The sequence below is a fragment of the Centruroides vittatus genome, unplaced genomic scaffold, assembly GCF_030686945.1.
Source record: "Centruroides vittatus isolate TY-2023 unplaced genomic scaffold, ASM3068694v2 contig_16, whole genome shotgun sequence".
Lineage (NCBI taxonomy): Eukaryota > Metazoa > Arthropoda > Arachnida > Scorpiones > Buthidae > Centruroides > Centruroides vittatus.
This window is the reverse complement of record NW_027120979.1, coordinates 29379-173557: the sequence shown is the minus strand read 5'-3', so window position 1 is coordinate 173557 and position 144179 is coordinate 29379. Positions and strand designations below refer to the sequence as shown.

General features: G+C 31.9%; 8 protein-coding genes and 1 long non-coding RNA gene across 13 annotated transcripts; 3 read left to right on the top strand and 6 right to left on the bottom strand.

Moving 5' to 3' along the window:
• Positions 1–5301: 5301 nt before the first annotated feature.
• LOC136968802 (zinc finger protein 613-like) lies at positions 5302–24380 on the bottom strand. Its single transcript, XM_067262837.1, has 5 exons — positions 24158–24380; positions 18160–18233; positions 14754–14905; positions 13696–13762; positions 5302–8070 (listed from the first exon to the last, which is right to left on the bottom strand). The coding sequence occupies exons 2-5, from the start codon at positions 18221–18223 to the stop codon at positions 6977–6979; spliced, it is 1377 nt and encodes a 458-aa protein (XP_067118938.1). The 5' UTR covers positions 18224–18233; positions 24158–24380; the 3' UTR covers positions 5302–6976.
• Positions 24381–31302: 6922 nt separating this feature from the next.
• On the bottom strand, positions 31303–105362 carry LOC136968803 (zinc finger protein 28-like). Of its 2 annotated transcripts, none has more exons than XM_067262839.1 (6): positions 105136–105362; positions 102161–102245; positions 52722–52873; positions 52255–52318; positions 50459–50526; positions 31303–32426 (listed from the first exon to the last, which is right to left on the bottom strand). In XM_067262839.1, the coding sequence occupies exons 1-6, from the start codon at positions 105304–105306 to the stop codon at positions 31692–31694; spliced, it is 1275 nt and encodes a 424-aa protein (XP_067118940.1). In that variant the 5' UTR covers positions 105307–105362; the 3' UTR covers positions 31303–31691. The 2 variants fall into 2 exon arrangements, with proteins under 2 accessions (XP_067118940.1, XP_067118939.1); XM_067262838.1 differs by lacking the exons at positions 102161–102245; positions 105136–105362 and adding exons at positions 53798–53882; positions 61835–62020.
• LOC136968807 (uncharacterized) lies at positions 35002–36389 on the top strand. The gene is made up of 5 exons (XM_067262846.1): positions 35002–35098; positions 35761–35834; positions 35901–35981; positions 36063–36131; positions 36220–36389. The coding sequence occupies exons 1-5, from the start codon at positions 35002–35004 to the stop codon at positions 36268–36270; spliced, it is 372 nt and encodes a 123-aa protein (XP_067118947.1). The 3' UTR covers positions 36271–36389.
• LOC136968796 (astacin-like metalloprotease toxin 2) lies at positions 45399–46087 on the bottom strand. The gene is made up of 3 exons (XM_067262830.1): positions 46002–46087; positions 45752–45939; positions 45399–45669 (listed from the first exon to the last, which is right to left on the bottom strand). The coding sequence occupies exons 1-3, from the start codon at positions 46085–46087 to the stop codon at positions 45425–45427; spliced, it is 519 nt and encodes a 172-aa protein (XP_067118931.1). The 3' UTR covers positions 45399–45424.
• LOC136968801 (zinc finger protein 62 homolog) lies at positions 48850–50452 on the bottom strand. Its single transcript, XM_067262836.1, has one exon. It carries the CDS (start codon positions 50372–50374, stop codon positions 48884–48886), a length of 1491 nt encoding a protein of 496 aa, XP_067118937.1. The 5' UTR covers positions 50375–50452; the 3' UTR covers positions 48850–48883.
• On the top strand, positions 64860–134746 carry LOC136968805 (zinc finger protein 39-like). 4 transcript variants are annotated; one of them, XM_067262840.1, is made up of 5 exons: positions 64860–64897; positions 123368–123408; positions 125689–125828; positions 130901–130967; positions 133094–134746. In XM_067262840.1, the coding sequence occupies exons 1-5, from the start codon at positions 64863–64865 to the stop codon at positions 133945–133947; spliced, it is 1137 nt and encodes a 378-aa protein (XP_067118941.1). In that variant the 5' UTR covers positions 64860–64862; the 3' UTR covers positions 133948–134746. The 4 variants fall into 4 exon arrangements, with proteins under 4 accessions (XP_067118941.1, XP_067118942.1, XP_067118943.1 ...); XM_067262841.1 differs by lacking the exon at positions 64860–64897 and adding an exon at positions 100689–100698 and having other exon boundaries at positions 123326–123408; XM_067262842.1 differs by lacking the exon at positions 64860–64897 and adding an exon at positions 116304–116360 and having other exon boundaries at positions 123326–123408.
• On the top strand, positions 67471–80501 carry LOC136968806 (astacin-like metalloprotease toxin 3). Its single transcript, XM_067262845.1, has 8 exons — positions 67471–67542; positions 69274–69340; positions 79201–79325; positions 79406–79479; positions 79575–79650; positions 79727–79850; positions 79913–80088; positions 80171–80501. Exons 3-8 carry the CDS (start codon positions 79238–79240, stop codon positions 80413–80415), a joined length of 783 nt encoding a protein of 260 aa, XP_067118946.1. The 5' UTR covers positions 67471–67542; positions 69274–69340; positions 79201–79237; the 3' UTR covers positions 80416–80501.
• On the bottom strand, positions 95902–100677 carry LOC136968808 (zinc finger protein 845-like). Its single transcript, XM_067262847.1, has 5 exons — positions 100638–100677; positions 100173–100324; positions 98767–98830; positions 97516–97658; positions 95902–97446 (listed from the first exon to the last, which is right to left on the bottom strand). The coding sequence occupies exons 1-5, from the start codon at positions 100675–100677 to the stop codon at positions 95902–95904; spliced, it is 1944 nt and encodes a 647-aa protein (XP_067118948.1).
• A 7065-nt stretch (positions 134747–141811) lies between the features above and the next one.
• On the bottom strand, positions 141812–142215 carry LOC136968810 (uncharacterized). The gene is made up of 3 exons (XR_010879701.1): positions 142145–142215; positions 141994–142083; positions 141812–141916 (listed from the first exon to the last, which is right to left on the bottom strand). It is a non-coding gene; the product is annotated as an uncharacterized lncRNA (long non-coding RNA).
• Positions 142216–144179: the final 1964 nt, after the last annotated feature.

The window sequence follows — 144179 nt, the reverse complement described above, 5'->3', positions numbered from 1 at the left end:
ATCACTAGAGACAATTGTCTCTTCCTTTTCGTATTAAAAAGATTGAGAGTATTGAGAGTCAAAAAACAATTAGTGTTATATGAAGACTAAAGAAATGGGCATTTATACGGAAGTTTTTCTCACCTTACAATGCTAACTGTGAATTAATGTTGAAAACAAGGTACTGAAAATTTTGTTTATTTTGCAATAAATGGTATGAAAGATCCCAAAAACTGTATCTTTACTCGAAGATTTCATCTACTTCATCATTGTTGAGCAATATCTAAGTGTAAGTGACGTTTTCCATTACACATAATATAAAAATATTTGACACGTTTCTAATTCATATTTTCAAATATGTCGAATCTCGAAGAGACGATCAATTGTTTCGAATGTGATTTGTATCCTAGTCAAATTTTGGCAAAAGCTTTCGGTGTAGGAATGACGTTAAATTGCGCACGTCACAAACACCCAAAACTCATAGAAACATTCTTCTACACGTACCACCGAGTTTTAGTTGTTATTAATTGGTTTATTTCAATATATTTATTTATTACAATTCGATATCCAGAATGGTTTTATTGCGAAGCATCTATGAGAAGTATTTTCAGCGACACCTTTATATTGAAAGTTTTCTCTCTTCGAAATTTATCTTTGCCTGTGTGTAGTGTGCACTATCAGCGTATTTCATAACAGCGGGAAATTCTGCCCTACTTTAAAATATGAAAGCACAGAAGAAATTTTTTTCATGCTGAATGCTCAAAAACGTCTCCTCCTTTTAGATTCAGTATGCTACGTATTCATATTAATTTTTTTTGGAATTTCTATAGTAATACCGAGTTACGAAATGAGTTCTAATATCAAGCATTTTACCTGCATGAGCATGGCAATTGTACTTATTGGATACATTGCCGGATTCATTATATTTGGTTTATCTGTTGGTATAATTGTATATCTTATAATATTGAAAAAAATCAACTTATTGACTGAACATATTCGAAACTCGAGTATCGAAACTCATCAAATGAAGGCATTTTTGTATGAAGTGTACAGCAAATTTAACCGTTGTACAGAAATGGTTGATGAATTTAATGATTCATGTAGTGTTATTAATACTATTACTTACAATTTCTGTATCTCGTTCTGTTGTACAGTTATATACTTATTACTCTTTAGAGTGAAAAATTTAACCTTCTTCATTTACCTGTCTGTATTATGCATTATCGCGTTGGGTTTGACCGCGATTACAATTGTCTCATCTTCTGAACTGTGGTTATCGGTAAGTAATAATATATTTATTAATTTCAATATAATAAAATTATTTTAGTAGTATTAATTTTCAGAGTGATTAAAAAATCATTTTTCCGAGGAAAATACCTTATTGCATAATAGCTAAAACGTCTAGAATCATCGTTTGTGAATCTAAGAAGTTTTTATTTAGCAAGCTCAGATGTCAGTTCAATCCCAGCAAAATGAACAGATGTTATGTTCTAAACTTCCACGTATGCATTTGATAACATTTTTTACAATAATTCAAGAAGTACCTTCAACACCATTCACAACATATTTGTATAAAACATTTCTCAAAACTTTGAAAAGAAAGTTTACTAGAAGGTCAAGAGTGAAGAAAACGTTGGAAGAATTCGTCAATCGTTTCAGTAAGCGGAAGAGATGTAAAAAAAAAACATATAATTCATTTTGGAGTAGACAAAATCTACAAGCTTAAGTTCAGCATAGATGAGACGGCCAGAAAGTTAATGTGTACTATGCAACGACACACGATAACCTTTACGGATTATTATTCTCTGAAGTCATCATCACCTGGACATGCTAGTTCGTCCTCGGCTTCTAGAAGACCTGCTTGATAGCTTACATCTGCAACATGGGGCACTTCCTCACTATTAACGAGATGTAACAGCAGGAGAAAAGATTCCCAGGTAGATGGATCTGATGAGGGGACATGGGTTTCATTAAAGACAATGTTAACTTTTCACCATTGCCAAGAACGATAAAGCCGCTGAACAGAAGAATCGCAAGCATTCGCCAATGACACTAGATGAGCTGCTTAATCTATGCTGCGATAGAGAATGTTGTGTAGACCTATGTAGGGCACCCACGTTTAATTGGAATAAATACGAAACATTTCGAGTTTCTCTATTCTAGGATCCACAAACGATGATCCTACGTTCTGTTAGTTTTTAAGCAATAAGTCTTTTTTATTAGAAAAATTTTGTAATCATCCCGAATTAAAATCCATATGTATTATTTTTTCAATTTTTAAAAGTTCATGTATAATATAAAATAATGCAGTTTTACGATTGTACAGTAATTTTTATTTTTGACATTTAAGCGGTAAAATTAAACATCGACATATCTTTGCAATCATTATGCAGTGTAATAATTATGTAAAAAATGTAATTATCTCCTGAATAGAGCAAATATAAACATTTGAATGCTGTAAACACAGTTTACGTTGTTATCACAAAATGACGAGTTTCTTCCTCTCAAACTCAAACTGAAATCCAAGATGTGCAGTCTTAAAGAGTTACAGAACTCCAAGAGTTTTGAACATCCTGGACACCTTACATTACCACAATTTCATCAAATTATAGCAGTGTAACATTCATTATTTCTAAACTTAGTTTATAGTTATAGTGATTTTATGAAATTAAAATATATTATATGCATTTAAACATATATCTTCATTTAAATAGTCGAAACAATCTTTGAAGGAACTACATAAATATTTCTCCTTAACATGGGACGTGATGAATAATTTATTGGTAAGTATTCTAGTATAAATATAAGAATATTTGTAAGTAAATTGTACAATGAACATTCTTAAAGCAAGTCAAATGCATTCTGAAAATAGAGTAAAGATAGAGTGATCATGATTAAAGTATCCTATTCAACGCTGCCTGGAAGGCTATGTAACAGTATGTCTAACTTAACTAAGTTTTGTATTCAAGTATTGTTTCCGAACGTACAGATTTCCATGGGGAAAAATTTAGTTTCAGAACCCATTGTTACAAAATTTGTCAAGCCGCGAGCAGCAATTACCTAGCGCAATTTCTGTTGTTGTACATTCCAGTAATGGCATTCTTTAATTAAACAGCTTTATAAGGTTTCAACAGTTCAAGCACGGTTATGACATCTGCAAAATCTGCGACTAAGCGTCAATAGTGCCAAAGTTATAGCCACCGACCGACAAGCGTGGAAGGCCATTATTAGTGCTGTCCGAATTCTTGCAGTACCTACAGCTGCGTATGGGGTCCGGAGAAATCCCCATCCCAACGCTAGCTAAACGATGAATGATGATGAAATTATCCGTTATATACGAATAATTTAATTACGATCACCCAATATATTTTCAAATAAAAGTCATGAAAATTTCATTTGATAACTTATCTCGGGAATATCCATAGTGGCCGATATCGACCGTCAGAAATCGATAAAGAATTTTCGGATGTCAATTAATATCGGTTCATTTAGTCCAATGTATAAGGCAATTTAAAGTCTATATTTTGCACACTAAGTTGATATTTCCTATAAAAACTGTGTATGAATTAATACTGGCTCGCGTTATTAAGTACCGAGGAAAAAGGAGGAGTCGATAAAAAATTGAGGAATCCTCGAAGAAATCGGAAATCGAAACAATTTGGGTATTCCCAATTTACACACACTTCAGTTATTGATCGTTTAACTTGAACATGCGGCTTACTAAGTTTACCTACAATAACTTTGGTTTAATATTTGCACGTAAAAAACTAATTAAAACATTCTCACAAGATTTACTTTTTAAATAATTTAAATATTTTTTGTCCTTGATTTAGATGATCAACATTCAGAAAAGATACACAGGACCAGCAATAGGTGTTGCACTTCTTCACTTTATAATTAAAAGAAATATTGTAATTAAGGCAAGATTTTAATTATATTTATTTCATAGTATTTATTTACAACTTATTTACAAGTTATAATTACTTCGACCATTATTACAGTTATGGAATTCCATGGTGGATTATTTTCTCTTTCTCCTAAAGTTCGAGAACATAAGAGGAGGAGCTAAATGCCCGAAAGGATTACTTGAATCCTACTAATCGCATCCATTAAATACTTTCTTAACCTTAGAATGCGCAGTCGAGTTTAGCAGCACCCTAGCAGTTTTCATTATTACTACTAGCAGTGCCGTGCACGCATGTGTAATTGTCCAATGATGCTTCCTGTATTTTCTGTTGATAACATAATGTTTCATACACAACACACGCCACAAAAAAGTATAACTTATCACGAATATTCTGACTGAACCTTTTTGTTTTTTTAAAATGTCACACTGTAATTCATTTTATAAGGAAAAAAAAAAAATTCCACTGGCTAGCGAATATTTATATGTAAAATTTCTCTATAAGAAGTTGTATTAAAATTTATAGTGAGAATAAAAAATGGATATAATAATTTATCTTAGAAAACTTTCGAGTGCATAAACAAAGACACATTATCTTAATCGGCCAACAGAAATCTACTTATATTAGTCCATTATCAAAAATTGATCCTGGTCGAGACTCTTGCAAAAAAAATTTCCAAATACAATCCACCAGTGGGTCGTTCACATACTACATTTATACTGTACCAGTGGCCACGCGGATTCGATCCCTCTAAACACTGGTTCTTGTAACGGGTACGCGCTTGGTGCTCCGTGAAGTTTTCCGGGTTTACGTCGAGTCGATACACCCCGAATTGAAGCCAGTTTCCGTTAAAAGAGCTCCAGGAAGGCACATTCCCCGATTGGCAGATCGCCGTGTTGTTGCGTGCCAGTTTCATCTAAACCAATTAATCGATACACACACACATCGAAAAAAATGAAAGGGTTCGCTTTGATATACAAGACCAGACCACAAACACAAGCTACAGAAAGTACATCTTAAAACGCAATGCCATCTGTAATAGAATTGGCATTTAAAGACACGTGGACTCGAGGAAATAACGAATCGAGATTATATACGGGTCCTCTTCTGTAATGGCCTTATCCACTCTAAAAATTAGAAAGATGGTTGCACAATGTGCAGAATTTTCCTCACTAAACAAGGTACAGAAGTTTTAATGTGTGGCAATCGTAAAATTTCGCACAATAGTTAAATCATTGCTCATCCCGGAACCATTCGACGGTTAGTTCTATTGCATTGTTTATTTTCAATTATTAAATGATCTTTGTAAAGAAATCTTTGTAAAAACTTAATGGAAATTTTACTTTTTAACTTCCTTGCTAATAATTTTTTAAAGTTTAATACTGAAACATGGCAATGACGAAGATATAAACAGTGCTGAAATGTCTAAACATAGTTTATTTTATAAAAAAATTAATTTTACAAACATATTTATGAATTATCATCAAAATAACTCAATACATTTAAATTTTGACACATTCTTACAATTCATTTTGAGGCGGAACGAGAGCGAAATCTCTTCTACATGGTGTATAGAACTGCTTTTATTCTCAAAATTTAATCGCGTTATTTTGATTAAACTTTGCTGTTTTCAATTAATTGTGATATATATATATATATATATATAAATTAAATAAGAAGTGGTCCTGACGGCGTTTTCGAGATACAGTGGGGTCAAAGTGACAATGCTTATGTTCCTTGATGCAATTGAGCCCGCTTAGCGAAATTTAAGAGGAACAACAATACAATAAAGAATTTCGCAAGCTAATAGAAAATGGACATGAAATAAAGCACTAGAAACAAAGCAATTGACATCGATTGCTTTGTTTCTATAGTTCTTGGATCACTTCTTCATGTAAATGCAAGGATCGTCTCTTCCATAGAGCAAAATTTAACAATTCAATGACGCGTTATCCTACTGGCAAAAACAGCAATTGCCTGGGGCCCCAAACTAATCTTTTATGAGAAAATATTTCCCCTTGTCTAAAGTCAACACAGTATATTGTGCCTTCTAATTCATATTTGCCTGGGTGTCCATCGACAAACAACGTGCCATTCCAAAGACCTGATCTTTCGTGTCCAGATGCAAAAGTCACCTCTTGCTTTCCGGTTCTGCCTCAACTGTTTCGCGATAGGACAAAGTCACACGATGTCTCTTATGTTGGAAACAAAACAACAATCTTTTATCTCTAAGGATTTTCCTATATTTAGAAACAAAAATTCCTCAATTGTAAGTGAAATGAAATGCCATTCAAAAAAGTTGTAAAGTAAATCTGCAACAATGCGCTTCTTTATTTTAAACACTGTTACGTTTTCATACATATCTTCTATATTTACCACATTGAAGTAAGTACGAATAATTATAATTTAGTAATGTTTTATTTAAATTGTTTCACGCATTTCACAAAAAAAATCCTATTGTGAAAGATGACTTCGTACTGAAGTTTTAAATTAATATGCGAACAGAATTTATCAAATTCTTAACGCTTGAATCGGTATTTATCCGCATATGACTATTTATAACTTTCTCCTAAATGGCCTTTTGCAAATTCTGCATTGATATACTCCTCCTGTGGGAGGAAAAGTATTGTTGTTTTACAAATGTAACAACAGATATATCTTCAATTCTTCTATAAGTCTGTTGCTTGTATGTTGATAAGGTAAATTACTTGGAGTGCAGTTTTAAACAAGAACATTTTAAATGTTATTATTCAATTTTATTTTAGTCTATTTTCTGTTTGAAAATGTTTTTACATTAGTTGCAAGGATATTGTTTGATTACATGAATACCTTGATGCCTTAAGAAGATAATTTTAAGATAAATACCCTTATTTTGTTTCACAAATGTAAGGAAAACTGTACTCATCATGACTAGTGTCATAAAGTTTTTTAGTGTAGGATGTCTATTACAAATCTCACAATAAAATAGTCCTATGCCAAGGCAAGTTTTCTGGTAAACGATTTAACTTGTGTTAATTTTTCGACTCCTTTTTAGATAGTGAACTTCTCAATACAAGTTTTCAAATAGTTTTTGACAAAATCTTTTTACTTCCCTACACTTTATGTTGAACAAGGCGATGTCTTACTAAAGCACTTTTATGTTTAAAAGTTTGACCACATATTTCACAAAAATGCTTACGTTCTTCAGTATGTACTAACTTATGAACATATAAACAGCTCTTTGTTTTGAAACTCCTGTCACAGATCTGACAAGTGTAATTATATTCGTCGCTATGTATTTCGACATGAGTCTTTAAACCCCGTCGCGTTTTAAAACTTGTATTACATACCTCACAAAAATAACTTCTATCATTGTGAATGAGTTTATGATTTGCCAAACAGGGTTTCGTTTTAAAACTCCTGCCGCATATATCACAAGAATACTTATATTCGTCACCGTGAGCCTCGATATGAGTTTTAAAACCCTTTTTTGTTTTAAAACCCCTATTACATAAATTACAGAAATACTTATATTCATCACTATGAGTTTCAGCATGACCTTTTAAATTTTTTTTCGTTTTAAAACCCTTATTACAAATATTGCATTTGAATGGGCGGTCTTCACTATGCGCTACCAGATGATTTCTCAAATGAGATATCTGTTTAAATTCTCTTTTACATATGTTACAAATATAAGATGAATGTGTTTTATAGTGCTTCTCTAATCGGCTCAGTGACATAACGCGCTTACCACAAATCTCACATTCAAAGGGTTTCCATTGCTCAACAGGTTCTAGAAGAAATTTTGATGATGTCGCCAACTCAAATATTTTTGTGTTTCTGGCTTCCAATGATTTTTGTAACATTTGCATTTTATTGTAGTGTTCTTTCTTGTGTCTTCGTAAAACAAATTCCCAGTAAAACATCTGATTACAGGTTGTGCATTGAAACGGTTTGTTTCCAATATGAAAGAACAGATGAGCTCTTAATACTTTGTAATTTGTGAAAGGCTGAGTACATAAATTACATGCGAACTTTTCTTTAGAATGAAATGCACACATTATCTTGAAGTACTTCTTTTTAATATTCCATTGTATTTTATTGAAGTTTTTAACTGAAAAACGAAATCTCTTCCTGTTGGTCTTATCTTTATAACGCTTTGTTCTTTTTGAGATGTGATGTTCCTTATTCTGTTCATCCTTGTTAACTGAAATTTAAAAAAAACAACATAATGAAATTATTCATATTGCAATAAACATAAGATACAGTCTGCATGCAATAAGGTGCATGAGTGTCTAGTAGCAGTCCTACCAATTGAATTCAGTCTAGTAATCCACCAATCAGAGCAATAATTACAATAGCATATGGTTAGAATGTATTTACACATTAATACAATTTGGAATAGGTTTTGCCTGCTTTTGTAATTGTCATACACATAAATTTTAAGTTCAATAAGGAGTTTGAAATGACATATTTATGGCAAAAGTTTTTTCTATTTCAAATCTTAATATCATTCAAAGAATAAACACAGCATTAAAAGCGATGATTTATTACCATATAAATATGACAAATGTGTAAATTTCAAGTGCCAAGAATGAGCTCATTCAAGAAACCACTTGGAAGTTGTACTGTACATAATAAAACGAGTAGACGTTAAACACAATCAGAGTTCTAATGAATGATATTAAATAATTCATTGTGTTTAATATAATATATTTATGTTATCATCAACATTATGCAATTTTTGTCTTACAAAATTTAAGTTATGGAAAGAACATGAAGAAATTAACACTGTTTATGCTTGGTCAAAAATTTTGGGAATCATATATATGTTGAAAGAATAGTTCTACATATTACTATAACAGAAGTGGTAAGCAGCAACATATTCCAGAAGAAAAGTGAAAATGAATATGTAAAAGTCAATCAAATATGTTTAGAAAATAAAAAAACAACAAAAGGTAACCTTTATACTTACAAACTGTAAGATAACTTACTTTCAGTATATCAGATATTATTCAGTTTTGCAGACTCTGTTCAACTAAAAAGAGAAGACACCCTTGAAAATGTTTAAATCTTCATTTACCTAACAAGTAAACGTGTCACAGAATCAAATTTGATGTAACACATAACCCAGACTATAACAATCACCATCATTAACTTAGAAATATGTTTTGACTACTTTAAATCCAATCCATGCCTATCAGGTCATTCACAGTTTGCTCAGCACTGTTCAGAATCCATTCATTAACTGTGTCCAATGTACTTATTTACAAGTCTTGGTCTACTACATTGCACACAATTGATATTTCACTGAACTGTAAATGGTTTGGTAGCACAAATCAAGCTTTAATGGCAAGAGTCAATAGTGAGACATTTAACCATCTGCAAGACAAAGATAACAAAACACCATCTCTCAGAGAATAGACAAAAAGTATACCTACCCAACTATAACCACAAATGTACTGTCTATAAAGTTAATTTCTATTTAATCTCAATTAAATTTATGTATTAGTAATGCACGAGTGCTAAGCTACCATAGCCTGATATCAAAAATACATGCAATTGCTGGATCCAGTGCTGCAGATCAGCAAATATTCAATTAACTTTCTAAATAATAGTGCAAAAGTCTATGTTGTCGACGTTGCCGCTTTGCTACGTGCACAATCGCTCGGCGGCGAGAGTGACGTTGCCGTTCAGTGCTACATCCCCTCTCTTTATCGCACTGCCCACCCTTTTACCTCTGCTGATCTAATTGCCAATTGACTTTCCGCTCTCGCTAAATAAAGTGTCTTTGCGCTAAATAAAATAAGTAACTCCTCTCCTAGTCCTGGTGCATAATTCTAATTTACAGTCGGTTGTGACGTCAATGAATCACGTGACGGAATGATTTATGATTGTTTGATGACCCTGAAACCAACTAGCATAGATGCAGAAGGGGCCTTCTCCGCAGCGGAATATATATGCAATTCATAAACAAGTAGGTTGGGAGACAACACCATCAATACCATTTGTTTCTTCAGATCCTACTTCCAGAAAAGTCAAAAAAATAACAGAAGTGATTGATTTAATTTTATTTAATCCTTTAAAATACTTTATTCAAGCCAAGGCTAATATTTTATAACTTCTACTCTAATTCTATTAGGTAAGAGTTTTTAACTTTTATTCTATGAGTGGTTAGTGGGCTAGGCTAGGCAATTTTATTGTGAAAATTAGTGAGAAACTGAGACTACCTAGTTACTTAAATAGTTAATTAAATGAATCAATATCAGTATCTTAGATATATGATGATATGAATGTATGTGATTCATGATTGTGATGATAATAACTAACTATTAGGCTACTGCTAATTACTTACTACTTTACTAACAGTAATAATTAAATTAGTTATAAATAACTACAGACTGATATGTAGAGCCTATATGAGAAAACTGGTAAGACTGATAGCCACTTAGCCACTGATTATCCGTCCTTACATTATTATAATATATTAATGTAAATTAATTAGTAGTATTACCTTTGCTATTATTTAACTTAAAGATTACTTTATAATTATAATCTAACTAAACATTTAAAGTTAATTATCTCTATCTCAAGTGTTAAACCAAACCAAAGTTAAGTTTACTACCTAAATGTGTAAGAAGTTTTACTGATTTATAGTGACCAGTCTAAATAATAAAAGTTTCTTAAGTATTTTTAAAAAAATGTTTTATTTCTTTAAAAAAACCAATTGCTGGATAGATAGATAGATAGATAACACTTTATTGCACCAAAAATACATCGGCACTGGATCCGCGCTGGATCCAGCTGGAATGATGTTGGTCCAGCAAAAATCCAGCTGGATTGAAAACACTGCTGGATTGCAATCCCTACATACAACCTCTGTAAACCAGCAATATTTCTTACATAAATAAAAAGCATGTCCCTTGAAGAACAAATAACTGCATTTTCTTCAACTAAATTGAATAAACTTAAGGTGAAGATTGCCAAGTGTTCATGTGTCTGCACTATATAGTGTTTAAGACCACAACTGCATTTTCACTGTTTTTGCTTTGTGTATTATCCTGTAAAGTACCCCTAGTGCAAGTTTTTGAACTATATTTTGTTTGAAAAATCCTTTTCTGCATTCTTAACATAGTCTGTATACAAATTTTGCTTATTGGTTTCAGAGTCCAGTGCTTATTGAGTGCTCAATGAACATCTGTTAAAAAGAATTTATGGTTTAGAAGTTGTGTACCATGTATTTTTGATATCGTGCTGTCCTAGATGAGCACATACACACTAATACATAAATTTAATTGATATTAAATAAAAATTAACATTATAGACTTCTGTCTATAATGTTACGGCTACCTGAATATCACTATTTGCATTGCTATTGTCCTTTATGAAAAATAAATAAAACTAATATACAATAAAATGGGATATTTATCATTCAAAAACCCTAACAGAAATATGATAAATTACAATTTAAATTACTTAATTTACATTTTACATCCATTTTTCCCTTTTACACCCAAATCACTTTTATAATAGATATCCTTGTTAAAAGTAGAAGCTTTTACCATTGCATGTTCGTATGACTTAAAGTAGCAGAAATGCCACATTGTCATACATGGACTGATGTTTCAATATTCAAATGTAAGTATCAGGTCAGTCCATAAGTCCATGAGACCTCCAGAAAAATCTTGTTTTGCTGTTAAAAATGTCAGTCTAATGTGATAATTTTTACACTGAAGTGTTAAATTGGATCTCATTCATATAATACTGTTCAGAATTGTGAACATTTCAGTTGTTTATTTTTGTTAAAATGGAAGTAACCAATGAATATAAAAGACATGTTTTATACTTTTTATTTTTAAGTGGTGAAAATGCTACAAATGCAGCCAAAAAAATAAATACTGTACATAATCAAATTGTAATTAGTGCAAGGACTGCGCAGAAGTGGTTTGAAAGATTTAGAAACAATGATTTTAGTGTGGAGGATAAGGCTCGTACTGGAAGACCCGTTGACTTTGATGATGATGCTCTCTCTGCACTAGTTGAAGCAGAACCATCTTTAACAGTTGATGAAATTGTGGAACGTTTAAATTCATCCCATGGAACTGTTCATAGACACCTACAACAAATCGGAAAAGCTTCAAAGCTAGGAAAATGGATACCACATGAACTGTCAATAGCTAACCGACAACAACGTGTAAACATTTGCACGTCTCTTTTATCCCGCATTGCTTTAGAACCTTTTCTTGCTGGCTGGTTACTGAAGACGAAAAATGGATCCTCTATAATAATGTGACGAGAAAAAGACAATGGATAAATCGTGACAAGCAGCCAAAACCGACTGCAAAAGGTGGGTTGCATCCAAAAAAAATTCTTTTGTCTGTTTTGTGGGATATGTCGGGTGTAATTCACTTTGAGCTGTTAGAACCTAATCAAACAATTACAGCTCAAATGTATTGTGAGCAATTAGAGCGTTTAAATGAAAAATTGAAAAAAAAAAAAATGACCGTCATTAGTGAACAGAAAGCAGGTTCTCTTGCAGCATAACAATGCCAGACCACACGCTGCAAAAATAACTGTACAGAAACTTGAAAGCTACAACTGGAAAATTTTACCTCATCCACCATATTCGCCAGATATTGCTCCCAGTGATTATCATCTTTTTCGCAGTTTGCAGAATTTTTTAAAAGGGAAAACTTTTGAGGATGAAAACAAAGTAAAAAAGGCTATTTCTGAATATTTTGATTCAAAACCGAAATCATTTTACGAAGACGGGATTAAAAAGCTACCATCAAGATGGCAAGAAATTGTACAAAATAATGGTGAATACATTATAGATTGAAATAAAATTTAATTAAAACTTTTTGCTGCTTTTTTTGTAGATAAAAATACGCATGAACTTATGGACTGACCTGATATATTACAGTATAATTAGAGGTTATATAGTTGTAAGGGATTTGTTATTTTTCCTGTAAAACACAAGGTAGTAGCTTAATATGTTGATTCTTCCAAAAATAAAACATGCTATTTTCTAAAATTAGGACTATTCAAGTATTACATCAACAATTTATGGTAGAGGACAAGTGTTTGATGGGGTATGAGATTGCATCAATCATTTATTTTTCTTCCCAGTCATTACAAAATTGTCTGAAAAGAATTCTTGTGTATAAATAAAATCTATGAACCTTATTGTGCTTTGCACATGATTTGAAAACTGTTACGTTATTGACATTTTTCAGTCCACTTCTAGGACCTTCCTCAGGTAGAACCTTTTAAAATCGACTCTTTCCAGTGCTAGTAGTGTTCTGAATGTATTAAAACAAGCAAATAAAAAAAAATATTGAAGAGAGTTTACATAGGTGAGATGGATGGGAAGAACAGTAGGGGAAGGCTGAGAAAGTCTTGGTTGGAACAAGTGGATGAGTATCTGAAAGAATGCATGGTGTTGAGTCAGAAAGAATGTGAGGACATGTGCTAGAAGAAGCATGAAGCAAAGGTGGTGTGTCTGGACATGAATATGTAGAGAAAGTTGCTGAATGGATAGTTTGTAAGATTGTAGTCTCCTTCTGCCTGCTGCTCACCCTTTTTGGATTATGAGTATGAAGACATGTACTGGTATGTATCTTTGTTCTCTCATTAAAACAGAAGTAAATGGAAAAAGATAGACATGATCCATTGCTATTTTTGTTACCATCTCTAAAACTGAATGTTAAGTGCAGTATTGATAATGTTATGGTAATGCTGTCATTCCTTTAGTCAGTAACATTAATAAAAACCAATAATACAATAACTCTGATATTTAAAACAGCATTTACCAAATAAAAATTTTGCTTACTTTGCATGTTCACTTTACTTCTGTTAAATGTTTTCTTGGGAATGAAGAAATTAATCTTCTTGATAAGCTAAATAATATATAAACAATACAAAGCAATATATTTAAAACTGTTAATAATATTTACAAATACTTTAGTAAAAAATACTAAAAAATCAAATATAAAAAATATTTCATTTATCCATTGTGAGCTTGATCAAACCCACAATAAGCCAAGAATAAAGACTCATTTAGCATGTTTTTTCCAGACTTATTATGAGCAAGAACAGCCTAATGGGGCAAAACTACTACAATACAGAAACAGAGAAAAACTGAAACACATACAAGGTTTATTAGGAGAAAAAGCAAATACTTCAAGAGATAAATTCATGGTAGTAGTACATGAAAGAATTGCAAGAGTTTTACTAATCTTAAGAAGTATGTAGATGTATGAATGTTTCCCAATTTGATATGTCATCTCTTAATGTAGCACTTACAATTGAACTTACACTCCATTGCACCTGATTATGATCCATTAAGAATTGAGTGCTTGCTGACATCAGAGATACTATTCAAACTGGCCACCACTCAGCATTGATGTTGAGAGAGCTGTAGTAACTGTGTACATCAAGTATGTCTATATCATCATTGATAACTGCAACAGCATTTGTCATCAGAACAATAAGCAGATCATGAGATGTACTGAATCTTCTTAAGTGCACCTCATGCTTCATCAAGTCACATAAACAACTCAACATACTCTACAGAGTAGGATCTGTATCTCAGTACAACTACTGACATTTGTGCATTTTTCTCAGAAACCATTCATTTCCAGATAAGGATGCTCTTAGACATTTAACTCTTCTCATAGGAAATTGTCTCCCAAAATATTTATTTTCCTCCTGATACACCTTGAATGTATAAATGCAGTTTTTACAATTCCTGTTTAATACAAAATAGATCTAAATTTTGGAAATAATTTTATAAAACTGATTATATTTACACACTTTTTCAATAACTGGACAAACTGATATGAAAATATTTCTTATAGTGTAAAATATTTCAAAATTTATTTTACTTACATTTAAGTGTTTGTATTCATCTGGAAGGAGAACGACTTCTTTACCATCTTCAATCTCTACTTTAATATTCAATCTCTTCAAAACAACTCGACATTCTGATTTTATAAGGTATTTAGCATCATAATTCCTCTCTGTTTCTTCTTTCTTATAGTCTATTTTGAAATTTAAGAAATTTGTGTTCTTAAATAAATTGTAAACAAACAATTAAAAGAATTAAATAAAATTTACTTTTATAATTTGGCAGAAAATTCATTAACATAAAAATATATGCTTTTATTATATAATTAATTTGTGATTACAAACCAAAACACAGCAATGTGCCACTGCATAATCACAATACAAGACCAGCTGGATGGTCAAGGTACTTAAGCATTAGTCTATTTGCTCTGAGGACCCAGGATTGTATCTGGATGATAAAAACACCCCAGGATTTTGGACTGTCCTGAATATATTGGACCTGGTAGAACTCACGGTGGGGTTGAAATAAACACCCTCTTAATGCCAAGAGATGAAAGTGCAAAAAATCATGATCTGTGATAGAAAACATAAGATCATAACTTCTAAAGGAACATCAGAGTTTAGTTTAAAGATTAGAATTGTTCTAATAGGAAATAACATAATGAGAAGTGAGATAATTTGAAACAGCTGACTCTTGTAAATGTTAGACAGCAATGATCATAAAAACAAAACTACATAAATATCAATATATACAAACAGTGAAAGATGGCAAGATGGCCAAGCAGTCAAGGCGGCAGTCTACCATCAAATGTGGATGGGTCGAAAAAGCCCCAGAAATTTTTCAGGTGGTGGTCCATCCAGATATGTCCGGTCCAGTTTCTTCACCACCCGGCCGCCCCATCGTGGGCTCACTGTAAGAGGCCCTCTTAGTAAGAGGCAGAATTACAAAAAATAAAACTAAACAAACAGTGAAAACAATTTACATCCATCAATACATATTTACAAAAGCATATTAGTTGATAGAAAAAATTATAATAAATAATTTTATTTCAAATCCATTATTTTTCAATGGAAATTTAATCAATAAATTATTTATAGGAATCATTCCCATTCATATTTGCATTAATTGTAAGTAATTAAAATATGGATGTCAATAAATGAAATTATTGGACTTTATTAATGAAAGAATAGCATAAGAAAAATAATTTTATTGAATTTTTACTTTTCTGTGCTGAAATTTGTTTACAATTTCTAAAATATATCATCATAGTAGTAGTATTCTCAATGGAAAGTATATAAAAGTCATACATAAACAAACATCTACAAGCCCAACGTACAGTACATTTACAATAAGCCAACAATTACCAGATTATACGAAGCTATTATATTGCATTATTTAATTAATTACTAAATAATTTGTCACTAGAGGAAAGCATTAGGTGCCATCTCTTATTAGATTTAATAATTATAATTAAATTAAATAATGTAGAAAATTCTGCAAGAAATGAATCAGCAGAGCGGGATATATATATGTACCTGATTATGTATATAAAAATCAGGTACATTACCAAAAAATTTCTGGGTGTGGGTCATCCACATTGCTAATAGCTTAAATAGAATTATCAGATTCTAAGTAGGCTACTATAAAAACACAATAGCCCAAGCTCTCTAGAAACAAATTATTATATAAGGTGCCATTCCAGTATACTAGCTTATTATATGTCATATGAAAACTAGTAATACATGTGGCAATGTTTGGAAAAAAAAATAATTAAATTTTATATTTTATTCTTTATCTCATGGCTCATTTTCTCATGTAGCGTAGTACTTGTCTGCTGCATCTGTTTTGTGATTCATCCAGTGGTCAATTGTTTGTGATGTGTACTTATGCTGTTTACTTTAAATCTCAGCTGGCCTAATGGCAACAAGCAGAGAGCAAGGGGTAGAAGAGCATTAGTGTGGGAAACACCACCCCTGGCTACATACCTGAAAAATATATACTATGACTGTATTTATTATTTTATCATGCACCAGATAGAAAGTCAAATTCCTCTTCAACACTGATATTCTCAATTAAACGACCACAGAATTTGTGAATCATCAATTAGAAATTTAGAATCATGGCTGCATTTTTAAAAATATATTTCTGCTTCTAATTAAAATTAAAGTAATTTTGGAAAAATGTTTCAGATATTGTATAGAAGATTAATGTTATAGAGTTATTCTTAAATAAGAAAATTCGACATTATATGGCACAATTGCAGATACATGTTGTCTGTCTATCAGCAATTGATTTAATATATCCTAAAATCACTAGTTCCTAAAGTGACTGCTACTGCCCCAAAGAGTGAAGAGTAAATCTAAGGGGGGTAAAAAGAAGTAATGGTACAGTGGGGGGCATTGGTGTTAAGACCAAACAGTGACCATAGGCAAAGGTTTGGATCACTGACAATCTTTACCTTTTCACTGTTAGAATGGGTAATAAGAAACATTTAATGGTTTCTAGATGTTGACAACAATGTACAGTAAGAACACAAAGTGTGAGGTTGGTAGAAAAGCTTTTCTAAGAATACTTCCAAGCCTTTCTCACAGGTGGGAAAATGGGATGAGACATTGAATGTAAGTTTATGGAACTAAGGGGGCAGTGGCTGAAAAAGTTTGGCAATCACTGTCCTAAATGATTAGATCCTTCTAGAATAAGTTGTTAGAAACATAACCAAACAATCGCCTTACACAATAAGGCCTTACCTCCACTAATTTAATGATTAATACTAAGTAATTTGCTACTAGAGGTAGACGTTAGGCATCATCTCTTAACTAAATTAATAATTACAATTTTAAAAATTTATTAAATAATTTAGAATCATCTGGAAAAAAAAACAGACCCGGGGTAATGCTTGAACCTGCAACCTCTGCATGCGAGTTGTGCCATCTGGACCCAATTAGTGGGGTTATAGCCCAATTATTTAAGGAGATCGTTTGGTTATGTTTATATGTTTAACTATTCTTCTAATCCAGTGTTTTTTCAACCGGGGTGCCACGGCGCCACGATTGGGCTGTCACAAAGTTTAAGACCTTTAGGCATTTTTTTGGAAATTTACTTAAGTGTAGTTCAAGATAACTCATTGTCAGTATTTTGACAAAATTCAATGGACTTAAATTTTGATTTTGAACACGTAGAAACACTATTTTTGCATTAAAATGCTACTTCAAACTGTGAATTTTTTAAATTTTTCTTCCTGGGGAGGGAGTCCTCTCCCCGCACCCCACCCCAGCATTGCGCATAACATTCATTTTCACAAAAAATTCATCTGCCCCCCTTTTCATATTCTAGATCCGCCACTAGTCAAGGGTGCCGCGATTTTTTAATTTTCAATCAGGGGTGCCGCTCAATGAAAAAGGTTGAAAAACACTGTTCTAATTTAATAAATATTATTAATCATCTTACCTATTTCACCAGAATTATTCCAAATATTGGAACGCTCTGTTACTCCTTGATACTGTTTTTCCATAATTATTTAACTGAAATGATAAAAAAAAAATTACATTACATTAATAGAAAAGCTGAATTTTATACAAGATTACTTTAAAAAATATAGCAAGTAAAATAAAAATTCCTTTTATTTAATAAATTCATTAAAAATAATAATGTTTTATCTGAATCGTTCTATTATAGAAATTCATTCGCTTAAGTTTAATAGAATCAAAGCAGGTGCAGAGTTTAAATTCCATTAAAAAACACACCTTTGAGCACTTTTCCAGCAGCATCTTTCTTTTAAATAAATATTTTTAATCCCTTGATAGGCCTGCCTTGATTAGAAATGTCAAGTCACAATATAAATCATCGTGTACTCCAGAAGTTAGAAAATACACGGTCACGGAAATCCCGGTCATCACATAATTTTTTAAATTTAAAACCTGTAAAAGGCACATCGTCACACGAACTAACATTCCAGTTCAAAACATCAAAGCTTGGAATCTTTAACAGATATGGCAGGCTTATCAAGAAAGCCAAAAATATTTGTCAAAAAAGAAAAATGTTGCTGGGTAAGTGTTCAAAGGTGTGTTGTGTATGTGATTCATTCACTTAATTGAAAACACAAAGAATTCTGATACAATAATAATATGAAAATGGGAATAGGTGTATGTGTGGATTCAAAACATGTCAAGTCATTCCTTAACTTGTTTGCATTGACTTCAGCTTTCAAGTTATTTGTGATTCAAATAATTCCATTCTAACTAGAGTCAACATTTTGTTATTTTCTTTTAAGAATAAAATGAAACTGTTTTGAAAGAAATATATTCCCCGAATACCATCCGTTATTTATTACGAAATGTATCTAATAATAAGTTTCTCGAGTTTTTGTAAGATCTCTTTCAAGCTAAAGTTCATACATCTGCAAAATTCTGCCATAGTCTAGCTTCTTAAGTACCACCACCTTTCTTTGTTTATCAGCTCTCATAATCACCAATCACATTTTCTATCGTCTTCTTCATATCATATCAGCCAATAAGACAAAGTAATTAGTATTACTTAAGAAGTTGGACTATGAGAGAATGTTACAGGAGCATGTTGAGAAGGTCTGTGTATGGCACGTTCCTATAAATAAGCTTGAGACTAAAGGCTCAATCTTGTGGCAAGCAACTGCTTCATCTCTGCAGGCACTTTTGATGAAAAAGAAATTTAGGGTTGAATGATATGTTGAACTTGGACAACATCACCTGAGATATTTAAAAATATAAACCTTGGAAACTTAGCTGCTGAGTATTTAATAATAACAATATCTCTCAATGTATGACTATGTCTACAGCAGTCATCATTTTCTAATCATCATCATGAGTATGTAGTTGATTATAAACGGCATTATTCTTGTAAAGTTTAAGAGAGCTTGCTAAAGTCTCTAACTCATTTTAATGTTGCCTGTCTAATTGACTTGTTTTAATGTGATGAGTGCCTGTCTGATGTCTAACTGAACAGTCATATTATCTTCAGTGGGATATATAAAGATGGCATATGAAGCAATAGTAGACAATATATCTAGACAGTTTTCTGTGTTATCTTCATGTCAGTAGTGTTAGTCTTCTGTGTTTATGAATATATAGAAGTGGGAAGAGGACAAGTAAAAGTATTTCAGATAGTGTCAATTCTTTAGTGATGATAAAACATTAGTTGTCAGTTGTCATAAGTAGCACTGTCGTTGATAAAATTATATCATCATAGAGCAGAGTAGCACATTACACACGTGTAATGATGTGCCAACTTTGACTTTTAATATCTCCAAGATCAGGGGTGGCCAACATACAGCCCACGTAATGGGTTTATGCGGCCCGCGATTAATTTTCCAATATTAGCTACTTAACTCCGAATAATTGGTCGAATGGATGATTTGCGATACTTCATTTTTTAAAAATATTCCATTGTAGAGATTTACAACTTTTGTATTCGTCTGTTATAAATTTACACTATTTGAAGAACAAAAGACCCCACACTCACTGAAACTCATCTGCCATTTCGCCATCTCACTCTGTCTATGCTGATGTGTAACGCACAGTGCCGCGTGCCTGTTTTTCTTTTTTGCTTGTACGTTTCTTCGCATTGTAAAATGACATTGCTCATGCATCAGGAACTTCTGTTCAAACAAACCTGACCTGCCGCTCGGGTCAGGTTGTTCGAATTTAGATAAAATTTAAATTATTTAGTGTCCATCAAGAATATTACAGACTTCTTAAATTCTGAATAAATTCATTAGATCATTTTGAACTTATGCAATATGCATTTTGTCACTTTTTCAAATAGATCTGAAACAAGAGAGAATAATGACATCAAAGTACCAAAACATCTAGGAGTCTGCATATGATCAATAACTCTTTCCAGAACTGACCACCTCTTATGGTCTTTGAAGGTCTTATTTAAAAATATTGAGTATTTATGAAGTAATAACTCATTTTAACATATTAATAATTGGTATTTGTATTTAATAATGTATAATTGGTCAATCAGGTATCATGTGACATGAAGTTATGACAATTATCATGTGACTTTACATTTTGCCATTACTTTTAATATACAGTCAGATCTCATTTTATGCAATCTATATCTACTGCATAAAATGAGAAAATCAAGTATAAAAAAACAGCTCTGCAGAAAATCACAAATAATATTACATAAAATAAAACTTACCGTATTTTCCAGCATATAAGACGAACTCTGACTTTTACAGTTAAAATATAGTTTGGGACATACTTGCCCTATAAGACGACACCCGGTGTATAAGACAACCCCCGACTTTTGGGAGAATTTTTCTGGGTTAAAAAGTCGTCTTATACGCCGGAAAATACGGTAACTTATGTTTAAAAATTAGACATATGTTCCACAAGTTTCTAATATTGTATAAAACCAAAGCAATGAGTTAAAATTCAATTAAAACAATATTAAAAAAAGTTTATAAAATTATAAGAAATTAGAAATGCTTAATAAATTGTTTTGAAAATCTCAAAGAAATTGATACGAAACTTAAAATAAATTCATTTTCAAACTTTATTCATTTGATTTTATTAAAAAGTAACAAAAATTTTTACGTTTTCTTTCATCAATTATTGTCATTATCTGGTAATGGTCTACACCATTTGTGAACTGATGCTAAATCACCTTCATCACTAGAAGAGACAGTCTCCACGTCAGATCTGGAAGGTAAAAGCAATGGATTTTCAAGAACTACATTCTCATTTTGCGTAACTTTCTTTTCCGACAATTAATTGGTAATGAAATTTTGCGATGATGATTCTTTCTACTAATTTTTTATACAGTTCATGATATCCAGACATACAATGATAATATGGCATTTAGTTTACTGCTAGAAATGACAGATTTTCTTATTGTGATGTCATTCATTTTAATTGCTCTTACAGTATAATAGATTTGCCAATTGCCGTAGAGCTTTCTCCTTTTGCTAAGTGATCTAAAATTGAAATTTTCATTTCCATAGAGAATTGCTTGTCTTCGCTGCTTCTTTTCCTCCATTGTGCCAAATAAAAATCTCGGAAAATAAATTAGAAAAATTTAGACTTACGATAATGAAAAGGCAAAAACCACCTCACATGCAAAACTTAACTTCTCGACACTCACTGTTTACAGGTTACAATGCAAAAGTCAGAATGTGCTGCTTATTACTGTGACCTGTGATCCTGGTTAAAATTTACATGTATTCATGTTTTGCACAGACCCTCTCCCAGTGTGAATTGCTTGGGGTCTGCAAAAAAACAGAAATACATGCAAATCTCCTTTTATTGGCAAATATTGCACATGAAAATGTATCAAACTATGTGTAGTAAAATCTTTTTAAATTTTAATCTACATATGTATATTCAAGGGGAAAATTTCAAATTTGGATGAAATATAAACCATTCTACTTAAAAACTTTATAGAAAGAGACCTGATTGTATTAATTAATACAAGCTTAATGATTTCAAAATAGAATATTTATAAAATAATGTCCCATTTTACTTTTCTGGCTGCTATGTATACATAACAATGAAAAGTATCATAATCGTATCAAATTTAACCCTCCCTGTTTTCAGATCATTTGTTTACCACTGTATACAGATGATAAAATGTTTGTCTCTCTCTGTTATTAATTTTTGGTCCATCTGCACCAAATTTTTCATACTTATTCTCTAGGACCCTCAGGAAAATATAGACAACCATCAAACCTAAATGTCCCACTCTTCTCCTGATTTGATCTCCTTGACCTTTCCTGATTAACATAATGGTAGGCTAAAATAACCAAACATGTAATATAATTTCAATTTTAAAGTATGGCTTTCTTACTTTTTCCCAGGAAATACGGAACATATATGTTATTGATTAATAAAAACAAATAATATGAACTTGAATAAAAATATAAATTTTTAAAATACTCAAAACTAATTTAATTATTCCTAAAAACATGTGAAAAATTTTCATTTAGTTTAAGTTCAAATGCAGATAAAGAATTCCATGGAATACCATATTCATAAAAGTACAAAGTGAAGAACATATTTCAACTGGAATTCTCTCAACCTTGGGCTTTTGCAGAAGAGGTCAAACAGACACTTCCCTCTACCTGTGACTGAATAAAAACTTCCAAAAATCGTAAGTGATAATTATATCATAAAAGCAATACAAAAATGTAACCTTACACCCTTGACCATAGGACACTTTGTCTGTCTTTTTGTATTGTATAATCTACTTGTGAGAAAAATGCAACAATTAAACAATGAAACAAAAATTTATTGACGTAATTATTTCTCTACAAGCATCCCTTCTAAAAATTTTCTGCAGATGACATGACTCAAAGGCAATTTTATTGGTACAATCTTAGGAGAGAGGAGTTTTTATTTACCTGGTTTCAGCAAAAAGGGAGATCAGTTGTAATCTGGGAATGCTTTGTATGGTCTAGAAAAATGAATTTAACATTCATAAATGGTTGAAGGAAGGCAGCTGGGTATCAAAACCTTAAAAATGTATATCTTCTGCCATTTGGAAACAAAGTTTGTGGTCAATTCTGGCAATTGCAACAAGATAATACACCAATTCACAATGCAAACTTCACTTATCAGTAGTTACTGAATAAAACATATTCAGGTCACAGATTGGCCTCTCTATTCCCTTAAAGTCATTTTACTTACATTAATTTGGCTGAACTTTAAAACATCTTTGAGAAGTATAAGTGAAGGAAATTTAAGGCACAAAGTAAAGCTCAAAGTCTTATTCTGTGCCAACGTTTATTTTTCCTATATATTATCGTGGTGACATTGCTTCGTCCAAAATTTCCCGTAGCGTAGTCTGTAATGTGCACTTTATTCACACGTTAATCTTTGGTTCCAGTATTCTTATGCCACAACCTTCAAAAGTTTTCTTTATTTAGATGTTTTCGCCAAGCTTTACTTTTCAACCTAGTTCCACCAATTTTTTTTATGGAATCTTTATCAACAAAAATGCAACTTATACTGACAACTGATATTTTGTTTATGTTCAATCTCCAATTACCTTACTAACCGTGTCATTAAGTATTCAGAATGTCTATATCACCCTAAGAACGACCTGAGAGGAAACAGATCGAGCAGAACCAGAAGAGAGACTATTTAAATAGTAAAAACGCAAAAATACAACAGAAAAGACAGAAATGCCACGCCTACCACAGCTTACTGTCAACACGCAAAACCCAGAAAATGGCAGGAAAACACGTAAACTGCACAAGGTAAGTGCACGAAACTAACTTGATAACTAACAACAAACAGCTTACAGAGAATAAATAAAGTAAAAAAAGTCTAATTATCTAAACACTGCACTAATTTAGCACTTTTCTATGCTATCCAAGAACACAGAAAATGACAAAACAATACGAAATTAGTTCCAAGCAATAGAAAAGACAAAAACACTAAAAGAATGACGAAACAATACTTACAGGTAGCAGACACAGGGACCATAATGTGACGTAAACACAAACTTTTCCAACGCTATTGTCGACTTTTGGCTAAAAATGCATTTAAACTTGAAATATTTATAAATATTTAAACTCCTTTACCAACGTTGAGTTAAATACCATATTGTTACTTAAGATTAGAAACGTAAACATTACTCGAATTTTAATCCAAGTCGCGCACAAAATACTAAGACCGACGCCATGTTGAACGACTTAGCGCGCCGTCTATGATTATGAATCGCAATAGAAATAATTTTGAAAATTTTTAAATTGTTTTTTTCCTTTAAATTTAAAAATTATTAATCCTCGTTAAATAAATTTATCAGCGAAAATCAGTTTAATGTGGGATATTATTACCAACTTTATCGTTTTCTATGTAGGCCGTATAGATGGGAGAAAAAACAAGTGTCTTCTGGAATTATTTTCGAATGGTTGCCAGCATTCTAATTTATTTATGGTTACTTTGAATGCTCTGTCGACAAGATAATCCATTTTATGGTTAACTTTTACAACTGAGACCATCTTTTTGTCTCTAAAAATGCATATTTTAAAATCATAGATCCCTTCATTACGATACTTTCGATAGTACGGGCGCCGCCATCTTTCTTTCTATCACCACCTTTCCTAAATGCCTACAAACAGCAGCGCACTCCCGTAGTAGCAGAGATGCAAAGAAACTGCTATCAGAGTCGATAGATATACTGGTCCTTGAGCTATGCTCTCAAGTAGTATTAATGTATCAGGTTGTCGGTAGCTGGCGTTGGAGTCGCACTACGGCGAGAAGTTGGTTTATCTATGTAGTTAGTAGGTAGTTTTACCGTTTTCAAACACTTTTGTAACTCTTTTTTATTGTTCTGTCAAAAAAATCTTATTTGTAATTATATCTTTTAATTTTATATCCTTTATAAAGAAAGAAAAAGTATATTTGGTTTATAAAAAAAATTAATAAGATGATAATTTTAAATTACAGATAGGGATATGGATAAATTAATTATATTTTCGATTTAATTTATCCAAGTTTTAAATAGAGATCTGTTTAAAACTATTATATTGCTACATATTGTGAATAAAAGGTTTGTACATAATGTTTTGAGTATAACATAATCTGTTCAATACATAAGTAATGGTACTATAAGTGAATATATTTACATTTTACTGTTTTATTTTTTATGTACGTATGACAATATTATCAGGAAAACCATAGCTTATTCTCCGATACATTAAAATAGCCATAGAAATTTAATCCAGATAAAGATAAACCAATTTTTAAATAATTTATAAACTTTAACAGTACATAAAGTGTGCTATACAATTGTACTCGATTCAGTATAGTGAGAAATAGTATTTGGAATGAAATAGTTTTGTATTGTTGACATGAGAAATCACACTTCTTGTGACATTCACATTGGTTCTACATATTTTGGTAATTTATATAATATTCCGCACTATCAGAAGTAAAATATGAATGGAGATTTATTGATTGCCTACTACACCTGTCCATTAGGTTTAAAATATCACTAACATGTCTTTCTTTTAGTCTCCATGTCATCACTAATCACTATCTCTGTCAATATCTTTTTTTTTATTTTTTTTTTTTTAAACTCTTTCCGCCCTGTGGGCACTAAGAGGGCCTCTTTTAGTAGGCCCATTATGGGTTCGGCCAGGCCCACAATGGGGCGACCGGGTGGTGAGGGACGGGGCCCGACATATCCGAACGGACCACCCCCGAAAAATTCTTGGGGATTATTCGACCCGTTAATCCCCAGGAATTTTTCGGGGGTGGTCCGTTCGGATATGTCGGGCCCCGTCCCTCACCACCCGGTCGCCCCATTGTTGGCCTGGCCGAACCCATAATGGGCCTACTAAAAGAGGCCCTCTTAGTGCCCACAGGGCGGAAAGAGTTTAAAAAAAAAATTAAGGGATGTATTGGGCAGACCAACATCACGTATTTTGCATTTTGTTATAGTTTCTGCATAACAATAATGATGTTTTATTTTTTGTCTTTCAGGCACTTGCAAATTTTCTAGATGGCCGATCATAATACGCTGTATTTCTGTTATTTGAACGTGAGTATTTTCATTTTTGCTGAGAGTATCTATTCGTTTCATTCACAATTTTTCTGTAATATTTCATTATCAAAGAATTTTAAAAAAGTTACTTCAGGTTTTTTTTGTAACTCTTTCCGCCCAGTGGGCACTAAGAGGGCCTCTTATAGCAAGCCCATTATGGGTTCGGCCAGGCCCACAATGGGGCGGCCGGGTGGTGAGGGACGGGGACCGACATATTCGGACGGACCACCCCCCGAAAAATTCCTGGGGATTTTTCGACCCGTCCGGATTCGATCCCGGGTCCCCCAGGGCGGCAGGCTGCTAACCTTGATCGCTCGGCCATCCGGCCGCTTAGTTACTTCATGTAGTACAATACAACTTTTGGCATAAAAAAAGACATGATTATCAATAAGTTTGGTTTCACATAATGATTGTGTTTTCTCTTTTTTACTTTTTCTCAACTTCGACATGAATTTTCGCAAAGTTTCTTTTTAAAAAAAGCTATTTTAATAACTTTTACCGCAAGGTATTTTATGAAATTTGTTCGAGGCATTTGTGTAAATGACATAACGAACAAAAGGTTAGTTCATGTTAATACACTTTTGTTATCGAGAACGATGTATATCGTGCACAATTTGTACAATCCTAATGATGCAGTTTATACATATCAGTCTCTTGCACTTACTGGTGTGTTTTCTTTGTCTATTTTCGATGAGCCAATGCAACACTTCTATTTCCCACAATTATTAGCTCCTTATTACCTCTTAGAAGCATTTTAACTTCAACAGTATGGTTTATAACATGACAAAGTCAAAATGTCGTTTTTCGTTGTAAATATTTTCACAAATTGAAACCAAAATTTACATAAATAAACTATAATTGTAATAAAAACACAGAAACATTACTTCTGCAAAAGAAAAACACTGCCCGAAAGAAATCTACAACACACTGAGTATGGTACCGATCAGATAGACCTGAACACACTATAATCATATAGCTGAGAGTAAAGCCTTCAAGACTTGCTTGTACTTAGATTATTAAAATATTGGTATATCGTAGGTTAAGTACTACACCTACCAGTTTGAACTCTGATCTTACCTTTTTTATAATAATTAAATAAAATCTAGAAAATAGCAAACTTGGAGATGAAATAATCTAGATTTATATTACTTACTAATTGGCTAAATTTCAAATCAAGCGGCAAACAAAACAATCTAGATTTTCACTGGACAAATAGATTCTAAAGTGACGTCGTATAGACTTCAAGTTTTTGACTTAAAGTAAAATGGCGGTCAATAGTACATGCAAGGGCGGATTAACATAAGGGCATTTGGGGCCTGTGCCCAGGGCCTCCACAAAACTAAAAAAAATTATGTTTAAACATAATTTTTTTTTCTATTACCGCGACAGCCTAGTGTGGCCTAATCATGAAGGCCACAGGCAGAGAAAACCAAACCCGGGAAAAAACCTATGAAACATCGGAAAATTTCGGGAAACAAATTTCACATATATATTTTTCAGTTAAATTAAAATAATTAGTTTTACACAATAAAATATATGTATGTTTACAATAACCTTATTTTTAAATGAAATTTACAACTTCCTAGTTGAAATCTATTTGAAAGTGCAGTATTTTGTGTAAATTTTCTAAATCATCAAATTTGCTTACTCTTAAAGGAGGACCCCACCGTATTTGTGCCCAGGGCCCCCCTGATTGTTAAATCTGGCACTGAGTACATGTCGTTGCCACCAAGAGCGCTGTGTCTAAGGTCACAGCCACTCTTCAGTATATTGCAGCTCGTTGATTCCCCCTAACTAAAATAATTGGCTAATAAAGTATAAAGTGAACATAAGTGACGTATTGTGAGCATCGCTGCTTATTATTTCTGCGACTCCGTTTGACTTAATTAAAATTTTTATTACAATTGTTTGACAAAACCCCAACATATTAATAATGTAAAAATGACTAGAAAACGGCAAAAGAGGCTTGCGTAATGCTACGATTACATCCATTTCCATCTACGGATACCCAGTTGCACAGTTAAGCTCTGCCCGCAGGGAAACAAGCGAAAGTGTTTCAGAATTATGCGATTTAAACATATAATAATTAATGTCGATAACAAGACCGTCGAAATTAAGTCTGTATACCAATAATCATCGTGACATCATCACAACGCCGAGCTACAACTGTTATCAACTTTTAATTTTAAAAAAATCACATGACTTCCAGACCGGAAGTTATCCGGCCCCCCAATTTGCTGTACTTGTGGATTTTCATCTAACACTGTTCTCGAGATTAACAAAGGAAATTCAGAGAGATAATAGACGGACGACAGTAGGAATGTAAGGGTATGCAATTTGAAAACTATAACCCAATAATATAATAGTTAATATTTACATTTTGTTTTCCTGAAAGTTTGTTGTAAACATAACAAACTACGAATTAATATTATAAAAGACTAAGTGTCATTACCATTTCCAAATTAATGTAGGGATAGTTCTAGACAAAGAAAACATTTAACAGCGGTGAATTTATACCTCAATAAATAATTCTTATGTAATGTCATTTGTAATGTCGTGTAATGTCAATTTTGTCCCGGTATCCCGGGAAGCAGTTCACTTTTATCCCGCTATAAATGTCAATGCAGTTTATGATTGCTGTCAGTTTACGTTGATCCCTACAATAAATTTGTATTTTAGTCGTTTCCATGGGCATTTAATATACACGATGTCGTGTCGAAATCAATGTTCGAAAATACGCACTCGTGTCCTACGGCCGTACAGTACAGTACATGTGCGACTTTACCGGTTACTGGCCACATATGTTCGTGTTGTAAACGTTTCTGTCGGTTATGACGTTGAATATGCACGTCTTTCCTAGAAAAATCTGCAGATTTTTAATCACTTTACACAGACGTTACAAGCGTGTCATCGAATTTCTGTTTGCATGTCAACAGTAAAACCTCTGTCGCTGAGCGGTTTTTTTTCTTTCCAGAAAATACCTAGCATTATATAACAGCAGGGAAAAAATAAATGAAAATATCAAATAATAGGAGATTCTACTTTATAATTTGCTCTGTTTTATTTTCTGTTACAAAACAGTTCAAGGGTTAGGCCAGGAACACACATGCGTAAAATTGTGTGTCAGAAAACTGAATCAGAAATCAGCTTTCAGTTCAGTTTCTGTTATACGCTTTTATGCCAGAACATACATACGTAAAAATTCTGGCCAAATAGGAAACAACACTGCCACCAACAGTGCTAATTTTATTAATTTTTTCCTGTCATATAGGCTATCTATCCCTTTGCACCTTCCATTTTTTCTCTACTTCCTCTGCTATAATATAGAAAATTTAAATTAATAGACTTATATTCCGAATTCAAATAAAGAACGTGTGATCTAAATACTAAGCCTATAAATCGATTCTACTAGACCTACCTGTTATTTGAAATTTTGCACCTATAGACATCCATAAACGTTGTTTAAATGCAGTGTCTTTATACATGACACTGATGTGGTCGAACGGATTCGATAAACTCCTCTATTTCATTTATTTTTTTGTTTTTTCGAGACCGTCACAATTGTAATGTTAACCCTCATTGCCGCCATTGTTAGAATAAAAAGCACGTGTCTACTTTGACGTCACAGAAAAGACTTCTCTTTATTGGAGGAATTTTGGCGTAAAAAGTAGAGACATGCTCTACTCTATTTTCATTCTGTTTCAGCCAAAATTTCAGAAAAATTTTTACGTTTTCTGTTTTATGCTGAATTTTACGCATGTGTGTTCCTGGCCTTATTACGGTCACTGTTTTCACTTTTCTCCCATCCGGATAACTGAAAATGTAGATTTACGCCAGTTCTATTTAAGGTAAAATAATTGAATATTCATCAAATAGTTATAAATAACAGATTCAATTTAATTAAGGATAAAACTTCAGAAAATCTTGAAAAAAAAAATCATAGAAACAGGGTTTCAGAACGTTTAAACATCGTTTATTTAATTGAAAATAAATTTCGTGCAGAAATATTTACGAAATTTATCAACACAAAAACTAATTTAATTCCAATTTTAAAATTGATCTGTTGTGAAACCGTGTTGTATTGTCTTAGAAGTGTTGAACACAAGATCGTGTTAATAACAATCACATGGCTTTTTCCACCTTTATTTAGTTGAAGTTTAGTTGAAAAAGCCATGTGATTGTTATTAACACGATCTTGTGTTCAACACTCCAATTTTAAAACTTTATTTTTTAAATTAACTTTAAGTAAAACAATAAAAATACAACGAGGTAAAGTAATCTTTAAAGGTACTCTACAGGCCTACATAAAAATAAAAAATTCTTTGATTGTAATTATTATAAACGAAATGACTAACATAAAAGTAATCAGTAAAGTGTTTATTAAACATTTCAACGCGTTGCTCGTTATTTTATATTTACTGTATTAACGTAGACGTTATTTAAAAATATAGAGTTTAATTTGTTTAAACGAATTTTACGAGAGAAATTCTGTGGTCAAAGATGGCTTCGAACGTGAACATTTAAGGCAAAATTCGTGCAAAATTTTTTATCACAAACATCACATTTCTTAACACTTGTATCGGTAATTGACTCCTTATGTGTTTTTAAACGATTCTCTGATTTAAATGTCTTTTTGCAAATATTGCAACGATGTTTTCCTCCCGGGGGATGAGCGATCTTTCGATGAGTATCGAATTCGTCTTTCCTTGTAAATTTCTTTCTGCAAATGTTACAACAAAAATGAATCTGATAATTGTAATTATTTAGATGATGCTCCAAACAAGGTGCATTTACATAAGTCTCTTTACAGATATTACATTGATAAGGAGATTGCTTCGGATGTATTTTCGTACAAATAAATTTTAAATGGTATTTCAGTTCGTTTTCAGTTTCGTATTTTCTTCTACAATTAACGCAAGGATACGGTTTTTCTGCGTGAATAAGTTGATGCTTTAAGAAATTAGTTTTGTTATCAAACCCCTTTTCACATACCTCACAAACATAACGATAATTGTCTTGATTATGATAACTTTGGTGACATTTTAACAGGTATTCAGTTCGAAATCCTCTATTACACGTCTCACAAATAAACGGCGTTACGTCATAATGACTTTTCTGATGAAGAACTAAGTGGGATTTAGTTGTATATTCCTTATTACAAACATTACACTTTTCAATATGATTTTTCAAATGGGCTTTCAACATATTTTCGGTTTTGAATGGCTCGGTACAATATTTGCATACAAACATATCTTCGTGTTGAACAAAGCGATGCGTTACCAAAAGTTTTTTATATTTAAAACCTGTTTTACATATGTCACAAACGTACTTATTTCTGTCGATGTGATAGTATTTGTGTCGTGTCAAATAGCGTTTAATTTTAAACTTTTTGTCACATATATCACAAGAATACTTGTATTCATCTGTGTGCAGTTCGACGTGCTCTTTTAATCAGAATTGCGTTTAAAACGTTTCTTACATACCTCACAAGAATAATTAAACTTGTTGCTATGAATGACTTTATGATGTAGCAAATATCGTTTTGTTTTAAAACGTTTGTTACATATCTCACAGGAATAGTCATGTCGATCACTATGAATTTTATAATGTATTTTCAAACATCTTTTCGTTTTGTAGCACTTACTACAAATATCGCATTTGAAAGGACGGTCTTTCCTATGAGTTTCTTCATGAACTTTCAAACGACATTCGAATCTAAATTCTTTCTTACATATCTTACAACGATGAAGTATGTGTTTTTTCTTGTGTCTCTCTAAACGATACTTCGACCAAAGGCGTTTATTACAAATATCACATTGAGGCAGTTTTCGTCCAGTATTAGACTTTTTACGATTTTTTGGAGGCGACTTTGCACGAACTTCTCTATTATCAATTTCGATTTGGTTTTCGGTGTTGTGTTCTTTCATGTGTCTTCGCAAGATAAATTGCCACGAAAACTTCTGATCGCAAGTTGAGCAGCCAAATGGTTTCTTTCCAATATGGAAGAACAAGTGCGTTTTTAATATTTCCTTATTTATAAATGTCTGTTTACAAAAATAACAGGTGAATTTTTGTTTAGAATGAGATGCAAGCATAACCCTGAAGTATTTCCTTTTAATCTTTTTTTGCACTTGATTGCATTTTCTAAAGGAAGGAACGTATTTCGTTTTCTTGATATTATTGTTAAAACGCTTCTCTCTATTCGAGTTGTGCGGATTATCGTATTCCTTTGTCTTTTCTTCTTGCTTAACTGAAAATTTTAAAAATAACACAATAAAGTACCATTATAACATTGGTAAAATTTTCTATTTTAATATATATAAGGCTCACGACAACGAGCCTTAAATGAGCCTTACGCAATTGGAATTTTCCGCTTTTTTTCGCCTAGATTTATAACGAAAGAGAACATGACTTCAAACTATCGAAGGATCTAGGAATTTGCGTATATTTAACAGCCCTTTCGATTGCTGATGGCCATTTTTGTGGTCATTTCGGAGACTTTAATCAAAAATATCGAGTATTTACAAAATAATAGCTTATATTTTAAATTTTAACGTATTATTGATCAACTGGATGTGACGTGACATGGAGTTTTGCGATTACTTTTAATCTCTTAATTAATACTAGCCTAATTATTTACAAATAAAATACTTATAAAATGATGTCTCGTTTTACTTCCCGGTTGTTATGTATATATAACAAGGGGAAGTATTGGAATCGTGTCAAATTTGACTCTCCCGGTTTGAAACCCTTTGTCTACCTTTACAGTACATAGATGATAGAATGTTTGTCTGTCTCTCTGTCATTAGTTTTTGATCGATCTGCACCAAATTTTTCATACTTATTCTCTGGGATACTGAAGTAAATTTGCGAATTATCAGGTGACTGTCAGATAAATATAGAACTATCATATAATCTATTTTATTATGAAGTTATCGATGACTGAAAAATACTTAGAAATCCCATAAATAAACTAGTAAAAACATAGTTAAAAAATAGAACACAGAGAAAACTTCTATATAAACGAAACTTTTGAAAGTTGTGGCATAAAAATACTGGAGGGAGATTTGACAGTAAGACTTAGCATGTGTATAAAGTGTACATTACACAGACTACAACTACAAGCGAATGCCACCATGAAAATAAATTGGAAAAATGCTTCGAGACTTAAAGTCGTTAGACCTACATTATTTTGGCTGAACATCAGAACATCTTTGAGCAGTATATGCAAAGAAAGTTCGAGGCACAAAGTAAAGATCGTAGCCTTTTTCTGTGGCAATGCTTCTTTTCTCGATTTATTATCATGGCGACATTGCTTCATCCGAAACTTCCTATAGTTGTAGACTATGTAATGTGCACTTTATACACATGTTCAGTCTTACTGCCAAATCTGCTTACACGTGGCTTGAGAGTAATATACTGTACGTTTTTGCTGAGAATTACTTTCTCAATCCGATTTCAGCAGTTTTCCTTTTCTAGTTGCAACACTTTTTCTGTACTTAATAAGGATGGGGAAAAGATAAAGGTATAATAATAAATTGCAAAAAAATTGCAAACGATTTGAATCATGCAATTTTTCATCGAGTATGAATCATGCATGCAAGTTTCATACTCGATTGTTGAAACTTGCATGCAGCTATTTCAGATGAACTCGTACATCCATATAAACTCTAATTTAAAAAAAAAAAAAATCGCTTTAAAAAATAAAATTGTAACATATTACAGTACTTACTTTTGATGTTCACTTGATTCCTGTATAAGTTTTCGTCCAGAGTGAAGAATTCGTTTTTGACAGGATAAACAGTTATAGCCTATATAAACAATACAAAAATGTATTATACAAAAAAACTACTATAAATTAATAAATCATAAACCTGTTGTTTTGTGATTTTAGATATATTAAAAGTAATTATGACTCAGATATTATGTAGATATTCATTAAGATCTTCGAAAAATTAACAATTATATTTGCCTTTTCTTTCAATAATACAGGCGAATTAATATGTGTGAAATGTTTAGAAATTTGTTTTACTTACCTTTAAACCTTCGTATTCATCTGGGAGACAAACTCGTTTACAATCTTCAGTTTTTACTTTAAAATTCAATCTTTTCAAAACAACTTTACATTCTGATTTTATGTCATATTTGGTATCATATTTCTCCTCTTTTATTCCCTTTTTCTTACAATCTGTATTGAAATTTAACAGTGAATTAATCAGAGATCGATCGAACATATTTAAAAAATTTTCTTTCTCTACTACACACAATTTAAAGTATTTATAAAATGTGTTACATTAGTCACTTGGAGTGATAAACCCTTACCTGAGATAACCTCTGTAGTTATATAAATCAAATACTATAATATAATATAAAGGTTAGAAGCGCGAAATAATTTAATAATCTTAATGTATGATCTTATCCTGAGCTTACCTGCTACTTTATTATCTTTTATAACGAAATTATTCCCATTAAAGTCAAAATTAATAAATCATTTGTTACGTTTTTATCGTATATTTTTAAATTCTACTTTTATTTATTTTAGTTGAATTAAATTAATTTTTAATTTTCTGTTCTAAGAGAATTTAAACAATTTTTCTTTTAAGAGTGAGAAGGAAACAGTGTTTGTAACATTTCCTGTTTTATAAAAAGATAACTTAATTGCTTTTCCTGTGATTAATTGCCGAATAAAATATAAATAACCGAGAATTACTTATCAATTTGTTTTAAAAGTTATTTCTTTCTTTGCAAGGATTAAAAATGAAGGTGTGTATTTTGCTTGTTTTAGGAGTGATCGCGTGCAACTTAAATTGCACCAATGGCTTTAGAAAGAAGAGAGATTTTGATGCCTATTGTAGTGAGTATGGGAGGTTTTCTATTTAATCCTCAAATTTTAAATATAGAGTAGGGTGGGGCGAAATGAAACACTGTCATCGAGCAATCGGTTTTTATGCGCATGTGAGACAATGGTTTCTATTGCGATGCCAGTGTTTTTAATGTCGGCCATTTTTATAAGGCTTCTATTCACGCATTGGCTTCGTTATGGCTTATACCCTTTGAATCTTCGGTTAATGTTACCTATGGTTCCAAAATGGCGGCTCGTCTCTGATTCCAGCAAATAGAAGAAGGGAAACAGTGTGGACACACGTTCTAATCTAACTTAACCTATTCTAATAAATTATTACCAACAAAATTATTAGAATAGGTTAGGCATAAACAGACAGATTTATTTGTCACTGCCGCTGTTTGCCTCACTCTCCTTCACCTCACATACGATAAATCCTGGTATTTGGATATCCCCAATTCGGCAATCTCACAATACCATCCCACACAATAGGCCATAATAGAAGGCATATTCTTATAATTATTGCAGATAAAAATATTGGCTAAGTGCATTGTTTGAAATTTTTAATGTTTGGCATACTTATCATATGCACCCTAAATTATTCTCGTTGTGGAAAAAATAAAACATTTTCAAAGTTTGGATACGGAAAAGTACACTAAACTTCTATTTTTCAGGACTTGACGAATCGTTTAGAAGAATTATTTGGAATTGTATAGAGGATAATTTGCCCTTTGATGAAAGACAAACAGTTAGCTTATTTTTAGTATAACTAAATAAAATTTTAAGTTATTAATATTCAAATAAAATTTGCCAGTATATAGGTATTGCCCGATGCTATGATGTCGATAGTTTTGTCGACGTCTTGAATAAAAAGTGTGGCAAAACGTTAAATGAGGTAAATGTAATTAGAAAAATAAATTGATACACCAGCCTTTACAATTATCAAAATTTAACAAATATAATTTCTATTTCGTAGATTATAGCAATGGTTGCACCGTATCTGGACTGTTTGGAAGAATTCAATATGACTGACTGGGGTAAACTCGTAAGTCGAAAATAAAAATAATTACGAAATTTTATTTCAATTTCAAATTAAATTAAGTGCAATATTTATTTTTATTTTTAATATTTAGTCTGTAGATTTCGATGTGGTTGCTCAATGTGTCGAAAACAAACTTCGATAGAAAAAGAATAGATGATTCGTCGCTGATTACTTTAACCAATGTTGAGCCACGGATTTTTTAAAATTGAATATGTGTAATCAATTCTTACAAAATTTAAATAAATAGTTTTGTATTATAAATTATTCATCACAATATATTCGAGTGAAAATACAATAACTATAACATTAGTTGGCGAATTATAATTATGTTCTCCGTCATATATGGAAGACATTATTTAAGAGAAGTTAAAAAAAAAATCGAAAGTAGAGAAAACGAAAAGAAATTATGAAGCAATTTTAAAATTAACCTGCAACGTACAGGTTAATTCATCCAAAACCGATAGAATTAATGCGAAACTAATACGAACAGAAAACGAACTGTGCCTTATAATACACACAATATGAACTCTATACATAAAATATTTGCAAATTTTCTATTCAAATATTACCATTTCTATTTATGTAACTACTTATTTACTTATATTTATGTTTTAACTATTCTTCTAATCACTAGAAATGTATTTTTATAGCATTAAAATGTATGAAACCTCTTACCTATTTCACCGTTATAACCGTAATGACTCCAAATATTGGAACCGTTTGTGTCATTTGTAGAAACACATTTTCCATAAATATTTACCTGAAATGATAGAAAAATTTCTTTAAATGATCAGACGAACGATCTTTATGGAAAAATAAATAAAAACTATTTAATTTGAACATAAAATTTCGTTTAATGTCTGAATTTATTTAAAACATGAGCTTACTAATGCGTTAGGTTTATTATCTTGATTGTTCAGTTATACAAATTCATTGACATTATTATATGTCTGATACTATATAAATGTTTAAGCGGCAGTTTGTTAGGAATCAAGTTTAAAAATCAAGCAACGATTGCTTAACTTTTCCGGCAACATTTAAAATAGTGATGTAACGAATAGTGTATTCGGCTCAGGCCGAATACCGAATATTCGGTCAGGAGCGTGGCCGAATGGCCGAATATTCGGCCAAACTATTTGGCTTGATTAACGCACATACGAAAATTGGCACGCAAACCATATTATGGCAAGGGTCGCGCATTCTCCTCTCTATTGGCCCGCTGTCACTACGATTTTTCCTTCCAGTAGGTCTAAATTATTTAAATTAATTAAATTATAATTATTAAAGTTAATATGAGATGGAGTCTAGCGTCTACCTCTAGTGCCAAATTGGTTTATAATTTATGTAATAGCCGTAAATAGCCCAATATGATTCGGCAGTTGTTGGTATTTAGATGTAAGTTATAACTTATAAGTTATTTTATTTACAATCGATCTTTTTAACTCTTTAATTAAGCACTAAAATTTTGTTTTTACTGCGTATTTGTAGACTGAACAGTACCCTAAGGATATACAGTACTTTAGTAGGGACGTATGGTCTAGTTTCTCCCCAGTTGTGGAACAGTTCAAATATATTATTAGGGGTTTCTATTTGTGAAGTTTTGTGATATTTTGTTGCTATCGTTTTTGTCAATATTTTTAAAATTAACATGATTTCAAATGTTATCTTTTGTATATAATGAGAAATGCTCATTCTTTGCTTTATTTATAAAATAAATTATATATTAGTTACTCATCTTCTAGAAATAGATAAATAATTCTTTCATTAAATACGATAAGTTTTAATAAAACTTTTCGTAAATCATTTTAAAATATCGTGAAAAATATTAAAATATACGCGAATACGAACATAACGTAATTAACTATACAATAACATTAATGCCCGATACATTCTAACCTACACGCCATCAATGCCATAAGATATCGGGCTAGATAAAGGCTATAATATTATTTAATTACGAAATAATTTAATAGAGTTAGATGCTATTTCTTACTAACCTTAATAATGATAATTTAATGTTCAGCATTAATAAAAGTTACCAAAATGATTAATTTTTAATGATTATTTACTGTATAAAAACAGTTTTGTTATTTCTTACTCCTGTTCTTAGGTATTCGGTATTCGGCCGAATAGCAAAAAATAGGCCGAATAGGCCGAATACCGGTAGTAACCGAATATTCGTTACATCATTAATTTAAAACCGTATATGACGCCGTCTCGTGCTATTTTATTTTAAAAACTTTGTACATTTTTAAATATTATAAAATAGCGAAAAGAATAATTTTGAGTGAAGAGATGGTTATATATATATATAAACATTGTAGCTGCTAATAACGAGTAAAATCGTCATTAAGTCTGACCCTACTCGGAATATGACAAAAGACTTACTTCCTTTTAACTTCCCATCCCCTTGACCTTTGGCCACCAATATATAAGGAAATAAATTCCTCAATTACACAAACCTCCCTGCAAAATTTCGGAAAATTTTGTCAAAAAGCACGAGAGTTATTAAGCTCAAAAGAAAGTGAACAAAATCGTGCCGCTCCCCACACACACTAACATTCATACATACAGAAGAAACCCCCGAATTTGGTCAACCGAGGAGGTCATTTTTTGACCGATAGCCATACTTTTTCTCTGTTATATATAACAGAGCAGGGAAAGTAATAAATTATATCACTCTTCTGATTTATAGTATATTTCTAATATTAATTAAATCGTTTTTCTGTAAAACAACGCCCCTTTAAAATAACCAAAACTTTGGAATGGATTACATTAAATTCTTTGTCAAGTATTTTTTCTACTAAATTCATGTCATGTAAAACTAATACAGATGATCCATTTATACTTCTTGCTTTTAACTATTTAATTGTATTTAGTTGTTTGTAATTTGAATAAGTTTCAGCTATGTATTACAATGAATATGGTTTTTATTTAACCGATTGTGTACAATGTACGATGTATTTAATATTTACAACCAACGGACTTCAAACTGTTAATAAAAGAAAAGTGTGATGTACAACGGCAAGACACTACCAATTTGAGGTGGAGAACATATAATTTAAATTAAATAAGTTAAAAAATATGATTAAAACTTGCAGCCCGGCATTGTTACGATGTCACAATAAATAATTGCACATGCGATATACAACTGCAGACAATCCACTTGTGAATGGAGACCATTACACACAGAACTATAAAGTCATGATGACGTTTGCTAGCTGACCACATCATCACACATTAACAATTCCATTCTGTTTCAAGATGACTGAGGGGATTACCCGCTGAATTCCATTAACCTACTACTTTTAAAATGTTATTCTATTTCCTATTTTATATTTTAGCAGTTAAATTGTATTGTTTTCTTGTCCATAACACAAAACCGCATTCGTATAGAACAATACTTTTTACTCACCTCAACATCCTCATCGTCTCCATATTCTAAAGGTTCTGATTTAATACTTTTACAAAACTGCTCGTAATTCGTAGTAAATTCTTTCCTTTCATTCTTGAAAACAACTTCACACTTTTCTTTACTTTGTTCAGATGTAACATCAGAATGTTCTACTTCTGACTCTTCTTTTATCTTCATTTTGTAATTAACAATATTCTCGTTTGTCAGCAATCTGCATTCAATCAGAGAAACATTTTAAAACTCGAAATAAAATTTATTTTCGCACAAATAAACGAATAAAATTAATACAATTCTAATCACTTACCTTTTGTAGTTGAATACGTTCTCATTAATCAATATAAATTAATAAATACCACGATAATTTCCTCAAAATATAGAGCAAGTAACAAAGAAACACAAGTAAACTCACTGCTATTGTTAGTGGTGCACACCTCAAGGTTACGATAGAAAGTCGTGTGGTGCACGTCACGTGACAGTTTGCAAGTATAAAACAACGTGTTATATGGTAAACAAGTATTGTTCTTAAAACGCACCTGAACATGTTTACAGCAACTAAAAATGGTGTTTTTGATTTTATCCTTTATAGAATGCCAGACATTTTGTATAAATATTAAATTACGGGCGATTGTACTTTATACTCTGCGTTCTGTTTTACTCGTATTTTCTATTTGTCAGCGCCGGATTAAGCCTCTAGCGGGCCCTAGACAAAATTTAAATTGAGGCCCCATTTAAATAAGTTGCTTCTAAACAAATCTTAAATAATGTCACTTAAAATTTTTATTAATAATAGAGAATACAAACACTAATACAATAATAATTGTACAGAAAAAGTGTTTCTGATACAACGATAAACGTATATACAGTTGTCCCTTGATAATTCGACAGGTATGGGACCAAAGGGGTGTCGGACTACCAAAAGTGTCCGGATTACCGAAAGTGATTACATATTTGGCATTGTTTTGCTAGCAGTAGCCTACAATATTCCTATATTTTATGAGTAAAATGCTGCCTAGGTTAATATGGAAATGAAACACCCATTTCGGTTAACTAAAACATGTTATTAAAAGAAATATGGAAGCCAATAAATGTACATACAGTATATGTAGGCATAAATAATACAGTACGTACAGAACTGCTCATGGAAAACACAAGAAATGTGTGTCATCCTGTAAGAATTGGGTGGGGAGATTCATGCCGCAACATGCTTCTGTGCAAGCAGACACATAACGGGGACTACGGTGACCTTGACGGGAGGTATGTCAAACTACTGAGCATGTCGGATTACAAAACGTCGGATTATCAAGGGACAACTGTACTGTAATTTTATCCACTCGATAATCCGAAACAACACCGCTGTTGCGTACAGGTTTTGTGGTTTTTAAAGTGGTTTTTCAATTTGCTATATCTCGCTTAAAAATTGTAGTAGATATATTCTGTTTTCAGTTTTTTATCACGTACATATTACACTTTACGATTGTTACAAAATATTATGTATGTTTAAAAAAATTAATAAAATTTAAGATTTTAAAATATTTTAAAAAATCATTTTTTTTATAAATATTCCATTAATTTGTTACATACGTTACTTAGACATGTCTATTTTCTGTCAAATAAAAAAAACTGCAGCTTTCTAAATCAACGTAGAGAAATAATACGGCCTTTAGATTATAACGCCGATCGGCGTGGGGGTGGGGGTTTTTCTAAATCTAGGTACTGATCTAGGTTAATACACTTTTATTATTGATGATGTGTATTTGACTCTATTTATACGTTATTTATACTATTGTACTAATAGTAGACTATAATAAGCGATTATTACTTTATTATATTAACGACTAAACATGTATATCTTATGTATTACGGAAGTACCACCATAACCGGAAGTACTTTGTTTTTTGAAAGATTTATGGCTGAATGGTTAAAAAAACAAGCTTATTTGTTAAATAGAATAAATATATATAAAAATTTATTAAATTCATGCTAAAACTAGATAAGAATAACGATTTATAATTGTTTGTTTACGTTTGTAGCTGACAATGTAGCTCGAAGTTGGTGTAACTTTTTCCAAGAAAGTTCCCACCCCACAAACCCAAGTCGATGCGTATTGGTCAAAGGATAGTCATTTAGCTATAATATACCAATTAGAACTTAACGGGCATGCTAACTAGGATTTTATTGTCAAATGAACAGAAGAAGGGTCTCTCATAGACTTAACATGGAATGGAGGAGTTTTGTGCCTAAATTTAAAAATACGGGGTGGTAACAAATATCTTATTCGTTGAAACAGATTTAGTCTATGTAGATAAAAGCCAATCAGTGCTTAAATCGCCACCAACTAGTTAATTACGAAAAAAAATTGACACTTACTCCAACTGGAGTACTCCGCAACAGTTTAACGAAAACCAGTTACTCCAATAGCAGTACTCCGCAAACAACTAGTTAATCAGCCTTTAAAATATTTAAATTTTTCGTTTTTGGATTTTCATTCGAGAAAATTGATCAATCTAACTGTTTGAGAGTGTCTCTTTCTTTAGTAAGCATTGTTAAAGACAGACTTTCCTGTCCTATCGAATTTCTTAAATTAAATAATTTTTAACTCGTTTTAAAACAGAGAAAGATTCTGCACTGAAGCCGGGCCCCTCCGAATTACGGGCCCTAGACATTTGTCTAATTTGTCTATTGGATAATCCGGCCCTGCTATTTGTAAAGAGGTCAAGGGTGAATTTCTGCTTCCCTTCCTTCCGGGTAATCGTCAAATTTGTTAAGCCACTTTTATTTAAGATAAAATAAGGCTTTTCTTTTAAAAGTCGAGTTAAATTTAGGCATATCACTTTTATAATACTTTCAAAAAATATAAATGAAAGTTCATTAAATTATTAATCAAAGTTACTTACAAATATACTTTAATTTCTTCTGAGCCAAGTAACATCTGATGCCATGTATATACACTTCCCATACATATTATATGACATGAAAGTAGTTATTTTAACTGTAATAAAATGTATATCTTGTTTTCTTTCTGGTTAACGTAAAATCTTAGCCTTTCGTAATGATATTATTACGTAAGATAAAGAAACCTTATAAGAATAGCGCGTGTTATATACTCGTATATCTTTAAGTGTTATCTTTGTAATTTGTAGTCCACAAAAATTAGATCGTTGGCATTATCCATTGATGTTAAATGTCGTATCGCAGCGCTTCCAACATCGTATTTAGTATAGCTTTTGTACTGAAGAACTTGCTGTGACCAGTGATCAAATGATTTCTGTATAATGAATTTGGTAAAGAATTTATATCAAAAGCGAATATCTTTGAGAAACTTTAAAACGCCATCCTTCGACTTTAGGGTGCGACTACGCAGACATGAATCTAGTAGCGAGCGATATAATTCTCGGAAAAAAAACCCCATGCAGAAACGAGAAACGCGAAATCTCGCTGGCGACAGCGGATATCTGACAGAGTTTGATGTTTATTATTTGTTTATTCTTTTATTTGTTCGTTATGAAGAAAAGTAGTAAGCGTCGAAGTCGAACCGATTTGAATTTTACTTCCATACAAGGCAATAATTCACGAGTTCGATGCGAACGTGTGATGTCATCATTTCCACTCCACTTTTTCCTGTTCGCTCGCGTTGGTGTAGTTGCACTGTACTTAACGAGAGCGAGAAACGTCATCACCTCTCCTCGCTAGCTCGCACATCGCTTGGCAAATTCACTCGAAGAAAATCTACATTAAGTCTGACCCGTCATGATTCAGTGAAACTTCTTAGTATATAATCGGCTTGCCGTATGGTATCACAATGTGAATCCGTCTCTGTAAACCATATAATCTGGTAGACGTATCTCACAGCAAATTCTGATTAGCAAATTGTTTTTATTCACGATAGACCTACATATGCATTTCGGGTTGGTATAATGTGATCCCTCTTCAGTGCTAGTTCGTATAAAACGAAAATTTATTAAAACATGACAATGATATACCTTAAAAACAGTATAAAACAGTATAAAAACACTTACAATTCACCTTTATGTAAATTACAGAAATTATGTTTAAACTAGTGGTTGGGAGGGCAAACTTTCCTCATCCCAAACTAGTATCGTAAAAAACACAAATTGTAAACATTGTATTACAATATTACAGTATAAGGGCGAATGTTGGATGTGAGCCTATTATTACTGTTATTTAGATATTTATAAATATTCTGTGAAATTTTATTATAATCATCAGACATACGTGTATAAATATTTTTTAAATTCCATTAGATATGAATTCTTTTTTATATAATCTGGGATATAAGAATTATAATTAATAGTTTTATTAACATTACATGGTTTATTATACGTTATAAATTCAAAATTATCAGTATTGTTTATTATAGTAATGTCGAGGTAGTTAATTTCCTTATTTACTTCTTCTTCAATATCAAACTGAATGTCATTATTTATATTATTTATAAAACTATAAATGGTATCCTTATTGGTTAAATTACTATTACATATAATCAAATAATCATCCGCATATCTCATTAATAATTTTATGCCATGTATTTCACTAATTTGTTTATCAATATTAATCATAACTAATTCAACTAATTTTGGCCCCATCTTTGACCCCACGCTAATACCATCCTTCTGCTTCGTTCACTTTAAAATAATTATTATTGTATGCAAACTGAATTAAATTAATCAAATAATTATGTACATTAAGTTCTCTTAGACTATTTTCTATCAAATTCCAATTTATACTGGGATACATATTTTTTGCTGTGATACACGTCTACCAGATTGAGCAATGAGTTGTGTAACTTTTCCATCTAAATCTTAAATTGTGTTTAGCGCCATACAGAGAAAAACCTCAACTGTTTCAGTTGAGGTTTTTCTCTGTATTTCTTTACATTCAAAGATCCCATCGCACAAAAATATATAATATAATAATATTTTTTGACTTATTAATATATTTCCTCCCTGTTGGGACAGCCGGGAAAGTAAAAACTAACGTGCAAAAGTAATTTACATGCAGAAGGTATATTTAAACTACGACTGTATTATACAGTACTTAAATGAACACAGTAAAGATGTAGGTCAAAACATAGGAATGTTTAAAGGAAGCATAATATGGAAGATTTACCTGATTAGCATTATAACTAACGTCTCGTTTATAATTATTTCAATTGAGGATATTCTGTTTCCAAATTTAAGAAACTTTTTACTGGTGATTGATGATCAAATTAGTAGCACGTTATAGCTTTGCGGGGCTAGGAGGATTTGTATTAGGGAGCCCCGTGTACAGTACACTGTTGACTTTCAGAAATTTCTCTTAGGGACATTTTTGGGAAAATATTTTCTTATAAATGATTGGTTTAGGGTCCCCCAGGCAATTGCCCTTTCTGCCCATAGGATAACGCGCCACTGGATCAAATATCATTTCTAATGACGTAACAGGTTACACTTAGTTAAAAGATGCTTAACTCTATCAATTATCCGGAAAAAGGTGAAGCGGAAGCAATGACCCAAATTAACCCTTGACCTCTTGAGAAGTAGAAAATTAAACAGAAAACATATTATAAAGTACAATCTCCCATAATTTGATATTTATATCAGATTTTTATTATTTCATTTACACATTTCTTTATAAATACTGTTTTTACAATAAAATTTTAATTGTCTGGATACTTGGAAAATTAGCAAAAGCTTCATAAAAAATTTATCTCCCTCACTTTTGGTTTAGTCTCTGTCCTCTTGGTTAAAAATAATCTTAATAATGTTATCGTACAAAAGAAAATTTCTTTGCTTTTTATTTGTATACAATACTAGAAATAATGTATTTGATTTCTATTGATAAATTGTGATGCAGAGTAAGGACTTACACAAATCAATTTCATTTACGATTTTTTATTGGAATTATTACAATTATATAAAGTATTTATACGGAATATATCACTTTTGCTCAACCCTGGTTTACTGCTGATGTTAAAGAGCCTCACACCCGGTCTTTTAGCAACCATAGTTTTGCTGCGCCCGTCCTTCGAGAAAAATCTTTCTCCATACAGCATTATGGAAGTATAATCAAAATCATTTAATAATCGCATTTGATGTGGCGCAAACTTAACGAACTGCGATTCCATACCTGCAAATGGATTGCAATGCATTAAACACAGGTTTCAATTCATGTATTTTGCAAATAAATGTTGAAATCGTAATTCTCTTACGTGGTTTTATGTTCTCCCAAAGTATTTTTATGTATTCATCTCTGTCGGGTAGTTTTAAGTATTCATTCTGTTCGTGGTAGAAGCCAACGATGTGATTCAATTCATGAACAATAGTACCAAAATACATGCAACCATCTGAGAGTGATACGGAATGTTCGCCTTTATCTCGACCCACTGGTGCGTAACACCTGAAAGTATATTAGTTCTAATAATTTTGCTTATATTTTGTTGAGAGTATTGCTGAACTTACCGAGGACTTTTGAAAATTCTTACGAAAGTTTCTTCGTTGGTTCTCTCTATAAATCGAATACAAGTACTCCTTTGAAAATTCAGCATGCTGCTTTTATTAACCACTTAGATTTGTTAGAACTTACTAAAAGTTTTAAATTGGTATCTTTTAATATTTTTGTTTTAAAAGTTATTTAAACAATTTAAAATAATAATAGTATAATAACAAGGTAAGTATATATGCATAATTATTACAATACTTTCTCCGGATATAAACACACTTACACACACACACAAAAAAAAAAAAAAACGATCATGATATCGCCACAGAAAGATCGGGATTTTCCGAATCTACTTAAAATTCAATTTTGCAAGTAAATTAATTTAATAATAATTTCACTTTTTAATTAATTAGTTAACAATTATCGGTTGCACCCTTACCTTCAGAATGCTCCCAATTCACATTTTCACAGTTTTGACGATTTGGTTAAGAAGAAGATTGCTAAGCAAATCATTTTCCAAAAAATACAACTCGATAATGGGCATATTGTTCTGTAATAAAGATAATATATTCCGTATACAGATACACTTTGGTTTACAGAATGTGCATATTTTGTTATTTTTCTGAAATAAATGCAGAATAAACATTTAAATAAAACTACTTATTTTCGAATATTGTTTAAATAGTCTTTGTACAGTACATTTTTGAGAATGCAGGGCGATTCAAATTGAGAAATCTGGAGTGCCGAGTGGATCGGTTGAGAAATTGAGAAATCTGGAGTTGATCGTCTGTTCTAGTGACATGGAAATGAATCCGGACAAATCGAAAACCCCAGGAAATTTTTCGGGTAGTGGCCCCTTCGGCTATGTCAGACCCGTTACTTACAACCCAGCAGGATGAGCTTGATAGTAAGGCCCTAACAGCGGCTTCAGGCACATCAGAGGTAGGTGATGCATTGTACTCTTCTATAAATTTCAAGACAACCTTAATAAAAGGATCAGTTTTTAAATGTACACACGGGAATATGGAAAGGTAAAATTCGTAGGGTAAAATATTTTCGAAAATTTTCATTGCCTTTGATCAGTCCAGATAAGAGAGATTAAGTTGCGAAATGTGAGAGAGTCCGTCTACCTTATTGAATTTATATTTCACAAAAAATATCAGCTGTAAAAAGCTAACATTACAGAAAACGATACTACCGAAAACCTGTAAAGACAGTTGATATTATTGTCAGCGGTGTACTAAATCATGAGATTTGTAGGTTACAAGGCTTCGTTTCTTTCCAACTATACTCTTCCATAAGGAAAAAGTTTTATCTTTCAAGCAACCCCTTTGTCATTCTATCCATTACACAAATTCATATTTAGGGAAATTTAAAAATTATTTGAAGTTATTACAACTTTTCTAATTATGTCATAATTAAAGTAAAAATTTTCGATAGATTTTACGAGGCTATTCCATTAATTTCAAAATGTTTTGCTACTGCGAGAGGTTGCGAACGATATAGTTCTCACAAAGGAAAACATGCACAAGCTTGAATCTCAACTTGTCATATCCTTTCCTTAATCAATTATTGGGTATCAACCAATGAAAACAAATTGCACTAATTTATCGTAATAAAATTTACCAGCCGATTTATGACAAATATATTAGTGATAATCACTCCCTTTCCAGCAGTTTTGTACATAAAAAATTTGATCCAAGATACCAATTTTTAACCCGTTGGCTTTCTAGCATATGGCGCAGCAACATAGGAAACTTCGAAATTCTTTCAAAACTGCTTCCTCGTAATAAAAGTGATTTTTATGCAAGTTGCTCTGGCGCCTCAACCACGTATTGTACTTTGAAATTTATACGGAATGTATCAGCAGGACTTGTATAAAGTTTTGTGAAATTGACCTAAGTCCTGTTGATACATTCTGTGAAAATTTCACTAAAATTAAAGATGGTCGAGCAGGGTATTATAGGACACTTGGCATAGAATCATCCCACTCGCAAATTAAGTTTATGAGCAACAATTACACACGAAACAATGAATAAACAAAAGTCCACAAAAAGAACATGTCATTTATTTTATATAAAATTAATTTCATAAAAAATAAGTACAAAGTTTCTCACCATAATACAGTAGAGAGTCGTTTATCCGAACACCGGTTATCCGAACGCTTTCCAGTCGGACTGTGTCATGCTGAATCGAACTTTTTTGATACTAGATTAACTTCTAAAGTATAATTTTTTTGTTTTTATATTTTTCAATATATTTGTTTTGTTTGTACAAAATAAAGAAATAATTTTCGAAAAATCATTTATCCGAACAACCCCAGCCCTCAATCGGTTCGGATAAACGACTCTCTACTGTAACAGATTTCATTAACTGTTAATACTTATTATACTAAACTAGAAATTTTCCCGTCAAGCATGACGGTATACTTTTTATGAGAAAGTGCAGATTGAAGAATTGAGAAGAGCTTCAAGTCGAGTTTGACGTTGTGTTGTTCTTTCTGCATCGTTGACAAAGCCATTCTTACTCGATGTTGCTCAAATCGGACGTCACGACATTCGGAAGTCACAGTTGTTATTCTTCTATATCTGGAATTTACACGACCAAGTTGTAAAAAATAAGAGAAACAAATGCCTAGGAGAAAGCGTAAGAGTAAAATTGGTCACGTAAATTTCAGGTGTAAAACAATAACAGAGACCCGTGAAATCCGACATTAGCAACATCGAGTAAGAATAATTTGTCAAGGCTTTGATTTGTAGAAATATTAACAACTCTTTTGGAATTTTTTGAAATCTCTCTTTTCTCATAAAAAGTATTTCGTCATGCTTGACGGAACAATTTCTCCTTGTCTTATTTTTTCCGATATATTTAAATGGTTACAACGTATTTCACAAGCAAAACATTACTGTGAAAGATGACTTCGCACGTGAATTTTTAAACTGAGGTCTGAACAAAATTTTTTGTCACAAACATCACATTTTTTAACGCTTAAACATGTATTTCTTTGCATGTGAAAATCTAATAAATATTTTCTTCGAAATGTTCTTTTGCAAATTTCGCATTGGTATTTTCCTCCTGTGGGATGAGCAGACTCTCGATGAGTTTCAAATTCCAGTTCTGTTGTAAACTTTCTGTTACAAATGTCACAACAGAAATGTATCTTATTACCAAAATTATTCAGATGTCTCCAAAATGCAGACTTCCAGCTAAAAGTCTGCTTACAAATACTACATTGGTAGGGAAATTGATTCCAATCTATCTTCAAATGACAAACTTTTAAATGACATTTTAGTTTGTTTTCAGTTTCAAAACTTACTTTACAATTAATGCAAGGATATCGTTTTTTTAGATGAATCCGTTCATGCTTTAATAGAACTTTTTTACTATAGAAGTGCTTTTTACATAAGTCACAAACAAACGGTTTTATGTCTAAATGAGTATTCTGATGAATAATAAAGCACTTTTTATCTTTAAATTCCTTATTACAAACATTACATTTTTGAATATGAATTTTCGAATGGGCTTTCATCATATTTTCAGTTTTAAATGGCTTTTTACAATATTTGCATACAAACATGTTTTCGTGTTCAACCAAGCGATGTCTGACACATGCTGGTTTATTATTAAAACCTGCGTTACATATATCACAGACATATTTAGTTCTACGGCTGTGAAGAATTTTATGCTTGCTCAAACAGGATTTTGTTTTAAAATGTTTGTTACAGATATCACAAGAATACTTGTATTCATCGCTGTGTGTAACACTATGCTCTTTTAAACTCTGCTTTGTTTTAAAACTTTTCTTACATACCTGACAATGGATGAAGTCATTGATATGAACCATCCTTTTATGATGATTCACATAGCGTTTTGTTTTAAAACGTTTGTTACATATCTCACAAGAATAGTTGTTTAGATCAGTGTGAAGATCATAATGCTTTTTTAAACATCTTTTCGTTTTATAACAGTTATTACAAATATCGCATTTGAAAGGACGGTCTTCACTATGAGTTACTTCATGAGTTCTCAAATAACTTTCGTATTTAAATTCTTTCTTACATATCTTACACCGATGAGGTATGTGTTTTATTTTGTTTGTACGGTACTTTGATGAAAGGGGTTTATCAGAAATACCAGATTGACAGATTTTCCCCTGAATATTAGATTCTTTACAATAATTTGAAGATGATTGCACACCAACTTGATTTTCATTCTTGTGTTCTTTCATGTGTCTTCGCAAAAGAAATTGCCACGAAAACTTCTCATTGCAGGAAGTGCATTGAAAGCGTTTTTTACCAACATGAAAGAACAGATGCGCTTGTAAAATTTCCTTGTTTATAAATGTCTGTTTACACAAATCACACGTGAATTTTTTAGAAACAGATGCAAGCATAACCCTAAAGTATTTCCTTTTAATCTTTTTTTGTACTTGATTGTGTTTTCTAACAGAAGAAACGAATTTCTTCTTGATGATATTCTTATAACGCTTCTCTCTATTTGAATTGTGTTGAATATCATGTTCTTTACTCTGTTTTCCTTCCTGAACTGAAAATTTTAAAAAAATTACATAATGAAGTGCCTATTATATTCAATAAACATATTATACTTTGAAAATTCAAGTTTAAGTAGTATAAAAATGTAATCACTTAAGATAACTTGTTATCAATATTATAAATACACAAAACAAATGTAAGTTTTTCTTGTAATTTTTATAATTAATGTAAAAAAATTATTTATGTTTTTATTTTTTGTTCGATGGGGTAGCAAATAAATGTGGCAAAATCGCCTGCTTTTATAGAGACAACGTAAGCCAGCAGTCGGCAACCCAAATGCATTGGCATGCTACAAAACATGTAATGAAAATACTGGACACTATGCATAACACTAAAATAAAATTATAAAATTTATTGTACATTATAGTTAAATAAAAATGTGTTAAAGTACACACTATATAAAAATATTACAATATTCAAACATTAGTGACTCCCTTGTGGTTCAATTTTAGAAGCTAACACATTAATATTTGGTGCATAGTTTGAAGTTTTTAATTTTATACACAATTGGCATGCCACTCAAAATTCTTTCGCGTGCCACCTAATGGCACGCGTGGCATAGGTTGCCGACTGCTGATGTAAGGTACTGTTCTAGAAAACAATACAGTGATGTGTAAAACAATGTAGTATTTTCTAGATCAGAATGAATAGGAGCATAACCCAAAATGCATTTGTATTGAAAACAATAGAAATGACTTTTTTTTATAAAATAGTTCCCTTGTATAATAGATCTGTGAACAAGATATCTAGTTATCACAGAACTACAGAACACTTTGGATTAAAAGTTAATGCAACAACAATATGAGCATTTAAAACAAGGGTGTCCAACACGCAGCCCACATGCGGCCCAATAAATGCGTAAACAAAACTGACAAATTTTTTCATTATTTATTTCAATGGCATAAACTCAAAAAAAAGTTTCACAAAACCCTAAACCTTTATACATATTTTATTTTTGAGTGGAAATGAAATATTTTCAAATACTTGGAAATGTGTGAATGAGGAAGGAATACTAAATAAAACTGGAGTTATGACTCAAAGAATTATAGACCCAAATTTGGAAAAAGAAGAAAAAGGTCAAAAGATAAAAAGTAATAACAGGAGGTCTATTTAACCTTTCTCATTCAAATACTGACCCTTAATTTTCCAACATTCCTCACTCCTTTAACTTTTGTCCTTTCCCTCCATTATTTATTATTCCTTCCAGCATTGCAAGGTTCAGCTACTTCACGCCAAATTAGGCTATCCTTTTTTCGTTTGGCGTAAAAAATATCATTTGGTGCTTTGGCTACTTTTTGGACTACATATTATTTATAAATATATTAGTCAAATAAAAATGCATTTTAAAATGGTGTTTTGTTGTTTTTTATTAATTAGAGACCCAAATAAAACAAATATTTGTGTTTTTCAAATAAATTTTTTGTTTGTCTCCTTTATAATAAAGGAATTTATCTATTTCGTAGTAAAAATTGAAAGTGTCTGTGGAAGTAATTTTCTAGCACATCCTTTTTCGTGATAAAGTGTTAATACTTATTACTATAATCTAGACATGTTAATCCTTAAATATACTTGTATGTTTAAGGATTGGGCAACAATATAGGCCACAAGTATATAAAATATACTTGTGGCCCAAAATTAAATGATTTCTTCCAATGTGGCCAGGAGAAACAAAAAAGTTGAACACCCCTGATTTAAAAGAAACTTGTAATGTGTTACTTACTTTGTACGTTCGTTTCATTCCAGTTAACGATTTCGTCGGAAGTGAAGAACTCATTCTTGACAGGCTAAACAATTTATAAACAAAAGATATATTGTAAAGGAGTATGAGTTAGTAAATCATATATTTGTTGTTTTGTAATTCCACATATATTAGGAGTTCAGTCAAGGGGATTATAGGCTCGCCAGTGCCAAGTGGATCACTAAAACCTCTAAACACATGTCACTTTTTATTTTTTGTACCTGTTGCAGTCAAACAAGCAGAAAAAGACAAACTCCCTACAGAGTAAAATGTGTGAACATCTATAACATTAATTTAGTATTTAGAATGGTTTTTAATAGAGTACACCTAAATTTACAATATAATTTTATGAAATTGTTTATATTAAGCTACTTTTTCAATAATTCAGAGGAAAAAAATATCCAAAAATAATGTATAATGTATAATATTTCGAAATTGTAATTATTTACCTTTACATCTTGGTATTCATCTCGGAGATGAACGACTTTACAATCTTCAGTTTTTACTTCGATATTCAATCTTCTCAAAACAACTTTACATTCTGATTTTATTCCATATTTAGTATCCCAACTTTCCTTTTTTATTCTCTCTTTCTTACAATCTGTATTGTAATTTATACACTTTTGTTTTTAAAAAATTCAAACAAACAATTAAAATAATTGAATAAAATTAATTTTATATTCTCTAATTTAGCATTCAACTTTTTGACATAAAATATTCTTTTAAATTATGTGTTTTTATCATATCATTCGTGGCTAGATGCTGAGAATATGCCGTGGAATACAGCATGTCTGATGTATGATACAAGACACGTTATCAAAAACGTTTCTAAGAACTCATTCAGTAGTCGATATTTTCAATTAAACAATCATGGAAACTGCAAAATTCTTATAAATCATTCCTAATCATTTTCTTCCATGTTATACAAAAATAAATTATTTTTAAAAATCAATCAAATATTGATCCTTAAGTGTTTTCCATTTTTCCATGTTTTGACTCTCCATGAATCAAAAAATTATATAACACCTGCACTTTATATTTCATATTATATAACACTAATTCTTAAGATTAAATGACAAATTATCTTCGTGAAACAACAATTATTAATTCAGCAAAGAAAGGGTCTGACAGATGTAAAAAACCTTTCGAGTATGGATCCTTTGAACTGCAGAAATGAAAGACCCGCCGTTTTCAGAATATCAAAGAAATACATTAATAAAAACAATAAAACAAATACCAACAGACATTTTTGCTATTTACTAAAATTAAATTTTCTTTCATTTCATAAAAGATTAAATTGGAATTTTCTCTGTTCTTGACTACTGATAAATTGAGTTGGCGACCTTACTCTATCAAAGCCAAATATTGATATTACTAAATTGTATTTAAATCCATATTCATTATATATAAAATATTTGCAAAGTTTGTATTCAAATGTTACCATTTCTATTTATATAAATATGAATTTCTCTCTTAACTATTCTTCAAATGACTTGAAACAATTTTATACTATTAAGTCTCTTACCTATTTCACTACTATAAGCAGAATTACTCCAAATATTGGAACCACTTGTGTATTTTGTTGAAGTTGACTTTCCGTAAGTATTTATCTGAAATAATTGAAACAATAAGTTACATACATTTACGTATACAAACATAAATAAAGAAAAAGTATTTAAATTGAAATATAAAATTCCATTTAAATCAAAAATTTTCTGAAATATATGGACCTATATATGTGTTAGCTTTAGTATCTTTATTTTTAGTATCCTACATTCTAACATATGTAGTGTTTTGAAAAAAATAGGTATTTTATTAATTTATTTCTCATATTTTTCACCCAATTGCTGTGATATAAACTGACACAGAGTATATTGATAGATTGGTTATGAATTCTTGATCTTTTCTGTTTCAACAATTCCAACAGAATATTCAATTTGATTGAAACATTTATAACGTTGATAGCAACCCATGTCATTTCTTTTTAGAAATGAGAGTTGTCTGTCAGTCAAATCCATTAGGTTCATTAAATACTGTAATTAAGTTTATTACTTAAATATTTCACAGTTTAACAATCCAGACTTATTTAATAAATGCAATTAAGAAATAAACAAGCAATTGTTTATTGTGACATTATCACAATACCAGGTAAAATTTTTAATAATATTTCTAATTAATTTCATTTAAAATATATGCTCTCCACCTCAAATTTGTAATGTCTTGCTCCTGTACATCATACTTTTCCTTTTAGCAATAGAGTCACACTTGTCATATAACACTTTTCAGGGAAAAGTTTCGAACAACAGTAAGAATTTATAGGTGTACAAGTTTTCTCAGCTCAATAACATTGTAAGCCAGATATCTTTACTAATTATCATTTATAATTTGCAGAAGAAACTGAAATAAATTTCCATCTGCTCGGGTTAAAAGATTGTGATTATCTTTATTCTTTTCCTCTGTCCCTTTTTTCCTTTCTCTCCAGCACATGGAAACTGAAGCAGGTCAAAGATCAAGCTAGCTACATCCGAGCTGGATCACCTGCACCCCACTATAAAACGATCCTCCTGGAATCAACTGTTAATGTAACATTGTTCTTTTAAAGCCCAGCGCAAACTAGCAGATGCCATTGCCTTCGACATGATGTCAGATGTCACACTTGTGATTGTTTTCCTTCACTAATCAAGCCATAGCAGTGTTCAGTAACACAGAACACCTAAGTTAGAATTCTGAGTGTCTAGTGGGCAGAGCTAAGAATGCTCTGAGCATCACTGAACAATTATTCTTAGTTAGACAACTGGGTAAAATAGCAGACAAAGTTAAAATTATGATTGCAACAATTGTTGCAAACGAACTGGTCGAAAAGGATGAAGTAACCAATACAATTATTCAAATGGAAGCTGCGTCCAATCATGATGAAAGTAATGAAGCAATTATTAATTGTAATGAACAAAATGGATCATTATCTTCCATTAAAATGTATTCAGAATCTGTTATACCGACATATGACAATTTTACATGTAGAAATCATTTTAGAATGAGTTAACAATTTACAATGAGAGAATAACTGTGATTGTTATAATAAAATACATTTAGTCCAACATGAGCAGCCATCTTGCAAATCGTGTGATGAGACAAAAACAATGACGTCACTAGTAGAAGTTAGCATTGATGAAAGAAGAGACTGAACTAGCTAGAATTCTAGTGGTGGGAAGAGTCAAGTAGTAGTTAGAAGCGAGTTCAACATCGCAGCATAACTAGACTTAGCAAGAATTCTGCATTACTGAACACAGCCCATGTCTCTCCTTGTGATATCACTCATGATGCAGTTCTAGAAAACCAAACAAGCATCTAGAGCACAGATTAACACTACCCAGATATGTCACTTCTTACGCCCACATTGTAACAATGTTTTGTATTGGGTAAAATAACAACGCACCTGGCCGTAAGATGGCAGTATGATTGCTTTGTCTGCTTCCTTGTTTTGTAAGTTTTAATATTTTTATTACATTTTTTTTCCACTGCTTGTTTATATGCACTGCACATTTTCTGTTTTTTTATAAATTTATATTTCAGAAAAAATTTTACAGATGAAAAGATTTATTTATTTCTTAATCCTGTATGTAAATCATCCAACAAAATTTGTTATATAGTGGCTTCATTAATGGATTTAAATATACAAATATTCTTCCAAAAGTGTTTTTTGCACACAACTGTATGCAAGAAAAATTAAAATAGAAATTAGAATATAAAGAACAAAACAACAAAAATTGTAAGAAAAACTAACAAATTATTTCAACAAATCAAGTTTTATTGTATAAGAATTAATTTCCAGTTATATAGGAGATAAAATACAATATTTATAAGACATATATAACAATGTTATTACAACATTCTCTACACAAAAAAAAAATAAAAACTTTCAGCACACCCTCCTATAAATACTAATTACATGTTAATTTCCACTGTTTTCTGGCAGCTGAATACTTGTTATTTATTAACGTTTTGTACTTGTCAGTCTTGTGCAGATTTGTTCATTTTCATATTTTGTAAAAGTTCTTAATTACGACTTTTTTCAATTACTGGACTATAAGTACTGTATTTTCTTCCTCCTGGAACCACATATGGCATAAACACGTGCACATAGCTGTAAAACGACAAAGAGAAATGCACGCACTGGCCGTTAGGTGGCACAGAGTCGTGGTGATCTCTGCCTTAGAGATTTGTCATATCTGGATAGTGTTAATCTGTGGTTTAGAGCCCAGGTAAATCTTGTGTTCTAGACCACAGTTTAAATTATGCCACTATGACAAACGGCACAGCATCTGGATTTATCAGTTTCGGGTGGTAGTTATGAGCCTTATTTGTTTCTCGTACTGTCGATGTTGTTGAACTTGTTATACATTGAATAAAACAAAATGTAGCAAGTGTGATTTAAAATATACCAGACTTGTGGTTTCTATTCATAATTTTAAATTATAAATTCTTTGTTCGAAATTATTAGTTAAAAGTAAAAATAAAATAAATTTATGAATAGACACCCTGCTTAAAAATGAATTATTCCATAAAAAATTAATATTGTAAGGTTATGAGATAGAATTATAAACAAATTAAAACATAAGGAGACTTAAAAATTAATGTCTTCCTACTGAGGGAAGTGCTATTATTAGTAGTAAGTCAATGTTTTGTAAACTGCATAAATATGTAACCTAAAAAATATTATTGTTTGCATTAATTATAAATTCATTACTAACATGACATATGCAACCATCATATTGTTTGGATATTATTATTTTGCAAAGGATACTTAGGATAGTTAGAGAAAAGACAGGGTTCAAGACTAAAACCTCTCACTCAGCCAATTATAGATAGATGGGATGTAATCTGTGCTAGGGGGAACTACTCCGAATGTTTTTCTTTAATAACTACAAGTTTATAAAATAAGTGTTTAGAAATTGCAAACAAATTATAACATACTACATAATTGCAGTATAATTCCTTACATGCAGTATTTTTCAACATTAAATAGTAACATATACAGTACAACATTCTACCATCCCATAAGGGCAGATAGAACTAAATATTTATTATAAAAATGGCATCTTGATAAAGTATCAAGTGGGTATGGTATGGCAATCATCCTATTGTTCCTATCCAGATTTATCCCTGATAGAACAATATACTAATATTAGAAATGTCATTGTGAAAAACTGGTATAATACTATACTACAATGCTATACAGGTTTGATGTCATTTAGCCTCTATATTCGTGACTTCATTTGCATTAATTTCCATTGAAGTAATATTTGAGATCTAACATTTAATAATGTTAGCAGAAAAGAAATTATTACAAAAAAATGACAGAATACCAAATCAAATAATAAGCAAAAATAATTAAATTTTAATATTATTAAATTAGCAAGTTTACAATTCAAATATACATTTATCATTACTCAATAAGAAAAGTTTTCACATAAATATCAGAATTGTCAAATACCTAGGATTTACAATAGTAAAATAAGATTTCTTAATAGCTTGCAGCTTGGGCTCTGTGGGTTTCAACACTCTCTCTAAACCTTCAGCTTCTTCTACAAATTGAAAATTTTCAACTAGCTTTTTAATATATTCTAGGCAAAACTGCAGATTTTTCTTTCTCAATTCCAATTTCATATTATTGTTTAATGTATTTAGTTCATCACTATGTATATTTCTCACTTAGGTGATCCAATAACACTTCTTTTTTATTTCATTATTATTATTATATTCTCTCATATAAGAAGTTCTCTCTGCTGTCCTTCATACTGTTTTGAAACTGACTCAGCTCTTAATTGGCAAACAAGGTGAATGTGTTTGCACATTGTATTTAGGCCACAATGTAGTCTGTGACAATAAACCCAATATTTTACAGTTTTTCTATAGTTTTCTTTGAAATATTGTCCAAAATAAGTTGTTACAGGATCATCAACCAACTGTATCACTGCTGCTGCTGAAAATAATTTAAATGATTCTTCACCTGTTTCTTGCATCAAATAATGAATGGTTTTATATACTTCAGTCTTTTTCTCTTTAGATTTTATTTTACAGAGGTTCTTGTGCCATGTACAGTCAATATAATCTTTGAGCAGGTTCCCCCATAACATTCACCCAAGTATTGAAAAATCAATCAGCCATATCTGATATAAATATGTTTGGTGACAAGGAGCTTACTCATTCTTCAATCTTAGAAAAAGAAATCTGTAATATCTCCTTCTCAGTTCTGTTACTAAACAAAAAAGTACAAGGGAAACCTTGCCACATATCATCAATATTCCTAATTCAAAATTGTAAACATTAAGTCCATGGGTCCCATCAATATACGCAGCATCATTTCCACATTTTTCTAATATAAATGCCTGACCATCATACATAATAGCTAAAATAAAGTCAGATTCTGCTAAATGAATGTATTCTTCACCTTGTGGTATATAAAACAACCAACAATCATCATTGCCATCTCTCATTTCATTCATCCAGGTGTATATACTTATTGAATCATTTGAATGTCTTACATAATTTGATGACAATTGGAAACTACTTTCAATATTATGAAGTTCTTTTCTGATTACTAAATGAAGTCTTTGTAGCTCTTCTGGTGTTGATAGGCTATCTGTGATTTTCTCCATTATGGCATTGAAATGTTTCCTTGAAGTAATTTTTGTTGCTAATATACTTCTCTCATTTGATGACAAAACTGTATGGCAGAATTCATTTTGATGGCTACATGGTATGGAGTGAAAATAACAACACAATTTTCGTCATAATTTATGCTCACATTTGGGATGGACAGAATCCATCAACTCTTACTTTTGAAGTAACCAGTATGATAGTTATAATGTATAGAAGTATTAGGCTTAATGTTCATTCCTGAACCACTCATACTTAATAGTATTTTCCACATCATATTTCTGTTTCTATTCCTTAAAATCACTAAATGAATTATATGTCTGAATATTATTGGTAATAAAAATGGCATGCACCTTGCTAAAATCTGACAACATTTTTTTCTTTTTCGTAATATTCACTTAAACACAAACTACATTTAAATAATTTTAAAACTATCATCCTTGTTATTGTGCTTTTTATGTTTGTCTTTCATATGTTTACTCAAACTTTGCTTGTATTTGTATTTTAAATGGTATATACTGCATTCCGTTATTAACCAAGAAAACGAAACACCAAACAAAGACAAGACCCACGTGTGACAAGCGCCGGAAACAGACAAATCCAGTTGCTGTACTGACGCAGTTTGCCATAGCGGAATAATTTAGAACTAACATTTATCTGGGCTCTAGACACTCGTCTAATTAGCTTGCTCAGTTTATCATGGCCTTGATGAAACTAATACAGAGATTTGTTAATAAAGATCTAAATTTCCAATTTAAAATCAGTGTATCTACAATACAGTTGACCCTTGATAATCCGACATGCTCAGTAGTCTGACACACCTCTCGTCAAAGTCACTGTAGTCCCCATCCCATTATGTGTCTGCTTGCACAGAAGGATGTAAAGATGTCGTGACATAAATCTTCCCACCCAATTCTTACACAATGACACACATTTCTTGTATTTTCCGTGAGCAGTTCTGTACATACTGTATTATTTATGCCTATACATACTGTATGTACTGAACATTTATTGGCTTCCATATTTCTTTCAATAAACATGTTTTAGTTAACCGAAATGGGTGTTTCATTTCCATATTAACCTAGGCAGCATTTTACTCATAAAATGTAGGAATATTGTAGGCTACTTTTAGCAAAACAATGCCAAATATGTAATCACTTTCGGTAATCCGACACCCTCTTGGTCCCATACCTGTCGGATTATCAAGGGTCAGCTGTAGTTGTAAGGATGTTTCAGGACTGGCTTAATTGTATATATTGTACTAAAGAATACAATTTATACCAGAAGGATAAATGTAAGAAAAAAATTCTCGCCAAACATTTTCAAAGACACAATGTTTGAATGCATTATTGACTAATTGACCCTTCAAAACTTTAATATGATTTAAAAGCTTATTTTATGTAGGTAGGTTTAAGTACAGTAGAGCATCGTTTATCAGAAAACCGGTTAACCGAAAGCTTTCCAGTCAGACTGTGTCGTGCTGAATCGAACTTTTTTGATACTAGATTTACTTCTAAAGTATAATTTTATTATATTTTTCAATATATTTATTTTGTTTGTACAAAATAAAGAAATAATTTTTAACGATACAATCGCCTCGATTATTATTATAAAAATTTTCGTTAGGTTTAAAATCGACGAAAATTCAACACGAAGCGACACGCAACGGAGAAAAATTTCAACATCGGATAGGTTAATATATTTTTTCGTACATAATCGGTTATCCGAACAACCCCATTCCTTAATTGATTCGGATAAACGATGCTCTACTGTAATTTGCATAAGATAAATCCAAATGTCTGCCGTCAATGTGTTCTCCAAATTTCGACTGTTGAGAAATGTTATTTCTGACGTATTCGTCTAAATTCCAAATCTTTATATTTCTTTGGGGATACTATAGATTACTTTCTATGGAATTTCGGGACTTTCAGTATATATCTAAACTGAGGGGACCGAGACGAGTTCAACGATACCCTACTTTTGGACCGGAGACGAAAAATAAGAAAGTTATCATACTTTTTAAGTTATCATATTTTTTTAATGCTTTCAAGCAGACTGCACCGTAGTTGCTAGTGCTGCCATCTAACGGTAAAGTCTGCAAACAAATTACAAAAAAAAACAACTCTGAAAGGCAAGAAATTGCACAGTCGAATTCCACTTCCTTTTTTTCTTTTGTTCAAGAACTACTGTGAATCAATAACTAGTGACGTTAAACAATCGGCGGCCTGCCGGCAGCTCCCCTCCCGGGGGGAGTCCGTCGGGAGCACGAACAGTCGAACGCCAGTTCCTTTTTTTCCTTTTGTTCAAGCATCGCGACTCCCGATCGCGATAGCGTGGTCGGCTCGTAGTACTAGACGACCGCGAGCGAAAGCGAGACTGAGGAGCCGTAGCCCCCGAGGTCGAGGAGCGCGAAGGTGTGCAGAAAGGACTTAACTCGAACTGTAGACGATCAGTGTGCTCGTGGATCAACATCTGCCTCTGTTGAAGGTATATATGGCCGACTTGCCGGACTGCCTGTTAAACACGCGCTAGCAGAGAGAGCGACGCGCCTCTCGATCATCGCGCGATCGCCGAAAAAAGTATGATAACTTTCTTACTTTTTGCCTCCGGCCGAAAAGTAGGGTACCGTTGAACTCGTATCGGTCCTCTGAGTTCAAATACATACTGAAAGTCCCGAAATTCCATAGGTGGAAATCTATAGTACACCCATTTGTTTTTCTTCATATCTAAAATTTGTCTAAATATCCTACGAATTAAAATAATTTCCAGGCATCGTTCAGTCATGTGTTGTTTAATTTCGACTAACCAGAAACACGAAACGGAAGTTCAAGAAAGCCTTTCGTACAGAGCAAGCGCATGTATTTGTTTATACAAGAATATAGAAAACAACTTGTTTACTCACCTCTGTATTCTCATCGTCATCACATCGTAAAGGTTCTAATTTAATTTTTCTACCAAAGATTTTTTCATCCGTATTGAATTCTTTCTTACAGTTCTTTAAAACAACTTCAATATTTTCTTTACTTTCAGAAGTGAAATCCCTAACTTCTCTTTTCAACTCTTGTTTTATCTTCATTTTCTCAGTTTAGAATATCCAACATTTGGTGTGTGAACGGTCTGTATTCAACAGAAGAAAGATTTTAAAACTGTGCAGTTTAAATTTATATTTGCAGAAATAAATGAACAAAATTCGGTTAATGTTACCTATGGTTCCAAGATGGCGGCTCGTCTCTGATTCCAGCAAATAGAAGAAAGAAAATAGTGGGGACGCACGTTCTAACTTAACCCAACCTAACAAATTACCATAATTATTACCAACACAATTATTAAATAGGTTGGGTTAGGTTAGAACGTGCGTCCCCACTATTTTCTTTCTTCTATTTGCTGGAATCAGAGACGAGCCGCCATCTTGGAACCATAGGTAACATTAACCCAAAATACTTTACATATAATAGTAAACACTTACTTCTCCTAGGTGAATAGTGTCACTAATCAATATTAAATAATAAATATTCACATTAATGTTCACTCGAAAGTTAGAGGAAGTAACGAAGAATGACAAGTAAACCCAGTTCTATTATCAGCGTAATAGCATTAAACAAAGGGGCGCACTCTCGAGGTTAATTAAAGGAAGAAATTTGAAGAATGGCACTTCAATGGTACAGGTGATACAATGCTTTGTGACTGTACGCTCCTTGTCTTAACCACACGGCGTTACGGTAGTGCGCCCTCTTCCGGTGGTAATTTGAAAAACGTAGTTACAAACACGCGTGCGAAGAACATAGTTTTAAGAAATAATTTTATTTTCTGCTATTTTTGAGGATGATTTTTTGTAGAAAATCCATTAGAGCAGGGAAAAGTTAAAATAAAACAGGCCATTTTCGTAATGTTACTCAAAATATTCAAAAATAATACAACTTTTGGTAATATATATTCCACAAATGCGCGTACCACACATAAATTTAGTTAACGAATTTCAGTACAAGTTGCCTAGATTAGAAGAATGTTACTCATCTCCTTTGATCATTTTTGACAATAGAATTCAAATTCAATTCTTTATTTGTACCAATACATTTTTTAAAAATAAAAATATTAACTCAACAATTTTAAAATCTCTTTAATGTTTATTTCAAAAGAAAAAAGTTTATGCGAGATTTGCTATCATCGACATAGGACATAAGCCAGAGTTCCCAACGTTTTTTATGTATCGATCCTTTCAAAACTTTTTTTTCTACCGACTCCTTTAAATAAATTTATGCTTTATTTTCTTTAATACATTTTTTTAATTTATAAAATAATTATAATTACTAAAACATTAAATAATATAATGCCCCTGCAGTTGCTTTTAACTTCGATTACAGAGAAAATACTTTCTGACTTATGACTTCGTAATCATAGATGGCGCGTTTAGCCTTTTAAACATGGCGGCTGTGTTTACATTTTGTCACTGAAGTTTTTATTTCTGATATAATTTTTCTTTGTACCAAACAATATATTGTGTAACTCAATATTCGCGACGGGGCATTTGTATATTTTATATTTAAATGCGTCTTTTAACCAAAAGTCGACATTTTCTTTGGAAAAATTTGTGTTAATTTCATTTGTGGTCCACGCGTCTACGACCTGTGAGTATTGTTTTGCCGTTCTTTCTGTGTTTTTCGTCCATTTCCGGGTTTTGCGTGTTGGAGGCGTGTCTTTCCTGTCTACTCTGTTGTGTTTTAGTGTTTTTTTTTTTTTTTTTTTTCAATATTTCTTGTATGCTCCGTTTCCACTTAAGGTATATCATTCATAAAGTGATAAATGTTTTAACGGGTGTTAAGTTTCGTTTGAACCATTCGTCCTAGAAAACACTCATATAGAAGTTGAATACTTTAACTGGCTAGAACAAATAATATGCCCAAATGGAGACACTGAAAGGAAGTGAATAGAAAAATTCACCTTGCATCGGCAGCCTTTGGAAAATTAAAAGATAGGTTAATGTTACCTATGGTTCCAAGATGGCGCTCGTCTCTGATTCCAGCAAATAGAAGACGGGAAACTGTGGGGACGCACGTTCTAACCTAACCTAACCTATTCGAATAAATTACTATAATTATTACCAACAAAATTATTAGAATAGGTTAGGTTAGGTTAGAACATGCATCCCCACTGTTTCGTTGCTGGAATCAGACGAGCTGCCATCTTGGAACCATAGGTAACATTAACCAAAAGATATTTTTAGGGAAAACCTATTGCTTGCTTTAGAAAGAAAAACTTTTAATCAGTGCATCTTGTCAACATTGCATCTGAAACATGGCTGCTATCTGAAAGAATAGAAAACAAGCTTAAAGTCATTTGAGAAAATTATAGGAATAATGTTAAGAGGTAAAAAGAGATATACTTGAATAAGAGAACAAACAAAAGTAGATGATATTTTAGTGCAGATTAAAAAGTTGAAGTGGACCCTGCACAGCTTGAAAGAGTTCATACAAAGAAGCTCAAGAATTGGGGAAAACATATTAGGTACTCTTCAAAATGAGTAATAGATGGTATGCAGGAAAAATATTTTCTACAAAACAATTTCATGTTATTATTAAAGGAAAACATCATTATCTTGAACATAGTTAGAATGGAATTATTTAAATTATAAATAATTTAAAAATTTAAGTTGATGCAAACAAGCTAAGGAGTGACGTAATGTGTTTTGAATTATACTCGCATACCAATTGCCATTGTCATATTCACATTGTATCGGAATGCTTAAGCTTTCAATTAAGCAAATGAATTTCTCTAGCAGAACATTCAAGATAATGAAAATAAAACACTACATTTATATTTAATAAAATTATTAAATAAATATAATTTTGTTTTAAATGTGAAACATCACTTTTATATACAATTCAACTTTTTTAATAATGTAAATTCATTTTTATCATTTCAGTTAAATAATTATGGAAAGTCAATGTCACAAAATAACACAGAGTTCCAATATTTGGAAAAATTTTGGTGATACTAATGAAATAGGTAAGATGGTTAATAATTTTAATGTTATAAAAATATGTTCTACATGATTAGAAGAATGGTTAAAACATAAATATAAATAGAAATTATTTAACATATCCAGTTTTGGTATAAATGAAGATCATTGAAATTAATATATTAAGGATAATCATACACAGCAATGAAGTATTTGAAACAATTTATTACACTTTGGTTATCATACTCTACCATTGAAAATTTACAATTATCACAAAACTAGCAGGTATGCTCAGAGTTGCCTGGGTAAAAATAAGAAAAAGCATTAAGATGGGTTAGAAGTACAAAATTAGCCTTTATATTGTATTATATTATAGAATTTGATTTATATAAGAATTAGGTTCTCCTCTTCCTTGGCTAATTAGAGAATTTTTAAATGGGTCTAAAACTATGTTCAATTTTCCGCAAAAACGCAAAAAACCACATCTAAAATAGTAAAGTAGAAGCCCAGATCTTTGAGGTAATCCTTAACCCTCTTCCTCGGGGAAGAATTTCCAAAAATTCCTTTAAATTTAAGTTAGTGTGCATTCCCATGGTGTACCCTAACTGTACCAAATTTCAACATTGAACTCCTAACCAGTGGCGTAGCGTATTGGGGGCGGCAGGAGCGGCACTTATAGGGGGCGGCAAAATTTCACAATAAATAATAATATCTTGTAAAAATACCTAAATAAGGGGGCGGCGAAATTTTCCTCCGCCCCGGGCGGCTGACATCCATGCTACGCCATTGCTCCTAACAATTTGGGCTCTGTGTTTATTAATATTATCATCATCATCATCATCATCAACCTATCTCAATTATAAGATTAACTAAAATGCTAAATTAAGTAGGTTTCTAGCCTAAAATTAAATACATAGGCTGTTCATTAGTTATTAGATTATGGGTACAATGAATAGGACTTATCACATCAAGATGAAAAGAAAACAGAATTAAATTATTCAAATATAACTTTAATTAACATAGGGGAATGCATTTCAGGTACACAGACCCCTCATAAGCCCATTTAAGGTTAGACATAAAGCAGTATACATAATAAATATCTAAAATATTGTAACAAACACAGTTTACGATCTGATATTAAAAATGATACAGTGCATTGCATATAAAATTACTCTATTAATTACGTAAAATACTAAAATAAGAACTAATTAAAACAGTACAATACAATAGTAAAAACAGTCAATAGTTGTGGTCCATAAGGAATTGACAAATTATACTGTAATCTTGTTTAATTATATAAATGTTGATACTGATATATTACCTTAATTCTGACCTTAAGTATCTTTATATAATCTCATTCTAATCATTTTATAATAGTTAAAATGTAGTAAATGTAATAGTAAAAATATAATATTTTATTAAAAAGCTTTTCATAACAGTTAGCACTACCAAAATTTAAAATTTTGATGGTGCCAACTGTGGTGCTTAGAAAGTTGGTTTCGGTGGTGCATAGAAAGTTGAGCGACTCATTGTAGGTTTATTTTATAGTGTCAAGTCAGCTTTGAATTAACTCTGTGCTTAACTTGGTGGTAAAAATTCATTTTATAGTTTGGAAAATAATCAATTTAAACTTGGGTAAAACTATACGAGTGTTGGCTTACGTATTAAAATAAATTATTACTTGTTCTTTCACAAAGCTATTTATCTTTTTAAAAGTTTAGCATTTAGATTATATGAGAGGGACCAGAACACAATGTTACGTTTCCATTTTAAGAAAAACTTATATTTTATGGTTGGATTGAATTATATTTGCTAAAATCTAGAGTTGTATATCCAAATCCCACTGAACTACATTCTACATATATAATACTACACAATACCTCATTCAAGATATCAGTTCTATATCCTTCTGACAGGCCTGCCGTAAGGTGTGCAAGGTGTGCATGTCCAGGGGGAGGCAAATTGGTATTGCTGGCAAGCTCAGCGTAGGTAGTCGTCGTTAAACAGGGGCGGCATAATCGGTATTGCACACGGGCGCTCAAACAGCTAGCAGCGCTGCTGCCTTCTGATAAAAGTTAAAGAACTGTACTTATGATGAAATGCATCTATTTTGTCTAGTTGTCGATATACGATATCAAAAATGAGAAGTAAATGCTGATTAATTTTAAAAGTAATTCATATCATTTCATATCTTTTGATGAAATTTAATATTATAAACGTTTCTATTACTTTTAAAATACTTTTATGTTGCATATAAATAATTTTGTTTATAATGTTTTAGTTACTGCATTGGTGCACAGCTCTGTTTTAGTTTATAACCACAAATGAATTATATAATAGAAAGATATATTTTTATGTTAAGGAAATTTTTTGTTTAATTAGTAAGAAAAAAATGTATTTAATTATTTTAATTCTTAGCTTAAAAAAGTTGACTAATTATTCAATTATTAGCTTACAATTTTCTTAAGCACATAAAATTTCTTAAGCGTTAATATGTTGTAGATTGTATGAAAGACGAAATAAACAAGACTTACGATGTAAAACATGTTATTAAATCAGAATGCCGAGTTGTTTTGAGAAGATTGAATATTAAAGTAAAGACTGAAGGTTGTGAAGAGATTATTCACCTCCCAAATGAATATGAATATTTAAAGGTAAATAATAGAAATTTTGTAATATTTTACATTATAAGAAATATTTGAATATTTATTTGTCTGATTTATTGAAAAAGTTGCTAAAGTAGCTAATCAATTTTATAAAATTTTATTCAAAATTAGATCTATTTTTGTATTAAATGACAATTGTAAAACATACATATAGTGTATCAAGATGAAAAATAAATATTTTTAGAGGTGGTTTCTGAGAAAAATGCACAAATTACAAATATAAATGTATGTAAAGAAAAGGCTTTTCATACAGATCTTGTTCTGCTGAACACATTGATCTGTATATGGGGCTGGATGGAGAATGTTATGAATTAAGTATGAGATAAGGTAATTGTGAGATGAGGTATACCTAGAGGTTTCTCACTTCACAATTAACTTATTGTCCTGGTGATAAATGCTGCTGCAGTTATCAAAGGAGTCAACACAGTGCTGCTATGGTACTTTTAAAAATGTATGAAAGCAAAGGAGTGGCCATTTCAAGAACTATCTTTGATGTCAGCACTCCATCTTATCATGAATCTTAGTCAGGTGCAACCATACTACTATTATACTACTATATTAAAAGAGTGGAAGACCCAGGACTACTCATTGGTTTTGCCTGGGTGTGAAAAAAGAGATAGAAAAGTGAATTTGAGAGAACAGGTGAAGGGGAAAAGGTAAAGCGAGATAGGACAGGGGATAAAGAGTGCAACCATAGGTGGTACTGTACCTTGAGATATGACATATCAAACTGGTAAACAGTGGTCATATTTAAAATCTCTGAAGATTTTAAATATGCCCACAGAGGTACCTCTGTTTAAAATCTCAGGCAACTTCTGATTGCTTCACCAGGAGTTATGCAACTCAGTGCTGGATTATTTTGATTGAATACACTGTAATATATTTGAAAATGATTTCTCACTAATGCTCTTTTCTTGGATTTCATTCTCCAATGATATCCAAGAAAAATTTTCCAGATATAAAAATTTTCCAGGACTGTATCTAGAAGATGCATATTTTTATTTCATCGTCTTGCTTATTTCAGCTACAATAAAATTGTGTGGTGCACTATCTGTTTGAGATATTATTAAAAAATAAATTATATAATTTTAATTATTATAGAAAGGCAAAAGGATTAATTTGAGGATAGAGATGAGTTTTTTTAAAAATTGTAAATGCCAATAACAAGTGAAATTGTTATTAAGTGCAAATCCATTTGAGATATGACACACAACTCACTCTGTCTCTCAAGATAGAGAGAGTTGTGTGTCATATTGTGTGCTGTGCCCTTTAATCACCAAAATTTAATAGCATCAATGCCCCTTATATAAAAATTACTTTGTTTTGTTTCTTAATCATTATCCCATCCTGAGTTATTAAATAATAGATGCCAATGCACACACACAGAATTTGCTTCCTGTTTTTAGACATTTTTGGTTCAGGAGGTCTGAAAACATGGAAATTTTCAAAAAAATCCAGTGGATCAAATTTGACACTTGATGTTAGATATATAACAGCTAGGAAAGTAACAAAGGATTTAAAAACATTAAAATCATAATAAGTTAGTACTACTAAAGAAGTAATAAAACTGGTAAAAGTCTATGTATTTATTCGAATTAAAATGATAGATTAAGTGAATTATTATTTATATTTGATTTTTTAATAATTTTTACTGAATTATTTTTAAATATTATTAAAAGTTTTAAATGTATTACTTTATGTTGTTTATATATTGTTTAGCTTATCAAGAAGAATAAATTCTTCACTCCTGAGGACACATTTAAGAGAAATGAAATGAAGATCCAAAGTAAGCAAGGTGTTACATTTTTATTTGTTAAATGCTGTTTTGGAGGCTTGCTAGATCATATTTACACAATGCATTTTATAATAAATCGCAGAACTGTTATAAAATTCATCATAGAAAAGCAAAATAAGCTGCTGAGCTCCTAGTTATGATAGTGATTTAACTGGTTTAATTGAGGCCAACTTTTGGTCACTCTAAGGATCGGCATTCTCCATGTTTTCATATCTTGGGTCGTTTCTTTCAGTTCTTCCATGTGTATGTTCGTGTCAGTCAGGACTGTGTCTGGCCAGCATGTTACTGGGCGTCCTCTTCTCGTCTCACTGACCATGAAAAGCATTAAGAGCCCCTAATAAAATATACCTATTGCCATATTTAAATTTTAAAACATTTTGAGACTTTAAAAGCTATTTGTTATTTTCTCAAATTCCTATTAGGTAATCAATCTGTAATACATTTAATAATCTAACATGAATAACAATAGGTCATGGATTGCTTTCCAGCTACATTAAAGTCACTTTAACAGGCAATGTGCTCAATTTTTTCAAAATAACATTCCAAACTCCTCAGTATTATCATTCATTCCTTCAGTATGAAGACAGGTGTTAATGAACTAGTTTAAAAATTAAAGCAAAGTGCAAAAAAATTCCAAATAAATGGTTATTTAAATAAAAATGAAGATTAAAAAGATGATAATTAGTTGATTGTATAATGAAAAAGGTAAACGGAAAGAGAACTTAATGGGAAGTTAACATGTTAATAAGTTCAGAACAGAAAAGTATAAATTTATTAAATTTCGTAATAAAGTAAAGGATTTATTAACAAATAATTAATAAATAGGAACTGTTTTTCACCATTTGGAAGCCACATCGTTTTACACTTGTGGATTAGTAACAGGATAAATTACTTTTATATAATAAGCAATCTTATTTTAAAAATTATTGTTCAGTGTATCTAAAAAGACATCTTTCTCAAATTAAAACTTTTAAGTAAGGTACTGTACATGGCCTTATTTTTTAAGAAACTGGACTTAGGAAAATGAAATTCTGTTCACCATTTGCACCATTCATTAGGACAACTATGAATGTGTGACCAAAAAGTTAACTGACTACTGTATTAGAATTATTGAAAATAAAATGTTTTTGAAAAAGTGCACATTAGGCCATATTTATAACTTACATCTATTTTATGAATTACATATAAAATATTGTAACTAACAAATTATGATTAAAATAAACAAGAACCAACTCTGTTTTTTACTACCCTTTCTACACTGTAGATATTAACCACTCTGCAGTGACCAACGAATACATCCGTCAAGGGCGATCGTGTGGCACTGTTGAACGACGGCTATATTCACAAAATTCTTTTGCGGATATCACCAAAAACTAGCCAAAAGGTACCGTGAAAAAAAAATTCACATAAAAAAGGAATTATGTGACAATAAAAAAAAGACTTTTCTTTACTAGACATAACTGTTTACAAAATGTTTTTTCAAAACGGTAATGAGAAAAAATGCGTGGGAAAATACTTAAAAATTTCCCACGTTTATTCTCCACTACATAGGGATAGCACCTTACATGACTAACCCACTGCAGAAAGGTTAAGATAACCCTTTTGGCTAGTCAAGTATGGATTCGGTGGACCCACAATGGGGCACTGGTGTGGTGTGGGACTGGGCCTGGGTCTGGGTCTGACATATCTGGACAGTTGTTGTTATTTGTTAAGTTATGGCAATGCAACACTTGGGTGATCTGCCTTCCTGGAGGTCTTTCTAAGGGAAACTGGCTCCTATTTAGGCATTACAGAGGTGGAGAAAACCCGGAAAACTCCACGTGGCCAGCCCGTCTGAGCGAGGCATAAACCCATGACTGAACTGCCAGTGTTCAGGGTACAAAGCCACTGGTGGGTATATCTGGACAGACCAACCCAAAAAATTCATGGAGTTTTTTGACTCTATTCATATTTGATCCTGGATCTCTCCAGAGCAGTAGACTGTCATCATGATCGCTTGGACATCCAGCCATCAAAATTTACATTGTACCTGCTGGGAACCAACTCTGGTTAGAAAACAATAGAAAATTAAAATTTAGTCCATGTGCTCCATTATTTTGTGAATTTCTCCCTTATTAACTATCAAAATTAATTGATTGTATTTTATTTATTGCATAAAAACACAATCTGATAAGTGAGGTTTTTGTTATATGTTACTTGGTCCTTAATATAGTCTTTCAAGGCTGTGAAATAAGAACTCTTAATTAACTGTATATTAAATATGAAAATTAATATAAATTGCTGTAGTTACTCTATTTGCTCAATACAAATTTTGAATGAATAACTTTACTGCTAAATTAAAATAAAATTGTGTATTAGCAGAACTAAAATCTAGAAAATTGCCATACACAGAAGCTATAAAAGATCAAAACCAAAAGTTTCAGTAGGCTAAGTTTGACTTCAGGAAACTATAGATGACTTTATTTATTCAATTAGATTAAAAACTATTAAAATATTGGGAATAGGCCATGTTAGGAACAATGTTCCCTTTAATTTTTTTTGTAGCTGAGTGGAACATGTACTTCTCTAAGCAAAAAAATTTTTGCTGAGCAGATTCTGAGCATATGTATATAAAATCTTATTTTTTCCTATAAAAATTAAAATAATTAATTATAGAGATTAAAATTCATTTTAAAACATACTTCCATACAAAATATTATCTTTTGTCAATAATTTAATGTATTTAATCAAAATATATGTAGCAATAATCATGTTGCAGACAGAGTGAGAAATAAGTAAACAACAGTTCAAATCAGTGTGCGTGCTCGCCTGTGTGGCGCACAAATTCTCATGCGCAGAAACAATCTGAGCAGTGTGCAGCCACGCAGCTTAGAGGGAACATTGGTTAGGAACTAGGTTATAGTAGGACCTTAGTCTAAAAATTTTACTTTGCAAAAATTTTTTAAAACTTAAAAATGATAATTTATTTGCAAGGAATGTTTTAATTAGCCAACCATCCTCCATGGAACTGACACTCCATAACATCACGAACCGACGGCATTGAAGTAGGCAACTCATACTGTATGCAAAATCTTTTAAATGGGTACTCAATATCATGCACTACTACAGTATACACCTATAAGTGACTAATGACCAGCGCTGTAACTACGCCCCAAACCCGGTGCCTTGCGCCCGGTGCGAGCATCTGTAACTACGCCCCAAAACTATGACCCAAAACTTGGTCCAGGTCATTTCTGCGTCCCCAGGGTCTACGCCTTGTGCCTGGGCACCGCTGGCACCGCCTTAGTTATGGCACTGCTAATGACCAAAGAATAAATCACAATACAAAAAGCAAGTGTGTGGAAGAATCTCATTCTTCATCCATTTCCCTATAGCCCCAACAAGCAGGTTACCGAGAGTTGACAAATAAAAATATTTACTGTAAAAAGTAACTAGTGTTATGTTAACATTGAACAAAATTTCTGTTTTGTATACAAAGGAAGTAAAACAATAAATAAATTTCTATTTTGACACCGACCAGTGGTCAAGTGGATAAAACCACTAAGCACTGGTATTTGGTTGTGAATTCATGCCACTCCACTGGGCTGGCCATGTGGGAGTTTTCTAGGTTATCTTCACATTTGCAGCACCTGAATAGGGACCAGTTTTCCTTAGAATGTCCTCTTGAGAGGCATTCCCCTTGGCAAATTGCCCATATGTCACATTACCATATATAAATAAACTAAACTAAACCCTATCTTGACAATATAAAAATAATTATTTCTTACAGCTGAATACAAAATCAAAGCAGCTAGATTTAGCCAGAAAATAGTTACATTCGCAACACAGCCAACAAGAAAGGGTGGTTCTTTTCTGCTGTTTTGCACGCAAAAAGTGATCACCGCACAACAGGAATGCTGTATGAAAAGATAGTGATTGATTAATCACTGTCTATTAGATTACATTAATTTATTGGGTTGTTAGGAAAGTAATTTCGTTTTTTTATTACTAGAGGAATTAGATGTATTTTTACCAGCCAGTTTTATTTTAAACCACATTTTCATTATATACTTCGACAGCTGACATTTTAAGGCTTATTTGTAAAAAAATTTTGTTTGATTCTGTACAATTGTTTTTTTTATGGTGTCCCATCAAATTTGGAAAATCGAAAGCATCATTTTCAGCATATTTTGCTTTTTTATAACTAAAAAGCCAAAATGCTGTTCAAACAAGAAAAAAATTGTGGTACATGTTTGGAGAAGATGTGTTGAGAGAAAGACAGTGCCAAAACTGGTTTACAAAATTGCATTCTGGCAATTTTAATATCAAAGATACACCACATTTTGGATGGCCATTTGAAGCCAATGAAAACAAAATAAAGGTACCGATTGAAGCAGTCTGCCGTATAACAACACGTGAAATCACTAAGAGATTAAATCTGTTAAATTGAACCGTTTATTATTACTTAAAACAAATTGGTTTTGTTTCAAAGCTTGATATATGGGTTCCACACGTTATTAACGAGAGATGCTCTCTGTGGTGGGATTTTAAAGAAATTTGTTCTTGAGCTTTTACCGGACAATTTAACAATTGATTCGAAAGTGTACTGCCATTGAGTAAACAAATTGAGTAATATCATCAAACAGAAAAGGCCAGAATTGATCAACAAACAAAGTGGGGTGTTTTACCATGATAATGCCAAATTTCATACAAGTTTGGTAATTCCTCAGGAACTGTTATAGCTTAGATGGGATGTGTTATCACACCAACCATATTTGCCAGATCATTGTTTACAAAAAACTCAGATTTACTTGTTCCGGTCTATACAAATTTTTTTAACTGTAAGACCTTTACTTGAAATGACAATGGCAAAAATCCCTTGGATCAGTTTTTTGTAAACAACGATCAAAATTTTTATGAATGTGAAATCATGCTACTACCAGAAACAATGACAACAGGTATTTGACCAAAATGGTCAATATATAATTCAATAAAATATTTATTTATTATAAGAATATTGCATTTATTTTTCTATGAAAGAAACGAAATTACTTTCCGAACAACCCAATATTATTCAAATACAGTTGAAGTTGTTAAATCAGTCAAATCACTAATATAATCACTAATAAATTTTATTTGTATTCTTATTGTAAGACTAGAACTGAAGATTGAAAATAAAAAAGTTAAACAAAAACCAAAGATTCATATTGCAAAACGAAATAGTAGGAAAGGTTTCCAACAAATTAATAATAAATAGTATTATAATTAGTTTGGCTTTGATTTCAAATTAAAAATACAGAAGAAAAAGAATTAAATCTCATAAAAGGATAAAACAGCTTAAAATTGACACATTTCTAAAGGCAAAGGTCTTAAAAGACATGAGATTATGACAATACATCTAATTAGAACATGGAAGAATTAAGGACAAAAATGATTTGAAACTTCATATTTATTAACGGGACTGTTCAGTTATTACGACAGCACATATTTGCCTTCTTATTGATCTTTCCCCTTTTTCACCAGTCATCAGATATAAAAGTGCCTACTCCCCTAAATACATCATTAGACCAAAAGTTTCGCGAATACACTAAGAATTATTTTCACACAGTTTTGTAATGACTGGGAAGAAAAATGAATGATGGATGCAATTTTACATCATCAAATAGTTATCCTCCCCTTAAACTGTTGATGTAATACTTGAATTGCCCAGTTCTACAAAGTAGCATGTTTTCATTTCAGAACAATCTATAAATTAAGCTACTGCCTTGTTTTTCATGAAAAGAAATAATAAACTTACAATAAGGCAATAAACTTATAAACAGAACTACAGGATGTACAATAGAACAACTATGACATAGAAAAAGACTCAACAGCACATATAGCAACATAGCTGGCTAGACCTGGCATCTTTCGGTCTACCTAAGCTCTTCTGCCACAAAACCCCAAATCCAACCAACCAACCATGTGCGGTGAGATGACCTTCCTACTTCTTGAAACTTCTGTTTCCTCTCCTTATGCAGTTGAAATCATTTTTAAAATAAGGGAATCAACAAAAACAAAACAAGATTTGGTTTCGTTGGCTAAGTTAGATTTCAATTGCTAGACTCTTGTGCATATCTTTGCATGCAGATTATATGTTATGTTTCTTGAAATATGAGTAATTTTATTACTAATTTTTTAAATTTTCAGTTAAGAAGAAAGAACAGAGTGAAGAACATGATATACAGCACAATCCGAAAAGAGCAAAGCGTTACAAATATCAGAACAGGAGGAGATTCATTTTTTCAATTAGAAAATTCAATAAAATTCAAGGGAATATTAAAAAAAAATACTTGAAGGTTATGCGCTTATCCCGTTTTAAACAAAATTTCACATGTAATTTATGTACTCAGACTTTCATAAATTACAAAGTATTAAGAGCCCATCTGTTTTTTCATATTGGAAACAAAGGATTCCACTGCACAACCTGCAATCAGAAGTTTTGGTGGGAATTTCTTTTGCGAAGACACCTGAGAAAGCACAACAATGAAAATCAAATCGAAATTAATAGGAAAGTTTGCGTACAATCATCTTCAAAATATCTTCTAGAACCTCTCGAACAGCGGAAACCCTTTCAATGTGACATTTGTGATAAGCGCGTTAAGACAATGAGCCGATTACAGATGCACCACAAAACACATTTATCTTATATTTGTAAGATATGTAAAAAAGAATTTAAGTGGGAATGTCATTTGAGACGTCATCTGGCAACGCATAGCGAAGACCGACCTTTCAAATGTGATACTTGTAATAAGGGTTTTAAAACAAAAAGTGATTTAAAAACTCATAATGAGACTCATAGTGAAGAATATAAGTATTCTTGTCACACGTGTAACAGGGGTTTTAAAACAAAATCCGGTTTGGCAAATCATAAACTCATTCATAACGATAAAAATAATTATTTTTGTGAAATTTGTAAAACAAGTTTTAAAACGCGACGGGGTTTAAAGATTCATACGGAAACACACAGTGATGATTATAATTATTATTGCAAAATCTGTAAAAGAGGTTTTAAAACAAGGAACTGTTTATATGCTCATAAATTAGTACACAGCGATAAACGTAAGTATTCTTGTGAAATATGTAAGAAGAGTTTTAAACACAAAAGTACTTTAGTAAGACATAGCTTTGTTCAACATGAAAATACGTAGGTGTGCGGATTTTGTCAAGTCAGCTGAAAACTTGTATTGAAAAGTGTAATATCTGTGTAATCGAAGCAATGAACTGCACGAAGGAATTAACTCCTTGTTTCCCGAGATTTTCCCGTTAAAATTTAAATTAATGATTAAGAATAATTAAAAATAATTAAAAAATAATAAAAACGAAAAAAAAACGAAAGAAATGTGTTAATTTTGAAGAAAAAGCTTCAAAGTACAATTTCCTTTTTCTCGCCTATCCGCGAAATCTGACACTGATGAGTCATTGTTTACACAGCTGGATGACCTTGAGAACAGCTGGTGTCGTCTTTCGCGGGACATTCTCATGAAACTCTCGGGAGGAGAAGGGTAAAAAGTAGGGTGAATACTAGATGGTGGTATATTTCTAAATATTTTTTTTTAATTACGATTTTAATTGATATTTCCGACCCCCCCGACTTAATTAAACGTAATTATAAAAAAATCTATTAATTAAAAAAATTAAAAAACTATTGGATGTTGTTTTTGACATCAGAAAATAGCTTTAAATAACTTTACGGAAGTAAAATCGACGCACTAGAAGTTTAGAAGGATGAATGAAGTTCCATAAAAAAATCCCATAAAAAAACAATTAAGCGTTAATTACGGTCATTAAAGGTTAATTAAAATCGCAATAAAATTTTTTCGCGCGGGTAAAAATTTTTCAAAAAATTTGGAGACTTAGAAAACATTCCAAAGATCAAAAAATTTTTTTCGGGTCCCAAAGTACCGTTTTTTTGTAACGCTATAAAATTTTGCCCGAGTTATCTCGGGTTTGGACGTCTATGCACGTCAATGGTCGTTAAGGGGTAATTTAAACAATGCAGCGAAACAAGTCTCGGAAGCAACGGGGGACTTCATTCGATTTTAAAAGAAGATAGAGCCCATGAGAAGTTAGCAACTCCTGGAAAATAAAGACACTGCATCTTCGGTAAGGTTTCGACTGTTTCTATTTGTCTGTTCACAGGAAGGTTCACGAAATACATGCACAAAAAGTTTTGCCAACTATTCATAGCATTTTGCAAGCACCTCGAGTCAAAACATTAATTTTTAAGTCAAGAAAGTTCTCTTCGACAGGTCTTGCAGAAACTAGAATTTAGTTGGCATCAGTGGCAGATTTACCAGCAATCAAATTCATCAGTGACCGACTAGATAAAACTATTGAACACTGGTAGTTGATCGTAGGTTTCGTACCTTCCAACGTGCTGGCCACGTGGAGATTTCTGGGTTTTCTTCTCATTATTAACACCTAAATAGGGGACAGTCTTCCATAGAAAGTTCTCCCGGCAAGCAACCTCCTCTGCTGATCACCCATGTGTCACGTTGCCATATTAAAGAAATAAAGGAATCAAAACAAACAACTACTTTGAGAAACCTCTCATTAATTTTCTTCTTGAGTTATGAATACAGCATAGATCAAATTTTTGTTTCACGAATAAAAAAACTAACTCTAAAATTTAAAATGCAAATCAAGTATGCATTTGCAAATGTAGAGTCGCGTGCGACTATATTTAATGTTCTTAATAATAAACTGTTCAGACGAAAGGCCCTTTAGCACACTGAAGCATGTGAAAAAGTATTTGCGAACAACATTAATGCGAGAACTTAAGCTTTGTGTTTGTTGAGAATTATAAACTGCAGAAATTGTCTTTTGGTGATGTGATTGAGCAGTTTGCGGCTGAGCAGAGTCCGAAGAAATTGTAATAAACATTGTAATAAACTGTATATTATCAACTTTTCTAATTCGTATGCCATTATTAAAAGTAAAAATTTTCCATAGATTTTACGAGGTTATTCCATTAATTTCAAAAACTTTTTGTTAACACTGTTTTGCCACCGCTAGGTTAGAGTAATTATATTTTATTGCTCTAAAGTTGAAATAACTAAATTTTCTTAAATATAAATTCGTGTAATGGATTGTAAGACAAAGGGGTTGTTTGAAAGATAAAACTTTTTCCTTGCGGAAGAGTCTAGTTGGAAAGAAACGAAGATCTGTAACCTACAAATATCGTGATTTAATATACTGCTGACAATAATACCAAGTGCTATTACAAGTTTTCGGTAATATTAGCCTTTTACAGCTGTTTTTATATGAAAGATAAATTCAATACAGTAGACACTCCCACATCCGGCAATCCAATATTGACTGATTAAAGGCAACTAAAATTTTCGAAAATATTTTACACTATTACGACTCTTACATTTTCATATTGCAGTGTGTGCACTTAAAAACTGTTTGTTTTATTAAGGTTGCCTTGAAATTTGCATAAGAGTACAATGCATCATCTACCTCAGACGTGCTTGCAGCTGCTGCTAGGACCTTACTGTCAAGCAGACCATGGATTTGACCGGCTGGGTTGTGAGTAACGGAGCCCGACATAGCCGAAGGGGCCACTACCCGAAAAATTTTCTGGGGTTTTTCGATTTTGTGTCACCAGAACTGAGGATGAACTTAACTGCTCGGCTCAACATCCGTCAGATTTCTCAATTTCAACGGCGTTGTATTCTCAAAAATGGGTTGTATTGTACAAAGACTATTCAAAAAATATTCGAAAATAACTAGCATTATCTAAATGTTTATTCTGCATTAATTTCAGAAAGATAATAAAATATGCACATTCTGTAAACCAAAGGGCATCTGTATTATCTTTATTACAGAGCGATATGCCCATTATCGAGTTGTAATTTTTGGAAAATGATTTGTTTAGCAATCTTCCTCTTAGCTTTTTCTAACATTCCAAATTGTCAAAACTTTGAAAATGTCAATCAGGAGCATTCCGAAGGTAAGGTTATAAACCAATAATCATTATTAATAATTTCACTTTTTAACTTAAATTAACTTGAAAAATTAAATTTCAAGTAGATTCGGCAGATGCTGATCTTGCCTTGCAAAATCCCGATCTTTCTGGTGGAGATATTATTGAAGATATCGATGTTGTAAGTAATAGTACAGACGGTATAAAATTGTAAATTAAACCTCGTGATGTAAACATAAAATAATCAAATTAATCGCTGTAATTAAATACTTTCAGACGCGGGGTGCAGTCCGAGAAAGTTCTGAATTGTGGCCCGGAGGAATCATACCATACGTAATTGAGGAAGAGCTGCGTAAAAGTTTATTTTATATTGTTTTAAAAACCTTTTAAATGGGTATCTTTTAATACTTTCATTTTAAAACTTTTAGTAAGTTCTAACAAATCTAAGTGGTTAATAAAAGCAGCCATGATGAATTTTCAAAGGAGTACTTGTATTCGATTTATAGAGAGAACCAACGAAGAAACTTTCGTAAGAATTTTCAAAAGTCACGGGTAAGTTCAGCAAGAATCCCAACAAGATATAAGCAAAATTATTACAACTAATATACTTTCAGGTGTTACGCATCAGTGGGTCGAGATAAAGGCGAACATTCCGTATCACTCTCAGATGGTTGCATGTATTTTGGTACTATTGTTCATGAATTGAATCACATCGTTGGCTTCTACCACGAACAGAATCGACCCGACAGAGATGAATACATAAAAATACTTTGGGAGAACATAAAACCACGTAAGAGAATTACGATTTCAACATTTATTTGCAAAATACATGAATTGAAACATGTGTTTAATGCATTGTAATCCATTTGCAGGTATGGAATCGCAGTTCGTTAAGTTTGCGCCACATCAAATGCGATTATTAAATGATTTTGATTATACTTCCATAATGCTGTATGGAGAAAGATTTTTCTCGAAGGACGGGCGCAGCAAAACTATGGTTGCTAAAAGACCGGGTGTGAGGCTCTTTAACATCAGCAGTAAACCAGGGTTGAGCAAAAGTGATATATTCCGTATAAATACTTTATATAATTGTAATAATTCCAATAAAAAATCGTAAATGAAGTTAATTTATGTAAGTCCTTACTCTGCGCTTTTCTAAAAATATAAATTTATCATTGTTTATGTTTTAAGATTATTGAATATTATTTTGTGCTGAGATTTCATTAAATTATTTACTTATATTGATAAAAATTGAATGTTTTTATCTTAAATATGTATAAATTTTTAAGTCTTTAAATCAGAATCTCATCAGAAAACATGGGTAAATAACAAAATATTTGGTTACACCTCGTATGCGGCTGGATGGCAGAGCGATTGAAGTGGTAACCTACTGCTGAGGGATCAGAATTCGAATGAACTCTAGGAATTTTTAGGGTGGTCCGTCAGGATATTCGGACCATCGTCATTCGGCCGTTTCATAGTGGGCCTGGCTAAACCCATAATGGGTTACTAGAAGGTGCTTTTTAATGCTCACACCGAGAATAAAGTTTAAAAAACTCTTTGTAGGCATTAAAAATATGGAGCATAAATTATAAATTTATTTTTTGATATTAATTTTTACTAATCAACTGAGAAGAATCTAAAAATTAAGAAATATTTAGAAGTTATTATATAAATTTGCTTTCCAGAATTTAAAATAAAAATAGAACAAGATAACGTTCAAACAATATATCTTTAAAGCAACATTTCTTTAAATGTAGTTATTAGAAACGAAATGACAGACATAAAACTATAATTTTTAGAGTTTATTTTAAAGATTTCTACATATTTTTTAAGTAAATATATTTATTGTATTAATATAAGCAAAATATTATCATTATTTAAATCGTTTCAACGCATTTCACGTGAGAAACTCTACTGTAAAAGATGATTTCGTACGTGAAGATTTAAGGTATAAAATGAACAGAAGGTTAACGTTACCTTAGGTAGCCAAGATGGCGGCTCGTCTCTAATTCCAGCAAGGAAACAGTGGGACGCACGTTCTAACCTAACTAACCTATTCTAATAATTTGGTTGCTAATAATTATGGTAATTTATTACAATAGGTTAGGTTAGGTTAGAACGTGCATCCCACTGTTTCCTTGCTGGAATTAGAGACGAGCCGCCATCTTGGCTACCTAAGGTAACATTAACCGAAAATTGTAAGTGCAATTTCAATTTATTTTCTTTTTCGAAACCCTTTTTATAATTAATCCAAGGATGTGATCGTTTTATGTGAACGGACTGATGACTCAAGAAACTTCTTTTAAAACGGAAGCTTTTATTGCACATTTCACAAACGTAAGGACGATGGTCTTTGTTGTGAGTCGTTCCATGAACCTTTAACGCATTTTTAGATGTACAACTTTTGCCACATTGCTCGCAACGAAACGGTTTTATACCAGAATGGATTCTCTGATGACAAGTTGCATATGTGTATGTTGTTCGTAGCGATTGACTTTCCATAAATATTAGTCTGCAAAATTAACTTACATTATCAGATAAGATGATCTTTATAGAAAAACAAGTGAAAGATATTCAGTTTTAATTGTTTTATTACAAAAATTCATCTACTTAATTACATGCAGAAGCATCGTGATGCTATAAGAATGTATGAAAATAGAGTTGGTTAGTAATTAAACTTCAAAATATGCCAAATATCATAATATATCATTAATCTTACTCATAATATACCTAAAATATTGAATCATTTCTTAGACCTCGACATGATCCAAAAAACTAGAAATTTTAATCAATTCTTTGTAAATTATTCTCCCATCTGATTCGCTCATGTTTCCTTTCTGACGATAACTTCTCGATTACCTTCAATCTCCGTCGTAACTCATTGACTATAGAAGCGTACTTGACTAGAGGTTCAAAGGTCGAACCCGACTGCCTTTTTCCCCTTTCACTCTCCCGCAGGTGGAAGCTGCTTGAACGATCACGACACTATCTTTCAATGAAAAAATGTTGCATTAATGTCGTTCTCTCACATCTCACGTCGGTAAATACGATGAATCCGTTTCGGTTCGTGTTGACTCCTATCGAAGTCGTACAGACATTTTCCCTCGTATGCACGAATTTAAATGAATAAAGTTCATGATAACATTTTGGAAAAAATAATGTAAACTTAGAATGTTTGCAAATGACGCTAAATTTATAGAAAACGAACACTATGGCCGAAATGTCAAACTTTATAGAAAACTGCAAAATGGCTTTTTCCTCTTGTCGTTGACGAGACTATTACAGCTCGAACGACCATTATATATAAAAATACGCTTTCCTATTTCGTATTTTATATTTTAATATTTTACTTGTTTTTCTCGTCCTGAAAGCAACGTTAGCATCCCAGAGGGCATAATTTAAGCTCCGAATAAGACGGTCGGGACCTTTAACAGAGCTGCAGAGCATACTCAAAAGAGCAGAAAAGTCAAAGGAACCATACTTCTACATGTGACACTTCGCGAAATATAGTCCTTCAAAGTTACTCTATGTGAAATTTTCCTATACTTTTTTCTATCTCCAAACCCTCGCATAAATATGTGTTTTTTTACCTCAGAGAACAGTTCTTTTTTACTTACCTGTGTATCATTCTCTTTTTCATATTCTAAAAATTCTGATTTAATTCTTCGGGTGTACTATATATTACCATCTATGGAATTTTAGGACTTTGATTATATATTTGAACTCAGGGGACCGAGACGAGTTCAACGGTACCCTATTTTTGGACCGGAGACGAAAAATAAAAAGTTATCGTACTTTTTAAGTTACCATACTTTTTTAATGCTCTTACGAAGACGGCACCATAGTTGCTAGTACTGTCATCTTGCGATAAAGTCTGCAATCCGTGACGTCGGACTACGGTCATCTCCAGTAGGGTTAAACACGCGATACGAGAGCGGAGAGAGCGACGCGACTTCCGATCATCGCGCGATCACCATTTCGGTTAATGTTACTTATGGCAGCGAACATGGCGGCCGTTCCCACTGTTCGTGCTGCCGACGGAGGGGAGCCGCCGGCAGGCCGCCATGTGCTAAACATCTTTAGTTATTAATTCACGGCAGTTCTTGAACAAAGTAAAAAAAGGGGGGAAACGTCTACTAAAGGCAATTTTAACGGCAAGCGACGCGACTCCTGATCGCTATAGCGAGGCCGATTTAGCAGAGAGAGCGACGCGACTCCCTATTATCGCGCGATCGCTGGAAAAAAGTATGATAACTTTATTATTTTTCGTCTCCGGTCCAAAAGTATGGTATCGTTGAACTCGTTTCTGTCTCCAGAGTTCAGATATATACTCAAAGACCCGAAATTCCATAGGTGGTAATCTATAGTATCTCCATTCTTCTACAAAACTTCTTATCATCTGTATTTAATTCTTTCTTGGAATATTTTAATACAACAGCAAAATTTTCTTTACTTGAATAAAAAAGTAAAATCGAAATCTTTTGTATCTAATTCTTCTTTTATTTCCATTTTATCAATTTAGAATACTTTCATAAGTCGACACTGCGTATTTAATGAAAAAAGATTTTAAAACAGTCGAGTTGAAATTTATATTTGCATAAATAAATGAATAAAGTTCTTATAATTCGAATCACTTACCTCTTGTAGTTGAAGAGAATATTATTAATTAATATCAATTAATAAATTTTTGCATTAAGGTTATTCCAAAATTTAGTACAAGTAAGAAACAAACTCAAACTTAGTGTTGTTAGTGTTATAGCCCTAAACAAACGAGTACAAGCTCGACGCTATCGAAAGAAAATCGAGGGGTGGCACTTCTCCAGCCCACGTGATAGTTTCTAGCTATAAAAACCACGTGTTATCTGGTAAGCAATTATTGTTCCTAACATCGACTTGTGAATATTTACAGTAAGTGAAAAAAAGTTTTTCATTTCAGTCTTAAAATTTGAAATATTTCTCTGAGCCGCATCACAATATATCAATAGAAATGAAATTCATTATTTCTAGTATTATATTTAAATAAAAAGCAGAGAAATTTTCTTTTGTACGATGAATAATTAAAATTATTTGTATCCAAGACGACCTTCGACAAAAAGCGAGCACGCGTAGATCAATCGTTTTCAAATTATTACTGTTTTATGTTAGATGTACAGTACTGTACTTTTTTCTTTTGAAATAAGTATTAAAAAGATTTTTAAAATTTGTTGGATTAATAATTTTATTCTACGCATAAAACATACATTTTTATAAAAATGTATCGGTACAAATACAAAATTAAATTTTAAATATATTTTTAAAAAATGATAAAAAAAAAGACGTAATGTAGATGATTGACTTGCCATTGGGCAACTTGTACAAGAATTTGTTAGCTTTATGTACGGTACTCGCGTGTGTGGAATATGTTTACCAAAAGCTGTATATTTTTGAATATTTTGAGTAACATCACGAAAATGGCCTGTTTTATTTTCATTTTTTCCTGCTCTAATCGATTTTTTTCCAAAAAATTATCTTCAAAAATGACAGAAAATAGAATAATTTCTTAAAACTATATTCATCTCACCTATGTAAGAAGTACACGTGTTTGTAACTACGTTTTTCAAATTACCACCGGAAGAGGGCGCATTACAGTAACGCCGTGTGGTTTAGGCAGGGAGCGTACAGCCACAAACTATTGTATCACCTGTGCCGTTGAAGTGTCATTCGTCGAATTTCTTCCTTTAACCTCGAGAGTGCGCCCCTTTGTTTAATGCTATTACGCTGATAATAAAACTGGGTTTACTTGTCTTTCTTCGTTATACTTGCCGTAACTTTCGAGTGAATATTTATTATTTAATATTCATTAGTGGCACTCTATTGAACTATTAGATGTAAGTGTTTCCTATTATATGAATTTTGTTCATTTATTTCTGCAAATATAAATTTAAACATCACGGTTTTAAAATCTTTCTTCTGTTTAATACAGACTGTTGACACACAAAATGTTGGATATTCTAAACTGAGAAAATGAAGATAAAAAAAAGTTCAAAAGGGAAGTTAGGGATTTCACTTGAAGTTGTTTCAAAGAACTGTAAGGAAGAATTCAATACGGATGAAAAAATCTCTGGTAGAAAAATTAAATTAGAACCTTTACGATGTGATGACGATGAGAATACAGAGGTGAGTAAACAAGTTGTTTTCTATATCCTTGTATAACAAAACATGCGCGTGTTTGTACGAAAAACTTGGTTGAACTTCCGTTTTGTGTTTCCGGTTAGTCGTAATTAAACGACACACGAGTGAATGATACCTGAATATTATTTTAATTCGTAGGATATTTAGACAAGTTTTAGATATGAAGAAAAACAAATATAAAGATTCGGAATTTCCAGAACCTTTAGACGAATACGTCAGATATAATGTTTTTCAACGGTTACAAATCAAACCAGACATTGAGTGCAAACATTTGGATTTTTTTAATGCAAATTATCTAAACCTACCTACACAAAAGAAGCTTTTAAAGCATATTAAAGTTTGGAAAGGTTTAATTAGTCAATAATGCATTCGAACATTGTTTTTGAAAATATCTGGCGAATATTTTTTAACTGTATTCCTTTGTGTGTATTTAATTACAGTCAAACCTGTTTTTATGCGGTCTTTTTTTGTGCGGTATAGTTGGCGACTAGTCTCGTGCGATTTGTCATGTCTCACGTTAACTTATTATAGCATAAATAAACTTATTATAGTAATATTATTGCATGAATATGCGAAAAATGGAATAATTTGTTTTTTTAAGTCAACAAAACACCACCTGGACAAAAATATGTAAAACAGACGATAGACGAGACGATGCAGTCAAGTGCTGACATCTGTTGTCAATAAATTCTATTTCGTACGGTTTTGAGTTATTTTCTATGTGAGACTTTTTTATGCGGTCCCTGTTGACCGCATAAAAAATATTTTTTTAATTGTGTTGCGAAAACTATTTTTTATAGCCACTCGTGAAGTTTCGTGCGATTTTTTATGCGTTTTTTTATGCGCTCCCTATCCACCGCATAAAAACAGGTTTGACTGTATATATTTTATTACAATATATACAATTAATCCAGTCCTGTTTGTACTGTATTGTTTTATTTGAGCCATGTCCTCGCTGGGATTACGATACTTAAACATGTTTTGATAGATTTTCATGGATATAAAAACAAATTATTAGGTGATTTTTATTGAAATTATAAAACTTATGTAGTACGTATGATGACAACGAATCTATTCTCTATCGGGTCCACGTCTTCGTTTATTATTAAATTTTTGGTAAATAGAAAACAAATGAAAGTAGCCGTCGTTGATCATCGCCATTTTACAAATCATTATTCAACAATTTGTAAAATAATGACGATAGAGGAGTAGAGTGATAGAATAAACATTAATTGGTGGTTTAGAACTACGTCACGAGTGTTATCAGAAGGGGAGACACGACCGGATCAGCGAAGAAAACAGTGACGTGACCACAAATGTCTCATCTGATGTCGCGTCAAAGGTGAAAACATTCACTAATTCGCGGCGGATTTAAAAACGACAACGTTATTGCAACAGCTGATTCCAAAAGGTTCGTTTTATAGTTGAGTGCAGGTGATCCGATCCGGATGCAGGTGTATTGATCATTGACCTCCTGCAATTTCTACGTGCTGGAGAGAAAGGATAAAAGTAAGAGACAAAGAAAAAAGACAATCGCGATCTTTGAAGCCGAGCGAATGCAGATTTAGTTTAGTTTATTTAATAATTATTATTTACAATTTGCAGAAAATATCTGACTTGCAACGCTATTGGTCTGCAATTTGAAAAAAAATTATAAACTTATTAATTGCTACAGTCGCCTGTCCGTCAGACTATCGTTCCTTAATTAATCTCTAAATTTTAATCTGTGTAACGTTGCTACACAGATTCAAAATTTATAGAACGTGAATAGACTGGGGAAGGGGGCCTGGATTAACATTATAAGAACTTCCGATGAAGACTGGACGTCACGTTATTTTAATTAAAACATTTTCCCCTGAAAGGCGTTGGATGACCGGCACGACTCTATTGCTAACAAGAAAAGTATGATGTACAGGGGCGAGACACTACTAATTTTAAATATTGCAGTTATAATCATCATCACATAAAGCGCTAAATAGATATTCTATATCAGTTTATATCACAGAAATTTAGTGGAAACATTCAATTCTGTGATACAATATCTGAGAAATAAATTAATAAAATATTTAGGTTTTTTCATTTTTTTTTCAAAACACTATATTTTAGAATTTAAAATATAATTGTAACAAGAAAACAATTCAGTATCACTAATATAAAACAATAGAGTGATATCATATACTTTAAAATTTAATTACTAACAAACTGCCGTTTACATATTCATATAGAATCACGAGGCTTCTGTTGTAATTGCTTGAATAAATTTCTATAACTGAAAAAAACAAGATACTGAAGCTAACACGTACATAGGTCCGAATATTTTAGAAATTTGCAAATATTTTACATATTATGAATATGGATTCAAATATAATTTAGTAATATTAATATTTGGCCTTGATATAGTAAGGTTGTCAACTCAATTTATCAGTATTAAAGAACAGAGAAAATCCCAATTTAATCTTTTATGAAATGAAAGAGAATTTAATTTTAGTAAACGGCATAAAGTCTGTTGGTATTTGTTTTATTGTTTTTATTGATATATTTCTTTGATATTCTGAAAAGAATGGGTTCTTCGTGTGTTTAATAATTATTAATTTGCCGAATTAATAATTACGTTGTTTAACAAAGATAATTTGTCATTTGTCTTATGAATTAACGTTATATAATATAAAATGTGAAATGCAGGTGCTAATATATATATATATATATATATATATAAGTCAAAGTTCGTAGCTTATATTTGTATGTATGTTATGTAGAGAGTTTTATATCGTTGAAAGTATCTGCACCAAGGAGTTATTTTTGGCAAATTTTAAGTGTACTTTGTATTGAAAACCACTTCTAAATACTAAATTAATGTTATATTAATTCAAACATGTTAGTCTGTAGGGAGTTTCTCTTGCTTCTTTGTCTGCAATCGGTCCGAAAATTAAACAGTAACTTTTTATACTAGACCCATCGATTAATTGGCCTGGCCACAATGGGTGCAGCACGTGGTGCGAGATATGGTTTGACTTCCCTCACTATGTACAGCCAATTCTTGGACTTGTAAGAATTTAGGCAAAATTTATTTTTCACCTCATTAAATAGCAATGGTGCTAAAGGGTAGTTACATAAGTCTATAGTAACATGAAGTCGAGTTGATTTGGTAACGGCAAAGCGACGCGTGGGTGATCTGCCGAGGGGAAATGTCCACGGGAAGGCTTTTATATCAAACTCGCTCCTATTAATTTGTTATTAAGGCGAAGAAAACCCTTGAAAACTCAACTTGCTGTCTAGGCGCGAATCAACAACCAATTACCAGGGTTTAGTGGTTATATCCACTCGGCACTGATGAGCCGAAAGTAATAGGAATCTTTTCATTACAGAAACAGACAGTAAAATACAACACTATAGTAAAAATGTTTAACCTCTAAATGTAACGTCGCTTCTGGCTTGACATATATGAGACAGACAATTCATGAAATGTTTCGACAATTTATCTATTTATTTTATGAATTTTCTAAGTATATAAATATAATTTTTGGAAAAGCTTAAGTGATTTCTACAGAATATCTGACAGATAATTAGTTTTAACCCCTTAACTTTACTCCTAATATATGTAGAAATTACAAAACAACATATGTGATTTACTAACTCATAATGATTTCCTATACAATATATCTTTTGTTTATAAATTGTTTAGCCTGTCAAGAATGAGTTCTTCACTTCCGACGAAATCGTTAACTGAAATGAAACGAACGTACAAAGTAAGTAACACATTACAAGTTTGTTTTAAATGCTCATTTTGTTGTTGCATTAGCTTTTAATCTAAAGTTTCCTGCAGTTTTCTGATAACTAGATATTATCTTCGTCACAGATCTATTATACAAGGAAACTATTTTGTAAAGTAAAGTCATTTTTATCGTTTTCAACACAAATACATTTTGGGTTTCGCTCCGCTTCATTCTGATCTAGAAAATAGTACATTGTTGTACACATCACTGTGTTGTTTTTTAGAACAGTACTTTACATTCTCTCTCTAAAAGCAGGCGATTTAGCCACGTTTATTTGCTAACCAATTGCACGAAAAAATAAAAAAAATTATTTATTTTTTTACATTAATAATAAACATTACAACATTTATATTGTGGGCTAAACTTATAACATGAGAAAGGAGTTCCTTTAAGTGATTACATTTTTATATTACTTAGTATAATTTAATGATGTAATTTTATATTTATTGCTTCATTGTGTAATATTTTAAAATTTTCAATTTAGGAGGAAAAACAGAGTGAAGAATATGATATTCAACACAATTCAAATAGAGAGAATCGTTATAAGAATAATACCGACAAGACAAAATTTGTTTCTTCTATTAGTAAATGCAATCAAGTACAAATAAAGATTAAAAAGAAATACTTCAGGGTTATGCTGGCATCTGTCTCTAAACAAAAATTCACGTGTGATATTTAAAAGAGCATAGTGTTACACACAGCGATGAATACAAGTATTCTTGTGATATTTGTAACAGACGTTTTAAAACAAAACACTGTTTGAAATACTATGAAATTCTTCACAGCGGTAGAAGTATGTCTGTGACGTATGTAACGCAGGTTTTAATAATAAATTAACATGTGTCAGACATCGCTTGGTTGAACACGAAAAGATGTTTGTATGCAAATATTGTAATAAGTCATTCAAAACTGAAAATATGATAAAAGCGCATTCGAAAATTCATATTCAAAAATGTAATGATTGTAATAAGGAATTTAAGGATAAACGGTGCTTTATTATTCATGCAAATAGTCATTTCGACATAAAACCGTTTGTTTGTGAGGTATGTAAAAAGCACTTCTATGATAAAAGAAGTCATTCGAGATATCAAAGGATTCATGTAAAAAAAACGTTATCCTTGCATTAATTGTAAAGTAAGTTTTGACACTAAAAACAAACTAAAATGCCATTTGAAAGTTTGTCGTCTGAAGATAGAGATTGGAAGAAACTTCCTTACCAATGTGATATTTGTAAACAGACTTTTAGCTGGAAATCTGCATTTTGGAGACATCTGAATACTTTTGGTAATAAGATACATTTTTGTTGTGACATTTGTAACAGAAAGTTTGCAACAGAACAGGAATTTCAAACTCGTCGAGAGGCTGCTCATCCCACAGGAGGAAAATATCAATATTTAATATTGTTTAGATGTTCATATACAGAGAAATACAGGTTTAAGCGTTGAGAAATTGATGTTTGTGATAAAATATTCTGCTCAAATTATAGTTTAAAAATTCACGTTCAAAGTCGTCTTTCACAATAATGTTTTTTCTTGTAAAATGTGTTGAGAACAATTTAAATACAATATAAATTTTCTAAGATAATGATAGAACAATTTAAATACAATATAAATTTCTAAATAATGAATAATATATTTGGATTCATAACTTAAATATTTCGTGAAATATAAGACAATGAGAAATTTCTCTGTCAAGACTGACGGAATACTTTTTACCAGAAAGCAGAGATTGAACAATTGAGAAGAGTAGAGATTCCGAGATATGCGTGAAGTGTTGTTACTAATACTTAATAAATTAAGGTTTTGACAAGCCATTCTTATTCGATGTTGCTTAAGTCGGACTTAACAAGATACCAGTTGTTCTTATTGTTTTAGATCTAAAATTCACCTGACCAATTTCACTCTTAAGCTTTCCCCTGGCCACTTTCTTTTATTTATTTATTACAAAACAGCGAGACTTTTAATTCCACGTTGATAAAACAAGGACGAATTGTATGTACGTACGTTAGTGAGACGAGCGATAACGTTCTAAATAACAGTGTCGTTAGATAATTACTTTCGTTTGGCTAATACAATGTCACATGGTGACTAGGAAAGATTTTAAAACATTCATATAGAAGTGATACGATGCGGCTATATTTTTTTAACGTTAAAATTTAATGAAATAAGCATAAAATACGCCATTTTCAAACATTAAAAATTGAAACTGAAAGAAAATTTGGTCCTCCGGCATTAAATAAATGTGGTCGCTGCAACGTAAGTTCGAACACCGATGCAAAATCGATAAAACGTTTATTCTGTAGCTACAATTTTCGCAAAATAAGTAGCATATACTTTTCGGCAGAACATAAAACGAATATAACGAAAATTTTGCAGAAAAATTGCAAAAAAATTGCAGGTGTTTTAAGGAATTCACGTAAGAAAGACAGCTTATTATTATTAATAGGTAGAATTATTTAAAAGAAAAAAGTATAGCGCAGAAATTCTATTTAAATATAAAAATTCCTCACGTTTATTGTTAGAACATCGTCTCGTTCTACTAATACTGACGTTGTTTAAATTACTAATAATATAAAAGCCGTCGTCTCTGTGTGTAAATTATAACCCCTGTAATTTCTGTCGAATTGAAATGAAATTTTGGTCATATTCGTATTATGTTCTGGCGAGAAGTATACGCTTCTTATTTTTCGAAAATATTAGCTACAGAATAAACGTTTTATTGATCTCTGATCTCTGATCGATGATCGCACAGTAACAATGTGACGTTCTATTATCTAATCCGAAGTAACGTGCAAACCAGCCCGTTATCGCTCATCTAACTAACGTAATGCCTTTGTTTTATGAACGTGGAATGAAAAGGTATCGCTATTTTGTCGGAAAAAGATGCATAGAGGAAGGCATAAGAGTAAAATTGATTGGTAACTTCTAGATCTAAAAGAATAACAACTGAGACTTCTGAAGGCCGTGAAGTCCGAGTTGAGCAACATCGAGTCAGAATGGCTTTGACAAGGACTGCAGAAACGGCATTATAACTTGACGGCCGGATGGCCGAGCGGTCAAGGTGGCAGCCCACCGCTCTGGGGGACCCGGGATCGAATCCGAACGGATCGAATAATCCCCAGGAATTTTTCGGGGGGTGGTCCGTTCGGATATGTCGGGCCCCGTCCCTCACCACCCGGTCGCCCCATTGTGGGCCTGGCCGAACCCATAATGGGCCTACTAAAAGAGGCCCTCTTAGTGCCCACAGGGCTGAAAGAGTTATAAAAAAAAAAACGGCATTATAACATCGAGTTCGACTTGAATTTCTTTTCAATTCTTCAATCTTTACTTTCTCATAAAAAATATCCGTTATGCTTGACGAGAAAATTTCTAGTTAAAGTTAATTAGCATTAACAATAATGGAATCAGTTTTCATAGTGAAAAACTTTGTATTTATTTGTTTATAAAATTAATGTTAAATAAAAGAAATAACGTTCTTTTCTGTGGCTTTTTGTTTGTTTATTGTTTTATGTGTAATGCTTGCTCAAAAATTTAAATTTTTAGTTGGGTCCTTCTATGTCAAGGGTGCTACAGTACCTTACTTGACGATCTCCGATTTTAATGAAATTTTTACAGAATGTATCAACAGGACTCGTATAAAGTTTTGTGAAATTTTAGGTCAATGCAGTGCATGGTTCAAGCGCCAGAACAATTTTCATAAAAATCACTTTTATCACGAGGAAGGAGTTTTGAAAAATTATCCAAGTTTTCCATGTTGCTATTTTATGCGCGCAAAAGCCAACGTGTTAAAAATTGGGATTTTGGGTCGACTTTTTGTGTAGAATACAAAAATGCTGGAGAGGGGTCATTTAACGTGACAAATAGCGGCCAATTCAGGCAGTCGTCGCCAGTTTCTCCATGACGCAAGAAGTCGTTGCCGGTCCCTCAATAATTAAATACGTCGCCTATCCCGGAGATGATCAATCGTGTGTTCCCTTGTCGAAGACCTTTGCGTTATTGTATCGCCATATACCTCGGCTACTGATAGTTCATCCCTCTCATCTGTGACCACAACTACGCGAGACCTAAAGTTACGAACTATCTTCGAGAACTAATTCATTCAGCAGACACGGGATCTGTACTCCCCCTCTCCATAGTATTTATCCCCGTGCGCTCTGTGCGCGCTCTCTCTTTCGCCCCACCTACGGTATATAGGTAATTATCTCGACGTAGTACGATATTTATCATGTATTCTTTTTTTTCTTTACAAATAAATGATTATTTGTTTGTTAAAGCGTACACACCATATATAACTCATATTGACCAAAATTATGCTAACCACACTTTCAGTATACTGTACTAGTGGAAGATGTTAAAACTGGAGACAATGTTGCTTGCGTAGGTGATGATATATTTTTAAAATGTATAGAATATAGAACACGTTCCAAAATGATAGATGTAATGAGTTTTGCTTCAGCAGTTAAATTGAAAATTAATTACTATGCAAAATACAACACAGGATAGTAGTAGATCTGGGGTGAATTTCTACAAAGTATAATTCTGGAATACAAGATAAATTAAATGATATTACGAATAATACAAATAATTTTTAATGAAATGCCAGGGATAATAAATAAATAAATACAGTCGAGTCCTCATATGTCGTCACCCGGATAACTCGACACCGTAGGTTAATTAGTCATTTTCTGTGGTCCCGGCCGACTTACATACACATTAATGTTATTAATGTTAAAAAACTCGGTTTACTCGACATCGTTTAATTCGTCACCACTGGATAAATCAAGATAGTTTTTCTGTTTCACACTTTTTAGACGTCTGATAAGTCGACTCCCCTCCTGAAAAAATGAGTTCACACAGTACAATAAGCTGTGTGGTGTGAACTCATTTTTCAGGGGGGTCGACTTATCAGAATTTATATATTATAGATGTCGAAATTTCCCCGGGGGAAGAGGGACAGGATTAAGTCTTTTATGTCCAACAGATAGCGCTAACTCCGCGAGTACGACCAAGGTCAGGACACGCGTGACCTATTGCTTGATCCGCTATTTTGAGGTTTTTTGAGTCGCGTGTTTTAAGCAAACTTCTACGAGCAGTCAGTTTTATACGACAATAATTAAACTAAAATTGCATAAATCCAGTGATTTCCAATCAAAAATATAATAATAATTTCGGATGATTATGCAACCCCAATTTTATATGACCTTTCGATCAAATAGTTTAATAGAAAAAAACATTTATATTATTTGCTGTCGTGATCGAAACTAATTAAATAGGTGCCAAAACTGATGCAATTACGTATATAAGCAATAAGTAATGCAATAACATCAAAGAAAATTTGAAGTATAATAAAGAATATACAATGAGGTTATCCAAAATTTTATTTTAAAGCGTTTACCAACACAATATTAATGCATTTAAAAAGTAAATACTGGACTAACGTTCAATTAAGGAACGTTTTTTGCTTTACATAAGCTTAATAGTCGACTCACGCAAAAATCACGTGTGGTGAACTCTATCGATAAGTCCCAAAATGGCCGCTGCCGCATAGAATCACGGGAGCGTGTCCTGACCTTCTTTTACAGACCTTGGTACGACGACCTAAGTTATCTTTTCTGTGAGGCATTATTTGGATGAACTAAAGCAGATCATCATCTATCTATCTATATAAATGAAAATGTAATGTTCGTTTGTTCCTACCGATTCCTTTGAAATTTTGACACAACATGGCATTCGAATACGCACCTGTTTTTATATAATATACATGTTTAAATCCCCCACCGGGAGGGAAAAGGACTGGATTAAGGCTTACCGTGAAGAACTCGGCTTCTATTATACTATTTTAGATGCGGTTTTTTGCGTTTTCATAGGGTACGTCAAGAGAATGTACACTAAGAAGGGATTTTTCGAAATTCCTTCCTGCGGGAGAAGTGTTATACATTTATAATAGATACATTTTTATTCACAGCAACGCATGGAGGGTACTGCTAGTAAAAAATAAAGCAGCTAAGCAGTATTCATGTGTCAACTCTCACGTCTCCTTCAACCCTTGCATCAGACATAGATTCTTCCAGATCAGGCTGACTCGTGTCTACTCTTTCTCTGCGTGAACTATGAGTGCTACTAGAAAATTCAGAAGAATTAAGCTCGGCACACATGAAGCCACAATGAACAAAATAAACAGATTTATGGGATTTTTACGAAATTGCTCTAAATAAAAAAGTTGTTCACAATAAAAGTACTTTTTGCAAACTACATAAAAATTACGAGACATTGTTTTTAATTAAACATTATATATAAAGCAATAAACCACAAACAGATGATACTAGAACGTTTATGAATAATATTTTTCGTTGAAAATTAATTTCATAAAGAAATAATCCACACTAACTGAATTAACTCCATTTTGTATACATGTTACACTTAAGATTAACTTGAAATATAATGAAAATAGAACAAGATAACGTTCATACAACATATCTTTAAGTAAAGCAACATCTCTTTAACTTTACTTATTATAAACAAAATCACAGACATAAAACTATAATTTTTAAAGTTTATTTTAAAGATTTCTACATATTATGTAACTAAACAAATTTATTGTATTAATATAAACAAAATATTATCATTATTTAAATTGTTCATTTCACGTGAGAAACTCTACTGTAAAAGATGATTTCGCAGGTGAAGTTTTAAGGTATGAAACGAACAAAACTTTTTATCGCAAACATCACATTTCTTAGCGCTTAAATCACCATTTCTCTGCATATGACGATTTAAATGGTATCTTTTTCCAAATACTTTCTTGCAAATTTTGCATTGGTATTTTACTTCTGTGAGATGAGCCGTGTCTTGATGAGTCTGGAATTCGAGTTTTGTTGCAAATGTTTTTCTACAAATGTCACAACGGAAGTGTGTCTGGTAATTGAAAGTATCGAGATGCCGTTCCAAATGAGTAATATACGAAAAAAACTGTTTACATATATTACATTGGTAAGGTAGCGGTTTGGGGTGTATTTTCGAACAATAAAATTGTAAGTGCAATTTTAATTTATTTTCACTTTCAAAATTCTTTTTACAATTAACGCAATGATGCGGTCGCTTTGCGTGAATGGACTGATGAATGGAGAAACTCGATTTATAACAGAACTTTTTATTGCACATTTCGCAAACGTAAGGACGATCGTCTTTGTTGTGAGTCGTTTGGTGACGTTTTAACGCATTTTTAAACGTATAACTTTTGCCACATTGCTCGCAACGAAACGGTTTTATACCAGAATGGATTCTCTGATGAAGGATTAAATAGGCTTTACATGCAAAGTTCTTTTTACAGATATTGCACTTTTGATTGTGTGTTTTCGAATGTGCTTTCAGCGTGCTTTTACTTTTAAATGGCTTACGACAATAACTGCATACAAACATATTTTCATGTTGAATAGAGCGATGTCTGACATAACTAGTTTTATAATTAAAACTTCTTTTACATATTTCACAGAAATAATTATTTCTACCGCTATGAAGGATTTTATGCCGTCTCAAATAGCGTTTTGTTTTAAAATTTTTGTTACATATATTGCAATGATACTTGTATTCATCTCCGTGTATAAGGATATGTTCACTTAAATACACTTGTGATTTAAAACTTTTGTTACAAATTTGACAAGAATTGATAACGTCAGTTTTATGAACGGTTTTATGTTTCTCTAAAGGACCTTTTGTTCTAAAGTGTTTGTTACATGTGTCACAAAAATAGTTGCATTCGCTATGAATTTTTAAATGTCTGTATAAAGAAGATTTTCCTTTATAACTCTTACTACAAATATCGCATTTGAATGGTCGATCTTCTTCGTGTCTTCTTCCGTGTGATTTCAAACTGGACTCATTTTGAAATTCTTTTTTGCAGATCTTACAATAATGAGATAACGGTTTGTGTGTTTTGTTGTGTCTCTGTAAATTATGCTTTGACGTAAGTCGCTTATCGCAAATGTCACATTGAAAGCGTCTGAGCTGAATATAAGATTTTTTAGGAATTTTCGGAGATGACTTCGCGCCAACTTTTCTATTATTCATTTCGGTGTGATTTTTATTGTTGTGTTCTTTCACGTGTCTTCGGAAAAGAAATTGCCACGTGAACTTCTGATTACAGGTATTGCATTGAAATGGTTTTTTACCAATGTGGAAGAACAGATGTGCTTGTAATATTCCCTTATTTAGAAAATTGCGTTTACACAAATCACATGAGAATTTTTGTTTAGAATGAGATGCAAGCGTAACCTTGACGTATTTCCTTTTAATTCTGTCTTGGATTTTATTGCATTTTCGAACCGATTTCGTCTTTTTGGAATTACATTTTTTACGCATTTCTCTTTTTGAATTGTGACGAATATGATGTTCTTGACTCTGCTTTTCTTCATTAACTGAAAATTTAGAAAAGTAACAATGAAGTACCTATTATATTTTAATAAGCACAAATTGGAATATTTAAACTATGTTAAGTAATATTAAAATGTAAGTAGTTAAGTACTTATAATATTGGTAAAATATAAATGTAATTTTTTTACGTAAACACAAGGTAATAGCTTAGTTTATTGGTTGTTCCGAAAATTAAACATGCAATATTTTTATAAATGAAAATTGTTAAATTGAGCTGTAGTTTCCTTATCGCATTTTAAATTGGGTTTCAACATGAAACTTTGTTTTAAATAAGGGTTGATCAGGAAGTAAAATGGCGTGTAATAAATAACCTTGTAACGTATCCAAACGAAATACAGCTATGACAATGTAATACAGACAACAAGCCAAATGCGTTCTATAATCTTCGAATGCCTTTTTTGCTGATTCTGTTTCACATACGCTTGAAGCCACGAAAAAATTTTGGCTGGTACCTTGGCTAGGAAAACTTCTGCCTACGTACAGCTTGGAAAATGTTTCAGCACGCAGAGAATGCGCTAAACAAATTAATGCTGGAGAGTCTGAAAAAGATTGTCACTGAAGTGGAGTAGTGAGCAGAAGCTAGATCTGGCCAGAGGAGCACTTTCTACCGTTTGTAAGGCTGGTCAATGGAGAATTCCTAAAGTGTCACACAACCTATTTCTTTGAAAATTTCGACTTTAGCTTTTGTATTTGAAGTCTTACATTACATCATCTGCATGCATGGCATGGCAGATGAGCCATCCTGGAATCGGATCTTCAGGCAGTTATGTTTTCAAAATTGTTTAGTTTTGTCAGTTTTTCGCGCGTGGATCCTGATTTCGTGGCTACTGTAATTCAGTGCTGTGGTTTTAACTCGACTTTTAGTTCCCAAATTCCCAACTTTAATCGCAAGTCGCATAGTCTTATTATATTCATAAAGGTATATTAATAAGAAGCAGGCATTTACTTAAAATTCTCGAATCTCTATTACAAGCTACATTTTTGACAGTTAAAATTTACATGTAGTTCTTCAGCTATATTCTAGATTGTACAGATATATGGAGACCGATCTTCAAAATAATTTTAAAAATAAAGTCTTAACGTGTTACTTACTTTGGATATTCATTTCATTCTTGTTAAAGTATTCGTGGGGAGTGGAGAATTCGTTCTTCACATGCTAAAAAATACAAAAACAAGAATACAAAAGAAAATCATTATAAGTTTGTATGTCTAAAATCCGTTATTTTGTAATCTTCGATATTTTTGAAAAGTGCGTTAAATCTAATTTTGTACAAAGTATTTATGCTCCTATAAAATTAACAATTCTCAAAAATATATCAGCAATTATTTATCGTGACATTGTCAGAATGCCAGGCTGCAATTATTCATCATATTTTTGATTTATTCAACTTAAAATATGCTCTCCACTTCAAATTTGCAGTGGCCTGAATCCGTACATCATACGTTTCCTGTGGGCAATAATATCGCACCGGTCATCTAACACGTTCGGGAAGAAAATTTTGAATTGAAGTAACGTGACTTTCGATTTGCATTGGACGTTCCTATACAATTTATCAGGGCCTTCTGTCCGTACGGTTTACATGCCTTGTCTTAGCTTTAATTTATCTAACTTCTTTCTCGAGACGGTCAGTCGGTTTTACAGGTCTACAATTTTTTCAAACTGCAGGCGAATAAACAGAAAACTTAAAATTCTCGAATCTCTATTACAAGCTACATTTTTGACTGTTAAAATCTGCATGTAGTTCTTCAGCTATATTTTAGATTGTACAGCCAAATTACATAGCCAAATTGTCGAAGTGGTAATGATATCGGCTTAGGTTCTAAGGAAAGCTCGTTTGATCTGAAATATGTCGGGACAGAGGCGATCCTACATATAGAGGATGAAAGTGATGCCTGCTTTCAAGGGATTTTAACAATTGAAATATTAAAATACACAAGTGGTAATTATTGAAAAATTAATTGCTTCGGTATCAATTTTATATATCGAATGATTATTTTCAAATCAGAATTCATCAGGAACTATTTCCAATTAACAGAAGCTTCCTACACTTTCGATCTTGTCCATTGTCAAAGATTTTGCTACAGATCTGTTTTTAGTTAATTAATTCCTCTCTGCTAAAAGCAGGAGAGTAGCTTTGTAGGCGAATTTCTGTATTCTATTCCTATTGAATTTTCCAGTTTATTATCGAACTATGGTGCTCGTCTTTATTACTTTATCGTTCTATAATAATAAAAAATCCAGTGAAAATTATGGGAAAGGGTATTTTTTGTCAATTCGCCATACTTTCTCTCTGTTATATATAACAGCCAGAAAAGTCAAATGATATTATTATAAAGTTTAATAATACTGCCGTTTACCACCTTCGCTCTTTTGATGGGCCTGAAAAGCTTAATATCTGGCAAATTCTTCTTATAATTAGCTACTTTCTTCAATAACTCAGAGAATCAAATATGCATATTTTAACTTGTGTAAAATATTCAAAATTTTCATCACTTACCTTTAAATCTTCGTATTCATCTGGGAGATAAACTTGTTTACCATCCTCAGTTTTCACTTTAAAATCCAATCTTTTTAAAACAACTTTACATTCTGATTTTATGCCGTGCTTAATGTCACATTTCTCTTCTTTTATTGCTTCTTTCTTGAAATCTATTTTAGAGTTTACAAAGTTTTTTTGTGTTAAAAAAAAATTCTAAGTAAGTAATTTTAAATTATTTAATAAAATCGATTTCATTTTTACTAATTTAACAGAAAATTTCTTAACAAAAAATATTTAAATACATATTTTTACTAAGTGATTTATTTCTCTCTCTAAACCAAAAAAGGTCATGGGTAACTGAATATTGGTAATATATGATACAAATTATGAACGGTGTGATAAATAATTTGTTTTCATTATTGAAGAGTTAACTGAAGTGATTAAACTATAATTTGAAAAAATTGTAGACCTATAAATTTTTACTGTTGTCCGATCGTTCGTCGTGCCTGAATCTCGAGAACATAGTTAGATAAATGAAATCCGACAGAGAAGGAAACCATAAGGGCGTGAGACCAAGATTAACTACATAAGAACTTACGATGCAAAGCAGATTTCACGTTATTTTAATTCAAAAATTTTTCCCGGAAATGTGTTAGATCGATGACCGGCACAACTCTGTTGTTGAAGGAAAAGTATGATGTACAGGGGCAAGGCACTACATTATTTACAGCAAACACTTTAAATTAAATAAATTTAAATACACACATATATATATAATAACTTGTATTCTATTTACAATATATTATTTATATTTATGAAGTGAAAAACAACGAAATGTTGAATCTATCCTCCAAGGTATACTCGCAAACCCGTATTCAAAGGTTAAACTTTGATTTTATGTACTCGTCTTACTTATCAAAGTTAAATAAAATAAAGCACCTATTAGAAAACTTTAAACACCAGAATCGTATATTACATACATTGATATTAAAAACGTTAAAATAACGACGTCAATGGCTTAAATAAATTTTAAAATAATGTTTACCTTATCAGCAATTTTGTATAACAGGGGGAATGTATGGCGATTGGTCAAAAAACAACCCCATCTTCAAGATTTATACATCTTTGGTCTTAGGATACCTTAAAACGTCGAAGAATGAAAAAAATTGGGGATATTTTCTGTATATATGGATGTTAGTGTGTGTGAGTATGGGGGACGAGTTTGTTCAGCTTGTTTGAAGCTTAATAACTTCTCTGCTTTTCGTCGAAAATTCGTGATATTTAGGAGAGAGGTTTGTATTAGGCGGATTGATGCTGTTTAATTTTGGTGCTTAAAGGTGAACGGGGGACGTGTGTCGTATCTCGAGTAGAATCGGATTTAATGACCATTTTTCTGGTTATTAGCATTTACAATTTTTTGTTATAAAACCCACCTCCATCGTCAAAATTAAGCTTTTGACCATTTTATAATAATTAATTATATTAAAAGTTTTAAATAATAAAATATCGTAAGATGTCGCGATACACGCAGTTTTAAATGTTGCCAGGAAAGTTAAGCAACTCGTTGCTGGATAAGGAAACTGGAGTCGATAAGTTTTTCGATTCCGACTCTGCATTCCTGATAAAAGACCCACTGTTTTCTGGAAATGATTTGCTGTTTATCAATGAAAACAATAAACCAAATACCAACGGAACAACACTTTTCCCTATTTATTTATTTAGCAAATTGAATTCTATCGTATCGCTGTCACATTTTATTTTGTAAAACACCTAAATTGAAATTTTCTCTGTTCCAGAATGCTGATAAATTGAATTGATACACTTAACTCTATCAAGGCCAAATTTTCATAAAATTCAAATATTAGTTAATTTCAAATACACTGTATATAAAATATTGGTTAAGTTTCTTAAATATTATCAATTTAACATTTATATAAATATGAATTTATGCTTTAACTATTCTTCTAATCACTAAAAACATACTTCTATATTATTATGTCACTTACCTTCTTCACTTTTATAACCAGAATTACTCCAAATATTGAAACTGTGTGTGTTGTTTGTAACAATTGACTTTCCATAAATATTAGTCTGCAAAATTAACTTACATTATCAGATGAGACGATCTTTATAGAAAAACAAGTGAAAGATATTCAGTTTTAATTGTTTTATTACAAAAATTCATCTACTTAATTACACGCAGAAGCATCGTGATGCTATAAGAATATGTAAAAATAAAGTTGGTTATTAATTCAAAATATGCCAAATATCATAATATATCATTAACCTTACTTATATCTAAAATATTGAACCATTTTTTAGACCTCGACATGATCCAAAATACTAGAAATGTTAATCAATTCTTTGTAAATTATTCTTCCGGTATAAATCTCATAGCTTTTATATAATTTTGTGCAGTCAATGACACGTTTAATATTTACCAACAATAGACCTTTGAAAAGATATGACAGGCCTAATACTTTTTCTATGTTCTTATCTGGACAAGTAATAAATTCTTTTAATGTAATATATAAAAATAATTTTATAATTTGTTTGATACTTTTGTAAAATTTGATTGACAAGTTTCAGATTTTTACTTAAGGCATTCTTTATAGTGATGTAACGAATAGTATATTCGGTTTCAAGCCGAATATCGAATATTCGGCCAGGAGCGTGGACGAATGGCCGGATATTCGCCAAACTATTCGGCTTGATTAACGCACGTACGAAAATTGGCGCGCAAAACGCATTGTGGCAAGGATCGCGCACCCTGCTGTCTATTAACCCACTGTCACTACGATTTTTTCTTCCAGTAGGTCTAAATTATTTAAATTAATTAACTAAATTATAATTATTAAAGTTAATATGAGATGGCACCTAACGTCTACTTCTAGTGCCAAATTGGTTTATAATTTATGTAATAGCCGTAAATAGCCCGATATGATTAGGCAGTTGTTGGTATTTAGATGTAAGTTATAACTTATAAGTTATTTTATTTGCAATCGATCTTTTTAACTCTTTAATTAAGCACTAAAATTTTGTTTTTACTACGTATTTGTAGACTGAATAGTGCCCTAAGGATATACTTTAGTGGGGACATACGCTCTAGTTTCTCCCAGTTGTGGAACAGTTCAAATATATTATTGGGGAGTTTCTATTTGTGAAGTTTTGTGATATTTTCTTGCTATTGTTTTTGTCAATATTTTTAAAATTAACATCATTTCAAATGTTATCTTTCGCATATAATGAGAAACGCTCCATTCTTTGCTTTATATATAAAATAAATTATATATTAGTTACTCATCTTTTAGAAATAGATAAATAATTCTTTCATTAAATACGATAAGTTTCAATAAAACGTTTCGTAAAAAATATTAAAATATACGCGAATACGAATATAACATAATTAAGTAAACAATAACATTAATGCCCGATACATTCTAACCTACACGCCATCGATGCCATAAGATATCGGGCTAGATAAAGGCTATAATATTATTTAATTACGAAATAATTTAATACTAGAGTTAGATGCTATTTCTTATTAACTTTAATAATTATAATTTAATGTTCAGCACTAATAAAAGTTACCAAAATGATTAATTTACTGTGTTTTGGTTATTTCTTACTCCTGTTTCTAGGTATTCGGTTATATTTCTTCTAATATTTTATTGATACTGTATTTAAGGAAGTTTGTGAAGGAATATTTTCCAGATAATTTATTCATTGTTTCTAAAACTGTATTGTCTTCATTAAATAAATTAAAATTTTAATTAGTGGACGAACTATTGATTTTTTTAATTTTAAAACAACACGTTGATAACGTGTTGATCGTAATCCATCTTATTATTCATATGTAACTGCTGTTTATTACATAGGCTAATTGGATTTGATCGGTTAAATAGTTTGCAGTTTAAAAGATGCTGTGTTATTTAATTAACGTAATTAAAAAGTAATATCAGAAGTGAAGTAAGATCCCTGCTACAAATGATAATTGATAATTTGTCGAGAAAATTAAATAAATCTAAATCTAATGACGTAATAAAGATTCTTTTCTTATTTGTCGACGAGGGATTAGCTCATGTTTCCTTCCTTCTGACGATAACTTCTCAATAACAAGTTATAATATTAACTTTACAAGATTTAGATAAGAAAAAACAAGAAATTATAAAGGAAGGAGAATTAAAACAAGACCCAACAAAAGATATATAAAAAATACTGAAGAAAAATTCGAATAAATTGTTAAGGGAGGGTATTATTTCGACATCTGAAAGGAAAGAATTACTTCCAGGAGAAAACGTGAGTACGCCTAAACTGAATATTCGTATAAAGACACATAAACAAAATAAATGAAGACCTATTGTGGATTTTAAAATGACATTATTATATAATTTAGGAAATTTTATTAAAAATTCGTTACAGGCTATATTAAATTCAGAATTTAGTGTGAAAAATGCTGATAATTTAATTTTAAAATTAGAGGCAGAAAGAATTTTACCAGAATATAAACTAATGAGTCTAGACATTGTGTCAATGTACCCCTCAATTACAAAAGAAATGATTATACAAAGTTTAAGTGAGTATAATACTCCTAAATATCTAATAGGTTTAGTAATTTTTGCATTAGATAATAATTTTTTTTTACAGTCAATGGAAAGTATTATCGTCAAAGGGACGGAATTTCTATGGGTTCAGTTATAGGCCCAAAATTAGCAGAAATCGTCATGATAAACAGATAAAACCTTATCAAGATTGGGAGGAATAGTATTCCTTGCACGGTATGTAGACGACATAATTATCATATACAATAGTAAAGTAACATCATCTGAAAAAATATTAGAACAACTTCTACATGTGACACTTTGCGAAATATAGTCCTTCAAAGTTACTCTATGTGAAATTTGCCTATACTTTTTCTTATCACCAAACCCTCCCATAGATGCATGTTTCTTTACCTCAGAGAACAGTACTTTTTACTCACTTGTGTATCATTCTCGTGGTCATATTCTAAAGGTTCTGATTTAATTCTTCTACAAAACTTCTTATCATCTGTATTTAATTCTTTCTTGAAATCTTTTAATACAAAATTTTCTTTACTTGGTTCAAAAGTAAAATCGAAATCTTTTGTATCTAACTCTTCTTTTATTTCCATTTTATCAGTTTAGAATACTTTCCTATATCAACACTGTGTAATTAATGAAAGAAAGATTTTAAAACAGTCGAGCTGAAATTTATATTTGCATAAATAAATGAATAAAGTTCATATAATTCTAATGTACTTACCTCTTGTAGTTGAATAGAATATTATTAATTAATATCAATTAATAAATTTTTGCATTAAGGTTATTCCAAAATTTAGTACAAGGAAGAAACTCAAACGTAATGTTGTTAGTGTTATAGCACTAAACAAACGAGTACAAGCTCGAAAGAAAGTCGAGGGGTGGCACTTGGCCAGCCCACGTGATAATTTGTAGCTGTAAAACTCACGTGTTATATGGTAAGCAATTATTGTTTCTAACATCGACTTGTCAATATTTACAGACAATTAAAATATTATTGTAAAAAGAAATTTAAAATGAATTAATAAAATCAGATATAAATATCAAATTATGGGCGATTCTACTTTATAATATGTTTTCTGTTTTATTTCCTAAATCTATAGAGGTCAAGGGTTAATTTGGGTCATTGCTTACGCTTCACTACATTCTGAATAATGGACAAAGTAGTTAAGCTTCAAATAACGTTACGTTATTTGAGGCTTTTACGTCCTTAGAAATGATATTTGATTCACTGGTTTGATCTTAGATAATGATCAATCAATTATAAAAATTGTCTTAAATTTGGAAACAGAATATGGTCAATTGAAATAATTATAAACGAGATATCAGTCATATAACTAATTAGATAAATCGTCCACATTATGCTTCCTACATCTTTACTGTATTCATTTAACTACCGTATAATACAGCCGTAGCTTAAACATACTAAACTTTACAAAGAAAATTCCATTTTCAATAATACTTTCACGGCTGTCCCAACAGTAAGAAAATATATCAAAAGGCCAAAAAAATATTATTATGCCTACATTATGTATTTTTGGACTGAAGGGACCTTCGATTGCGCACTTGTACTGTACATAAATGCAAAAACAGTTGCGGTTTCTTTTTTTCTGCATGTGTAAATATTTGTAAGATTGTGTGTGTGGGACACAATTTTATAAAACCCTTTTCAGCTTAACAACTTCTGTTTATTTTATCGAAAATTTCTGAAATCTTGCAGGGAGATGCGAGTATTAGGGGAAATTACGCTATAAAAATATGTTATACAGGGTGAAAAGAAATAGAGAATCACGTGTCATATTTCGATTGAGGTCGTACTTAATGACGATTTTATTCCTAATTAGCATTTTTAACTTTTTATAAAACTGATCTCTACCCTCAACAATTGATATTTTTGCCATTTTATGAAAATTACTAATATAAAAAGTTTTTAAAATTAAATCTAACAGATGGCGCTAAACACAGTTTAAGATTTGGACGGGAAAGTTACACGACTCATTGATAAATTTTTAAAGCATTCGATCGAAATGCTTTACGATTTATCTTTAATCTATTATTTGTTTTATCGTATCGCATGTTCTATAATATTCATCCTATTATCCAATGTTAATTAATATCGATTCATCTAAATAATTAATTCTGTTTATTTTCTTCTTCGTATTCGAATTTTAAATTAGGATCTAATTCGTTAGCAAATTTTATGATTATTTCAGTTTCTACAATTATATTTTTTTTATCTTAAATTATGAATTTCATCATCTGTATATCTTAAGAATACGTTTCATTCCGTTCAACTGGGCTAATTCAATGTTAAAGTGTGGTGAGTGGCATAAATTACAACGGAACTGACGTAACATTTATCTTTTCCGTCTTATTTTTTTTTTTTTAACGAAACAAACCGCACCAGGTCAAAGGTTATTAGTAGGCCTATAGTTATAATGTCAAGTTTTACCTTCGCTCCTTAATTAATAGCAGGAGTTCGCAGAATTTAGGTCCAGCTGGATTTTCGAATTTTTTGCTTCGAAAATTAAATATCCTACTACAGTATATTCTTATATTAAAACACTACACATATGCCACCTTATAAAATGCAGCCGTGTTTATTCAATCTTTATCCCATGGAACTCGCACGACCCGCCGGCGTACAAACTCGCAGCATTCCGAGCGCTCGCTGCACGAGCACACACACACTGCAGTAGTACCCAAGACAAAAACAAAGAGATAAACTACATCATCAAGCTAGCTCAGAAGAACGGGATCAGTCCTAAAGCTTTCATTGGCAAGAGTACGACACGCAATAAGGAGCGAAACCTCCTAAATACAGAGGAGTTTACATTGATGGAATACAGGGCGGAACTGGGCAGCATCTATAGGCGTATAGGAACCGCCACTAACAAAAGAATAATATATAAACGGAATCCCACTATATACCAGCTGCTAAGAGCGGATAAAGACGCCATGGACACTAACTTCCTTCCGGGGGTTTACAGGATCCCTATTACGGACACACGGAGGCAAAATAAGCTATTTTACATCGGAGCCACCAGAAGATCACTCAAGGAAAGGCTGGCGGAACATCAGAGAAATATAAGAAGCGAACAACCATGCACAGCGTTGGCGACTTACGTCCTGGCAGATCCCCAAGAAGTCCAAGCTGAATGGGCACAAGCAAGATTAGTACAAGCAGTTCGCAACATAAAGCACCTCCGGTATACAGAAGCTTGGCATATCTGCAAAGCAAGCCAGAAAGGACAATCTATCAACTTCAGAGAGGCTAGTAAAATATCTGCAGCCTGGCGCTCAGGCGACATGTAAACGTCAGAAACCGTAGTTATTGTCTCTGCACAGCTCCTCTCCTTCCCGATGTTTTGTGCGCCGTTCGGCTTGCACCATAGTTTATGTTTGTACTTTACTTTTAATGTCTCCAAGGAGCATATTATTTTTCATTGTCTGTTATTTATCTTTATTTTTATTTTTATCTTATTCTCATGTAATGTGTTATTTAATACGCATCGATGTAGAGATGGCGCATGCAATTCTCTTTAGAATATTTTTAAAAACGTTCCAAAGTTTGTTCGCTTTTGCAAATTTTCGATGTGTTCGATTTTTTCTTTTTTTCTTTTTCTTTTTTGGATATTTTCCTGAAGAAGGTCGTTTAACACGACCGAAAACGTTCGTACCGAATAAACACGGCTGCATTTTATAAGGTGGCATATGTGTAGTGTTTTAATACGATATGCAGTCTACGACGAGTTATATTCTTATATGTTCGAATCTATATATATATAGGCCTATATACGAGGGCTGTTCGGAAAGTTCGCGGCCTTGCCTATATGGGGCGCTGCGATCAATTTAATTTTTGGCGGGAATAATTCAGTCATCTTTGCTAAAGATACGATACAAATTTCCGCTTGATTTGTCGTAAAGTTTTTTCACAACAGCTTATCAGATAGTCGGTGTGCACATGCTTTGCCAAAAATGGAAAAAATGGAGCCTCGTGCAGTCATAAAATACCTGACGAGAAAAAGGTTGACCCCATCTCAAATCAAAGCTGACATGGATGAAGTTTTGGGAGAGTCTGCTCCTTCGTACACCATTGTGGAAAAAATGGACAGCCCTTTTTAAATCTGGCAGAGAGAGTGTGGAAGATGATCCTCGCAGCGGACGGCCGTCAACTGCTGTCACTGAAGAAAATATCGACAAAGTTCACAATTTGGTGTTAGCAGATCACCGTTTGAAAACGTGTGAGATAGCTGAGACAACAGGCATCTCTGTCGACCGAGTTGCACCACATCCTAACCGAAAATTTGGGTATGACGAAGGTCTCAGCAAGGCGGGTGCCGCGTCTGCTAACCGCCGAGCAAAAACGTGTTCGCACTTTGATGTCAAAGGAGTGTTTGGTCTTCTATCAGAAAAACCCACAGGATTTCATGCGTCGGTTTGTCACTACTAATGAAACGTGGGTCCACTACTACACTCCTGAAACAAAAGAACAGACGAAGCAATGGAAACATCACAGTTCGCCATCACCAAAGAAGGCAAATACAGTTCCATCAGCGGGGGAAAGTGATGGCCTCGATTTTTTGGGATGCTAAAGGAATCATCATTATTGACTACCTAAAAAGAGGAAAGACCATCAATGCTGTCTATTTCTGTGAACTTTTGGAAAAACTGAAGAAAGAAATCGAAGAAAAGAGGCCACACTTGAAGAAGAAAAAGATTCTGTTCCACCACGATAATGCACCTGCACATTCCGCCAGAATCACTGAACAAAAGGTAAACGAACTTCGCTTCCAATTAGTTCCACATCCACCGTACTCACCTAATTTGGCCCCCAGTGACTTCCACCCTTTTTCCAAACCTAAAAAAATTCTTGGTTGGAAAGAGATTCCACTCAAATGACGAAGTCATCTCTGAAGTGAACGAGTATTTTGCACACCTTGACAAATCGACCTATTGTGATGGCATAAAAAAGCTAGAACATCGCTGGAATAAGTGCATTGCTAATAAAGGAGACTACATTGAAAAAAAAAAAGCATTAACATTATTTTGTTTGTTGTTCTATTTGAGGCCGCGAACTTTCCGAACAGCCCTCGTATAATCGAGACGGGTTGATAATAATAATCAGCGCAGAGCCCAAACGGTTAGGAGTTGAGAGTTGAAATTTGGTACACAGAGAACGTACATTAAGAACAGGGTTGGCATGATTTAAAAAAAAAAATGTTTTAAAACATTTATTAAAACATGTTTTAAACATAGACATCTGATTTAAAACATTTTTTTAAACCAAATGTTTTAAAACAATTAAAACATGGTTTTTATTAAAAAATAAAACAGTGGGATCTTGTAAAATAGAACAATAAATCAGAAAAACTTTAGTGTAAAACTCAAGAATGTACAGAATGTTTTATTCAGTATAAAATACAGCATTTTTAAATGTTTCTTTATGAAATGGCATTTTTAAGATTTGCATGTACAGTACAAAACCAAAACAGTATTGACAACAGTGGCTTCTTCAGCTTGAAAAATTTCCTATTTTCAGAAATATACAACGCTCAGTAGTGTTGTTTAGGTGATTGAAAACTTTAACCTCTTTAATGTTGATATCTTGAGCCAGTAAGTTTAAAATATGAGCAGTGCAACCATCTAAATTTTCTATCATTGTTAATGTTTTTCTCATTTTTTTTTCATGTTGTTTGCATTGTCATTTACCAGGCTTCTTACTTTACAGCCATACTTTTAATTGCATTTTTTTATTGCTGCAGTTGCAATAATTTCCAAGTAGTTTGATGCGTGCCTTTCTGCGCCTGTATCAACTGAGTCAATCAAATGAACTGTTCCATTAGGATTAGTCACACAGACACAAACCACTGGTTCGTAATGGATATTACTCCATCCATCAATGGCCATATGGACTGTAATATCCTTTAACTCATCAGCTGATTCATTCTCAGTGGAATTGTGTACAGTGTCCAGCAAGGGTCTCCCAATTTCCTTTCTGTGTGGAGGGTCATATCCAGGTCGCAACATCTGACAAACATTTTATAAATTCGGGGTGTTTTACACGAGTAAAGGCTGAATTGGTGGCATATGTAAATTTTGCGCATTGGAGATCCAATTGCATTATTTGATTAGTTGAAGTTTTCACAATAAATGGATCAATGCATTGCAATTTTACTTTGCTTTGGGATGCAGTGCCAGTGCCACTAGTGGAGCCAGAAGTGGTGGCGGAGCGCTTTCCCCTGGTCTCAGACTCAGGCTCCCGACTTTCTGACTCCTGCCAATCTAAATAACAAATATAGAAACAATAAATTAATTGCTAATTAGGTGTATATTTTTAAAATTATTACATTCAAGTCGGACCAGTGCAATATAAAATGATACATTTTAGGATAAGAACCAAAAATAATACACTTTATGCATGAGTCTAATAATTTACACACTTCTGTATGTTCAGTTCACAATGATTACGATATATAATTGTATACTATTGACTTTAGTTTCCGAGGCCTAATTAATTTCCTCTCGGAAAATTTTTAATCTATTGATTTTTTTTATATTAAATAATTATTTCCACGTAAAAGCGAATCTGAATTGCCGGGGAATAAATACCCCCAAAAAACGTGTTTTTATAGAAAAACTATATGAAAAATTTAAAATAACCAAAAAATGCTTTTATTAGATAAATATAGCTGCAGGAATTGTTGCTCTTTCATTTGACAGGCCTGAAAATTCACACGTGCAGTCTACATCGTTTACAAACCAGTAGTAAACAATACATTGTTTACTGTATATGTACCAGCCCATACATTTTTGGAAAAGGACCGTTTTTTTCGTAACGCTATGTAAACTGCCCGAGAGGGCAGAACTATGTAACTTGGGCAGAAGAACTTAAGAATATCTATATAGGTACAAATTGAATTATGACCCAGGTGAAACTTTATAGCAAGCTATAGAAAATATTAAAACTTATAATGGTTCAAAATACTCACCCAGCTGTTGCAATTCCTGTATATCATCCTGCAGGTGGTTATTTTCAATACGTTTTTTCGTACGAGCGACTAATCCAGCCATTTCTTTCCTACATATTTATCATTACACCCTATTTGCCGGTTTTCCTGGATTTCCAGAAATTAGTTTATACTGGTTCCAGATATTATCAAGCCTTCTTCCTGCACTCATTTTTTACTTAACAAGTAACAATAATAATAATAATGTCTTTTACATCCAAATAATATTACAATACATTGGCTGTATTGCTAACAGTCCTGGCATGTGCTGTCAGAAAATCTCCTCTTAGTGATAAAAGTCAGCGTGTCACGTGCTTTTATGACCCATGACAGTGAAAAAATTTCCCATTTCCATGTTCATATTTAGCTCACAAGTCAGAAAAAGTTTATTTACTAAATTTATGTAATAAAACATTATTTAAAAATTTAAAACATTGTTTTAAAACAGTATTTTATAACGTATTATAAAACTGTTTTAAAACAAAAAAAATGTTTCTAAATAAAACGTGTATTATTGGTTTATTTAAAAAAAAAAAAAAACATAAATTTGCCAACCCTGATTAAGAAAGGATTTTTCGAAATTCCCGCTCCGGGGGGAAAGGACAGGATTAAGGCTTCAACAATGGAAGTGTTAAGAGAAAGCGATATGCAAGATTTACAAGCGCAGATGTGGTTTTTTGCGTTTTTTATTGTATTTTAATAGGGTACGTCACGAGAATGTACATTAAGATACTTTCCATAATTTATTGACAAATACATTAACTAAGTACAACACTATTAAATCGTCACGGTTGTTAAATGCAGTGGCGTAGCTAGGGTTCAAATCTGGGCCCGGTGCGGAACCAGATTTGTAGGCCCCCGAAAAAATTTTTCGGGTCTTTTTTCCTGATTTTGGGGCCCCTATAAGCCTGTCACTTTCCAGGGGCCCGGTGCGGACCGAACCTACCGCACCCCCTAGCTACGCTACTGCTCGGGCGGATCTACATAGGGACTAATAGGGCTTAAGTCCTGGGCCCCCAAGTGTCAAGGGCCTACAAAAATTGGATTATTATCATAAATTTTTTAATACGTTTTATTAACAATGAGCACTTATTGTATAGTAAAAAATACTTAATATTAATAATATAATAAAAATTTATAGTGTTATTTGCTTTATTGTAATTAATGTAACGTAATTAATCAGGTCACCAAGTTGCAATTTTAAACCCCAATTTAAAGATTCTTAATCTAACAAAAATGGGGCTCCATTGGACTTCAATAAGCCCTAGGCCCCGAAAAACCTAGATTCGCCCCTGGTCGGCCTACACGTAAAGTACATTCGGTGGGAACAATGTGCTTTATATGGTAAGCGTAATTTTTCGATATTAATAAATCACCTATTAAAATGATAATAATCTACCAAACACGTGCAATAATTATAATTTTCTATACAACCACAACATGTGGAATTATTTTAAAAGGTAATTCGTTTTATAAGTATTTATTTTATGCTGCAAATCTCTATAAATGCAAATAAATTATGTAGTAACTTGTTAATAACAAGTTACTAAATGGAGTAGATTCAAAATCCATAATCCTGCATTTAAGTATAAACATATAAATTCTGTCTGGAGTCCGATTATCTGTGTGTCTTTCCCTAATTTCTAGAATTAGGTACATGAAAGTCGAAAGCAGAAAGCTTTGGGAAAACGCCCCCCCCCCATAAACTATATACGAACTTTCGGTTTACACTAAATGGCTGTTATCTATTTACGTAGATAACCAACATTCAATTTAATTCTATTTGTTAACAAGAAAACTATGATATACAGTACAGTACAAGACACTACTAGAGTTGAGAACATTGTGACGTTGTCACAATAAATAACTGCATGTAACTTCTGTCGTTCCTACGTGTATTGGTTTCTTTTCATTCTTTCTTATAACAATAAATTAAACGGAAACACGCAACTCTTCGCTTGCCCTTCGTTATTTCCAAACGAATTGCAACCCAGAACTCACCACGAGGAGGTGGCTGCGTCAGAGTTCCATCGAGAGTTGAAAAGAATGCAACCCCACACATGATTAGCATCACTTATGGAGTTTCATTCGTCCTAACTCACACTTGAATAACATGTTTTACGCTAATTAAATAGTTTAATAAGAATTAAACTTTGTACATTTGTATAGTACATTAAACTTACCGTATAATTCCTATATAAACTAATGCATGCAATATTCTAACTACCGACAATAAAAGTCAGTGGTTAGTATGTATTGTGAAGCAGATAGTTATAATAGTAACGATACATACCATAATGAAATATAATGCGCTAGGAATGCTTCTCGGAGCATATTCGTAATACAAATTAAAAATAGAAAACGATAATACTGAACAATCGTAACACGAATCGTTAACCATCGCCGAAAGAACTCGGAAAAGTCACAGTAGTCTTTGACTCCCTTCGGTGCCTTCTCTCTAGAACTTGCCTGAAATTTAAAGATGGGGGAGACAAAAGCCTTCCACCTCGTTCGTGTCTATTCTCTTGGATGTAGGCGGTATTTCAAAGAAGATGAATCCACCCCGTTTGGCACTCTCCTGTTCGACTTTCGCAGAATGTAAAGCATGGAGAGAACCTATTGAATTTATGTATTATGACACGTAAACTAAAATTTCACTTTTATTGTTTAAATTTTATGCATTTCGAAAAAATTTCGCGTGTTAAATGAAATTTGAAATACCTTTGAATTCAATATTCTATCTCCCGTCGTTGTATTTTGATTCCTTATGAATCGAAATTCATAGTTCACTTACTTGCTATGAAAATGTTTCTCACAGAATTAGAGAAACAGGCGAAAACAAGAAAGAGGAAGTTTTTTTTTATCCAACAATACGACGCCACAATGGAAACATTGAACAATGTCTTCGAACAATTGGTTATTATTGACAAATACGTGACGTGCAATTACGTCATAACATTAATCGATTTCACTTAAAAAATTAAAATGATTCCATTTTCTAAGAAATAAAATTATTAAAATGAAATTTACAGATGCCAAATGAATTCATTTATTTTAATGTTATCTTATGTTTTGGAACGTTCAAACAGGAATTTCTATTATACACCCACAGATGAATTATATATACATATATGTTTTTTTTTTTTCTTTTCTTTTCGGGGGCTTCAATTCGCGGAAATTTGCAAATAACTCCGGGCGGGTCAAATTTGACAAGATTTTAATAGTTTTACTTGTTATGTATACACGAAACATTAGCAAAAACAAGACGCATTTCGAAATCACCAGTGTTTTACATCATTAGACAGGAAACAATATGCAAAAATTCAAAATATAGTCGTAGATTTTGATAGGATGCCGAAAATTTTACTATTATAAAATAGAACTGAAAAAATTAAAAGAAAAATTATGGATAGCTTTATTATTTAGAAGCAAAGAATAATTAATATAAATTTGATCATAATCGGTTAATGAGTTGTTTAAAAAGACACATAAAGTTAATTACCGATACAAGCGTTAAGAAATGTGATGCTTGTGAAAAAAAAATTTTGCACGAATCTTGCTTTAAATATTCACATGCGAAGCCATCTTTGACCATAGAATTTTTGTTGTGAGATTTGTTTAAACAAATTAAATGCCAACGTCATAACCCACAAAAACGTTTACAACACGAATATATGCCGCCAGCAACCGGTGAAATCGCACATGTACGGTCTCAGGACACTCATGCGTATTTTGTAACATTGATTTCGTCACGACATCGTGTATATTAAAGACCAAAATACAAATTTTTCGTAGAGATTAATGTAAACAGATAGTAATCATAACCTGCATTGACATTTAGCGCGCGACCAACCTAAAACTGGCAGCGGTCCGTTGACTTCACGTGACGATATTTTGACCTCGAATATCTCGGCTCATAGATCAAATTTCAAAATTCTGGCTTCGTCACGACATTGGCTTTATCGAGTTGTACATATTTGCAAAATACCATGTTTAATGGTCGGGCGGTTTCTCTAAATTTCAATTACACACGAAACACTTTTTGAGTTTTGAAGAGCTACGCTTACGCTTCTCTCAATTATAGTATTGCGATTGCTAATTACGTAAAAATTCTGTTTAATTTAAAAAAAATCACTTGTAGTAAAACCAGTTAGAAATTGTTTTTTAAATTCCAAGAAAAATCATAAATGTAAAACTTCAATAATCTGTTTCTCTATAAAAGAAGAACAATGGCTTAGACCACTGTTGCGCGGACCTCCTCAATTCTAAAGGAGATTCCATACGTTGTTTTTCAGACAACATAAACATAAATTGCTATAAATTGCTGCTCCGGAATGGCTGCAATTGATGAACAACGCTAACTGTTACTGCTGGAAGCTTATGATTCAAGCTTTCAATAATTAAAATTTTATTAAGATAAAAGGCAATAATATCTTAAGTCGAACCGATTGTCATTTTTAAATTTATTTATTTTATGAAAATTATTTTTGCAGTTTTAAATAAAGAAGATTTTAATGTAAAGAAAAGATGAAAAATTTAATAAAATTATTTCAGGATGAGATTCATAGAGGGCGCGCTAAGTTTTTCAATATGGCGGCAATCTTTTTGTGTACTGCTTCAATTTTCCTGAAATTCGAGTACGTTTTTGTTATTTCTAATTTATTTTTGATCTAATCATATATTTTTTATATTGGTAAGTAATTAAGTAAAAATTTATCGATGTAATCATTTTTTCTCCAAGCTTTGCCCTCTTGGAAAATTTTCTTCGAACGTCCATGTTTGCCTGAGTAAAGTTGGTGCTAACTTGACAGCTTGGTTCTTGAACCACGTGTCTGCGAAAAATCACGTGCAGGTCCCCGACACGTGGTTGAAGAGGCGATTGTCTGCGGCCTTCGAGTGCTTTTTCATCATCTATTTTTTGCGTTTTTGTTTTGCTCGGGATTAATTTGGTACTAATTTCATTATTTTCTGTGCTCTCGGTTAGATTTTTGGTGTCAGTTACGTTAAAGTAGCGTTTAATTAATTAGGCTTTTCCCAGTTTAGTTGTTTTGGTTAGAGTTAAAGAAAGGGTATCTTCTATTTTCTTAATTACTTAGAGTTAATTAGATGAATATTAATATCCCCCTAATATATATGTATATAGTAAGGCAGGTGTGACTATTGTTGACTGCTTACAGTAAACCGTGTAAGCTGAGATCCATGCGTAATTAGTCCATCAGAGCTGGTTTATACAAGCCATCACAGCATAAGATGAACCCTTTTTCAATGATGCATAAGAATAACAGGTTGCCTCACTCGTGGTAATGGGAAAGATTAGCATTCTTGTAGTTCAGGGTGGCGGAAAACCTTTCTCAGCCCGCGTGCCATATAGTAAGTACACTTAGCTTTAAGGATGTTTATTTGTGCCAAAGTTTTAGACTTCGAATAACAATATTTAAAGAAATTAAACGAATTAGAATAAATGTACAAAAAACTTATTGTAAAAAAGATGATTGAAAAAGACAGATGATCAATCAAAATCGTATGATACGTTACGTGACAGATGATTTCTCTATATGTGCCACTTTGGGCATGCGTGCCATAGGTTCGCCATCCCTGTTGTAGTTGATCACATAGTGAGGCATTGTTGAGTCTTTAGAAGATAACATGGAGTCCACATTTTGGATGCATGTTTTCTAGAAAATGCTTATTATTGAGCTTGCTTATCCACAATTGCCACATTTGTAAGGTTTTCGATAAAGGAAAACTTGGTTGTCGACCACCATAAATGATTGTGCTGGTCGAGTACTGGGTGAACAGCTTTTGATTAAATTTTTTCTCATGGCAAATATGGAACAAACTATTTTTATATATAAATTTTGCTTTTTGTGCTACTACATAACATAATTAAAATATCAAAGTCCAAAACTGCATTAAACATTGGTGCCATTATCTTATACACTATATACACATATAGTATATCCTATTTATTAAATGACATAGAAGTCATTTAATAAATAGATTCAACAAAATGTATTTATACTATTTTAGAAATTTTTAAACTGGCATAATGTGCCTTTCTCATCCAGAATTGACCTGGAACTATCACTACTTGTCACATTTGGTGTAATTACTCCCAAATTAATTAAAAAACAGTAGACACCCTTTCATAAACTTGAACTTTAGACCATGTTTAGATGATTTTTGGCATATTGACAGTAGGCTTTGGTAGGGGTTATCCTTTCTGTTCTCTGCCTGTTGTGTTTTTTTTTTGTAGCAATTAATTAGGTTTTATTTAAGTATCTGTAAGTTTTGGTTCATTGTTTTGACATATTCAACATCCTTCAGCTTATGAGTTGTTCCTTCTGGTTCTTTTTTGATAATTTATCAGTGTCTTCTTTCTATTTTTGAGTATTTTTTATATTAGTTCAAAGTCCACACAAAAAAATGGGGAAATTTGTAGATATCATTAATTGCCCAGAGATTGGTAGTTTGATTATCTACAAGGATAACCATACTAAAACAAGAGATGCTGTTAACAATCTTTCAGGTCTGCCAGACTGCGTTTATTAATGATGGAGTGTCTCACAAATGAAAGATTGCTTGTTAGTTATTATAAGGTAACATTATTGATGATAAGATAACAGCAGTAATGGACACTATAAAAAAATATTCCTACATTTCTTCCTTCTCCTAGTTCTACATATTTGCAAATACTGAAGACTAACATGACCAACACAAAGATAATACAGGAAACTGTCAGAAACAATTGTCTTTTGGCTCTCATGCAATCCTTATATATTTCACTAAACGTATTACCACTACTCAGGCTAACATTAGGATAGCACTCATTATGAACATTAAACCAAATAATTTAGGGACTTCAGCGAGTTCTCTTAAACCTGTTAGTAGTAGTGGAGTGCAACACAATTGAGGTCACAGCAAGAAAATGTAGACAGTCACTACATTTATGAATAAGGTTAGTATTAAATACTCAGAAGAAAGAATTGAAAGATAATATTATTTAATGTCTCTGATGATTCTGTCAGAGGAACACACTATACAGTAGACCCCTCTATAACACGGTAGAAAAGTTCCGTGTTATATGAATCCGTGCTGTACAAGTCAATTAAATACAGATTTTTCTTATAATACTAATTATTTAATAACAATAATTATTAATAAGCTTGCATATTTAAATTGTGATCTTTTAATAAGTTAGATCTGTCATCCAATGACCCTAATACTTGATTTGTTATAATCTCTGTTTTCTTATAAACAGCAATTAGAAACAAAGAATAAGATGGAGTACTATAAATGTAGTAAAGGATTAAATCCAGAGGATTATTCCATTGGAATAGGTCTAGTTATGAAGACAATCAATTAACACTTTACAATTGTATGCATTATGCAGAATTCATGGCCTCTTTGGATAAATTGATAAACTCTATGCAAAATATTGCATCCTGAATTTCTTTAGATATTAATAATAAAAGAAGATATAACTATGAAAGAAACCAACCACCATTATAGGCATAGAATAATTTATCTGGAAAGGAAATGTCCATTGTCAGAGTAAACTATTACACATTTATTTGTCAGTTATAAAGATTTATTTTATGCAGCACTAACAAAGCAAAGATATTTTTATAAAGCTGTTACAAGTTTTTTATCAATTTTGAGTACACTTTTACAAAATTATTGCACTAATGGCTGAATTATTTATATATACAGTGACCTCTCAGTTATACGTCTCTAAAGGGACTAATGATAAAAGTCATATAAATGAGAGGGTTGTACAAAAGAGAGATCGTCCAACTTGAATGAAAAATATCAAAAATATAAATGTAACTTTCTCATTATTGATTACCACAGTTAAAAGCATTATTTCTTTTAAATTCAAAATACAAAGTTAAATCTGGCAACGTTGGTCACCCAGAAATTAATGTTCATAACCAAGTTTTGCTGCAAAAGTGGGCCTGCAGAGTGGAAGTTTTTAGAATCGCTTCGTTCTATTAGCAAACGTTTTCACAGCCCCTCCTGGGCTCTTCTTCAGGCTTCGTCGAATAGGCCGTTAACATTCGAAAATATTCAATTTAAATTTCTTTCCGGAATATTATCACGTGCGGCAGCTGGATATTTGTACTGCGCATGCTCGATGCTCCTCTCCTTTAAACGCTGTTTTCTAGGACAACCTGCCATGCGCTCGATAGGATCATTTCGTCCTTATGATTAACGCAGGTGTTACGTAATCCAGCCTTAAATATCTCTATGGCTTCTAGCCATTTCAATTGCTGTGGGTTATAGCTGGGTATAATGATTTTTGCCGCATGCAGGTCCGCCGTTATCTCCTCTTCCGACGCGTACGTCGCCAGGGCCGTGGTGTATCTACCGTGGTGTATGTCTGACTCGTGCTCCTTTAATCTCACTTTTAACGCACGTTTCGTGGAACCAATGTATGTTAATTGTCTATCGCACCTGTGATCTTCTAGTGGTATCATATATACTCCCGGAAGCCTGTCGGGGTTTGGTGGGTCTTTACTGTTGCTTAATATTCTGAAGAGAGTCTGACATCTTCTGTACACGATGTTAATTCCTTGACGGTTGGCCACGGTTTTGTAAATGGATTTCAGCACTGGATTGTATGTGATAGGTATCCTTTCATTTTCCTCCTGTGTGATATTCAATGGTTGTGCTGTTTGCTTATTTTCCTTTTGGGAGTTCTCATGTCTTCTAGACAACTTTTCAATGAGCGTTTTGCTGTATCCATGGCTTATAGCAATATTTTGGATATGATTGAGCTCCGTTTCGAGCGCTTTTTTTGTAGATGAGTGCATATGAGCCCTTCTCACTAATGCTCGGAAGGCAGCTATTTTGTATTGAAAAGGATCATATGAATTTTCTAGGAATATATGTGTGGAACGTGCTAGGCTTTCGGTATACTGATGTAAGTATATTAGCTCCTTCAAAGTTGATATCTACGAAGCAATTCTAAAAATAGAACCACACCGGGTAAAAAAGGTTAGAAGGGTTTCCTTTAAAAGCATTATTTCTTTTAAATTCAAAATACAAAGTTAAATCTGGCAACGTTGGTCACCCAGAAATTAATGTTCATAACCAAGTTTTGCTGCAAAAGTGGGCCTGCAGAGTGGAAGTACAGTACTGTATTTCTTTTGTTAAAATCTCCATAGTGTAGAAACTGGAAGTATGTGGATTTTGGAAATTTCGTTGGCTATATGAAGGTTACTTTGACATAGTTAAATATTAAGTTAAATGTCAGGGAAGTTTAATTTGTCAAAATTTGAAAAATATGCATGTAGATAATTGAGGCATGACACAAAATTCATATCAAAATCAATATATACCTGGCAACAGTAGTCTGGACATACATGACAATGTTCACTAAAGGGTTATGACATTACTACTAGTTTTATCTAAACATATAGCCAGCAGCCATTCTCTTTCTAAAAACATATGTTATGTTGAGTATCCTCTTATGTTCTTATTATCCTCGTCAGTATCCTTGTTATGTTCAGATAATTCTCTCTGCTTTCTTATTTTCCTGTTTGAACTATGGCAAAGTGATTCAATTCCGTTCTTGTGATTGACAATTATGATGGAAAAGTGAGGGAAAAATACATTAGTCTAAAACATTTGTAAGTGTTTAGAACTGAGAGAGTCGTTTAAATGAGAGATTTTAGAGATTTTCTTCCATAGGTTTCAGCCAAGACCACTGAAAAACATTTCATACCTGAGAGAGTTGATTAAGTGAGAGGTATAGATGGTGATTCAAAACTTACAGTTCAAATTTTCAGAAAAGATAGAGAATGTAAAAACAAACTATATTCACATAGCATAGTAACATATTCATTTAGCATAGTGTTTTTCAATCACTGGTCTGTGGAAAAATGTTTGATTATATTGACACTAGCACAGTTTATTATGGGTGATATTTAAATAGCATTCTGGAGTTATCTTATGTAAAGTAACTCTATATAAGCATAAATAAGAATAATTCAAAGTCACATATAATTACCAGTTTATGTAAAATTATCCATAATTTTATCTGTCTACAATTAGAAAAAGGTTGGAAAATACTGTTCTAGCACATTAGAATGGCATTTCTGATCATACATTCCTATGTGAATATGGTTTGTTCTTATGTTTTCTGTCTCTCATAAAAGTACAAACTTTTGTGTGAGGCAGAAAACACATGAATTTTTGAATCACACTGTATAAATAATTTAAATAATTTTCTCTGCTAACATATATAAATTAAGTAAGACAAAAACCTTTCACACTTTGTTTCTAGCAGTTTAATCACTAAGTACAAACGTTTTTGGCCATTTTGAATGGCCTTCTTCAGGTACAATAAGTTTGGTTGGAACATTGGTTAGCAGATATTTAAATGACGTCGCTGTTTATAAAGGTTTCTTCTTACTAGTGACGTCATTGCTAAGAAAGTTTAAACGATATCGATATCACTCTCCACCGCATGCCAATCACTCTTCGATAACCCCTTAAATTAAATAGGACAATCCACCCTCGTCGAGCTCGTTGCAATCTTTTGAGCATTTTTTAAATTTATCTCATTTTTTATTTTTCACTTTTAACGATTATCTTAACATTAATAGTCATTTGCATATCTTGGCTAAACTCAAAAGATAATTAGCAATGTTGATATCGTTTAAACTTTCTTAGCAATGACGTCACTAGTAAGAAGAAACCTTTATAAACAGTGATGTCATTAAATATCTGCTAATCGACGTTCCAACCGACCTTATTGTACCCGAAGAAGGCCATTCAAAACAGCCAAAAACATTTGTACCGAGTGATTAAACTGCTCGAAACAAAGTGTGAAAGGTTTTTGTCTTACTTATTTTAAGTAGTTCTAGCTTTGAGTGCAGAGAAGAATAAATAAATTATTAATCAATCCATACTCTAAAATAATTACCTATACAGATGACATGAAAATTTTATCCAATGATCCCTCCTTCCTGCAAGCTAATATCAACTCTTTATGCTCCACATTTGCCAGTTTTAATCTAAAAATCAATATTCATAAAACTGTTATTATGTGCTTTTCCTTAATTCACAATCCGTACCACCCTTCAATATATATTGACTCCACTAAAATAAATTATGTTCAGTCTCATTGCAACCTTGGTATCATATTTGATGAAAAATTAATTTTTCACAATCACATCTGCATTATTAAATCACTTTCCATTAGACGCGGCTTCGTTCGGCGCTTCTGTAAAAATATTTCTTCGAAATCCGTATTCAGAACCATTTTCTTTATGAATTCTCTGATCTGATATTCTTACGATATGTGCTATCGTGTATTATTGTCACTTCTTTCAAAGGAACCACAATACAGGACTCCTAAGACACAACTCTTATTTTTCTGATGTGAAGTGGATAGAGGACGTGATTAGTGATTACGATTGCTAATGTCTATTATTGAATGCATTTCAATAATATAATATACGAAGATAACAAAACTAAAATATTATTTTTACTGATTTAATGACATTTTATTTATACATGAAATATTTTTAATACACTTTTGTATAAAATTTCACTTCTGTAATAATAAAATGTAATTTTTCTATCGTTTCAGTTAAATAAGTATGGAGAGTGAATTTCAACAGATAACACAAAGTTCCAGTATTAGAAATAATTTTGGCGATGATAATTCAGTAGGTAAGACGATTAATATTTTTAATACTAGAAAAATACATTTCTAGTGGTTAGGAGAATAGGTAAAACATAAATACAGGTATACCTCGTCTTACGTCGGTAATTGGTTCCAGGTGAGGCGACGTAAGTCGAAAAACAACGTAAGTCAAATTTACTTGTGTAGTTACGACGTAAGTCATAATTTCGACTTACGTCGTAACTAAACGCCAATAATGAGCACTTAAAGACCGCTAAATAAGACGACAACACAGGAACACAGATGTTTTCATGTTTCGTTCTCTAGGATTTATGATGATTATATTAACATTTACTGTAAATATACATATTTTAATATGATTTTATGTGCTTTTAACGCTTTTCTAGTGATATTACGACTTCAATGTTTGTGGCGGACGGATTTAAAGTCGAATAAACTGATTTAAACTTAATTTTTATTTTTCCATATACTTTTTGACAAACAACGTATAATCGGGAACAACATAACTCGAGAGCGACATAACTCGAGGTATACCTGTATGGATAAATCCATATTTATATAAAGTTGGTAACATTTGATAAAAAAATTTTATATGTAATATATATTGATGGTAAACATACTTTTACATTGTCAGCATTACAAGTACTTCTCACTTTACGACCGAGTTCCGTTCCGACGAGTACGTTGTTAAGAGAATTGGTTGATAAGCAAGGAGCTTGCGCTGGGAATATAGGATTGTTGTAAAATTATACAAATTATGCAACAAACTTCAAATTTATTCGTAAAAAGACTATTATAGTACGCTTAGTGCATATGTCACCATTCGCCACTGATCGACACACAAGCTGAGAAAGGGGATTCCCCGAATTGCAGGTCGAAACTCGAGTGGTCATTAAGCGGATAGGTCGTAAAGTGAGGAGTACCTGTATTTTATCTTGTATAGTTAAGGCTGTCAACTCAGTTTATCAGTACTCAGAACATTGAGAATCCCATATTAATCAACTCCTTTATAAAATAAAATTTGATAGAATTGAACATACTTTTAATAAGTGGTAGGGATCTATTTGCATTTGTTTTATTGTCTTTATTGGTATATTTTTGCAATTATCAGAAAATTGTGTATCATTCATCTACGGCTGTTCAGATTGCATATCAATGTTTTAAGGCCTTGATTTTTGCTTAATTAATAATCTGTTTTTCTCTTGTTTTGAAAGGTTGAGAAATGAACGTGTTTAGAGTTGGAGTTAAGTAATAATTTGTTAATTCGTCATCATTTCTTTATTGTGTCAAGTAAACTTTGAATTGCATTTTAATGGAAACTGACAAGTTTCATTCACAATATGAAAATTCAGTTTTTATTCTGACAAACACTGATTGTGAAATAGGGGAACCATCATAAAATAATATCTTGCATTAAGAAGAATTTTGTAACGCAAGATAGGAGGCTAACATTTCTACTAGGAGGTTAGAAGTATATGTATAGAAGTACAGTCTAGGCCATTGACGTTGATGCCAGGTCGATCGATCTGCGCAGCTCAGGCAGTCGATCGCAATAAATTTGTCTCCAACTCCACAACTCTGACACTGACTCTATATATATATATATGTGAGACAAAGAACATATATTGATGGTTCATAAATTCTAGGAATGCTTAATTAATTGAGAATAATAAAAATGAATATGAATCTTACTTTCCGTCTAGTTACGTGGCTCAGTTTACACGTTGAATAATTTTGTCAAATCTTTAACTTAATCAACATTTATGCTTTTGTAACTGTGTATTGATGATATAAATTGTTTGTATTGTTTATCACTATTTATGTATTTTGATTTTTATGATAATTGCTCTTTAATATTAACAAGAGTAAGATATTTCAATTTTATTCTCTGTTTCCTATCAAAGATTCTCATCTGATGTTTTTTTAAAGTTAAGATGCTAGATCTAGTATCATTGATTATGAATTTTTCTGGACTCATTCTGTTCTCTATGCACCAAGAGAATATTTATTTCAAGTTCATTTTGGATGTGGTCAATGCCACAATGGAAAAAATAGATGGTGAGAGATGCGGCCTGACAAATGTCCAAAAAATTTTTGAGGGTTTTTCGACCATCTGGATTTAATGTTCAGGGTTATAGACTGATGTGTTAACTGTCTTAGCTTTCCATTAGGCTATAAATCATAATTATACAGTGGAATATGGTTCTGTTTTGGTTTGTAGCTACAAATGAATTATATAATAAAAACATTCTGTTAAATTATTAAAAATAAAAGTAATTTTATTAAATTATCTTGATTATTTCTAGATTGCAGGAAAGAAGAAATAAAGAAGAATTATGGTATTAAATCAGAATGTCGAGTTGTTTTGAAAAGATTGAATATTAAAGTAAAGTCTGAAGATTGCAAAGAAGTAGTTGACCTCCCAGATGAATATGGACACTTGAAGGTAAAATAATACAAATTTTGAAATATTCTATAAGTAAAACTTTCTTATTACATTGTGTGAGTTATTCAAAAAGTAGCTGAATCTAACAATTATGTAAAATTATATATATGTGTGATGTATCTTGACAAAAATAAATGTGTTGAGAGATGAATGGTTTCTAAAAAATAGACAAATGTCAATAGATGTATAGATTCTTTCTACAGATCTTGTTCTGCAGAACATGTCAAGCTGTGTGTGGGACTTTGTGAAGGATGAGGTGTATTGAAAGAAGATAGAGTCTTTTGATTAACTTATTGTTTTAAAACAAATACTGCTGCAGTTATCAGGGCAGGGACACCTTTCAAAACAGCAAACATAGTTTACTACCACTTTACTAAGATGTATTGAAAGGTCTATTGATGCCGAGGATAGTTACTTCAAGAACCTCCCTTAATCATCACTCCAACTTGTCATGAATTGTAATCAGATGCAATAGATTGTAATCGCAACCATTGCTGCTCCTTTACATACAAGAATTCAACATTCATAATGCTGTATCAATGTTGTTATTAATAAATCACCCTATGATTGCATAGATTTTTCCACATACTATTCTTATGTGTTCACCTTCTGAACTATGGTTATTTACCATTTCTCCTGAAATATCTTGTATATGCACATTCCTTTTTTCTGTTTATTTGCTTATTTATATATTTGATCAAAATGAAAGGTAATGCCTACCTCAGAGTACAGATTAATAAAGCTTCATAGAAAACATAACACTTGTATTGAAACTTGTGTGTTTTCTGCTCTGTAAGTAGTTCTGCTCCACAACAATGAGAAATTACGTGATGTAGCCGATAGAACACTGTTGTTTGCTCTACGTTTTTATGCCACGGGAACTTTTGAGTTATTCATAAGCGATTTAGGTAATTTAAACCAATCATCCGCTTGTAGAGCAATTAATAAAGTGAGTTTTATATTGTTCAACTCTCTGCAGATTACATTTAATTGTCAAAAAGAGAATCTGAAAGAAAACAAGTAAGTAATGCAAATCTTTTATCTTTCAATTTTATAATGAAAAACGTTATTGTTTAGTAATTACATAAGTTTTATTTTGTTACTTTACATATTTTTGTATTAGAATCATTACTTAAAATAATATATAGTCTTTTATTCATTTAATTAAATCTTTATTCAAAATATAAACTGTAAATACAATATAAAAATAATACATCTATCAAGTATATATTTGTGTTTTCAGATAACTCAAGATTGTTTTTTTATTTGAGTGGTTTTCCATGTGTTCACGGAGCCATTGACTGTACTCATATGTCAATTCACTCACCAGGAGGAGAAACTGCTGAATCATTCAAAATAGAAAAGGATATTTTTTTATTAATGTTTAAACATCTTCAAATAACAAATTAGTATCATTCTAATTGCCAGGAAGTTTTCATAATGGCGCCATACTTACAAATAGTCATCATCTGTGTGCTGTTTGAAGCAGAATTTCTTTTAGCATGTAACTTCCGAATGGTTTGCATAATCACAAACAGATTATTATTAAACCGAAAGGTCCTTTTGATGGTCACAAATTTTGCTAAAGAGTTAGCTAAATCAATATATGTTATAAGTAAAATATTGTATAACAATATTAAAAGTTTTGAAATCAAATTTTGTTGTTCGAATAAATACATATTTTCTTAAAATAAAAGAAATCTTTGTTACTCAGGAAACTCTTGTGTTGAAGAAGGAAATAAATTATTTTTAATAGTGATAATGGATATATACGGGCATAAAGCATATTTGAAGAAAATTGAAAATAGTTTAGATTTTCTATACTAAATTTAAGACAAAAAGTATTAGTTTAATATATATACATGTAGGAATAGTGATTGAGATAGAAATAGTTAGAACCAGAATTGACAACAGTCTTCTATCGTCTTGCAACCATCTCGATAGAACGATAATCTTCTTCGTAACGTCTTTCGTCCTTTCTCCCTTTCGCTTCGTCACCGACTGTCGTCTTGGTCTCACTTCTCTCCTTACTCGTTCTCGCTCCCTCATTCTTTTCATCTCCCCCGCAACCCGTCGTAAATCTTAACGGTTTAGGAATGTTACTTGTCCAAACCCCACCTACATACTAAATAAAATAAAACAAATCACTTTATAATTAAATTTTCATTTAGTTGAAAAGTTTTACACATTGAATTACTGTTCGTATATTTGCATTTTAATGTTATAGTCCTCTTTCATCGTTTGAATTTTTAGTATATGATCTTCGTTTTGTCATATTGTTCTTTAAAAATAATCTTTCTAATTTTTGTTTCCTTTGTATCACACAAATTTCTTTTTTTCCTGTTGCTGCTACTTAATTTTTTCTCTTGTTCCTTAAGTAACACAGATTTAGTTTCTGAAGATTGTACTGTACTTCTGTTGTTTTTGAGACCCACCACACACCTGGAAACATAATAGACAAAATCAATTTTTGGTAATTCATTTTACAGTATTTGCTATAGTTTAAAAATATGAAAATTGCTTTTTTGTTTTAATCATAACTCATAGTTACTGCTAAAGTTCAATTATACTATATATTATTAATTCTGTTTATATATTAAACAAATAGCATTTACAAATTCCTAATTGCCTCTGAAATGTACTAAAACGTATAAATAAAAAATAGTGAAAAACATGGACGATGGTATTCACATTTAATAAATATAAAAATACTGTTTTCACGAAGATAAAATAATTTGCTTCCATTTCTCTTCTCTGTCATTTCGCACCAGCGACAGTTCAGAAAATTGAAATGGTAGAAAAGCATTTTATCTTTGTGAAAACATAGTATTTTTATATTTATTAAATACTAATATAGACTCGCAACAACCTTTAAGTGACAAGTAAAATATTTAATTGTAATACAAACGTTTTCGACCATATTTTTCGGTTTTCTTTGGGTTAAAAGTTCCAAGATTTGAAGAGCCATTGTGCTTGAAGATTTAAAAGTTTTTTAGAACGTATCAAACATTCCGTATGAAAATTCATTTTGTGCGTGCGTAACAAGCATTGCCTAAACGAAAGAATATATCAATATTTTACAAGCACAACGGCTCTTCGAATCTCGAAACTTTTAACCCGAAGAAGACCGAAAAATACGGTCAAAAATGTTTGTATTACAATTAAATATTTTACTGGTCGCTTAAAGGTTGTTGTGAGTCTATTGTGTATTATACCTGTACTTATAAATGAGTGTGGTTAACCGTTACACAAGTTAAATACTAAAACATAACAAAATAAATAACTGAATGTTAATTCTTGCTTCAGGAACTATCTGCTCCTTCATTTATTACAGGTATTTTTATTTAGAAAAAATTTTTATTTTACCACAGATTTGTTTTATACATTTACCATTTCAATTACTTGACTGTTTTCCTGTCGGGAATTGTTATCACGTTCATTTTGTAATGGTCTAGTGATTATTCTTATAGATAACATTCTCTGTCCAACCTGACGTGTATCTGGAATTCCTCTTCCAGGTTTATACAGTTCTATTTTATTTTTTATGTTTTCTTTTACCCTTCCTGCTGTTATATATTGCAGGAAAGTATGGTGTTCGGTGAAAAAAATGACCCCCAAAATTTTTAAATTTTGAACTCGATCTTCAAAACATGAAGAAATGCAAAAAAATTGGGGGTTAAAATTTTTATAAAACTCATCTCTACCTTCAAAATTAAGATTTTTATCATTTTATAATAATTAATAATATAAAAAAGTTTTCAAAATAAAGCGACAGATGGCACAAGACACAATTTTAAATGTTTTTTTGGGGAAAGTTATGCAACTCGTCGCTGAATTTTTTCTTTTAAGTTTTTATAACTCCCAATTACTGTCCGTCTGTTTTAAGTTTAACACCTGAAACATTATTAAACTCATTACCTGTAAAACAGTATTTACAATTAATAATAGAGTAATTGGAATAAATTATAGTGATCGATCAATCTTAATCCAACTTGTTTACTATCCAACTCAAACTCCTGAAACTATACATTGACTGTATATAGTCTCATATAGGAGTTTGAATTATTAATAGTTGGATTGAGATCACGAGAAATTTTTATAAACAGTAAAACCTTTGTAAACTGGATTCGCCAAATTTTTTTTTAGTTTTGCACAGGATAATTATAACTATAACAAGTCTGCAGATATACTCTACTAAATTGCAGATCACTGCCATGTTAAAAATAAGCATGATTATCATTAATAATAAATGCTTATGTTTTTTTGGGTGTCTTCTTTTTTTTTTTAACTGCAGCAGCATTTATTTCTTTATTTTCTATAATGTTGACGTATTTTTCAGTTGATTTCAATGAATGTGCCAAAATACTTTCGGACACTTGACTCCTTGCACATATTTTTCACCATACCATGTGATTTGTTGGAACCAATCACTGTATCTGTTGGATACCAACAAATTAACAACTCTCAACCCCAGTCATATAACGAGTAAACAACCTTTGAATTAAAAAACTGTAGATTGGTGAATACGAAAATGAATAATTCTCGATACTACCCGGGGTCGATATATAACTTGAGTATGTCAACTCTCAAAATAACTCTGTGTTGGTGAATACACGAGTAAAGGGATCATTGGGTTTAGTTGGTTGACACAATGGGCTGCTCCATTTTGAGTTTCGTGTTGCTCACAATGGAACAGCCAGCTGATTTGGGATGTGATCTCACATATCCTATTGATATCACTGAAGTTTGAGATTCCAGGATGATTTTTGAAACCTGGATTCTCCAGTGTTATACTGGTGTCCTTACTTTATGTAGGTGGCAAAATAGTTAATATTTTGGAAGGCATTAATAATTTATGAGAGATAATTAGATTTCAATTATATTAGACAGAGCAAAGTCATTATTAATTAATTAGTTAAATATTAAATTTGTGTACATTAATAACAAAAGTGATAAAAATCTATATACTTATTTGAATTAACATTACTTTTTTGATAGTTTTAAGTAAATTATTTATAAATGTTACAAACTATTTGAAATTCATTACTTTGTATTGTTTATATATTGTTTAGCTTACGGAGAAGAATAAGTCTGTCACTTCTGAGAAAAGATTTAACAGAAATGGAAGAAAGATCGAAAGTAAGCAATACATTACATGTTTATTTGTTTAACGCTGTTTAAAATATCAGACTTTCTTTGATGCATAATTGTGTGTAGGTCTAATTTAACTGCCAGAGATGTGACTTATGTTAGATATTTGAAAATTTAATAATTTAAGAAAAACCCTAGATCATATTAATATATCTTTATAAATTTGATTAAAAATATGTTAATATTAAAATTATTAAATTGCAACTCATTAATATCTTCCCATTAAGTACACCTGACTAATGAAAGAGATAACAGCATTATCAACACGATGTTACAGTTGATTCTAAAAATAGGCATGATCCATTGCTACATTTGTTGCTATTGTTTTCTATTTACTTCTTTTTGTTTTAATAAACTAGAATACTCATTTGATATGCATTGCTATGTACTATATGTAAAACGTTGGGAAGTTAACAGAATACAGTTTTAATGTACTGGACTATTTTATTTACACCAAAAAATTGCAATAGCACAATAGCAAATAGAAATATTTCATACTGTTTTGAAGGACAATTTTTGTCCCCCAGTGGCTAAGCTGTTTCATTCTCTGAACACTCGGAGTTTGGTTGTGGGTTCGTGCCTCGCTGGGACGGACTGGCCATTCGGAGTTTTTCGGGTTTTCTTTACATCTGTAATGCCTGAATAGGGGTCAGTTACCCTTAAAACCTCTCAGAAGGCATCCCCCTAGGCAGATCGCCCAGTGTTGCATTGCCGTAAATTAATAAACAGAAGGACAATTTTTGCAACTATCATTAAGAGTTTATAACTTTCATAAAATTTCTTTTTCTTACTGTCTGTTTTTTCTATTATGTCAGTAAATTATTCAATATTTCCTTGTTTAAATAAATTTTTCTAATGGTTAATTAATAAATAAATAACTACTTTTTTCTCTTTTTGAAGCCATTTAGCCTTACACTTGTAGATTAGGCTAATAACAGGATGAATTACTTTAGATAATAAGTTTTATTTAAAACATTTAGTAATTCAGCAAATCTGAAGGTCATTTTTCAGTAATCTAAAGCTAGTCATTCACTAGATCAATTTCAGTGTGTGATTGAATTCTTTTGACACTTCACGTGCATAACCTGGGAAAAAACAGCTTCAAAATCGTGAAGTTAATTAAGAGCTGATTGGATTTATGAACTGGATGAACTCTTTCTTTGTGTGAATCATTTGCAGCAAATCAGTAAACAGAAAATGTCAACAGATGGTGTTACATCATTTTCTAGAATATAGCTATACTCTATCTCAACCGAGTTGAGAGTGACATAAGTAAAAACAGATAACATGATGTCTCAGACATCATTGCCAATATACTTACAATAAAATTCCATTATAAAATTTATTTACAGGTGTTTTTACATTACGTAATTATTTTCAACAAGCAACAAAATGTGACTAAGTTATCTGCTATTTGCTAATTGGAAACTACACCAGTGAAATAAATCATATTAATAAAGAACATTCAAGTAGACATGATATATGCAGAAATTTATAACTTAATAATACTTTTGTTTATTTTAAAATTAATAAGAAGTATATAGTAATAAAAATTCAAATAACGAGGTCGAGATCACTTTGCAATATACTGTACATGACAGGATTGTTTTCTGCCTCTATGTTGTCACTGTGTCTACTGAAGTGCAGATAGAGATGTGTTGATTTGTTTCAGTGATATTTGTTGAGTTTTCCTTTTGGTCTAAATCTGTTAGGTTAAATCTAATCATTGATCTTTCACAGGTAAATTGGGTATAATTGAGAAAACTCCTTGTATCTACTGTAGCATATATATGAAGACCGAAGAACAAAAGTATACATATTGGAGAAATTCCATTCTTGACCAATAGCAGACAAATGAAATTGAGTCTTGATTTAAAAGTTCTGTATTAAAATAGGTAAATTGGCAACACTTGTAAACAAACAAGGGCATTCTTCCTTGCAGGCTCTCACTGTCGACCTCAAATTGTTATTTTTATTTCCTTAAAACTTTCAAAAAATGTCAATAAACAGTGGAACCAGTGACTTATATTGTAATATTAAACAAACTATAATATTCAAATCAATATATTTATTAAAATGTTAGGAATTTCATTATTATGTTTTTAAATTTTCAGTTAAGGAGAAAGAACAGAGTGAAGAACCTGATATTCGTCATAATCCGAAAAGAGCAAAGCATAATAAATACAAAATCAACAGGAAGAGATTCAGTTTTTCAATTAGAAAATTCAAAAAAATCCAAAGGAATATTAAAAAGAAATACTTCAAGGTGATGTACACATCTCTTTCTAAAGAAGACTTCACATGTAATTTATGTACACAGACTTTCATAAATTACAAAGTACTAAGAGTCCATCTGCTCTTTCATATTGGAAAAAAACCATTTCACTGCACAACATGCGATCAGAAGTTTTCATGGGAATTTATTTTGCGAAGACACATGAAGGAACACAAGAATGAAATTCAAATTGAAATCAATAATAGAGAATTTGATTTGCAGTCATCTTCAAAATATCTTTTAGAACCTGTCGAACAGTGGAAACCTTTTGAATGTGACATTTGTGGTAAGCGCGTTATGTCGCTGAGCCGATTAGAGATGCACCATAAAACACATTCGTCTTATATTTGTAAAATATGTAAAAAGGAATTTAAATGGGAATCTTATTTGAGACTTCATATGTTAACACACAGTGAAGATCGGCCTTTCAAATGCGATATTTGTAATAAGGGTTTTAAAACAAAGTACAGTTGGCTAAAACATAATGTGGTTCATGGTGATAAAGGCGATTGTTGTTGTGAGATATGCAAAACAACTTTTAAAACGCAACAGCTTTTAAGCATTCACATGGAAAAACATAGAAAATATGACTATTCCTGTGATATTTGTAACAGACCTTTTAAAACAAACAGCTCTCTGTGTAATCATAGAGCAACACACAGAGGCAAAGTTAAATATTTTTGTGAGATGTGAAAACCAAGTTTTAAGTATAGAATTACTTTTATAAGCCATCACCTGATAAAGTTTACCAGTAATCAGTTTAAAGTGCATTGTTAAATATACTAAAAATTGAATTTTTTCCCAGTAAATTTGGTAAAAGTAGACAGACGAAGCCAAATATTTATTTTCATACACTTCCAATATTTGTTAAAGACATTTTTTTGAATTATCATATTACAACACTAAGCTGGACAGTTCGACTATTGTTTCTTTGCCACAAAGCCTAGAGTGAAATAGTGGTTTTGGTTGACAAAATGGACCATATTTATTTGAATGTGATCACTGGAATCAGCCACTTATCAATCGTGATAAAAGCGCATTCGAAAACTCTTACTCAAAAGTGTAATATCTGTAAAAGGGAACTTAAAAATAAATACAACAGTCCATTCACCAGAGAATTCTTCTTGACATACAACCATTTTAGTTGTGTAACAGACGTTTTGCATGTAAATATACTTAAAACGTCAAGAAGCTACACACATTGAGTACTAGTTTCCTTCGTTTTGTGAGACAAAGCCCTTATTTACAGCCTTTGTCATAAAATTAATTTCTTAAAGCATCAACTTACTTATTTCACCAAACAAAAAGAGCTATTTTATACCAATTATGAAAAGAAACATAAACTGAAATATCATTTAAAATTACCCTACTACCAATGTAAGATATGTAAACAAACTTACACAAAGAATTAAAGAATCATTTAATTATTTACAGTGGTTACATGCATTTCTGTTGTGACATTTGATAACTGCAAAGGAGGAAAATATCAAGGGAAAATGTTTACGATACTTTTTAATTGCCTTTCTGTAGGCAATTAAAAAGTATCGTAAATATTGAATTACGCATTAAGAAACGTGATACGTGTAATAGAATTTTCTGTTTCAGTCATACAAATATTCATGTGCAAAGCCATTTTTCACCATAAAATATTCCATGCGAAAATTCATTGAAACTGTTTAAATACAAAACGTGTTTGTAAATAATAAACGCATTTGAATTTTATATTAATTAATACAGATTTTATGTGATATTCAAGAAAACTAGCAATGCTTAAGATAAAGAGATGATTCATTTAATTTATAATAATAATGATTTAAAGTACGGTAATTTGTTTTTAAATACAGTGAACCTGTGTGAACCGGACTCTTATGGTACTGAGTACATTTTCCGGTTTGGACAGGTTTTACTGTATAGAAAACCTTGAAAAAGATTATATGTTATTTCATTTTATTTTCGTGACAAACGTTTTAAGTATTTGTAAAATTAATTTTCTAATGAAATAAACCACATTGAAACCCTTTAATGCTTTATATGTCTCGGCACAGATCATACTTCAAAATTTCTGCTTCTTTACAACATCGGCCTTGACGAGTTATACACACAGTCTGATATGAAATGCTAGAGACACTGTAAAATAATAATATTAATAAAGAAATAATAAGCACATTATGAGACAATAGGAGGGAATTGACTATTGGTTTCTTATGATATCATATAATAATTTTATCAAAAATATAATAAGAAAATATAAATGAATTTTACCATTGTTCTATGGAATGTGCTTGTCCCAAAATGATAGAGTCACTGCAACATTTAAATAATAACAGATTTTATTTATTATTATTAAGCCATACGTGTACTTTGTTTATTCATTACTTCGTAAATTATCTGGAATTGTTTTAATAAGATTTTTACTCTCCTCATCAGTGATTTCGTGCCAACCATCAGTGGAATCATTAAAGTAAGGCAATTGTCTATCTTTAATGATTTTACTGATGTATATTGATTTCCATTGCTATATTTCTTTCCTTGCTAACATACCAAGCATGTTTTCTATAGGGTCAGAAGAACGTGCGGCCAATCGATAACATGCACACTATTTGACAAAAACCACTTCCAACTTTCTTTTGCATTATGAGAGGGTGCCTTATCTTGTCGACATAAGAAAAACTTTTCTCCAGTTTTCTTCTGCAAATGGCATTTGGTGAACATCTAGTAATTGTTGATATCCTATAGTATTAATTAAAGACCAGAGATAAAATCTAGATTTGTCATACTATCCTATCAAAAATCCATACCACGCCATAATACTTTAGGTACCTTGCTGCCATCTTGAGTGAATTAATTCATTTATCCTAATATTGGGCCAATAGCTTCTTCGGCAATCTGGTCTCTTCCATATCGAATTTCTCATCACTCCATATAACCATGTTACCATATGTCGGAGCACGTCATGTGGTATTTAGTCTTCGCCAAAGGCTTCTCTTTGCGGTTTTAATTTAGAAGCAGGATATGTTTCAGAATATCACTTTCTGATTTTGATTTTGACACATTTATGGCTAGATGACATGCGATTTACCTTAAACTCATTGTAGAATTCATAATTTTCCTGCGAGCTATTACTTTTCATGGGAATTCAATGCGGGGAGTCTTTCAGATGACTTTATTTTCCATAAGATGAGAACGATTTTTCTCTCCCCATAATGAACCGTTTAACTTTTCATATATTTTGTAGAAATTCACCCAAATCTACTAATATCCAGATTATATAGTATCCTGTGTGCTATTTTGCATATGTGAAATCTGGAAGTTAACTGCTGAACAGAGATGCCTTTCTCATTTTAGGCTCATATATCCTATATGACATTTAAAATAAAATATAAATGAATTTTTTCACAGTATTATAATCAATACCCTTGCATTGTTGTGCCAAGAAATGATTGATTATGAAACTTTGTATTCATTCACTAGTGACGTTAAAACATTTTGTAAAATATCCAACGAGTTGCTTAACTATCCCGGCAAGATTTAAAACTTCTTGTGTGCTGCCATCTGTTATGATATTTTATTAAACATTTTTATATATTAAATTTTTCTAAAATGTAAAAAAAAAAAAAATAATAATAATAATTTTCAGGTAGGGACGGCTTTTATAAAAAATTGTAAATGCTAATAACGAGTAAAATCGTCATTAAGTCTGATTGTACTGGAGATGTACACGACCCCCATTATCTCTCCTCCTCGACCTTTAACCACAAAAATTTAATAGCACTAACTACCTCTAATAACAGGTATAGTGTACAGTGTACACCCATGTACCTAGCTTCAATCTGCATTATTTCTTTAGCTTCTGTTATCATATTTTAAAACTCTCTAGTTATAGGGAAAACAATGGTTTTAGAGAGGAGATCAAAGATCCTTCTAACAAACAGTGGCGTGCCGTCATTGGAAGCGATGGAAGCGTTGCTTCCTCCTTCCAATGGACCTTCCCTTGTATTTTTATAAAATATAAATTTTCATATTTTAACGTACTTTTAATTAATTAAAATTAACATTTTATTATAACTGCATTATGTATCTTTTACAAATTTCCATAGTACATGTGAAAAAAAACGATAAGATTGCTATTGTATATTGGAATAATTCGGTGGCGGAAGAAATGTCGAAACCGGGTCAGTTTCCAATCAGCCAGATTATATAGGCATTGGCAAATGCGGTTTACAGAGCACCAACGTCACAGTTTAGCTGGTAGAAGCAACACACGCATAAAGCATTCAATTTTATATCCCGGAGCGGTTGTGGGCTGTTAGCCGCCTGCTAGATATTCGGCCACCCTCGCCCGATTATGTGAATCATGATCAGACTAGATCAACGGCGGGCAACCCTCGGCCCGCGGGCCAGCTACGGCTCGCGAAAAGTTTCTATCCGGCCCGCGAGATCTTTAATAGATTATTAAATTGGAAAAATAACTAATTAATAGCTATTTTTCCAATTCTTTGTAATTTTCGAAAATGATAAGAGAAATAAATGTAGTAATTAACTTTTTATTTATTTATTTCATATTTGCAGACTAAAAAAATTACAAGTCACAAGAAGGCGTCAATTGACTACTACGGCCCGCGGAAAAAACGTAAAATTTATTCTGGTCCATGTTATAAAAAAGGTTGCCCACCCTAGACTAGATTTGTAACTTAACCCAACCGATAGGAGTTTACTGGCATGTTTTTATGATAGTTCTGCATAGTTGACAAGAGTTAAAAAAAATCTTCATTAAACTATTTGATATATTTATTCTGCTCTCCCATCTTATATTATTTACGGATTTTAATATTAAACCGGTGATATTACGATTTAGTATGTCCCATCTGTAAGGGGATGCAGAAAAATCGTGTACAATTCTAGTACAGTGTTAAAAAATTAACTGTTACTTTGGCTGCATCATTTACAACCAAATTTAATGAATGAGACGTACAATGGTACAAAAAAAGCTCTAGAATTTATTTTCCTTAAATTTACGATTTATATATCCGTTGTCATAAAAATTTGTCTTTCCACTGTTTTCCCAAGACTACGGATATTCAGGTACAAAGTAACTGGTTTCGACTTATTTCTACTAAGAAGTAGTTAAATAATTAAGAGATTAGGGAATGAGGTCATAAATAAAACCCTGCTGAAAGAGCCAGAATTTTACTTGAACAAAAGCTTAACTGAACCAATTACTAGCTCAGTACAGTGGGGAAGTGATTTCCGTGTACACCTGGTACTAAAACAAATTACAGTAGTTAAAAAACAAATGACTATTAAGTTTAACATATTTACACCTATGGTGAGAAATGTTTAAAATTTACAACAGCCCTGTGGCATCCTTTGAGGTATACTAGTGATGCGACAAAAGAGGCATTTGACATTGACCGGTATCGGCACCCTCGGGATTTGGCAGCCTGCGTGCTGCACGCGCCGCACACCTACCAGGATGTCTCTGATTCCATTCATTAGCCACTCGTAGGGAGCTACAGTATTTCACTAATTGGATTCTTTTAAGATTTAAAAAGTAAAGAATATTTTGTTATTTTTATGTACGTTTCTTTCACAAAGTTATATTTAATTATAAGTTTCTTTAAAAGTATATTTATACAATTGAAGAATTTTTTGTACTAGGTATGTATATTCATTACACATTTTGTTTTACCAAGTAAGTTTGTAAGGAACTGAGTCCAAACCTTATTTTTTATTTTATTATTATTTCCATCTTATTATCTTTTTGTTTGGGGTTTATGTTTATTTAGGACGAAGGTTCCCCACCACTCTCTTGTTAGTAATGAAAAATGAAGAAAAAACAACTCACGGAGAAATAAGCGTCATAGGAAACATCTTGCGCACTTGCGCTGCCTGGCGGAAGTAACAGTCCGCAGAAAAAAAATGGGGGGGGAGTCCCCACAATCACTATTAGAGAAATACTTGATAAACCGTCTTAAACATCTCAGAAAATTATGATAAATATTTTGTAAACGGTTTATAAGCTTTGTCGGAAACTTAAAGCTGCCAGAACAAAGTTAATGTTAGCAACTAAGTATGTAAATAAGAGGAGTAACCCAGCTCAAGTGTGACGTCACCTCACAGTATAAAACCCGTACGTTAACCGAAGAAGGAGAGGTGAGTTCCAAACCGAGGTGATTTCCAAATCGAGGCGACTGTGAGAGCGAGGTTAATTCGAAAGCGAAGTATTTTCTGATAGAAGTCCAGATTGATAATTGGATGATCCAAGGTATTAAAGAGGAGTTCGATTGACGATTTGACGATATCGAAAGGATTGAGGAAATAGTTTCTTCGTATAGTGAGGTGACGGATAGACGTTTAATTAGTAAGAGATTTTGTTCATAGTTGCTAAGTATTTGATTTGTCGAATTTCAAAGGGGAATTACTATTAAGTTAAGCTAAGTTTATTGTCGGGTTGACTTGTTGATTTTCGTTAATAAATTTTGTTTGGAATTATTGATATTTGTACGTAGTACGTTCTAGTTGCTAATTAAATATATTTGAACTTTTGATTTAACTTGATATTTATCGTTGTTATTACTAATTTTTCGGTGCACGCTTAAAAGCCCAGGCCTGGCAAACTAATCTCGAATCCGCGTAAAGTACCCGTTAGGTTAACGGAAGTTTTACCGATCGTAATTATAGTCGGTTTCCTAAGATACTAAAAAAATAGTACTTTACAAGTTTTTCTGATAATTTTAATTTTAGCCCTTATATCGTGGCTAGTGATTCAAAAATTTATCTTAAAAATGTTTCGGCTCAAGACCATATAAAGAAAAAGAAAACATTATTAAAAGAGAAAGACCAATGCCTAAATTAAATATAAATACGTCAACAAAAAATTTCGACATTTTGACGATAGAATTTATGACGAATGACGATTCTTTCGAAAAATTGAAGCAATTTGGAAATCAAAATAGAATAGAATTTAACATTGGTAGACAATATAAAATAAATATTGAAAATTATAACGAGATAATTACGATTAATAGATATACAGTCAAACCTGTTTTTATGCGGGGGATAGGGACCGCATTAAAAAAGACGCATTAAAAAAATCGCACGAAACTTCACGAATGGCTGTAAAAAATAGTTTTCGCAACACAATTAAAAAAATATGTTTTTTATGCGGTCAACAGGGACCGCATAAAAAAAGTCTCACATAGAAAATAACTCAAAACCGTACGAAATAAATTTATTGATAACAGATGTCAGCACTTGACTGCATCGTCTGGTCTATCGTCTGTTTTACATATTTTTGTCCAGGTGGTGTTTTGTTGACTTAAAAACTAAATTATTTCATTTTTCGCATATTCATGCAATAATATTACTATAATAAGTGCATTTATGCTATAATAAGTTTATTTAGCTATAATAAGTCAACGTGAGACATGACGAATCGCACGAGACTAGTCGGCAACTATACCGCACAAATAAAAAAATTGCACAAAAAAAACCGCATAAATTAAAAATTCGCATTAAAAAATTCGCACAAATAAAAATCGCACGTAAAAAGAGCGCATAAAAACAGGTTTGACTGTATATAAATTAACAGATGTTATATGTTGTTTCTCAAAGCGAGAATTGGCATTTAGAGGGCGTAGGGAATTTATTGAATCTAATAACGGAGGTAATTATATGGAACTATTATTTATTAAGTACGTCAGATAATCTATTAAAAATACATTTAAAGAAGTATACGGTTTTTACTGGCTTATCGAACAAACGAATACGAACGGGTCCTGACGCGCAATTAATGGATTGCCCCTGAAAGTCGGCTTCTTACAGAAACAGCTTCCCTATCATCAAATGTCACGGCACGCCACTGCTAACAAGTATAATAACATTGCTAATGATTTTAAATGTTACGAAGTCTTCGATGCGATGGAAGAAAATTTGGAAGAACATTTAATTTTATGTCATGCAATTTATGTAATAAAAAGATAATTTTTTACTCTTAAATTGTTTTTAACGATCGTTTTTCATTGGATTATAACAGCGCTGTACAACTTATCATAGCCCGCGGGCCATATTTTCTTCACCAAACATTTCGGGGGCCAAGAAGGTTAATAAATGAAAAGTCAGTTTATGTTAATTAAAAAAATATTTTATTTATACTAAAAGAAAAACTTTAAAATATTCGTAATATATTAACGAGAACATTGTGGCCGTAATTTTCACATAGTAAAATAATTTTAATATTAATAATAATAATTTAGTAACATAAATTTATACATAGTAAAATGTACTCGCGGGCCGTAAAAATAATTTGGCGGGCCGTATGCGGCCCGCGGGCCGCCAGTTGGACAGCCCTGGATTATAACATTAATTATATATAAATTTTGCGAAGTTGTACATATCTGCAAAACATCATGTTGAATAGTCGTGCGCTTGCTTGGAGTTCCACTCAATACTTTACCATCATATTTCGTTAAAAATTGCAGAAATTACTATTTAAATTGAGTCTTTTGGCAAAGACAGTAGGTGGAAGTAAACTGCTAATGTTAAAGGTTTAAGTTGCCTTCTTGTAGTTGAATTCAAAATTCTGTTCACAGTTTTGTTTCTTATTTGAAATTCTTTTTAGTTTTAAGAAGCCGGAGAAAATGGAATGTAGTGTACTTGCCATCTGAAATATAAATTAAAATCATTATCGAATCTGTTTAGAAAAAAGTTATCGAAGAAAATATTAAAGGCAAAAGCAACCTTGAAAACAATTGTCTTATCTACAACTAAAAATCCGCCTATTGTATTAGACAGGGAGACTTTTCCAAATCTTTTCATAAAATCCAAAATCTGAAAGTACGAATAGAAAATAAAAAAGAATTATTTATTAAATAATCATAAAAACACATACCTTTAGTTTTCTTTTCAGTCCAATATCGCATCCCGCAAATTGTCTGGCGTCTTGAAACGTGTTTTTCATCTGCAGCAGAGAAAACAGTATAAAAGTAAATTAATAATAAAAAAACATGTCACTCGTGTATATAAAATGTAATTACCGTAAATGCAAGGGAGCACAGCAGACATCCAGTTATTATGCAAATACACGTGAATATTACCACGAGTAAAAATCTTAAAAATTTAATGTAATAATAAGATTCCAAAAATAAAAATGCGTAGCAAAAATAACTTGTGCACCAAAGAATAGCGAAATAGATAATTACACATACTAAATTGTACTCGGTATTGAGTTGTTGCACGAAAAGCCAAAGCTCTTCGTGATGCAACATTAAATCGTTTATCTTTTCCTGTAAATCTGAACCGATTCTATTAATTAAAAACAGTTCTCGAGATAATTGTTCAAACTCTTGCTGAGTGGTGACGATTATCAAAGCCAGTATTAATAAAGTAAAACCGAGTCCTCCTATTAAATAACTTAAAGCTACGCAAATTTGGATACTACAGAAAAGAGCTTCCCCATGAAATTTTTGTTTTTTTTCTATGTAAGGATAAATATCAAAAATCACAAGTATTACATGTAAGATAATATCTATTATTATAATTATAGATACGATCAGGACAATTTTTCTCAATAAGTTGTAATTATTCTTAATTTTGCTACGGAAATTCTCGTTCTTTAATGCGTGTATCAAAACCAGTTTGGTTCTTCTCATGTATCTGAAAACAATACAATAAGAGATAAATAAAAAATAATATAACAATTTGAACAACGTGGAATCAGTTTTGAATACATCAAATTCCCCGTTGCAAATTGCATATTCATCCAAACCCGGTATTGTTTGCCAACTGAGAAGAATTGCACGTTCCCATAAAGAAAATTCGACTATTCGAACGTATATATCCTTGAATTTTGAATTTTTACATATTGTAATTCTGTTTTGGCAATTGCAAGATTCGAACGGATCTATCCCAAATATGAGGGCAGTCGTCCAACAAGGACTAAGGAAACAGCTCATACATGTTCCTTCTTGTAAATTCGGGTTCATGTTTTACTTGAATCCGCAATTGACAAAGCAAAATGATGCTCTGATTAGAAACGCTTGTTATATAATGCCATTATCTCTAAAAATACTACGACTGAATTATTAAAAATGCATGATACGTATATTAATTTTATGCCATATTTTACTGGATAGAATTGAAAATTTGTTAGCTAAGTGCAGTCTTTATTAATTAATGAATAAAAATTAAACATCGATACTGAAGGAAAATATTATAATGCCTCGAACGTGGCATTTAATTTTTTAAAGATGCAGTTTATTTTGTACAAACAGTATTAAAATTCGGCAACGAGTTGCTTAACTGACCCCGGTGTGTGTCGTGCCATCTGTTATGATATTTTATTATTAATACTTTTTAAATTGTTCTAAAATGGAAAAATTTTAATATTGAGAGTAGGAATGGGTTTTATTAAAAATTATAAATGTTAATAAGGAGTAAAACCGTCATTAAATCCGACCCTTCTGGAGATACACACGATCTCCCAATATTCTTGACCTTTAATCATTAAAATGTAAGAATTCAGGAACAATCTTCGAATTTTTTGCCTTTCTCGATGTTTTGAATCCAAAAATGGGAATGCCTGGGAGTTGTTTTTTGAATGATCGCCATACTTTCCCTCTGTTATATATAACAAAGGCAGGATAGTAAAAATAAATACATGAATTGATGAGAAACCGGTAATAAGTGGTTCACAAACAACTCAGAATATTGATTATATATATTCATTAATATATGCATTACCTATTAATAATATATGCATTGATAATGCATAATGAATATGCATTATTATGTTTTCATTATTGATAATGTAATATAATGCATCTAATACTGTAATGCTCTGCAATGTTTACGTTAATAGAGTATAGAACGTCACTTATGTAAATTACAAGAAGGGAGATAAAAGTGGGTTACCATAGGCCTATAGT

What these genes read in the sequence shown, in the direction of transcription:
- LOC136968802 (XM_067262837.1), bottom strand. Translation starts at nt 18,223, where the DNA reads ATGGAAAAACAGTATCAAGGAGTAACAGAGCGTTCCAATATTTGGAAT. An exon ending in GAATAATTCTGGTGAAATAG is followed by an intron (nt 14,906 to 18,159) that starts GTAAGATGATTA and finishes ATTTCAAAATAG; the next exon opens with ACTATAAGAAAGAAGAAACA. An exon ending in ATGAATACAAACACTTAAAT is followed by an intron (nt 13,763 to 14,753) that starts GTAAGTAAAATA and finishes TATATTATTTAG; the next exon opens with CTTATCAAGAAGATTAATTT.
- LOC136968807 (XM_067262846.1), top strand. Translation starts at nt 35,002, where the DNA reads ATGAAGGTGTGTATTTTGCTTGTTTTAGGAGTGATCGCGTGCAACTTA. An exon ending in CCTTTGATGAAAGACAAACA is followed by an intron (nt 35,835 to 35,900) that starts GTTAGCTTATTT and finishes AAAATTTGCCAG; the next exon opens with TATATAGGTATTGCCCGATG. An exon ending in TGACTGACTGGGGTAAACTC is followed by an intron (nt 36,132 to 36,219) that starts GTAAGTCGAAAA and finishes TTTAATATTTAG; the next exon opens with TCTGTAGATTTCGATGTGGT.
- LOC136968796 (XM_067262830.1), bottom strand. Translation starts at nt 46,087, where the DNA reads ATGCTGAATTTTCAAAGGAGTACTTGTATTCGATTTATAGAGAGAACC. An exon ending in AGAATTTTCAAAAGTCCTCG is followed by an intron (nt 45,940 to 46,001) that starts GTAAGTTCAGCA and finishes ATATACTTTCAG; the next exon opens with GTGTTACGCACCAGTGGGTC. An exon ending in TTGGGAGAACATAAAACCAC is followed by an intron (nt 45,670 to 45,751) that starts GTAAGAGAATTA and finishes ATCCATTTGCAG; the next exon opens with GTATGGAATCGCAGTTCGTT.
- LOC136968801 (XM_067262836.1), bottom strand. Translation starts at nt 50,374, where the DNA reads ATGCTTGCATCTGTTTCTAAAAAATTCACGTGTGATTTGTGTAAACAG.
- LOC136968803 (XM_067262838.1), bottom strand. Translation starts at nt 62,008, where the DNA reads ATGAAGATAAAACAAGAGTTGAAAAGAGAAGTTAGGGATTTCACTTCT. An exon ending in ATGAATACCAAGATGTAAAG is followed by an intron (nt 52,319 to 52,721) that starts GTAAATAATTAC and finishes TAAATTGTTTAG; the next exon opens with CCTGTCAAGAATGAGTTCTT. An exon ending in GAATGAAACGAACGTACAAA is followed by an intron (nt 50,527 to 52,254) that starts GTAAGTAACACA and finishes TAAAATTTTCAG; the next exon opens with TTCAGGAAGGAAAACAGAGT.
- LOC136968805 (XM_067262840.1), top strand. Translation starts at nt 64,863, where the DNA reads ATGGAAAGTCAATGTCACAAAATAACACAGAGTTC. An exon ending in TGGCGATGATAATTCAGTAG is followed by an intron (nt 123,409 to 125,688) that starts GTAAGACGATTA and finishes GATTATTTCTAG; the next exon opens with ATTGCAGGAAAGAAGAAATA. An exon ending in ATGAATATGGACACTTGAAG is followed by an intron (nt 125,829 to 130,900) that starts GTAAAATAATAC and finishes TATATTGTTTAG; the next exon opens with CTTACGGAGAAGAATAAGTC.
- LOC136968806 (XM_067262845.1), top strand. Translation starts at nt 79,238, where the DNA reads ATGATTTGTTTAGCAATCTTCCTCTTAGCTTTTTCTAACATTCCAAAT. An exon ending in CAATCAGGAGCATTCCGAAG is followed by an intron (nt 79,326 to 79,405) that starts GTAAGGTTATAA and finishes AATTTCAAGTAG; the next exon opens with ATTCGGCAGATGCTGATCTT. An exon ending in TTATTGAAGATATCGATGTT is followed by an intron (nt 79,480 to 79,574) that starts GTAAGTAATAGT and finishes AAATACTTTCAG; the next exon opens with ACGCGGGGTGCAGTCCGAGA.
- LOC136968808 (XM_067262847.1), bottom strand. Translation starts at nt 100,677, where the DNA reads ATGTTCTCGAGATTCAGGCACGACGAACGATCGGACAACA. An exon ending in ATGAATACGAAGATTTAAAG is followed by an intron (nt 98,831 to 100,172) that starts GTAAGTGATGAA and finishes TGTATTTTTTAG; the next exon opens with CATGTGAAGAACGAATTCTC. An exon ending in TTAAAAGGAAATACGTCAAG is followed by an intron (nt 97,447 to 97,515) that starts GTTACGCTTGCA and finishes TTTCTAAATAAG; the next exon opens with GGAATATTACAAGCACATCT.